We start from the raw sequence: 144,179 nt of genomic DNA, 5'->3' as shown, positions 1-144,179 counted from the left end.
GACTAATTTATGAGCTTACTCTTAGCCCTCAAGGAACACACTCTTCAATCTTGGGTGAGACCTCACTCAACTAGGAGACCTAACTTCTATTTAGAGTATAAACATGGGCAAGTTCTTACCTTGGGGAAAGGAGCCGCTGTCCTTGTACCCCTCTCATGAAGGAGAAAACCAGCCAGAGCCGTCTGGATGGAGATGGATGGAGGTGGCTGAGTCTCATGATCAAGCCACATTCTTAGCAGGAGGAGCTGAAGACTTTTAGCACACCTCCTCATTAAATGCTGACCAATCAGAGTTGACTTTCCATTGACAAAGAAATTCCCTTTCAAGGCTTAGTTAAAACTTTCAGTCTCTCCATGGGGCATCTTTGGTTACCAAGAAAAAACACTGGCTATCGATTTATTGATTGCTGGCTAGTCTGATTAATACATTGGTTATTAATTACCCAGAAACTCTATCTTTCAGGGTTTTTCATTCATTGTATAGCCAAAACTGGTGGCCTTTTGTAAATCTTTATCCTTCCTGATCTTCCTTCAGCCTTGACACTTATTGACCTTCCTCTTCTCCTGATGCCCTCCACTCTCACTGCTTTCTCTTGGTTCTCCTCCTACCTACCTGATCACTTCTTCTCAGGCTCTCTTAGGATTGTCATACATAGGTTCAGCACTGGAAGAGTTACCATCTAGTCCAACTCCTTTATTTTACAAATGAGAAGACCAAGTATCTCAGCAGGAAAGGGACTTGCCTGAGGTCAAAATAAAAGAACAAGATTCAAACACAGGACCTATGATTATTTTGTATAGCCAACTTTTAATCATTATTACTAATCAAAAGAAGTACCCCAATCAGAAGGAGTACCACAGGATTAATCATCTACATGATTAATCAATTAATCAACATTATTAATCATTAATAATAGTCAACTTTTAATCATTCCTGGTGAATTATAATTCTAAATGTATTTTCCCCTTAATGTCTTTACCAGCTATTCAGAGGATAAAAATCTTTTAGCATTGATATAAGGAAAATACAATTAGAAAAACAGATCTGCTGGGAGTGAAGGGGTGGAGAGAGTGAGGAGCAATGGGATGCCCTCCAAAGAAAGAAGATAATCAGTTATTTGTTACTTTGGATTATATAATGCCCTGCTAATTCCCGCATATGTTGATATCAAGGTTCATGGTAACTAACTAAAAAGGGAAAAATGAGTTTAATTAAAATTATGTTAGAAAAAGACTAGAATTTCTATTAGAAACCTACTTTAAAACACTAACTAGAGATGTATAAGCCCTTATAATATAGCTGCACCATTTACCTGTCCCAGCACAGCCTGAACTAAATCCTGGGGTCAATATCAATGTACATTAAGAGAGAACAGTTCAAGCACGCTCTATTGACGTGGGAGGTTTTGCAATAGGATCTTTTTCTTTTAAATTATTTTCATTGTTTTCATATGAGGAAACTGAAGCACAGAAAGAGGAAGAGACTTCACCAAGGCCACACAAGTGAGCTCAGATTTGAACTTAGATGCTCTACCACCAAATCCAATGTCCTTTCCAGTGCTCCATGCTGCCCCTAGCACCCTCTGGGCACTGGAAGGGATTTCTGCAAACCACATCTTCATTGTTCTATTAATAGTTTACCTTTCCTATGAATGCCATGGTACATCATCAGAGTGAAGGCAGAGAAGAAGGAGTCCTCCAGGGATTTAAAAAGACCAAGATGGGGTGGTAAAAGGCATCAGAGACGTGCTACTGCCAGAGTGGGTAACCTAAGAGGGTGCACAGGCAAACGTTTCATTGTACCCTTTCCTTGTTGCACATGCATTCTGACTTCTCATTTGTCATCACGTCATGATAGCAACAGACTACAATGCTTCTCTTCCAAGAAGGTTTTTCTTGACAACTTATGCCAAATTGTAATTCAACAGCACCAAACCAAATGACCACCATGGACAGGATCAAAGTCTATCTGTTTAAAGACCATAAATAAGACACAAAATGGTTGTTGTTTCATGTCAGAATCTTTTGTGACCCCATCTGGGGCTTTCTTGGCTAAGATACTAGAGTGGTTTGCCATTTCCTCCTCCAGCTCATTGTATAGGTGAGGAAACTGAAGCAAATAGGGTTAAGTGACATGGCCAGAGTCATACAGCTTGTAAGTGTCTGAGGCAGATTTGAACTCAGGTCTTCCTTTCTCCAGGCCTAACACTCTATCCACTGTACCACTTAGCTGAATTCCCCAGTGACTAATGCAATAACTGTGTAAGCTTTCTATTTCTCTCAAGTCTTTTAGACTCCAAGCCACTCTCCACTTAGTTGCAAAAAAGTGATTTTTCCATATCATTCCCCTATTTAATAAACTCAACTGTCTCCTTGTTGCTTCTAGGATCAATGACATTCCTAGGCTCACAATCTGGGAGTCATCCTTGCCTCCATTCTCTCACCCATATCTGATGCCTAGTACAGTCAATTCTACCTTTTCAGCATCTCTCTTCTATTTTCCCTTTCTCTCTGCTGACACTGCTATCACCCCGGTACAGGTCCTCATCGCTTCACACCTGGCCTGTTGCAATAGCCTGCCTATTGGTCTCTCTGCCTAAGTCTTTCTCCATTCCAATCTATCCCCACCTGGTAATTAAAGTGATCTTCCTAAAACACATCTAGCCCCTTCTCCCCGCCCCACCCCCCATTCAATAAATTCCAGTAGCTTCTTATGACCTCCAGGATTAAATATTAAATTCTTTGTTTGGCTCTTAAAATCCTTTGCAATCTGGCCCATTTTCAGGCTTCTTCTACCTTACTCCCCACCCCCCAGCTCTAATAGGTACCCTGGTGCAGTGACATTGACTTCCTTGCTGGTCCTCACACAAGACACTCGATCTCATACAACTCCGTGCATTTTCACTGATAGTCCCTTATGTACGCCTGGAATTCTCTCCTTCCTCATTTCCACCTCTCGGCTCCCTGGCTTCCTTCAGCTCCCAGCTAAAATTTCACTTCAAAAAAAGTCTTTCCTGATGCCCCCTTAATGCTAGTGCCTCTCCTCTGTGACCACCTCCAGTTTATTCTGTGTATACTTTGTTTGTACATAGCTTTTTGCATGTTGTCGCCCCTGTTAGACCTTGGGCTCCTTTAAGATTAGGTTTAATTTTTGTTTGTTTTATGTTGTTGTTGTTGATTTATTTTGCCTTTCATTGTGTTCCCAGCCCTTAGCTTAGTACCTGGTGCTTAGTAGGTTTTTAAATTTAAAAAAAAAATTTTATGGAGGGGGTCAGGCAGGGGAATTGGGGTTAAGTGACTTGCCCAAGGTCACACAGCTAGTAAGTGTGTCAAGTGTCTGAGGCCAGATCTGAACTCAGGTCTTCCTGACTCCAGGGCCAGTACTCTACCCACTGTGCCACCAAGCCGCCCTGATTAGTAGGTTTTTAACAAATGTTTTTTGACTTGACTTAAATGCTTAGCATTTAGAACCCTTTATGACTCGGCCTCAACCTACTTTTCCGCCTAATTATGCATTATTCACCTTCCTTCATTCTATAGTTCAGCCAAACTGTTTTACTTGCTCCCTACACACAGCTCTCTCCATCCTGTCTTCATGCCTTGGTTTCCCCCATGCCTGTTAATCACTGTCTTCTTATTTCTCACTCTTAGAATTCCTCATTTTCTTCAAAGCTCATCTAAGTGCTGCTTTCTATAGGAGGCCTTACTTGAACTCCATGATTACCAGTTCTTCCCTTGCCCTCAAATGCCCTATATCCATTTTGTATATACCTATGGAACTGGGATTTGTGCATGCCCACCTTACCCAAGATGGAGACACCCGTGTGAGAGACAGCTGGAACCTGATTCTGGAAGAAGGCATTCAGCATTCCTATACCACATGGGTGAGAACAGCTACTCTCCATTGGCTATGCCACTGGAAAAGGTGGAATTTTTGAAACTATGAGACTGGGACAGTTTTGCCCTCTTTTTCCAACTAATCCAGGGTGTGAAAGTCTGTTTACTCAAAACATAGGCACACTGAAGTAAATTAGGTGTAGAGTGAAGGTCCACCTCTCCCTGCTTTTGACCCTGTGGCCCTGATAATTAAACTTGGAGTTTCCATCTGTTTGATTTGTCCTTGTAAGCAGTGGAGTCCCCAGATCCAAAACTTAAGCTATTGTGACCTTGAACCAGAATTTCAGAATGGATACAGATAGAGGTGCTGGGGCTTATGCCCTCTAGGTATTGGTGGGGGAAATATTTATGTGTTTGTTCTTGCAGTACCTTTGAAAAAAATATGTCTTTAAAAACTAATCTGACTATTAAGGGCTTAAATGGAACTAGGATACAGGGGAATCCCTAAAATTTGAGGAACATAATCATGGGGGCTTGTCATTCTTTCTTCCTTAAGGGCTCACCTGGGACCTCCTACATGAAGCCTTCGCTAATCCTTCCAGAGAGAAGTTTTACCTGATTTTTTTAATCTCTAAAGCCTCTTTGATCTCTTCTTCATAATTAATACAGTTTAGATCCAACCATTTTGGAGAACAATTTGGAACTCTGCCCAAAGGGCTATAAAACTATGCATACTCTTTGATCCAACAATACTTGGCCTGTACCCCAAACAGATCAAAGAAAAAGAAAAAAGGATTTATATGTACAAAAACATTTATAGCAGTTCTTTTTGCAGTGGCAGAATTGAAAATTGAGGGAATGCCCATAATGGGGAATGATTGGACAAGTTCTGGTATATGATCATGATGGAATACTATTGTGCTATAAGAAATGACCAGAAAAATGACCAGAAAAAATTTTCAGAAAAATCTGGAAAGACTTACATGAACTGATGCAAAGTGAAATGAGCAGAACCAGGAGAACATTCTACACAGTAACAGGAATATTGTATGATGATCAACTGTGAATGACTTAGCCATTCTCAGCAATACAATGATCCAAGACAATTCCAAATGACTTATGATGAAAATGCTATCTATTTCCAGAGAAAGAGTTAATGGGATCTGAATGCAGATTGAAGCATACTATTTTAATTTTCTTTATTATTCTTGGTGGTAGGGGGATTGATCTGAGTTTTCTTTTGCAACATGGTTAACATGGAAATACATTTTGGATAACTACACATGTATAATCTATCCCAAATTACTCATCTTTTCAGGAAGGGGGGAGGGAAGGGTAGGAGGGAGAGAATATGGAACTCAAAATTTTTAGAACATGAATGTTAAAATTTTGTGTTTACATGTAATTAATAAAAATTAAATGGAAAATACACTTTATTTTTGTATGTATAAATACACAGAGTATGGGAAATAAGATAGATATTTTAACCAAGGAAATAAATTACTGTTGACCTAATTTGCATAAAGAAAAGATAAATTCTTCCAACTAGGCTAATAAGATTTACTTAAATCCCTAGAAAAGTTATAGAACTTATTAAAGAAAAGATTTGTGAACATTTAGAAGGAAAAGCTGTGATCACTGTAGTGAACAGGTTTATCTAGAATAGCTCATCCCGAGCCCTATCTTTAATAAGAAGTTCTGGAGGAACCAGGTGTAAAGACAATCGGTGAACGGGAAGATCTTCCCCGCCCATTTGAGTGGGCTTTGGGGGCAGGGCTCTCAGGGTCCTGGGGAGAGTGGCTAGGACTGGAGCCAATAGTAGGCACCTGAGCTCTGGTCCACATGATGACATGAAGCCTGTGGTGGGAGGAGCTGGCTGAAGGGTTGGAGCAGAGCTAAGAGGCAGTTGGACAGGCAGTTGGTGAGAGCAGTTAAGAGCTGAAGGAGAGAGGAAGCAGTCAGCTAGCTGGAACACAGCTTGGAGATTGTGGCGGAAACAGCGGCAATGGTGGCAGGCGCTACAAAAAAAGCAGGACTGACCCTCATGGACACCAGAGAGTGCTGAGCAGGGGCTTGAGGCCAGTGGGTGGTCTTCTTGCTGGAGGGCCCTGGCATTGGGGGGAAAGCACCAGTATGGCTTGACTTGCTGCCATAATGTTTTTCTGTGGCTTCCTGGGCATACTGGTTTTGGAAGTTTCTTGCCAAGATGTGGAACTGGGGACACTGGTCCATGGGTCTGCTACTTTTGAGTTTCAATAAATGCTTTAACTCCTCTGCCTTCTACTTAGAGAATTCCTTATATCCTGCGATTCTGGACCATTCAGGCATATTCATGGTTATCTTTGAAGTCATGAATTCTGCCTTAATGATATACCAGAGAAAGCTTCATATAGGAGGCTGTTCTTGAGCCTTTAAGGAGGAAAGGATGTCAATGGACAAAATTAGGAAGTCAGCTAGATCTGGCTTTAGGCATATGATCCAGTGTATATGAAGGCATAGGTGCTGGAAAGTGCAGAATGAGAACAGTGAACAATGAATAGTTCTATTCGGCAAAAACATAGAATGAGCTAAAAAGTAAATAGTATAAAATAATTTTGGGTAGGTAGGTTGGAACCAAAATACGGAAAGCCTTGAATGCCAGTTTTAGGAATTTGTATTTCATCCTATAAGCAATAGGGAATCACTGAATATATATGAAGAAGGAAATGACATGATTAACCCTTTGCACAAAGGGTAGCCATCTTGGTGTAGTTGCGTGAAGGGAGGGAGGAGTAAAGCCAAGGAGAACAAAGGAGGTTAACCATGATAGCCCTGATCTGACTAGATCTGGTGTCTGACTAGAAAAGAAATGGGGACCACTCCACTAAACCATACAAATGGATCCTCGTGGGTTGCATATTGATTTAGAAAACCACATATTAACATTATCTATATTGCATTTCATTTTTATTTATTCTGTTAAATAGATTCTAGTTTGCATTTTAATCTGGTTTGGACCAGACTCAAGGGTGTTGTGGGCTACATGAGGCCCACAGGCCATGTGTTTGACACCTCTGGTCCAGATGAGAAGTAACAAAGGCCTCAATTAAGCTCATGGCAACATGAGTAGAAAGGAATGTTTGTACTTCCAACTGTACTTACCACATGATCAATGCCTCTCTCTTGGAGGGAAATATCATCATAATTAGCCCCAGCCCCAGCTGGAATAGTATTGCAGCATCATTCTCTTATTTCGTTGGTTAAATATCCACAGGGGAAAAGAGCCAAGAAATAGAGTGGATAAATATAGCACTTTTTAAGAAATGGGCCAAATGCTAAACAGAATGCCACATTAGCCCATGGGATAAAACTACTGAAACCTCAGAGTTACAAGACACTTTGGAGTCAGAGTACAACCTCCCATCTAAAATACTACCTTGTGCCAAAGAATGATGAACCAGAAGGAAAATTCAAAATCATTGAGTATAACCCTTATACTTCCCAGAGAGGAAAAAGGAAGACTTTGAAGAGTAAATGAATTGCCCAAGGTCACACAGCCAGAAAGACTAGAACTCCAGGTTCCCAGACACCAGTCCAATACTCTATTCCTTGTGTACTGTTTAATGGAAACATCTTAAATCTCAGCCACTCTCATCTCTATCTAGGAAATACCATCTTTAAATAATAATCTTGCTGTTTCTAGTCTAATCACTCTGAATAAGAAGCTATATTTTCTTACCTTGTGTATACCTTAGCTCTGCTAATTACATATCAAGTTGGCAGTTGTGGATCAAGGGGGAAGCAATTTTAACCATTTAACTTGGCTGCATAACCATGGCCTAGCCCCTAACAGTGCCACATCCAGAAACAAAAGCCCAATGTGTGGTCTTTAATGCTATTCACCAACACGAGTTGATTTGCCAAGGGAAAAGGCTTTTTTGTGTTTTGAGGAGATATGGGTAGGTCTGATTAGTTCAAATAATCCCCTGGAGTGGTCACATTACTCAAATTCACTTTGCATATTTTCACTGGGCTGGAACCAATCACCATATTTTACATAACTATAACTTCAAATAGTGCGAATTCAAATACATATGGTCACTTTAGGGGACTGATTATTGACATTAAGGGGAATCTAGATATATTCTTTACTATCCATTACAGGTGGAGACAATCCTGGCTTGGCTGGGGTAGGACTAGGGCCCAGCGGACACACAGGAGATTTTCACTGGGTGCTGAATCAAGAGTATGTTCATGCAGAAATCAAGACATCACCCTCATGATGTCATCATTCCTCTTTCAGAAGGGAAGATGAACAACAACATCAATAAGAATGTGAGGTAAGTATCATAATTAGATACTAATTGGCTGAGAACTACACTTTTCAAGGAAGTTGAATCATAGGTACACCCAAGGAGAACTTAATAAAAAAACCTTTTACTTGTTCATATCCTTAGACCATTTATCAATTGGAGAATGGCTCTTCTTTTTATAAATTTTAATCATTTCTCTATCTTGGAAAGGAATCCTTTATCAGAGAAATTTGTTACAAAGATCTTTTGCCCAAGTTTATTTCTCTTTTAATCTTAATTTTATGAATTTGTGCAAAAACTTAAATTTTATGTAATCAAAGTTATCCATGTTATCTTCTCTGTTATTCTCTACTTCTTTTTTAAAATTTTATTTTATTTAATATTTTTAGTTTTCAGCATTGATTTTTCACAAGAGTTTGAATTACAAATTTTCTCCCCATTTCTACCCTCCCCCCACTCCAAGATGGCATATATTCTGGTTGCCCTGCTCCCCAGTCATCCCTCCCTTCTGTCACCCCACTCCCCCCCCATCCCCTTTTCCCTTACTTTCTTGTAGAACAAGATAGCTTTCTATGCCCCATTGCGTGTATATCTTATTTCCTAGTTGCATGCAAAAACTTTTTTTTTGAACATCTGATTTTAAAACTTTGAGTTCCAAATTCTCTCTCCTCTTCCCTCCCCACCCACCCTCCCTAAGAAGGCAAGCAAGTCAACATAGGCCACATGAGTATCATTATGTAAAACCCTTCCACAATACTCATTTTGTGAAAGACTAACTATATTATGCTCCTTCCTATCCTATCCCCCTTTATTCAATTTTCTCCCTTGACCTTGTCCCTTTTCGAAAGTGTTTGTTTTTGATTACCTCCTCCCCCTATCTGCCCTCCCTTCTATCATCCCCCCCTTTTTTTATCTCCTTCCTCCTTCTTTCCTGTGGGGTAAGATATCCAATTGAGAGTGTATGTTATTCCCTCCTCAGGTCAAATTCAATGAGAGCAAGATTCACTCACCCCCCCCTCACCTGCGCCTTCTTCCCTTTCTACAGAACTGCTTTTTCTTGCCACTTTTTTGTGAGATAATTTACCCCATTCTATCTCTCCCTTTCTCCCTCTCTCAATACACTCCTGTCTCATCCCTTAATTGGATTTTACTTTTTTAGATATCATCCCTTCATATTCAACTCACCCTGTGCCCTCTGTATATATATATATATATATATATGTATATGTATATGTATATGTATATGTATATGTATATGTATATGTATATGTATATTCCCTTCAACTACCCTAATACTGAGGTCTCATGAATTATACACATCATCTTTCCATGTAGTAATGTAAACAAAACAGTTCCACTTTAGTGGAACTTTAGTTCTGCACTTTAGTAAGTCCCTTATGATTTCTCTTTCTTGTTTACCTTTTCATGCTTCTCTTGATTCTTGTGTTTGAAAGTCAAATTTTCTATTCAGCTCTGGTCTTTTCACTGAGAAAGCTTGAAAGTCCTATATTTAATTGAAAATCCATTTTTTGCCTTGGAGCATGATACTCAGTTTTGCTGGGTAGGTGATTCTTGGTTTTAATCCTAGCTCCATTAACCTCTGGAATATCATATTCCAAGCCCTTTGATCCCTTAATGTAGAAGCTGCTAGATCTTGTGTTATCCTGATTGTGTTTCCACAATATTCAAATTGTTTCTTTCTGGCTGCTTGCAGTATTTTCTCCTTGATCTGGGAACTCTGGAATTTGGTAACAATATTCCTAGGAGTTTTCTTTTTGGGATCTTTTTCAGGAAGTGATCAGGGGATTCTTTCAATTTCTTTTTTTTTAATTTTTAATTTACAACACACAGTTCTACATAATTTTGAGTTCCAAATTTTCTTCCCCTCCTCTCCACTCCCTCCCCAAGACGGCATAGGATTTCATATAACTACCATGTATAACTTTGCATTGAATTAATTTACACACTAGTCAATTTGTGGAGAAGAATTATGACCAATGGAATGAATCATGAGAAAGAAGAAACAGAACCAAAAAAAAAAACCCCAAAACAAAAACAAAAGAGAAGAAAAAAAGGCAAGCATGTAGTGTGCCTCAATCTGCATTCAAACTTCATAGTTCTTTCTCTGGATGTAGATAGCATTCTCCATCGTGAGTCCTTTGGAGTTGTCTTTGTACCTTGTGTTGCTGAGAAGAGCAAAGTCTATCAGGGTTGGTCCTCACGGAATCCATATATCTGTGGTTGTGTGCAATGTTCTCCTGGCTCTGCTCCGCTCACTCAGCATTATGTCGTGTAGGTTTTTCCAGGTTGTTATGAAGTCCATATCATCCCCATTTCTTATGGCACAATAGTATTCCATTACTTTCATATACCACAGCTTGTTCAGCCATTCCCCAATTGATAGGCATCCCTTTGATTTCCAATTCTTGGCTACCACAAAAAGAGCTGCTATAAATATTTTTGTACATATGGGTCCTTTTCCCGCTTGTGTGATTTCTTTGGGATACAACCCTAGAAGTGGTATTGCTGGGTCAAAGGGTATGAAAATTTTTGTGGTCCTTTGGGCGTAGTTCCAAATTACTCTCCAAAATGGCTGGATCATCTCACAACTTCACCAGCAATGTAACAATGTTCCAATTTTCCCACGTCCTTTCCAGCATTTATCATTTTCCTGTTTTGTTATTTTAGCCCATCTGACAGGAGAGATGTGGTATCTAAGAGTTGTTTCGATTTGCATTTCTCTAATCAGTAGTGATCCAGAGCATTTTTTTTATTTGCCTATAGATAGCTTTAATTTCTTCCTCTGAAAACTGCCTGTTCATATCCTTTGACCATTTCTCAATTGGGGAATGGCTTGTATTCATATATATTTGGCTCAGTTCCCTGTATATTTTAGAAATGAGGCCTTTATCAGAGATACTAGTTGTAAAGATTTTCTCCCAATTTTCTGCTTCCCTCCTAATTTTTGTTGCATTGGCCTTTTTTGTACAAAAACATTTCAATTTAACATAATCAAAATGATCCATTTTGCATTTTGTAATGCTCTCTATCTCTTGTTGGGTCATGAATTCTTTTCTTTTCCATAAATCTGATAAGTAAACTATTCCTTGCTCTCCCAAATTACTTATAGTATCAGCCTTTACTCCTAAATCATGAACCCATTTTGACTTTATTTTGGTATATGGTGTAAGAAAACCATGTGCCCAGTTTCTGCCCTACCATTTTCCAATTTTCCCAACATTTTTTGTGAAATAGTGAATTATTAACCCAGAAACTGGCCTCTTTGGGTTTATCAAAGGGTAGATTGCTATAGTTGTTGACTTCTCCATCTTGTATTCCTATCCTATTCCACTGATCCACACCTCTGTTTCTTAGCCAGTACCAGGTAGTTTTGATGACTGCTGCTCTGTAGTACAGTTTAATATCTGGTATGACTAGACCACCTTCTCTAGCATTTCTTTTCATTAATACCCTAGATATTCCAGACCTCTTGTTTTTCCAGATGAATTTTGTTATTATTTTGTCCAGCTCAGTAAAATAATTTTTTGGTAGTTCAATTGGTATGGCATTGAATAGATAGATTAATTTAGGTAAAATTGTCATTTTTATTATATTAGCTCAGCCTAACCATGAGCAACTAATATTTTTCCATTTATTTAGATCTGACTTTATTTGCGTGAAAAGTGTTTCATAGTTATGTTCATATAGGCCCTGGGTTTGTCTTGGCAAATAGACTCCCAAATATTTTATAGTGTCTACAGTAACTTTGAATGGAATTTCCCTTTCTATCTCTTGCTATTGGGCTTTGTCAGTAATGTATAGGAATGCTGAGGATTTATGTGGGTTTATTTTATATCCTGCAACTTTGCTAAAGTTGTTTATTATTTCAAGTAGTTTTTTACTTGATTCTCTAGGATTCTCTAAATAAATCATCATATCATCTGCAAAAAGTGATAATTTAGTTTCTTCTTTTCCTATTCTAATTCCTTCAATTTCTTTTTCTTCTCTTATTGCTACAGCTAACGTTTCTAGTACCAAATTGAATAGCAGGGGTGATAATGGACATCTTTGTTTCACCCCTGATCTTATTGGGAATGCATCTAGCTTATCCCCATTACAAATAATGCTTGTTGATGGTTTTAGGTAGATGCTATTTATAATTTTAAGGAAGGTTCCATTTATTCCTATGCTTTCTAGTGTTTTTAATAGGAATGGGTGTTGTATTTTGTCAAAGGCTTTTTCTGTGTCTATTGAGATGATCATATGGTTTCTGCTAGTTTTGTTGTTGGTATGGTCAATTATGCTAATAGTTTTCCTAATATTGAACCAGCCTTGCATTCTTGGAATAAATCCTACCTGGTCATAGTGTATTATTCTCGTGATAAGTTGCTGCAATCTTTTTGCTAATATTTTATTTAAAATTTTTGCATCAATATTCATTAGAGAAATTGGTCTATAATTTTCTTTCTCTGTTTTGACTCTACCTGGTTTGGGTATTAGTACCATATTTGTGTCATAGAAAGAATTTGGTAGGACTCCTTCTTCACCTATTTTCCCAAATAGTCTACAAAGTATTGGAATTAGTTGTTCTTTAAATGTTTGATAGAATTCACATGTAAAACCATCTGGCCCTGGAGATTTTTTCCTAGGGAGTTCATTGATGGCATGCTCAATTTCTTTTTCTGAGATGGGGTTATTTAGAAATTTTACTTCCTTTTCTGTTAACCTGGGCAGTTTATGTTTTTGTAGATATTCATCCATATCTCTAAGGTTGTCAAATTTATGGGCATACAATTGGGCAAAATAATTCCCAATTATTGTTTTGATTTCCTCTTCATTAGAGGTGAACTCACCTCATTTTTGATACTGGTAATTTGATTTTCTTCTTTCTTTTTTTTAATCAAAGGTTTATCAATTTTATTGTTTTTTTCATAAAACCAGCTCTTTGTTTTATTTATTAATTCAATAGTTTTCTTGGTTTCAATTTTATTAATCTCTCCTTTGATTTTCAGTATTTCTAATTTGGTATTTAATTGGGGATTTTCAATTTGCTCTTTTTCTAGCTTTTTCAGCTGTATGCCCAGATTATTTATCTCCTTTTTCCCTATTTTATTCATGTAAGCATTTAGGGATATAAAACTTCCCCTAAGAACTGCTTTTGCTGCATCCCATAAATTTTGGAATGTTGTTTCATTATTGTCATTCTCTTGAATGAAGTTATTTATTGTTTCTCTGATTTGTTCTTTGGCCCCCTCATTCTTTAGAATTAGATTATTCAGTTTCCAATTAATTTTTAGCTTTTTTTCCTTGGTTCTTTGCTACAAATAATTCTTATTGCATCATGATCTATTTTACCCTCTGGCTCTAGAATATCAGGGCAGTTCTCCTTGATAATTTCTTGAAAGATGATGCCTAGGCTCTTTTTTTGATCATGGCTTTCAGGTAGTCCAATAATTTTAAAATTATCTCTCCTGGATCCATTCTCCAGGTCAGTGTTTTTTCCAGTGAGATATTTCACATTGTCTTCCACTTTTTCATTCCTTTGGTTCTGTTTTATAATATCTTGATTTCTCATAAAGTCATTGGCTTCCACTTGCTCCAGTCTAATTTTTAAGGTAGTATTTTCTTCGGTGGTCTTTTGGACCTCCTTTTCCATTTGGCTAATTCTGCCTTTCAAGGCATTCTTGTCCTCATTGGCTTTTTGGAGCTCTTTTGCCATTTGAGTTAGTCTGGTTTTTAAGGTGTTGTTTTCTTCAGTATTTTAGTATTTTTGGGTCTCCTTTAGCAAGTCATTGACTTGTTTTTCATGGTTTTCTTGCATCCTTCTCATTTCTCTTCCCAATTTTTCCTCTACTTCTCTAACTTGCTTTTCCAAATCCTTTTTGAGCCCTTCCATGGCCTGAGACCAGTTCATGTTTTTCTTGGAGGCTTTTGATGTAGGCTCTTTGACTTTGTCGACTTCTTCTGGCTGTATGTTTTGGTCCTCTTTGTCACCAAAGAAAGATTATTCCAAAGTCCGAGACTGAATCTGAGTGCGTTTTCGCTGCCTGGCCATTCTCCCAGCCAACTTACTTGACCCTTGAGTTTTTCGTGGGCGTATGACTGCTTGTATAGAGTACTTTGTCCCAAGCTTGAGGGGCTGTGCTGTTGTTTTCAGAGCTATTTCTACACAGCAAACTCTGCCACACCAGCACTGCTCCTCCCCCAAGAACCACCAGCCAGGATGGGACTCAGATCCAAGCTGGCTCTGCACTCCTGCTCAGATCCGCCACTTAATTTCTCCCACCTGGGCCTGGGGCTGGAAGCAATGGCAGCTGTAGCTCTGTAAGCAGCCTCAGAGCTGCATTACCTCCGCTGCCCCCAGGGCAGTGGCCAAACAGCAAACTCCTTTCACTCTGTCCCCAGCAGTTTTTCCCACTAACCTTCTCTATTGTCTTTGGTGTTTGTGGGTTGAGAGATCTGGTAGCTACCACAGCTCACTGATTCAGGGCACTAGGGCCTGTTCCCCCCAGCTCCTGGTCTGGTTGGTCCTGCCACCACCCACGCTGGGCTCCGCTCCCCTCCGCTCCCAGCTCCGTGTGCGATAGGCCTCACCCAGCGACCATCCAGGATGTCCTGGGCTGGATCCCTGCTTCCCTCTGCTATTTTGTGGGTTCTGCAGTTCTAGAATTTGTTCAGAGCCATTTTTATAGGTTTTTGAAGGGACCTGGTGGGGAGCTCATGCAAGTCCCTGCTTTCCAGCTGCCATCTTGGCTCCACCCTACTCTCTATTTCTTTTCAGGTCATGAACTTTTCTTCTATCCACAGACCTGATAGATGTTTTTTTCCATGTTTCTCTATTTTAAAAAATGCTAGTACCTTTTAAATTTAGGTCACATATCCATGTGGAGCTTATCTTGGTCTAAGGTGGGAGCTGTCCGTCTAAATCTAATTTCTTCCATCCTGCTGTCCAATTTTCCCAGCAGTTTTTTTTTTAAATCAAATAGTGAATTCTTATTTTAGTAGCTGGAGTTTTTGTTTTTATTGGACACTAAACTACTAGGTTTGTTTACATCTGGATGTACTGTAGCTAATCTATTCCACTGATAGAACTCTCTAAGTTTTAACCAGTACCAAATTGTTTTGAGAATTATTGCTTTGTAGTATACTTGAAGATCTGGTACTGTCCCCTTCCTTCCTACTTTTTTCATTATTTCCCTAGAGATTTTTGACCCTTTTGGTCTCTACATGTAACACTACTACCCTGGTGTCACATTGCCTGAAGGTCAGGTATATTACATTTGACTCCATCCCCAGGGTTCTCTGGGATGCTTAAAGGAGATTGGAAGGGGTTTAATTTCTCTGCCATTGGCTGTAGTCCACACCAATAGTGTTCCCCTAATTTTAAAGGGTGATTACCTGTTCCCTAGTTCCATTTAACCACCAACGTTCGGATTAGCTTTTACAAAGGGATGCTTGCTTCAAAAGATATAATCACAAATATACAAACTTACTCTATAACTTGGGAAGCTTAATCTTTCTCTCCATTTGCACCACGTTCTTTACCATTGGGAGGGGAAGAGGATTAAGTTCATAGCATTGATCAGTTTGTGTAGAGCACAAAGTCCTAAAATCTGCCTTGGGCTCTAATCCCAGATGCCCTGTCTTCTCTGGGCTTCCCTGCTGGGCTGGCGGGTTGGCTCGCCAAAACCACCAAGAGTTGAATTTCTGAGCTCAATTAGGGATCACTTTTGACATGTGAAACAGAGAAAGAAAAATGAAACAAAACAGAAACATATCTCCACCGGCCCATTTCTCTGGGGTAGAGTTAAAGAGGGCACAAAGGAAAGAAATCCTTCCTCTTTCAGTTCATGGTACCCACACTGTGGTTGAACTGAGATCTCCATCCTCTGGACATTTTGGGAAAGATTGTGAGCCAAAAAGAAAGCCCAAGAAAGCAGAGGAACCAGAAAGAGAATAATCATCTCAGCCTAGCCAATCAAAGAGGCTACACCCACCCACGTGGTAGGGGAGACGGTGGTTCCATGTTAGGTGAATTGGGTATACTTCAATGACCCCTTACACATATGAATTTTGTTATTATTTTTTCTAGTTCTATAAAATAATCCTTTGGTGTTTAATTGGAATGACACTGAATAAGAAAATTAATTTAGGTAGTCTTGTCATTTGTATTATATTAACTTGTCCTACCCTTGAGCTATTAATATTTCTCCAATTATTTAAGTCTGTTTTTTATTTCTGTAAACAGTAGTTTGTAGTTGCATTTGTATAGTTCTTGTATGTATCTTGGTAGGGAGGGTCCTAAATATTTTCTGCATTCTGGGGTTATTTTTAATGCAATTTCTCTTTCTTCTTCTCGGTGGATTTTATTGATATTACACATAAATGCTGATGATTTGTGAGGATTTATATCTTGTAACTCTGATGAAGTCATTGTTTCACTTAATTTTGTAGTTGGCTTTCTTTGAATACACTATTGTATCAGTCAGTCAAAAAACATTTAAGAAGCACCTATTATGTTCCAGGCATATAAGACTTTTTTTATTTACCTCACTACACTGAGACTGATTTTTTCTGAAACTAGCTAATCTATTATCCCTCATCCCTTACCAGCTTTTTCTTCCCCTTAAAAATAACAAGCCACGGCTAAGTTCCATCCACCCCATCCCCTGCCCCCACCCTTGCCCCCATCCTTCATGGGATAGGGATCTTATTAACTGTTTGTAGAGGGTGGAGGTAGGGGAATGATCCGTGCTGTATACACGCATACACACATACATACATACACACACACACACACATATATATATATATATATATAATATATGTGTATATACACACACACGCATATACATACACACACACACACGTGTGTGTGTGTGTGCGTGTGTGTGTGTGCGTGTGTGTGCGTGTGTGTGTGTGTGTGTGTGTGTGTGTGTGTAGCTAGGGGTGGGGAGAAAACTTTTCAATGAGAAAACTCCTTCTACCCATGTAGGTAGGGCACTTCTCTACTACTTTTAGAGAGGTTGTTGTTTGTCTTTCCTTCTAGAAGAGGACCAATGACATCAGGAAGGTCATGTCTTGACTTGCAAGTGAATTGGATTTGAGTGAGGGAGAGCTGTGCAAGGTCACCAGCCTCACTGTCTCCTCCAGAGCCATCTGTGTCCAGTGGCCTGATATTCACCAGGATGACTAGAGATGGTTCCAGATGCAGTGGGAGACCTTGGCCTTTTAAAACTAAGATCTTTCCTAGGTCTTAGTTTGTTTGAGGCAACACCCATTCAGTGATCAAGGCTAGGTAAGAAATGAGGCAAAATATGGCCTCTTTTACCTACTCAAAAAAAAAATCCATCTGGGAGGAGAAGACTCTCAGGGTTTCTGTCCAGAACAGAAACAATTGCTATTTGTACTCATTCTGAGCCATCAAAACCCAAATAATGACCAAATGAGGCTTGAGCTTGGCCAATCAGTGAGAGACAGTATGATCTGGGTTTTAGGCATGATCAAATGGCTCCATTTGAATCTCAATAGACTTTATCAAAGCCTGGTTTTCCAGAGCTCTATTTCAAAAAATCATAAAAGAAAGTACATGGGGCACAACCAATATTTATCAAGCACAGGACTTGAACCCAGGTTTTCTTGATTCTGAAACAGGCTCTTTATTCACTGTACTATGATACCTCTCAAAAAGGGTGAAGGGGGGCAAGAAGGTGTGTGTGTGTGTGTGTGTGTGCTTTAAAGAGTGCTGGACATGGCATCAGGAAAAACCTGGGTTTCACACTTCACAGAATCACCAACTTTCAAATTGAGAAGGGATGCAAACTAGAACCCCCCCTACTCTACCCCCCAGAATCCATAATACAACATATCTGGCATGTAGTTTTCTAGCTTCTTCTTGAAGACCCCTAATGAGGGAGACCAAAACTCTTGTTTAGGAGGCCAATTCTACTTTTCAATACCTACAATTACTAAGAAGTTTTTCTGTATGTATAACATCATGCTGAAATTTGCCTCTTTGCAACTTCTAATGATTGCTCCTGGTGCAGACACATAGCCCCGCTACCTCCCTTCCCTCCCTCACTCCTGAACCCAGAAGCAATAGAACAGTGACTCCAATCTCACAGAGTTGTGAGGATCCTGGGACCTAATGTATACGGAGCACTTTACATACTTTGAAGCTCTATCTGAATGTTAGCTACTCTCATTATAAAGCTACACCTGATTTTTATATTTTGAAGCATTCAAATTTCTCTAGGTCCCCAGGACCATGGCTATGGGGAAAGGAGTACAAGATGACAGGATGCTCAAAGAGTACACTTATAGCATCCTAGCTGTGGCAGGACCTATGAAGCTGGTGTGGCCTTGAGTGTGGGCCTATCCAAAAACCATCCTTGGTAGAGTTTGGAGTGGCTCATTCCTGAATGGGCGGTCATTAAATGATGAATTGTTTTTGGCCTTAGCCTTACAGGGATTCTCTCCCTGGGGGTTGTGAACTTGTTTTGTTTGCTTTAACAATATTTTGACCAATATATTTCAACATAATTGATTTCCTTTGTAATCCTGTGCATTTTACTTTATGTGTTCGAAAACATTCTGAGAAGTGGTCCATAAGCTTTCCCAGGCTGCCAAAGGGGGTCCACAATATTTTAAAAAGTTAAGGATCCATATACTAAATGGGGGAGGAGCTACAGATTTAAAGTTTTAAAAGAATAAAATTTTATTTGTACAAAAATATTTATAGTAGCTCTTTTTGTGGTGGTTGAGAATTGGAAATCAAAGGGATGTACATCAATTGGGGAGTGGCTAAACAAGCTGAGGTATATGATTGTGAAGGAATACTGTTGTGCTAGAAAAAATGACAAGCAGGATGATTTAAGAAAAACCTAGAAAGACTTACATGAACTGATCCAAAGTAAAGTGAACAGAACCAGGAGAACCACAGTAACAGATATTTCATGTGATAAAGAATTATGAATGACTTGTATTACTGTATTATATATATATATATATATAATTGTCAAAATGCCTATGTAGTTCTGTATCGCAAAGTATACGGGACTCTTGACGTAGAAGGTAGAAGAAGTAAACCATTTATTCAGACACCAGAGAAACATGTCCCACAAGCCATTTATCTAATTTATTAGAGCAGTAAACCATTCCACACACAATATCACAAGCCCTGGATATATAGCTTGGAGCACCACTTCTCCTTTAAGGGATGCAGTTGAGAACCCAGCTTGAACGTAAAACCTATGTCATCTAGACTAACGATATGTGGGGGTTATTCTCAGCAATACAATGATCCAAGACAATCCCAAAGAACTATGATGAAGCATAATATCCGACTCCTGAGGAAAAACTGATACTGTCTGAATACAGATTGAAGCATGCCATTTTTCACTTTCTTTCATTCATTTTTAAAAAATTCAAGTCTTCATGGAAATGTTTGTCAAGGGTGGGGCACCTGTGGCTTCGAGGCCACATGTGGCCCTCTAGGTCCTCTTGTGCAGCCCTTTGACTGAATGTAGCACTTGAGGACCACAAGTGGCCTCAAGGCTGCAGGTTCCCCACCCCTGTTTTATGTGATTGCATATGTATAAACTATATCTGATTACTTACCATCTCAGGGAGAGGGAAGGGAATGGAGAGAGGGATGGATAAAATTTGGAACTCAAAACTTTACAAAAAACAAATGTCAAAAAATGTTTTAACATGTAATTGGAGAAAAAATAAAATACTACATATTTAAAAAAAGGAACAGAATCTTTTAAAGTCTTCTCCTGCTATTTGTCCTATTAAGTCTCTCCACTGTGTGGAGAACTGCCTGCTGAACAAGGAAAAGGGGTTCTTCATTGCAAAGGAGGGCCTGGGACATCACCTAACCTTCAAGCCACACACCTGAGACTGTAGCAGGAGAGGCCATGTCATTAAGAGCCAACGAATTTCCCAAAAATGTTTTTAAGTTAGTGCTAAGGAGTCAGGCCCTCTTCCCAACCCAACAAGGAAGAACTTTGTTGTTCTGGTATCCCACTGAACCCAAATGCCTTGTGGCTACAGGAACCCAGTTGTTATCCAAAGGAAGCCTGTGATTATGGCCTAGCATTTCAGCTCTTAGTGGCTTGGGGTGTAAATTCATAGGCACTCTTCCCCATTTGAAGGTACAAGGGGCATTCTGTAGTTTTATTTAAGAAATCGGTCTGGTGAGCAATGCCTTGGGTTTTTTGCCTTTCTGGGCAATTAAAAGAAGAAAGCCACATCCTTGTTTCAAGGAAGAAAAACAGGTTTCTAGAATGTTTCAAGTCTCAGTAACTGAGCCCTGACTTTTTCCCCTCAGGTTATGTTAAAATGGGTCTTACAAGGAGGGGCAGGATTTAAGGTCTTCCTATTGTCTTCATCTGCTTTTCCCTCCCTAAAAAGGGATCCATGTATTCGATCCCATTTTCATTCTAAATGATAGTCATGCAGACACACCAGGCCTCTGTTTGCTGTTACCACCTCTGTTCAAACAAGTGGACCACTGACCCAGGCCTCTAAGTATTTAGCATCCCAGGATAATAGGAATGCTAAGAGCTAGATGAAACTTTAGGGATCATCTCATCCAGGTACATTAGTTTGTTAGCTAGATAAATGTAGTGTCTTCTCCAAGTTCATGCAGCTAGGGGGTGATAGAGATAGGATGACCTAGACCAATATACTTTTCGTTGAACAATGCTTCTTCCAGATAGCTTCTTCCCAGTGGAAGTCATCAGTTTTTTTGGATTCAGTCTGTAAGCCAGAAGGACCATCCATCCTTCACTGTGTCCACTTTCATTTTTTTTCAATTCACCAATACTAAACTAGTGTGGACAATTTCTGGCAAACATATTTCCAAACTTTTCACAATATTTATTGTGTATCAAAATGTATCACTAATGCCAAGCCGTCTTTGTGTCAGTAATAGATATTTTAAAAATACAAATGAAACCAAAATAAACTTAGTAACTATTCAAGTATAAACTCTATGAGGGCAAGGTTTCATTGCTACAATCCTAGCATCTTAAAATGACTTCATAAATATATTTTTAATTGAATAGATAATCCTCATCCCCAATCAATGGAAAGACAAATGTATCTAAATTGAAGATCTTAACAGGTTGGCAATGTAACTCTGGGCTCAAAATCTATTTGCATAAAAGGACTCTTCCTTGACTACTCAATGTTTCATGCCTGCATAAAAGGCTGGGCAGATTTGAGAGCTTGAAGATGTCTTACTGTTTCCAGCTTCTAGAAAAAAGGTAAGTGTTTCCAAATTCTCTTCAGGTGCCTGAAGGGAGAGAAAGGCTCTGGGAAGAAGTCAACATATAAAGAAGCTGGCACTTTGACCATGTCCCTATCCTTAGCTTACTACACTACAGACTTCAGGGAATTTCCCCTTGGGTGATATCTGGGTCTCTCTGTCTCTGTCTCTCTCTGTCTCTCTCTGTCTCTCTCTCTCTCTGTCTCTCTCTGTCTCTCTCTCTCTGTCTCTCTCTCTCTCTCTTTCCCTCCCTCCCTCCCTGTCTCTGTCTCTGTCTCTAACTGCTAGTTCTACTTCTGGTAGGAGAGCTCATTCACTCTGTGTATTGTCTGGCATGCATCCTTATCTGTATAACTTTCCTGATTTCTGTTTTGCTATCAACTTGGATAAATGGGTTTATTTGCTGTTTGCAAATATATGTTCATTATAGAACTTGCATTTGGTGGGAAAAGAGTCAAACCTTGGATATATAGCTTGGAGCACCACTTCTCCTTTAAGGGATGCAGTTGAGAACCCAGCTTGAACCTAAAACCTCTGTCATCTAGACTAACGATATGTGGGGGGCACAGATAGGCATCATTCTAGCCCAGTACCCCTCTCTCTGAAGAGAGCAGAGTATCTAACCTCTGACCTTAACCTACTGCTTCTTCTCCTTGTATGATATCTCCATTGGAGGAGGGTGGAGGATAGCAGATTCTAGACATATCTATTTGTGTTTCCCTTAGATAGACCCATATGGACACACATAACTGTAGTAGCAATTTAGATTTGAAGATCTTTCTCATCCATTAATAGGCCCTGTGACCTGCTTACTGTCACAGGAAACCTAAGTCGCATGTGGTGGGAGAAGCTTGCTGATGGGAAAAGGAAGTTATGTCACAGGAAATACAGAGAGAGGGAGAGAGAGAGAGAGAGAGAGAGAGAGAGAGAGAGAGAGAGAGAGAGAGAGAGAGAAAAAGAGAGAAAGAGAGAGAGAGAGCTGTTATGGCTGCTAATAGCCACCATCGTGATAGTGCGAGCTGAACAGGCTGACTTAGCTGTACTGTGAGTCTGTTTTTGGGAAGATCCCATCAGGGGGTCAGAGAGGTTTTGGGATGGTGAGGTTCCATGTTGTGACATTGTGTGTGGAATGGTTTACTGCTCTAATAAATTGGATAAACGGCTTGTGGGACATGTTTCTCTGGTGTCTGAATAAATGGTTTACTTTCTACATCAAGAGTCCCGTATACTTTGCGATACAGAACTACATAGGCATTTTGACAATTATCATCTACATTGTTATCATTGCCTTACTGATACAATAACCTACATGGGCAAAAGAGACAATACACACCATCCTCTTGCAATTATTATCTTCAGATATAAATAGCTTTTTTGGCGCTCAATTATGAAATACTTACTATGAGTAAGGAACTATTCTAGGAACTAGATACTAAAAATAAATACACTCCCCACCTTTCAAGGTGTTTCTTGTCAATTAGGGAGAATGTGTCATGTAGAAAAATGAGTGTAACACAGAATTTGATAGAAGCAAAGGAAAGGTCCAACATTCTAATCCAAGAAGCACTCACCATGATCAAGGCAGGCATTGAACTAAGTACTAGAAATACAAAGACAAAATGAAAAAACAAAACAAAACAAACAGCCTCTGTCCTCAAAAAGCTTACATTCTATTGGGTCCAGACAACGCGCTCCAAGAATATTTGGGGGAGAAATTACTTTTAGCTGGGAGGAAGAGGGAAGACAATGAAAGAAGAGGCACCTGTGACAGATCTTGAGCAAAGATAACACTTTTAACAGGCTATGATAAGGTAGAAGTATACTCCAGGCATGGAGGACAATGTGTGAATGCATGGAGGCAGGAGAGTCAAGGAAAAGATTGGGGAATAACTAGCCATTTGGTGGGAATTTACAATGCAAGAAGGGGAGTAATAGAAATAAATCTGCAAAGGTAGGTTTGAGTAATATTCTAAAGAGCTTTATTCCAGGTCAAAAAGTTTGTATTTTATCCTTGAGGCAATGGGGAGCCACTGAAAAGTTTTATGTAGGTGCAACACCGTCAAACAGAATCAAGTGACAGGTAAACAGGTGGACAGGTAAAGAGAGGAGAGCCTGGATGCAGGGAGTGGAGGTCAGATATGTAGATAGAAGAGGATATGTCAGAGATGGTGAATATGGGGGTGGGGGAGTAACAGAGAGGGAAGAGTCAAAAGTTAATAAACTTAATTTAACAAATGTCTGTTAAACACCTAGTCTGTGCCAGAACAGTACACACAAAGACAAAAATGAGACATTCCTGTCCTTAAGAAGCTTATGTCCTACTGGGGAGGAAATTAAATTATTTGTCAAATAAGTATGTTATCTCCCAAGATGGCATCTTTGAAGGGAAAAAAAATCTTGTTTAGGTGTATACTTTTAGCATTCTTGAATAGAAACTTAACCAGACTAACTCAGTCATATGTCCACTTTGTTTCAATGTAGACAAAGTTAGTATGAACAGACTTGTTTAAATTTCAGTTCTGCACTGATGGACCTAATGTAGATTGAAGCATATTTTGTTCACTCTATTTTTCTTGCCTCTTTTTTGCAACATGGCTAATATTGAAATGTTTTGCTTGAGTTCACATGCATGATGGGTATAATATTGCCTTGCTAATGGGTGGAGGAGGGACTGAGGAGAGAATCTGGGACTCAAACTTTTAAAAAGGGAATGCTAAACGTTTTTTAAAAAGCATTTCAGTTTGCTACTTACTGTCCATGTGGCTTTGGGTAAGCAACTTAACCTCTCTCAGCCTTTCTTTTCTCATCTGTCAAATGAAGGGGGGAACCTTTAAGATCCCTGCCATTTCTAAATCAATGTTACAATAAATGACTGCTCATTTGTGTCCCAATACCAAATCTCCTTCTCTTCCAGTGTTTCTTCTGTCCAAACTGCATAGGACTTTTCAATAACCTTCTACCATTCTTTTTCATTTTGTGGAGGCATTCAAGGAAGGCTTCTTTTCTTGTGGTCCCTGTTCTAACTCCCAGACTTTCAAAACCATGCTTCTGGGGCTCTGTCCTTATGGAATTTCCCATAGTGCCTTCACTACTCCCAGTGCTATTCCTGACTAGTGAAATTCAGAATCATGCCCTACCAAACCCACCCCACCCCCAGTTGTGTACCTTAATCTCTGCTCCCATCTATTTTTCAGTTCCCTTTTATATGTGGGGTTTTTCCCATTAGAATGCAAGCTCTTAGAAGGCAGGGATAGTCTTTCTTTTTTGCTTGTATTCGTATCCTCAGTGCTTAGCACAGTGTCTGGTACTTGGTAAAGTGGTTAATAAATATTAATGAAAGTGCTAAATAAAAAAATAAAGTGTTTACCTTCTTTCTGTGAACAAATGGGCTAGTAAATAGTTAGCATAGGATACAAAAAGAATCAGAGGATTCAGTACAAGTGTTTTCAGTAGGTCCTCTTTAAAGGATCTACCAAAGGCATGAACTAGAGCAGGAGGAAGGGAAGCTGTGGCCTTGATTCCACATGTGGCCTTCTAGGTCTCTGGGTGCAGCCTTGTGTGAGGTAAATAAATGAAATGTGAAGACTTCACAGTGGAGGATGTGTATAATATTCAAATATACATATATATATATATACATATATATATATAGATATAGACATATAGATATATACTAAGAAATGTTTAAAAATCAAGAAATAGGAAAGTAAAAAAAATTCTGAGGCTGTGACAGTCTGATAGCTTAGCCTCTGGGAAAGTTTACCCTGAAACTTTTTGGTCTTTCTTCTGGTTCTGGTTTAAAGATTTGCTCAGTAAGAACAGGGTCATAATGACCTGTTTTTCTCTGCTGTAAAGAATGGAGAGGGTCTCCCCCTCCCCTTATCCTGTTCTTCTTTTTTAGATTTCTAGATGTCACCTCAGTTGTAATCATTAACTAAGGGAATGGGAATTGGAGTTTCTGTGCCTCAGTTTCCCGGTTCTTTGTCTAGCTTTCATACTCAGATTGTTAAGCCCACCTCCCAGCCAATGGTGAGAAGGGTCAGAGGTAGGCGGGAATTCTCTTGTGTTAGGTATAATTATGGGTGCCTTGCACCTTGTAAAGCGCCTCCCTTGCTGGATTTGTTCTAGCGGGGAATGCTCAATTCTTGTGAATTGAATAAAACTTATTTCTGTTCCCGCCCTGAGATGGCTCCTTATTATAAGTTTAATTGGTGAGGGTCTTTCATCCCACACAGCCTTTTGATTGAGTCCAAGTTTTACAGAACGAATCCTTTTTTAAGGACATCTGTTCTGTGAAGTTTGGATTCAGTCACAGAGCCACACTTGAAGATCTAGAGGGCCACAGGTTGCCCACTCCTGAACTAGACGATGTAGATTGGCGAGTGTAGACACTGTAGACCAATGGAGAACACCCACACAGATGATAAGGAATTCAAAGAAACATGGGAAGACTGGTATGAACTGATGCAGATCAAAGAAATTAGAACCAAGATAACAAGCTACACAGAAACCCTAGTCATGTAAATGAAAACAACTAAAATGCCTATTTCAGATTAAATGTGAAGACTAATCTGGTCTCCTTCAGAGGACCAACAATAAAATAGGTCTTCCCTCCTCTCAGTAGTGTAATAGTAATTAAGGTGGGACTTTTTGCTGTTCCCTTAAGTGCCTTTAATGATTCTGGCCTTTGTTTGAATGGGGCAGAATTAGGGTACTTCTCAGCACTGAGACGATTGGGAGTCATTGATTTGTATATGATGTGATACTGGGGATGGGTAACTTTCTGACACCCAGCCTGGGTGAGCCCTCAGGGCTCTGAACAGGATATAATTGAGGAGATTTTGGCATTTGACTTTTGGGGCACACTCACGGAAGGAGTGTTGAGACTCTGGGCCAGCTGTAACTGCACCCTGGCTTTGTAACCCTGAGCCATTGGTTCTTCTCTGGTAACTATGTATTGTGATTTGAATCAGAAGAGGTCTGTCTGTTGATGTTTGTAATTTCTGTTTGTATTTGCCTTGAAGTTCCAGGGGTTGATCTTTTTCCCCTCAACCATGAATAATATTTGTATGTTTGATTAAACTGAGATTGTTAACCCCTTAACATTGCTTTCATTAGAAAATCAGATCAAAGAACCTATGTTGGCAGCTTTCTGTGTGCTGGTTGTTGGTGGGTCTTATATCCCTACAGTAGCTGCTTGCAGATTGTTGCTACAAGTAGGGAGGTGGTGGTTAGAAATATAATGTTGCATACATAGTCATATTCAGTTGCAGTGATGATTTGTTTTGCTTCACCATTTTTTTTGTTCCAAGGGGGCAGGTGGAGGTGTATGGAGAGGCTACTGGGAAATCATGGCAAGGTAAGAACCAAAAAGCTCTACCTTGATAAAGAGAAGAGTAGAAAAAGGGCCCTATTGCCTTCTCATGGTGGTTTGAAATGACATCAGATCCTCTGTAGTCACAGAAGGCTTTGTAGGCATTTAACTCCAACTTAGAGAGAAACCTAAGGCTACTTAAAGCCCCCAAAAATAAAGAATGAAAGAAAAGAAAACAGAGATAAATCAAAATGGAGCAGTCAGAAGATGCCGCCTAGAGTGACATATTCCCTCCTGGGTCTGCTTTGCTTCTTTACAGCAGTTCCAAACTCTCTGGGGGAAGAGGAATTTGGTACTTTGGAGCTTTATGTGGTCTCTGGCTAAGGCTGGCTCTCCCCAGCTTTTGCAAATATTGCCTTCATCATCTACTCTGTGGGTTATAAGTAAACTGACCCAAAGGCAGATGTACGGCATTTTAAGGGGGAGTCCCTGAAAAGAAAAACTGACTCAGATTTCTTGTCCCCGGTTTATATTGGGTGAGCCTGTCAGAGCTTAGTGATTTCCAGGTTAGGATCCCCAACCCCCACTCCCTAAACAGCTCTGCGGAACAAAGTAACTCAAGTCAAAAAGGGGAGAGAAGCTTGTGTAAGCTTTGCCCACGGTATTAAAAAAATAAAAACAAAAATCCAACCACACAACTCTCATGGCATGTCACCTACTCTCAGACAGGTTCTTAACTTTATAACCTGTGAATAAAGAACATGCCCCTTGAGGACAGGCCCCATTTTTCATTGTATCCCTGTGTAATGGCAAGCAAAATGGAAATTTTTCCTGTTTTTTCTTTTGGAGAACTTCTCAGCACTAAGGCAATTAAGTGCTTTTGAGTCTTGCCTTTGTTTGAATCAAGAGTCTTTGAGAGAATCAAGAGTCTTTGATGACCTGCTTAAGTCACAAGGAAGTCTAAGTCACATGAGTTTGAGTCACATGGTTGTGATGCCTTCTGTGGGCTGACCCTGAAGAGGTGTGTGTATGTATATATATATATATATATATATATGTGTGTGTGTGTGTGTGTGTGTGTGTGTGTGTGTGTGTATACATATACATATATATACACACAAACATATATATATATATATATATATATATATATATATATATATATGTATGTATTATACTCTGAGGTTAGCATTTTGCCTTGGGGCTCACTCATTGGAAGGGTGTTTGTGTGATTTGGCCAGATGAGACTCTGGGTAGCTGTTAGGGAGCCCCCTGGCTTACAAAACCCAGATGCTGGTGCTTTTCTCTCTGGTAACTGTGTATGTATTGCTATGGACAGAGTTAGAAGCCCTGTCTGCTGATTTGTGTTATTTGCTCTGTTTATGTAATTTCTGCTTGTAATTTCGATTTGTGTTTTCTGTGAAGTTCAGGGTGCTGACTTTTTCCCCTGAACTAAGTGAATGATATGTGTATGTTTAACTGAAGTGAGATTGTAAAACCCTTAAAGTTGCTTTCCTTAGAAAAGAAGATCAAAGAACCTGTGCTAGCAGCCTTCCTGCGTGTGGTGTTATTGGCCTTACACCTCCACAGCAGCTACAAGCAGTATTGTTGTTACACCCTGGTGCTGAAGATGATCTTTACATATAGTGGGGACTTGGTTAAGGCCTCCTGGATTGGATCAGGCACTTTCCACAAAGGCACTGACAATCATGAACTATCAAAGAGAGGCTTTATTTGGATGGGGCAGAAGTCTAGCTAAGGATTTGGGGCAATGAGCATGGTAAATGAGTATGGTTAAAACAAGCCTTTCAGATGTTATCTGACTGCTGTAGTCAGAGGTTCCACTTTAAGTTAGGAAATCCCAATGAGAGCTTGGTTTTTAGGGCAGTATGCTTTTTATTTAGCTGATTTAAATAGCTCCTGGGGAAGAAATAGTTTGTAGAATGAGGTTAAAAAGTCTAAAATAAACTGTCTGACTCCTGATTGGGGGGTCTTGAACAAATTACAGCATATTCATGTTGAAATAACAAACAAATGAAATAACAAATAAAACATTTTTTATCCCAAAGAATGATGAACATGGAAAATTAAAAGAAATGTGGGAAAATTCATATGATGTGATGCAGGGTGAAGCAAGCAAAATGAAAAATGGAAAGAAAAATGGACCCCATGACTACAGAAGTGAATAAGCGATGGAAAGTGAACTGAAGTGAAAAGCAATGGAAAAAATTCATATTTCAAAATTGGATAATGTTGGTTTTGGAAAACCCATGCCCTTCTTTTCTTTTCACAAAGGCTAAACTAAGTGTAGGGTTGCAAGTACTATTAGTTACAATCACTTTTATGCTGTTCTGCTTGACTGATGGGAGAGTATACATTGTTAGAGATTTCACTGTGAACTGCTTTGTGTGGTGTCAAAACAAAAAAAAATTATTTAAAAAAGGGAGGAAGCTAAAACAGATCTAATTGCCCCCCTGCTAGTGACATCTCCAGCCCATTGAAAGGGGAAATTGTCCTGAAGGGACATTCATCCCGTATAAAATGTCTCTTATGACCTACCCCCACTGTTAGTCTTCTCAAATGCTACCCATTCTTCAAAATCTAAATACCACCCCTTCACGAAGCTTTCCTAGGTCCAAATAAATGTTTATGAAAATGGTAAGCCAATAATTATATTGGACATTGAAGGATACAAAGATAGAAATGAGGTCTCTCCTTTAGCTGTCTGACAGCATGTGTTGGTAACCAAAAGTGGGCTCCTTAGCACTTAGTCAACAAGTGCCCTTGAATAGTTTGGCTTTTTCCCCTGAACTAACTGAATGCGGTCTGTATGTTGGATTGGAGTAAGCTTGTCGGCCCCTTCACCTTGCTTCCCTTGATTAAGCAGATAGAAAGAACCTGTGCTTCCCCGGCGTGCGGGCTACACCCCCACAGAAGCTGCTAGTCAGATGGTTAAAAACAGCTTCTGTTGGAGCCAGAGGCTGCTACAGCCATAGCCGAAGCTGTAGCAGGAGCTGCCGGTAGCAGAGCTGACCTACATGTGGATTGAGGAGTGCTGAACAAGGACTTGAGGCCAGTGGGTAATCTTTCTACCATAGAGGGGAAGCATGTATATGATTTTGCTTTATACCGTCATGCTTCTCTGTGGCCTCCTGGTTACTCTTGTGAGGCGGACTTATTGGGCCTGGAAGCTTTTGATCAATATATCAAAATGGGGATGCTGGTTTGTGGGTTTGTTACTGTGGAGTTTAAATACATGCTTTGATTCTTCTGCCTCCTATCTAGAGAATTCCTTGTATCTTGCAGTTCCGAACCTTTCAGACATACATATGATTCTTTTTGAAATTATAAATTCTGCCCTCATAATACACAGCACTTTGCTAACCTCTGTGTGATCTTTCTTGCCTACTAGATTGAAAGCATCTTGAGGAGAGTTGGCTTTATGTATTTGTATCAGTCTCAGCTCTTAGTACAATGCTTTGCACACAATAGGATAATATTAAATGTTTATTGAATACTAATTTCAGAAAATGTTAATGATACAGGTGACTGTTGACCAGGAAATTAAAGGGCACTGCTGGAAATTTTGTCTTTAACCTGTAGTGGAGGCCATCTTGTGGAGCACTGATGGGGAGGGGTCTGTGCCTGCACTCTATCCCTTTTCAGTGGGCCCTGAATGCTGTGAACACGTGCTAAAGAGCACATGACCTATGGTAGGCGTCAGAGAAACAGTCCATTCCATAGAAGAGCTCCATGGAGGGGTCACACATAGAGATGTGATGTTATTTTAATTAGAAGTCAAAGCAAAAGACTTCCTTTAGGAAACATGCACAATTGACCTCACACATCTTCTTTGGCTTTTGGAATGCTGGGCCTGTGAACAGCTTGAGCATTGTGTCCTCTCTCCAGTTCAGCATAAAACATTTTGTTTCTTGAACTTAAAACACCAAAAAAGGAGCATTTCCATAGATTCAGAACACCAAAGAGAATTGGATATGAAACTGTGAATCTCCATTTTATATATTTGTTAAAAAGTATTTCATTCCACATTAACTTTCAAAGCTGTCATTAGTACTTCCTTCTGAACCCTTATGTGCTTTTAAAAATATTTTAGTGAATTTTTTGCATCATTATTGCTAAATATGCTAATTTGCCTGTTGAATTTGATGTATTTCTGTGCCAAATTGTTTAACCTTCCTTTGTTCCCAACAAGAGATTCATCTGATACCTACTCCATCCCTTACTTTATGTGTACTCTTCTTCTCATGTACCCCAATTATGAGAAATAGAAAGGTTCACCCTTTCTTCCTCATTTCTACTCTAGAACATTCCTTTTTCTTCTCTGTCATCTTTAAACCACAAGAATAGAACCTATCCATCCATAGGTACTCTTATTTTTCTTAACTTCCTCAACACCTTATGAGGATATTAAGATTTTGGGGGAGGGGTACTTGTTTCTTCTTCCTCTATTAGAATGTTAGCACTACATCATCATATAGATCAGGGCTGTCCAAAATGTGGCCGCAGTGTGATTTATGTGGCCCACCTACAAGCATAGAAATTTACATAAATGCTTTAGTAAACAAAGCTGAGCTACTGCAGAGCTCTCACTAAAATGGCAAAACAAAACATATTGTCTATAGTTTCAATAAAAACCTAAGATTGGACAGCCCTGATATAGATCCTTCCAAATGCTCAAATTTACCTATTTCTCTTGACTTGTGTTTTTATTTCAAAGTTCCTGTTCAGCTCTAGTCTTTTCATTAGGAATGCCTCATAATCCTGTTCTTTTATAATTATTTTTCCACCTGTAGGATTAAACTCAACCTCGCAAGTCAAGTTATTCTTTTGCCTTTCGGAATATTGTTCCAAGATCTTTTGTTTATAGTAGAAATGAGCAGGTTTTGTGTGGTGCTGACTGTGGTTTTATTTGAACAGTGTCCAGTTGATGGAAGGGTAGGCTCAAAAGTCACCTAGTTTGGGTCCTGCCTTTTCACAGCCACATTCTGGATGAGTGACCCTGGGCAAATCATCTAACCTTTCAGTGTCCCAGACACTTCTCTAAGCCTGTAAATTGCAGAGCAGGGATCGACTTGCTTTGGTAGAAGGAGTTTCCTCACCTGGAGTCCTCCGTATCAATGAAATTACAGGTTTGGTCCCACCACTGCTTGGACCATCAAAGGACTCATTGGCAGGCTGAAAGGGAATGCTTCAACATTGACTGTTCATTTAAATTTATGCAACAAATTTTATGTATTTTGTACACGATGGATTAATGAAAACATCGCAAAGTATTTTAAAAGTCTCCATTATATTGATGAGCCAGGAAGAAGAGAGGAAGAAAATACTTCCAGGACATTTGATGAGATCTTTTGGGGCACAAATAATCATGCAAGATGGAACCAAGGCAACCAATCTTACCTACAAATGTTCATTAAGCAAATAAAAGGAAGATATCAGAGGTTGGTTTTGCCAATTTTATTGAACCAATAAAATTCCTACTAATAACAATGAAAGAAATTTCAGCAAGTATAAATGTGATACAGTTTAACAAACCCCATTGTTCCGTACCTATAAATAGAATTTCAAAATGTCATAAAAAGTGCAGATTTATGAATTGTTGTTAACATGTTAATACACAATTCCTTTATTTAAAATGTTGTTTGTCTCGACTCTCACTAACAGTTCCTTCTGCATCTGGTCAAATAATATTACCATTCTCCCCCAAAGAAATTCAGACTAAAAGCACTAGAATATTATACTCCAACTGATCTGTTCATGTCAGTTTATAGTCAGTTACAAAAACAGCAACATAAGAAAAAAAAACAACTAGTAATGCAAAAAGCTCTCATGGTTCCCCTAAGAAAATGTCTTAACCGCTGACTCATGTAGTGGGCACAGGTTTTGTAAAGGCATATCATTAACTACTACATTAGACTTTATATACGGATAGCGGGGCTTGTTTTTAGCAAGGGCAACTTGAAAGTGGCCGTTTATCAAGTTTGCTACTTTTGGAATTAAAACTATAAATATAAGACTGATGTTTGACACCGAATGTGTGAATCCTAAATTGCATCAATGGTCTATTTGTTAAAAGCTTATTCTAATTTGAAACCTTATGTAGTACACTATGGCAGTCTTAAGGATCACACCATCTGCCTCACATTAGCCCAAAGTCACGTGCTTCATAAAAAGAAATTTAAACATTACAGTAACAAAGCACAGGACTACAAAGGCAAAAACATCACAGCTTCTGATTACATTGGATAAAAAGTACCAAGGAACACAAAAGATAATTTGTATTAATACTGATGAATTAAAGAATATAAGATAATAGACGTTCACAGCATGCTACATCTATTGCTCACAACTTCTGGATAAAACCATGTCTAATACCAAAAGTCAAGAAGTTGGCAATCTGATTTTGATTTGCATATCAGCTACAAAGTCTTAATATATACATTCATTATTGTAGCTGGTCCAGCAAAATCAGTAACAAGAGGAATTTCAAGTTCAAATGCTATCACAAGCTACAGGATACATCCAGTTCTACCATGATCAGGAAAAGTATTATCAGGTTTTTAAGAGGTTAATCCAAGTATTGAGGCAGCAGCCCAGGTTTACAAGACTCGTTTCTTTGCCTTGTATAGACTGTGTGTGGATTGCCTGTCCTATTAGCATAAGGAAAATTCCTAACCACCATGTAGTTTGCTTTCTGTAACTGTCCTATTTTGGGTAGCATAGGGAATAAGGAAATGTGAAACAACAGAAAGCAGAGCGGGGTAGGAGGGAAAATCACATTTTTCTCTTGTGACCACAAAACAAAATGATTTTGTCCTGAACAAAAGTCCAGCCTATTTTCATTTGAGAACATCACTAAACACTTAACTTACACAATTGACAGAACCAGTGAAATTCAGCAAAGAAGTTGTTTCTCAACATTACAAAAGAAAATTGTTCACTTAGCTGTCCAACTGTCATTCCTTCTCCACCCTACCTCCTACTTCTCCCTGACTGTGGCATCTTAACCAAATGGAGAACATAGCCTAATTAATCTGACATGCAATTCTAAGTTTATGAAGAAGCCTTATTCAGGAAAGGATCTCTAGCTAGCTTCAATAGCAAGCTTCCTAACGTGCAGGAAAGCCCGTCAGGCTTCACAAGTAATACTTCCTGTTAGGAATATAGAAAATAGATCTTTCTCCATAAAAGTAGTGCTTATATATGCTCTGCTGTGCATTCACCTTGAAGAAATCAAGTTGACAAGTACAAGAAACTCCAACATTTGAGTAAAATTTCAGTACTAAAACCATCATCATCAGGTTTTTCAAATGCTCAGTGTCCTATGAGCTGTAAAATAGTTATTTGTTCTAAAGGCCATTTTATAATCTGTCCTATTTCCAGGATTTCCACAGGCACTGAAAAGGAATCAAAATCCCAACAATATGGGTTCTTTTGTTTTCTTCAATCTGTACTTTTTGGTGGGACATCCATAATAGGTTTAAAATCTTATGACTTGCTTTAATAAAAATAAGCTCCTTAGTCACTGTTAAATCTTTCTCCCTAAATAGGCCAGCAATTTGTTCCTGGCCTCTTGAAGTCTGCACTTAGTGCAGTGCTGGGCACACAGTAGGCGCTTAATAAATGTTTTCTGATTGACTTATCTGACTTTTGTCAAAGTGAGTTCTTCCTTACTGAGAATGAATAACATCCATAGATTACCCCTGGATCATGTTTTATCTATACTACAAAAAGTTGGTTGTTGTTCATCTGCAAGTGAGACATAGTCATGTAAGAAAAACTCTAAGTTCGTTGAGGGCAGGGACTGTTTTGTTTCTCTCTTTGTATCCCCTACTGCCTAGCATAACATCTGGCATTTAATAAATAAATGCTTGCTTATTGAATATCCATGCACTCCCCAGACTACCTCATCTAGGAATTTCACACACAAATGGCTAGTCTATACTGCAGCAAGACTCTTTTCAGAAGCCCTAAATGCAAGAATCTTTGTTGATGACACTTCCTGAAGACACTTGAAGCCCTCGCTGGAGAAGAAACATTTCAAAGAGCACTACATTCCAGCTATACAACACATTTTCACATAGAAAAATGGTATAATTTTTTTTCTAAGAGGAAGGAGAGGAGAGAGAAGATAGGAGAGGAGAGAGAGAGAATATGAATTCCCAGGATAGCTCAAACAAGTCTATTTAATACAATATGCATCTGATTTCATGTGTATATTTTACATCGTGGGTCAAGCAATCTTTCGTGAAATAGCCTGAGATCTTAAGCACCATAATTCTATGAGAAGTGTTTTCCATTCCACACAACCAAGTTAATAAATGAATTTTTGGAACAATATACTTTTTTAAGATGGGGATTTCTTGAACCTCCAAAAGATAATAGTAAATTGGATGAATGGGGGGAAAATTTAACTTCCTATTCTAATGACTTGTATAAATGTCAGTGTTTTTGCCCTACTGTTGACCCCAGGAAGGATGGTGACTTCAAATCCCTTCAAAATTCTGCACTGTTGAAATATTTCAAGTTCTGTGTTATATATGAATAAGATTCCCACTTCAGTAGAAGATAAAAATCTTTTTTAAAAAATATACAACCTGAAATTTTGTACTCCTGAATAACTGGTTACCTCTTTAAAAAGTAAATCCACAAAAATGCTGGACACTCATGATTTAATACTCTCTTCAGAGATGAGGTAGAGGAGAAGAGAAATATTGGCAGGTTGGGATCTGTAGGGTCAGGATACATTACTGAAGTGTCCAGAAAGTTTAGTCTGGTGCTTTCTAAGACAAAAAATGGCATCTGGGACAAAGTCTGGGTGGTGGGACAAATCTGAAGACAGAAGATATCTGGGTGGCGAAGGGATTTAAGAAGCTTAATGGAACAAAGTCATTTTCTGGAAGGATGAAGACAAGAAGGAGCTGATGGCTCTAAGCAGATGGCTGGTGATGGTCTGGGGACTAGATAGGCTGGGGGAAGCAGGTGAAAGGCTGAGGCACTTGGAGGAAGATAAAGCAGGCAGGAAAGTTGAAGATTATATGCATGTAGGAGTTCCCACACTGAAAATTTTACTTCTGTCTTGCATGCACTCTATTGAGAACAGACATACACTAAGAATTATATTCCAAATGTTCCCTGAAACATTTCCAAGTCCAGGCGATTCTGGATAGAATTCTTTTCTCACATGGTTCTACTACAGTGCTTCCATGTCCATAACCTGTTTCATTCTCTGTCTTAGTTTCAACTGAGCACACTCTGCTAAGTAAGCCAAATGAATACTAAAACGAGCTCCACATTTAACAGTCACTCGCATTCTGTTGACTGAGATGAATACATTCACTTTACAGTACTTTTTAGGGGAGGGACTGCTAAATTTGAATCCCAGATTTCACAGGGGAAAGAGAATAGAGAAGATTCTGACCATAGAAATTACACAATTTAAAACTTAATCTGAATAGAGGAACCATGTGTTTCTTTTTTTGAGTAGTTTCTGTGGCTTAAACTATATCTATAAAAGTACTCTATTTATATAATTTACACTATTTTCCTGTTGCATACTTTTTACTCTTGCAAGACCATATCATTTGCATAAGAAATTAAAAAGTCCTATTTGACAGAGAGGAGTTTAAGGTCTCGCTTTTCCAGAGAAATAATGATTTACATTTTTTAAAAACAAAATAAGCTCATTTTACCACCAGAGTGCAAAATCACTTCTATAACACGCACTGAAATTTAATCTTTTTTCCTACTGATGTGTCCTTAAAGCTTTAATAAAAACTTACTATTTTATATGCATAAGACTGCCTCAGAATGGTGACCTACTACATTGTTTTCAATTATGTTCATTAATCCTTTTATTTTACTGAGGCAGATAAAGAGAAGATTTTGTCAGAGAAAAATCACTTATGGTGTGAAAGAAAAAGGTGGCTGTGAGACAATGCTATCTGGCTTTTTAATACATTTCAAATGCTCACTCTCATAGGAAACAATTTTTAAAAATTAAACAAGGGGATATAACTAAGCCTAAGCTACAACCTTATGTTGTTCAATTACGCTTTGGCATTCTAAAGATACAATGAAAGGCAAATGGTTTTCCCCCAAGATTCCACCTTAATTGTCTGTGAGCCTCATAATGTATCACAAGATGTGACTGCGATCCTTTTGGGGGTGCTGGCTATGAACTTAATTCAAAGAGGTGCAGTTAACAAGTAGTTCTCTCTCAAAGGCATCATTCCTCCCTTCTAATTATTTTATAATTCAAGGTTTATCTGATTGGAAGATTCTCTTGTATCTGCCTAGTTCCTTCATCTAAGCACTCTGCTTATCAGCTGAGGGTCTTGACTTAAGATTTTAATGGGGCAAACTGGGATAGCTGAACATTTGCTTCAAGGGCTGTTAAAATGAATTTTCAGAACATAAATAACAAAGTTCAAGGATTCACATTCACACGAATATTTTTTTAAAACTTACATTTGCACGTTTAAGTTTGGCACAATGTGAGCCCAAGGTGTAGGTAAGCATATGGTATAATCATAACTTTACATCTATTCTGAACAAATGTGTATTTTAAAAATATTACATTTGAGTATAAAAGCTATACTATAAATCATTACATAGTAAATTCAATACTCTGAAAAAATACCACCCTGGAAAACCGCATCAGAATTTCGAGTTTGCAATATATGCAGAAAGGTAACAGCAAACTCGTAATATGTAATATGGCATTCACCACTTAGAATGCTGTGCATGTTGCATTATAGAAAGTGCCTTGGCACCTTCAGAAATCAATTTCTCTAGGCTGATTCACTTTGAGGTTCACAATGACATAATTTTATTTTCTATTAATAATTCCACATCTACCTTCCCCATTACTGACAAGATGAATGCTGAGCTCAAAGGAAACTCTGCCAGATAAGAGATCGAGTAAAGGCACTAATATTTCCATATTCCAAACTCCAGATACTTCAGTTTCAGGAAAGAAAACTATCATCAGGTGGTTATATTAGTTACCTAAACCTTGTTTCACACCTTGTTTTCTAAAAACTCCTCTGATGATCTGTGAGAACTCCTCCCTTCACGTCTTTGAAGTAAAATTTTTTATACTACAGTACAGTTTATCTGCAACAAAAGTGGGGCTACCAACTGAAGGAACTTCAGTTAAAAAAATATCAAGAGTATTAGGTATCCTCGACTTGAAGCATCTACATCGCTAAGTCAAACTGACATTTATGTGGTCGTCGTCTGCCTCTTGCCATTCTCCTGAATAACTTAGTTGTTAATTGTGTATGTGTGTGTATATATTTATATATGTGATAATGAATAAAGTCAAAATATAGCCTATGTAATAAAAAAAAACACAGAAGAGATTCTGGTATGCAGTTCTTTGAATAATCTCTTTAAATAAACCACCCTGTCTTCATAAAAATTTATGATTTTTCCTCACAAGGAGGATTTCAAGCAAAAGTCTGCAATCCCCTAATGCAGATCTTCCATTACATTTACAATCATTTTTTTCATTTTCTTATCTGGAACTAAAAAACAAAACAAAACAGTCTAATGTCTTGTCACAGCAAAGGGATGATGAAATGAAAGGGGGAATATGGGTTTTAGTAACTTACGGATCCATGAGTACTGCATGGAAAAAAAAATTAGTCCTACTTAAAGATGACCAAAATGAAAGTCTCAAATGAAATCTCCATGTCTAATCTGGGTTTTCGTATACTTTCCATGAAAAACTGAAAATTCTTTTAGAACGCTTGTATGTGTAAAAAAAAATCAAGTCACCTTTAACCTAAAAACACTTAAGCAGTGTGGTTGTGTCCTACTGGATAGGTGTAAGCATCTCTTTAGGCACTTCACTGGTTCATCAACACAACACAAAGTAAAGCTATAAACACAGAAATTTTGTGCTCTCTGAAGATAGTCTAGTCAAGCAAAGAAAAAAACCCAAATGCTAAAAGATGACTTTTTTGGCAGCTAACTTCCCCCCACTTGGATATTCTCCGTTGTCTAAAGAGCTTTTTCTGGGGAAGGGGATGCTTTGGCATTTAAAGAGCAGATTGTTCAACTCCAGTAAGGTAAAACAGAAAAGTTAAGCCTTGTGCAATAAAGAAATTTGACTCAGAATTTCTTTATGGCTATACTTAGAAGGACACTTTTGCAGTGACATAATAGGGGGAAAGTTGGTGGTTTTAATTAGAAAAAAACATATTGCACTCTTTTTTTGTTCACTCACATTAATGCATAGAAACACAATTTTTACCTTTGAATAAACTGTTCAACTTATTAAATGAATGAAAATTATGGGAAATAACTCCTAAAGACCTAACAGGAAAAATATATTAGCCTTCCTTTGCTTTTCACAATAGAGAAAAGCAGTATGAGAAAGGAAAAATGTGCAAAGAAAAACTTTTTGGTCAGTCTTGTGTGTATGAAAGTGTCCAGGTGCCCACTAAGTGCACGGTAAGCAGCACTGTAAGCAAGCACTCTTGCCTTCAGAAGACTGAGGGTCACTGTCAGTGATAGAAAGGATTGTGCATAATTCCACTTTAATATGTACATCTGAAATGGAGAACTAAAACTTCTGTTGCACAAAGGAAAGGAAAATGGCTGAATTTGGCATTTCAGTAGCATGCTAGAGAATTCATCATGATTAATTTCACATTAAACTGTGGACAATGGTTGCATCACATTTCACGATATCACCAATAGCTGTAGAAAAACCAGTGCCTGACAAATAATCTCCTGGAGACAAAGAAGCACCCAGCGAGCAGCAGCTCGGCTCCCCAGCGCATGCTTTTCCTCTGCCAGCCTTAGGACACAGCATTAGGATCTGAGAATGGCCAGATGGGGACATTCCTAGCTGGATTCATTCCAATAACCTGAACAATGATGGCTTCAACAGAACATAAGCGCTTCTCCTATACTTGAAGAAAACAAACAAAAACACAACACACACACACACCTCAAAGCACTGAAGTTAAGCTTTAACAAAGCAGGTTCATGATTTGTAACCATTATCAAAAAAAAATTCAACTAGAAATGATGTAAAGTAGTGCTCCTCAGTGTTATGTTTGCTATCATTAGTAATGTTAAGCATCAAGAAAAATAAAACACATCATTGCACATGACAGCCGCAAAACAAAAAACACGGCTAAACTTGGACACTAGAGAATTGAATCATTTTTTGATGCTACATCACAAGCAGCTTCTGGTGCGTATCTTCTGTGAAAAGGTCTTTCACACATCTGTGACGTGGCGCTTCTCTGCAATGATGACTCAGGTCAAGTGACGAGTTATAGCGCGAAGAGCATACAGAAGTTCGGCTTGCATGCGGGCTTCCATTAAGAGCAGATTTACATGAACCTGAAGGGGAAAGAACATTTTTTCTGTTAGTAGTATGGCAAACAATTCTGTATTCATTTCCCATAAATCTGATGTCTGATTATTAATAGAAAGAGGTTTCCTAAATATATAAACACAAGTATCTGTATATTTTCCAGTCTTCAGTGAAACCAGTACGTCTGTAGAAAAGTCACATCAGCCTTGTCTAAATATAGTGAAACATAAAAGGTTGATTCAAAAAACTCAAATGAATGATTGTTGGATTCCAGAAGAGGTTATTACTTATAGGAACATCAATCTACAACCAACTTCAGTTAAGAACAACAAACTAAATAATACAACTCAATTAAAGGCATCTGAGTTACTAAGGCTTTAATTATTTGGTTCTTATTAGTCAGAGAAAGAACAGAATTTATTTTCACTTGAATAGAACTTTCTTTATGTTACTGGTTATCAGCCCCCAAACATTTCAGAATTTGGGTTGGGCCAATTTAAGTAACAGCTACTGGTTACAGATAGCTTTGTCTACCTGCAAATCGGCCATAAGACTTACATACACAAAGTGATACTTCTAATATTACATAATTAATTTAAGTACATTTCTCCACAATTTGCTTTCCCACTAAACCATATAATTTCCTATTTTGCTATCGTACTGAGATGCAGGAACAGGCTTTTCCTTTTTTTTCAGACTGCACACTTCCGTCTGTTCTTAGAAATGCCAGATTTCTTGCCACACACCACTCCTTCTTTGTCTGAAAAGCCAAGACAGGTATTTATCTTGGACTTTCTTTAAAGATGCACAGCTCCCTCTAGTCATGGTACATGCAAGAATTCTTAAAGAGGGTTTCAATAAGTGCGTAAGCTTTTTATATATGTCATAAATTAACATGAAAGTTATTTTGAAATCTGTCTTAAAAGTGCTAAGCAAACACAAGGTTTCAAGTAACTAAAATAAATTACTAGAGTTCTTTGAAAATATTTTAATATTATACTTCTTATTTATTCTGACTAGTCTTCTTAATCACTAAAATGAATGATTTGTAACTGTATTGAAATCATTTCTCTTTCTTGGCTTGTAGGATGTTTCTCTAATTAAGAGGTGATGCTCTTATTTAAAAACACATTTAGCCCAGAGAACGGTCTCCTACACAAAGGGATAAAGTAGCAAATGCTAGACCAGCTACCAGTACACCAAGCATCATCACAGAGAAATGCTCATATGTGGTGCTGCTTCTTAATTTTTCTGGCTTCCTTCAAGCCTCAGCTCAAATCTCACTTTCTCGAGAAGACCTTTTCTGGTCTCCCTAGCTTTCCCCTACAGATTGCTTTCCAATTATTCTGTATATTTCTTGTATATTATCTAGCTACTTACATGTTTCTGTTTATTATAATATAAGCTCTTTGAGGGCAGGAACTTTTTCTCTGTAGCCAAAGTACTTAGAACAGAATTTGGCGCATAATAAACACAATATAAATGTTCAGTGACAATTGATTAACTGTTCCTGGATAATATTACTGATATTTTGGTATCAGTTAATTTGTTCTATTTATGGCCAATTGATCTCTCACTAATGTATAACGGAAATCAATGACAAAATTTGATTTCTTTTACAAACAACTTCTTTCAGGACCATATTTTTTTCATTAAGTGCATTTTGTCTATGTTGTACGAACTTAGCCAAAAGTAACCGTATATTCAAAACTGGTTTTCCTCAGATCCACTGATATTGTCTAGTGGCTAGAGAGTTAATGGAACACCTAAAGTGGGAGATGCTGGAGTAGAAGGTTATTGACCACTCACTAAACAAAATATCTCACTAGATTTAATTTTTGGTTAGAAATGTTGGTTTCTTTAAGTGTGTATTTTGAAGACTGCACTTCAGGGAAAACTTGCAAAAGCAACTGTTATTCTACCTTTTGTGCATCCACACATGGCAGAAAATATGACCAAGAAGCTAAATAATTAATCAGATGCAATTGGAATTTAGTGGTCAATAAATAAGCTTACAAAGCTTTGCTCTCAAAGTGTGTAGAGTTTTGTCTTTTCTTAAAAAGATAATTAAATCCTTTTCCTTTACTTAAATGGCTACCTCCTACAACCATCTTCACATGTCATCTTTTGATTTTTTTCAAATCTTGTATGGTACCCAGATATATCAGTCACTTAATCTTGCTGAACCTCAGTTTTCTCATCTGTAAAACAGGTAGAACCTGATGTTCTTTGAGGTTGCTTCTAACTCTAGACCTGGAATCTTAAGATAGTAGGCTTTCTTACAAAAGGCTTACCTTTTCTGAGTGTTTGAACTGACGCCAATAACTATCATACATGCGCTTGGTGGTCCTCTCAGGATAGCAAGTCACTGTCTTAATGTAAACCTTCAGGCTTCGTTCAAGTAACTGATTAACTTCTCCATAATCATAATCATCATACCTAAACATTTATGAAATGGATTATAAAATGGATTAGCTCATCTCCAAGATTCTTTCCAGAGATAACATTATTACAATTCTCCTTTTTCTGATTTCTACATTTTAATCTGACAAGTACTTTTGATTTTTTAGTTAGAAATCTTCTAGAATTTAGAATTTAGTTTAGAAATCTAGGATTATTATAGAAAGGAGACCCCAATCATTTGAATTCTAGTTCCATTCTCAAAAATTTTTAGAAAAGTTAAGAAAAGCTACAGCATGATTTATGGGGTGCCAACATATATCTATCTGTTCCTGAATGGAATGAACTACATTTCTCCATAAACTGCTTCAAAGTCCAGCTTGGAAATCATATTGTCCAGGAGCTTTCCTGATCAATAGCGTTCAACACTCATCAGTTCATTGCTCTAAAGTCCCTTTAGCATTTGGTACTGGATTAATTTGCCCCTATGGATAGAGTCTATAAGTTATGAGCTCTGAGGGTAGGGGAATATTTCTTCTACCTCTTCCATAGCCTCCTGTAAGGTTAATAGGTTATAAGATCTTCCCCATCCATCAATAGGCCTCATGTGGAGCCCAGGAAGCTTGCTTAGGGGAAGCTTGCTTGTAGGAAGGCTTCCACACCTTTTGGTACTAAGATGATTAGGCACTGAGTCACTGAGAGCTGTGATGCCCTCTGGCTCTGAGAAGTGTATATATACTCTGAGATGAGGTTTTGCTTTGAGGGCTTGCTTATGAGAAGGATTTTGTGATTCCCTGGTTGAGACTCTGAGTGGCTGTATGTCCAGAGCTCCCCGACTGCTCAGAGGTAAAGGCTCTTTAGATCCAGTGGTGTATGTAAAGTATATAACAATACTTCTTTGATTCAGGAAGTTAAGATCCCTGTCTGTTGGTCTTTATGCTAATTTCTCTTCTCAGTATTTTCTCTGACATTCAGGGTGCTGACCCTTCCCCTGAAATAGTGAATGTAATTTAAAAAGCCTGTTGACCCTTTAAACAGCTATCTTTCCTAGTAAAGCAGACCTAAGAACCTGTGCCAGCAGCCATCCTGGGTATGATAGTGTGGTTGCCTTTACACCTCTCAAATAGGATATAGCTGACAATGTTCAATAAGCACTGGGTGTTACTAATACAGTCATTCTTCCAGGAAATACTCCCAAATTTCATCCATTCCCTTCCAACAGAACAAAAATTGTTGATCCATCTTCTCCCTACAGCATATGTAAATACCTCCTTTACACATACATTCACACTAAAGTAGAAACATTTATTTAAAACAGAAAACATACTCTACATTTTCAGCATTAAGTTGTTTTTGTCAGGAGCCTATAAACAATATTTTTGACAGAAATTTACTCTTTATATCTGAGTATTAAGTCATTGCAAAACTAATTTCAAATGCATTTACCACAATTCACCTACCTGATTCCAAACATACAATGAACATAGTTAAATAAAGCTCGTCGCAGCATGGTCGTGTCCACATCCTCATGAGTGGCCATAGTGTTGTAGGTGAGATTATAGACCATCCTGAACTTTTCATCAAGAAGATGACCAATATCAGAGTAAAGCCTGTTAACCAGGGAGAACCCATGATTTTCCCAGGTATAGTCCTAAAAGAATTAACAGTTCAGATTAAAAATTTGTGTCAACTCATCTTTTTCTGTTTCCCCACAAATAGCAATAATTTACTCAATTTCTTAAAACAAATAAGCAAGATAATTTGAAATTTTACTCTCTAAGAACTGACTTTCACAATTAGTATATTTTATGATTAATCAAAACCATCCAATAAGTTCTCTGGGTTAGCCCTAGTCCCAACTTGTATTCTCCAGAACTTCCTAAGTACACTCATACCACTGTTATGAATTTTTCCTTTCTCTCCCTCCCATTGCCCTAGGAGAGAGACATTCAGTTATTTAAAGTGCCTTTCTTTTATACACATGAGCAACATCATTTGCTTTTGATGATCACAAATACCTTGAAGAATTTGCATTTTGGCACTATCTCACTTATGCTTTATCTATGACAGTATAAGTAAGCAAAAGGTCAGAAAGGTTCACTTTCCATTAGGTTCCTGGCAAAAGAAAGAATGAGTCAAACACTACCTTTTGTTACCCGAAACCAGCCTAACGTCCAAGACTATATTTAAGCAAATAAGGGACGAGCTTTATACTAAATGGCCAGTTGTGCTTCTCACATAGTTGGTACTTAATAAATTCTTGTTGAATTGGAATGTTTGTTGAAGTTACTTAATTCCCTTATATTTCAATTTATTTTCCAACATTAATTAAAATAGTTAAAAACACAGTATTCTGATTTGCTCTGAAGAAATCACATACCTGAGCTCGGAATGTTGGCAAATGCTCTTCTCCTCGTCTAGCAAAGTCTTTGTACCCAAAACCAGGGTCTTCAATATATCTGGAGACATCAGATGTTGAAACTATATCGTCATCAAAGGCTGAGGACAACAATAACATAGAGTATTAAAAGAACTGTAAGTAGCCAAGACTTGAACTCCATTTTCCACACTGGAACCTTTTAATGTCATTTCTGAAATTGAGCTCCTGACTTCAGTGTTTAAATTTATAGGAAATATCTACTGTTTCTGGGTTCAACTTCCTTGATAAATACCAACAATATTTAATAACCATGTATCTAGGTCAAAGACTCTAACTCAATTGAAAAGTTGAAATGAGAAAGATTAAAGGCAAACCTACTGGTTTTACTGATAGGGAAAAGAAGAGAATCATCTTTTAAGGGAACATATATTCATTTATGAGGCACACAGGTCTCATTTATACCTATTCTGCTTGGCCACAGAACAGCCAAAGTTAGACTGAGTAAAGTCTCTAAGAAGAGGCTGGAAAGCTACTCAAAGAGATCTTATTTTTCAGGCAGAACTTACATTAGATGACCTCTGAGACCTTCTAACTTATACATTCTTTGTAACTTTAAGTAATGAAAGATCATCTTTAGAGCAGAGAAAGCAAAGCTTCACTAACAGTATTCTGCATATGATACAGAAGTGTTCATGTACAGGAACATTTAGTAACTTTTTTCCCTAATAAAAAACCCATATGATATACATATTTATGAGATATGGAACCCCCATACCCTCCAAAAATCCTCAAAGTGAGAGCTAGAGACATATAATAAAATTTAACACATGATTTTTAAAACATTAAGCTATTTAAATACCAGTGGACATGATGGTTTTTATAAATTGACTGTTTTTAAAAGCCTTACATACAGTAATTTTGAGCCAACATAGTTTTAAATTTAGTGTCACATTTGCTTAGTGCTCCAGATCACTGTAATCAATTGGTTTCTGACTATAACTTTCCTCCCCACCCCACTTCTAAATATCCTAGGAAATGAAAGTAGATTGCTCTAACCAAATAAATCTTGGAGGGGGTGAGTGAGGGGGTGGGGGTGGGAAGAGAAGAGTAGTCCCTTTGGGTACAAGTAATATTTTTCTTGATTGAACAGATTTATAGCCTATTGTGAATTCCTGGTGAGGAAACTCCTTTTACCTATGTAGCTTATCTGTTCTGCAATTTATAGTTGGCCACAGAGATTAAGAGATTTGCCCAGAGTCACACAATCAGTATGTGTAAAATTCAGGACTTGAACTTGGGAGTTTCCTGAATCCAAGGATGGCTCTTTAATCTAACGCTTATTTCATAAGTCTGGACCAAAAAGACCTAGTAAAAATATCATTTTTCCTGGAAAGACTCACAGGAACTGATATTGGGTGAAATGGACAGAACCAGAGCAACCTTGTAACAGTAACAGCAACACCGTGTGATAACCAACTTTGACAGCCTTAGCTCTGAGCAAGGCAATGATCTTAGACAATTCCAAAAGACTCATGATGGAAAATCTATCCACATCTAGAGAAATAACTATGGAGTCTGAATGCAGATCGAAGCATACTATTTTCTCTTTTTTTTTGTTTCTTTCTCATGGTTTTTGCCTTTTGTTCTGATTCTTCTTTCACAACATTACTAATGTGGAAATGTGTTTAGTATGTTTGTACATGTATAGCCTGTATCAGACTGCACGTGCTCTTGGCGAGGTGAGAGAGGAGGGAGGGGGAAAAATTTAGAACTTGTAAATCTTATAAAAAGTGAATTTTGAAAACTAAAATTAAGTGAAGAAAAAGAAAGCTAAAAAAGAAAATATTCTTCATTGGAAAGAGATAAAGAAACTGAAAAAATGAAGCACTTAATTCTTTAGAAATGAGAAAAGTAAATTCATGACAGTAAGTTATTGACTTACATATTAGGAATACTATTCATTTAACATAGCTTGTTAAGTAGGTTACAGTAGTTTTCCTTTTGGGTAAGGTTTGTACTACATGACCACAGAGTCCTTGCTACCTCTAAAATCTGCAATCCTGCTATTTCTATATTGTTCCTTAACAATGCATCAGTACTTTGATTTTGAGGTTTTAGAGAAGTCCTATTAAATGTAACTTCTTTCCACATCACGTTTTTGCTTTGCTTTCCATTCAGGTTAAGGGGGGATGTTTGACTGTGTAGGCCCAAGCCTGCCTAGTAGAAAGGCTATTTCAGGCACATGTACCTGAAACTAAGCACTCAATAACAATTCTTGCTATAAAATATAAAGAGCTACAGAACTTTTACCTGGAAGGGACCTCAAAAATCACAATGTACTTATAGATGAGAAAATTGAGGCCAAGAAAGGTAAAAGTAATTTGTCCACGGTCATACACACAGCAAGTAGCAGAGATGGGAATGACATCATAGAAGCTAGAGCTAGAGGGAACTTGAGAAATGGACTAAGGCCTTCTGCATTTTACACATATGCAGACTAAAGCCCACAGAAGTCAAATGCTTTGTCTCAGATCAACCAGGTGTAATGGAGCCAGGACTTCAGTCTGGAACCTCCGACTCCAAATCCTTTACTTTTTTCCCCACTACACCAACATAACTTCTTAGAACCTGGTTTTTGTGCCTCATGTAAGTCTAGTCTCTAAACACTAACAGAGGAATTAGCTGCACTACTTAGGTATCAATAAAAAGATACCAAAAAGACAAAAGTTATTATTTAATAAGTTTTGTCGTTGTTCAGTCGTGTCCAACTCTTTGTGACACCATTTGGGGTTTTCTTGGCAAAGAAACTGGAGTAAATTTCCCTCTAAATGCTAAATGGTGGCACTTTAAGATGACTAGTTTCTTGAAAGTCTGATTCTTCATCAGTTGTATACTATCAAAACTATGAACTTCGGTCCATGTTAGATATCACTGTGTGTTGCTGGATATTTTCATAAACATCTCTTACTAATTTTGTTTCCCAATCACTCCTACCCTCCGATAAAGTGCAGAAAGATATTCACTCTTTGACTGATCAAACGTTATTCTTCGAGGTGATGAACTATGCCTTCTTCAAAATGGGGAAATATTCTGACATTTTGACAGTTTTGGTGGGACTCTAAATTCTTATGCATATATAATTTTAAATCAAGCCATGCTTTCACAATCAAAAAATATCACAAGTCACTAATACCATGATCTCTGATTGTTACAACTTTCAAAGAAGGATGACATAATGAGGAGGATGATAGAGTACATGATGACTTTAATAACGCTTGTTCTATTAGGATTATAGGAATAACATTCCAATGTACTCTCTCTTAAAGTCTGTTATTATTCTCTTCTTGACCTATTTGATTATATAATAATAGAAACTAAACCAAAAGTACAAAAAAGTATCTTATACAGAATTCTAGTTAGATCTAGAATGGGACATAGAACAAAAGCATTTTATTTGTTAACAGAATTTATATTTTATTTGTTAACAGAAATTAAAGGTTTGCACAAGATCTTATCTTTTCTGTGTTCATCCAATTATGTTTTATTTATGGCTATTAAAGTTTATCATTTAAAACAATTATTAATTATAGCTTATAAGTAGCAATACTAAGGCTATTATAACAACTAGAAGTTCTTGAAAGTCACAAGTTGAAATCATACCAAAGACAGAGCTGAGAACTCTACAACGTACCCCAAGTATGTTTTTTAGTTCAATTGCCACTTTTACATTATTCAATTACCTATAGAAATATTTTTTTTCTTCCTTCCATTCCCTCATCCCAAAGGAAAAAAGAGAAAAGAACAACAAATTCCTTGTAACAAATACGCAGTCAAGCATGACTATAGCCTACGCCATTTAACAACTGGGGAATAGCTCTTATTCTTATTAATTTTAATCAGCTCCTTATATATTGTATAAATGAGGGCTTTATTAGAAAAACTTATTACAAAGATCTTCCTCAATTATCTCCCTTTTAATTTTAGCTTTATTAGGTGTTTGTGCAAAAGCCCTCTGAAATATAAAGACTGTCATCCATGTAATTTTCTGAGATCATCACTAGCTCTTGTTTGTTCATGAACTCTTCTTCTATTCATAGATCTGACAGGCAATTTTTTCCATGTTTGCTTAATTTGTTTATAATATGACCCTTCACATCAATGTCACATATCTATTCGGAATTTATCTTAGTATAAAGTGTGAGGAATTACTCTAAGTTTAATTTCTTCCATACTGCTGTCCAACTTTTGGAACAGTTTTTGTCAAAGAGTGAGTTTGTATCCCAGTAGCAGGCGTCTATGTTTATCAAATACTAGGGTTCTAGATGGTCAGATAGGTGGAGTAGCGTATAGAGCATCAGGCCCAGAGTGAGGAAGACACTCTGGCCTCAGACGCTTACTAGTCACATGGCCCTGGACAAGTCACACTGTTTGCCTTGCTTCCTCATCTCTAAAATGAGCTGGAGAAGGAAAAGATAAACTGCTCCAGCATCATCTTGAGACATTTTCTATATTTATATTTTTTAGAATAGTGATTTAATTTAAGCTGTCAGTTTTATTTTTCTTCATTGTTGATGTTTGATTTGGCTTCTTTTTAATCAAATTAACTAATTTATTTTATTGCTTTTTTTCAAAAAACTCTTAGTTTTTTATTAATTCATTTTTTTCTGTGTTGTTAATCTCTCCTTTGATTATCAAGACTTCTATTTTGGTGTTTAATTTTTCTTTGTTAACACAAGTCTTTAAAGATATAAATTTTCCCTTTAAGGAGTGTTTTGGCTGCATCCTCCAAATTTCTCTATGTTGTCTCAGCTGCTGTCATTATCTTTAATGGAACAATTAGTTGTTTCTATTTGTTCTCTGACATACCAATTCTTTAGGATTAAGTTATTTAAGCCTCCAGTTATTTCTATCATTGAAAGAGACCTATTCATCTCCTTAACATTTATCATCTGGGGAAGGATTCTTATTCTTATAAATTTTAATCAGTTTCTTATATATGTTGGAAGTAAGATCTTAATCAAAGAAAACTTCTTACAAAGACTTTTCCCAACTGTTTCCATTTTAATCTTAGCTTTATTAGCAAAAACTCTTCATAATGTAAAGAAAATTATCCATGTTATCTTCTGTTTGTTTGGTCATCAACTTTTATCCATAGATCTGCTAGAAAAACCTATCAAGGTCACATATCCATTTTCTCTGGCTGTTCCTCATGCCTGGAATGTTCTCCCTTTTTGTCTCTGCCTACTGCCTTCCCTGACTTCCTTTAAATCCCTACAAAAATTTCATCTTATATCTTAAACATATGGGAAAGGAAGCCTTTCCCAACCTCTCTCTCTCTTTTTTACATTTTCACACTTTATTTTTTTTATTTGCTCACTTCTTGCATTTATTATTTAATATTTTTAGTTTTCAACATTGATTTCCACAAGATTTTGAGTTACAAATTTTCTCCCCATTTCTGCCCTCCCCCCAACCCCTCTTAATACCAGTCACTCCCCTCTTTTAATTATTTCTTATTTATCCTGTCTATCTTTTGTTTGTACATATTTGCTTGCTTATTGTCTCTCCCAATACATCGTGAGTTCCTTGGGGGCCGGCATTGTCTTTTGTCTCTTTTTGTATGTCCAGCGTTTAGTGGTAAAACATACTATTTTTAATACTTTTGTCAGTGGCTCTACTACATACAATTTTTATTGCATTGTGGTTGGTAAAATATATGTATATTTTTGCTTTTCTGCATTTGTTTGTGAGGTTTTTATGTCTTAAGAAATGAATGATTTTTGTACAGGTACAATGCATAGCTGAGAAATAATGTATATTTCTTTCTATTTTGATTCAAGTATCTCCTGAGATCTATCATATTGAATTTCCACTTAAAAGGACAGGAAATTTAGTTAAATGACCAATTTCATCAATGTATTGAGTTAGTTTTTTATGTTACTTTTTTGTATCTATAAATTTAGCCATTATATTACTGGGGAATGGGAGAGTTTTTTTAAAGTATAAGACAAACAAGAAACTAATTTTTTTCTGTAATTTTTACACAAGATATTTTCCTAAAAGTATACTGTCTTCTACTTGAACTCAAAAGATCTTTGGCTAGGTCACAGGAATTGTTTTTCAAGATTGTTTTGGGCATCATTCTCGAACTAAACAAATCCTCAATGGATCAAACTACTACTCCCAGAATTAAAAAAAAAAAGAACTAACAGATTCTACAGAGACTAATGCTTACATGGATTTATTATATGTAAAATCATATCACTCTTCTATTCAATAATAGAATTTTTGCCTCTAGGATCAAATATAAAATCCCCCAACTATGTTGCTTCCACTTCTATTCAATAAACTCCAGTGGTTCCATATTAGCTCCAGGATCAAATATCAAGTCCTCTTTTTGGCATTTAAAGCCCTTCCTACCTTTCCAAGCTTCTCATGCTTCACTCTCCCCTCCACAGACAATCAAGAAAAACTGGCCGATTGAGTGGTCCTTACACATGACACTCCACCTCCCAATTCCATGCATTTGCCCTGGATATGCCCTGTGCCTGCACTTCCCTTGTCACCTTTGCCTCCTAGCTCCCCTGAAGTCTCAACTCAGATTCCGCCTTCTGAAGGACATCTCCCTCTTCCTTGTTCCTTCCATTGACACTGTATTTAGATCTTCTATGTTCATGGTTATTTGCATGTTGTCACCCCATTAGAGTATGAACTCTTTGAAGCCAGGGAGTCTATTTTTGCCTTTGTCTCCCCAGTGTCTGACACATAGTAAGCAGCTAATAAATAATTATTGATTGACTGACTTCATCACAAAATCAATTTATATGGTTCAATATCCTTGTCAGAGTAGTAGGAAGAAGTCGATATTCCTTCTCCACATTGTGGAGCTGCAGCTGCTGAAGCATAAGGAGACGGAGCTAGACCAAACAAAAGAACTTCATCTCAGACATAAAGGAAAAGATGTTTTAATTCCCAGGATTATGAAGATGACTAGGGAGAAGTGTTCTGATAAAGTGCAACATCACACCAAGTGCTGCAGGCCATCTGGCTTTCTTAGAATGGCTAAATGTCACAAAGAAAATTCAATATTAAATGATTTCCTAACTTCCTACCATAAAAATCTCAGCTTTTTGTGAAGAATGCAAAATGGAGGGCCTAAGAATGACAGAAAGAGAAGAAAGCAGAAAAAGTAAAATTTGTACTAAGAAAAAGTTGCAGAAGCTTACTACCAACATGTAGCAAAACAATTAATTCTAAATAATTGTTATTCCCAATTATAATGGCAAGGGCATAAAGAAAGAAACTAGTATGTTTGGCTTGCCCCTTAATATCACGGAAATGTTTATCTTGATTGAAACAAAAAACTTTTGTTTAAAAAAAAAGAAAAATCAGTACTGAAAAGTATCCTTTTTTCAATATTTCAAAATCCCTTATAGCATAAAAAATATCTCCAACAGGTGTTTTATAGGGAAAGCCTACTCCTTTAGTGTGAGAAGTTGATGTCCCAAGATGAAAAGTTTGAGAAAACCCCAATACTTGTTGATGGGCAGTCATGTAACTTTAGAAATTACTGTTAAGAACAAACAAACAAAACCCAGCAGTGTGAATGAATCGCTACTTCAAATTTACATCACAGATTTACGCATCCATATGTATACATATGCCTATACAATATGACCCATACAACTCTATTAAGATTTCCTAAATCCATTTGGTTTATTATAATTTTGCTGCATGCAATAAAGAATCTTATGGGAAAATGAGGGAGGTACAATATTTGAAGAGCATCAAAATAACTGTTTAATGGGTCAACCTGGCTAGAGATGTTTTTACCTTGTGCCTACCTTTATGATTATGAATTAGTCTACATAACTAAATTTGTCTTTAGCCAATAACATGTTGCCAGGCCTATAAGAATCAGATTGGATGAATCTGCATTATAAATATTTGAAAAGGCCAATGGAAAGTTGTATGGTAGGCATAAGTAGGCTACAACTTGTGATCAATGAAGATTTTTGTAGAAAAAGTAACACAAAAGTCATTGTTAAGACCAGAAAAGGGGTTATCCCAGTTATCTAGCAAGAAAAAGATAATATGTGAGTGGGCTAATACTCTATTTGTAGCTTGGAGATATTAAAAGTATCATGGAAATGTCACAAGCATATTTAATACAACCTTTAAGGAAGATTTATACAAAAACATGGCTAAAAATTGTGCTATAGGATGTGATCAACATCAGTTAAAGGCATCTCCATACTGAAGAAGTCGTGGATTCAAAGCACTAAAATGCCCATAAGTAAAATATTTAAGATACTTATGGAAGTAAATGTGGAAAATAATGTTAGGAGTTCTGAGTGCAGAGAATATAAATATAAAGGCAAATTGAATTCTCAGGAAAATCCATGCTCTAAAAAATGTTTTTTAATAAAGTTGTGTTTTTAAAGCCACCTATGAGACAAAATGAAGGGAAAGTACCTCTAGAAACAACAAAAAGACTCTCTTTCTTCTCCTTCTCAAAACGAGTAGTCATTTCTTCTTGGGAGGCTTCCTCATCTTCCCTCTCTTCTTGAAGCCTCTTCATTCTTTCCATTAGGGCCTCTAGCTCACTCAGAGAATCCACAATCTATATTCAGACAGGATAGTTTTGAGAATCAGCACCATTAAAGAAAGCCAATCTAGCACGTCTCATTCTGCCCCCAAAACACCTTATTGTGTAACAGTGATACTCATTTGATTGGCTTATTGTTAGAACCTAAGAAAATTATGTGGATGATTCAAATATTAAGAGTATATTATTTTTGTTTTACTAATGAGCTCAAAAACAGACACAATGTAGAAGCATTCTTCCAAAATGAATGTGGACTACATTATATTCTATGTAAATATGTGGATGCCACAAATTTGCCCTTTTCAAGTAGCAGTTATAAAAGACCAATATTTGATGTTACAAAGATAAACACCATCCACAAAGTATTTTAAATTCTCCATGTGATTATACTGGTGTAATGTGGATAGGAATACTCTCCCAGGCTCTGGCTAAAACTCTCTATCATTCAGGAGATAGCTGAAATGTAACAACATTTAAAAAATTTTGTGATTAGTAAAAAGATCTATCTATATCTGCTACCAAGACTTGAAAAGGTCTAATTTAGACAAAGTAGTATTCAGGTAATATAGTTATAAAAACCGAGGTGAAAATGTTTCATATGTAAGGGCCTATTTGCAGAAGAAATTATAAATAAAATCCTTTCATATGTTTGACATTAATAGTCAGAAAACATATGCAAAATAGCATACAATTTCTAAAGCAAAAATAGCAAAGAAACCAGAAATGGTTTTCACAACACTGACCCCAAAGTTGCTGCTAAGGGATGCATTTTCTATGTTGTTGTCATTGGCAAGATCACAGACACAGAAGTTGTTGACTGATATTAGTCTGAATCCATTGGAAGTATCTGGATCTCTCTCCGGATTAATGCCACTACCAAAAACAAAGCTAGCCAAGGCATGATAATGTGCCAGCAGGACCACAGCATGTACCAGTTCAGGCAAAGACCAATTATTCTCTCCAGTTTTGACGAGTTTCTGAAATTAATATGAGAGGAAAAAAGCAAACATCTTAGCTTTACAAGGCCATTTTACAAATCAAGACAAAAATTCTTTAATCTATTTATCTTCTTTTATTTTGAAAACCTTAAAACAAAAAAAAGTATGTTCATCAGTATATTAAAGATATTCTCTTTTTCCCCAAAAGAAATACCTTAACAATGTTATAGGGCTTCTTTTTGTTAATGACTTTAGATGGAACTTTTACCTTTTGAAGTACCTTTTCATATACTCTCTTTTTTAAGTATTTTGTGGTTATTAAAATAGGTAAAAAAATTATATAATTAAATGGAAAGCAATGCATCAATAAGCATTATTAAGCACCTATTATATTTCAGGCACTTTGCTAAAGGATTCAAAGTCAAAAATGAAAGTCCCTGACACTGAGAAGGAGAGAGAAAGGGAGGGAAAAGGAGAGGGAGAGTGAGAGAGAACATGTGTGTGTGTGTGTGTGTGTGTAGACAGGATAAACAGAGTATTAAATGCCAAACAGAAGAGTTTCTGTTTGATCCTAGAGGTAATGGGGGCCACTACAATTTACTGAGTAGGGAAGCAACATGGTAAGACCTGCACTTGAGGAAAATCACATTGGTAGCTGTGTGGGAGACTAATTAGAGTGGGGAGGCTCTTGAAGGCTATTGAAATAGCACAGGTGAGAGACAACAAGGTCCTGAACTAGGTTTACGGCTATGTGAATGGAGAGAGAAGGGGATACTTGTGGAGATAGAAATGACAGGACGTGTAAACTGACTGGAATGTGTGGGGTGAGGGCGAGTGAAGAGTTTAGTATAATACTGCAAGTCGTGATCCTTGGTGACTATAGAAATGGGGAAGTCTATAAAAGATGGACGAGCTCAGGAGAAAATGACAATGAGTTCTGTGTTGGACATGTTGAGTTCAACATGCCTAAAGGACATCCAGACTGAACTGCCCAATAAGCAACTGATGTTACTGGAATGGGGATCTGGAAAGTAGGGCTTGATACAAATCAACCACATAGAGATAATCACTGAACCTGTGGGATTTGATGAGATCACCAAGTAAAAGTATATAGAAAAAAAAAAGAGAATAGGGTCCAGGACAAAGTCTTGAAATATATGCACAGTTAGCTGGATATGACATGGATTAGATCCAGTAAAGAAGAATGAGGAGTGCTTAGACAGGCAGGAGGAAAACCAAGAGAGAACAACGTCAGAGAAAACTCAGAAGGGAGAAACTAGTCAACACTGTCAGATGTTACAGAGAGGTCAAAAAGGGTAAGGACTGAGAAAAGTCCATTAGATTTGGCAATGAAGAGACTAATTGCGTGACCCTGTGCAAGTCACTTCAACCTGTCTGCCTTAGTTCCTCATCTGTAAAATGAGGTGGAGAAGGAAATGGCAAACCTCTCCAGTATCTTTGCCAAGAAAACCCCAAATGGGGTCACAAAGAGGTGGACACAACTGAACAACAACAGACTACTGGTTTAAAAAAAAAAGGAAAAATAAAGGGAGAGCAGAGTAATTGAGGCTTTTCTAAAAATGTACAGGCCTTGACAGATTTGCAGGAAAACTTTTCAAAAACTGAGAAAGAACTCTAGCTGAATTCTTTTAGTCCTAATACTTAAACCAAGGGAAGATAAAGTACAGAATGAAAACTATAGACAAATATCATTGTTGAATACTGACTTAAAAGTTTTAAATAAAATTTTATCAGAGTACAGCACATCATGTAAGAAATCGGTCATCGTGACCAAGCTGAATTTAAACCAGGGATATATGGATGATTCACCATTAGTAAAACAATCAACATAGTTCATCATGTGAAAAACAAAAACATCCAAAACCATATGATTATCTTGATAGATGCACAAAAAGCCTTTTATAACATTCATTTAATCTAAGAAAAAGCAAAACAAAAACACTACAAAGTATAGGCAATATCAGAATGTCAGAAGCAAATATCACATGTAATGGAGATATACTAGAATCTTTCCCAACAAATAAAAGAGTAAAGCAAGGCTGCCCGGATGTCCACTCTCTCCAGTAATATCTGGTAGTTTTGGAAATGCTAGCAACAGCAATAAGATGAGAAAGAAATCCAAGGTTTCACGATAGGCAAAGAGAACATAAATGTTCTTCTTTGTTGATGATAGGATGGTTTCCTTAAAATATCCAAGTGAACTGGCAAGATACTAATTGAGACATAAATAGCTTCGAGCAAAATCAGAAGCTACAAAATAAATACTCAAAAATCAACAGCATTTCTACATAACAGCAAAAAAATCCAAGAGACAATAATGGAAAGGGAAATCTTATTCCAAATAACTACAAAAGGCACAAAATATCACCTGTGGATCAATTTACCAAAGCACATAAAATACTTGTAAAGTTTCAACTAAAAAGCTCTCTCTAAAGAAATAAAGAACTTAAATAACTTGCAGAATACTCGGTCTTTATGGATGGGCCATGCCAACATAATAAAAGTGACAATACTATCAAAGTTAAACTACAGTTTTAATGTTATACCAATTAAATTATCAAATCTGAAAGACCGGAATAAAAATTAATTTTGAAAAAAATACTTAAGACTATACCAACAGAAATAATGAAAAAGGTGGGGATAAAAGGAGAATAGTATATCCAGACCAAACTATATTATCATAAAGCAGAAGTCATTGAAACTATCTGGCATTAGTTTTAAAACAGAAGCAAATCAATAGAACAGCCAGGACAAGGGAGAATCAGAAACAACAGAACTCAATAACCTAATGTTTGATAAACTACAAAATATAAATTACTTAGGAAAGAACTCTATTTAATTAAAAAACTTCTGGGAAAGCTATTGTGGCAGATTTTAAGCTTTGATCAATATTTTACATCATAATCCATAATAAATGAATATACAACCTTGATATTAAAGCTCATACTGTGAAAAACTTTGAAGAAAAACAGATTATATACCTCTCACAGCTACGGGTAAGAGATGTATTTTTAACCAAATAAAGGATAAAGGCAATTACAAAAGAGAGACAACTTTGATTACATAAAACTGAAACGTTTTTACAAAGACAAAATTTATACATCTAGGATAAGAAGAGAAGGGATTAAATGGGAGAAAAAAATCTTTGTTATCAAATATCTCTGTTAAAAGTTTGGTAGCCATCCATCCATCTACCTACCTACCTATCTGACCAAAAATAAATGTCCCCACATACACCAAAATATTTATAGCACAACTTTTTGTAATGAAAAAGAACTGGGGGATAAAAGGACACGCACAATAATTAGGGAATGGCATAATGGATAGAGTGCTGGGCCTGGTGTTAGAAAGGCCTGTGTTTTAAATTTGGCCTAGCTGTGTGACCCTGGGCAAGTCACTTAACCCTGATTGCTTCAGTTTCTTGATCTGTAAAATAAGTTGGAGAAGGAAGTGGCAAACCACTCCAGGATCTTTGCCAAAAAACAAACAACCCACCCACAAAGAGCTGGACATGACTGAAACACAACAAAAAAGCAAACTCTGCTATGTGAATGTAAAAGAGTATCACTCCGGTATAAAAAATGATGAACGTAGTGAACATAGAGAAGCATGGAAAGATCTGCGTGACCCGACATAGAGTTAAGTAAGCAGAAGCCAGAAAGCAATGACTACGGCAATGTAAACGGGAAGAACCAAAAAAAGGTGAGGGTTGCAAAATTACACAGAGCAAGCACAGCTTAAAAGAACAGACAGCCTTGCTTCCCCACTACATTTACTGGAAAAGGTTCTAGTGCATTTGCACTGCATACGACACTTGTTTGTAGTTTTAGGTAGATACTTTTTATGAAAAGTATTAAAAAAGATCCTTCTAGACCTATACTTTGTAAGGTAGGTGTGTGTGTGTGTGTGTGTGTGTGTGTGTGTGTGTGTGTAGCATAAATGAGTGTTGTACTTTGGCAAAGACTTTTTCTGCATCTGTTGGAATAATCATGTGATTCTGGATGCCTTTGTTTTTTCATATAATTATGTTGATTGTGTTAATAATGTTGAATTGTCCTTACATCCCTGTTAACCCCACAGTGCCATGCCTTTGCAGAGGTAGGAGGTGCTTAAGTATTGAACACTCATCATATTTTTAGACTTTTTCAACATATTAATCAGTCAGCTGTATTGATTTTTTTCTTTTTTCTTGTCTTTAAAAATTTCTATTTCTTATTTAGGATGGTTCTCTGGGAAGGCAGGGGAGAAATATACTGAAGGAAAATTATGGTGATGTTAAAAAAGATATCAATATAAACTTATTTTTTAAAAAAATATACAAAGGAGAACAGAGGGAACGCCAGAAGGAATCAAAAACAATGAGAACAGCTGTGAGGGTTAGATGGTGAATTTGTTCTATTCTTAAAAAGGAAAGCAAGCTGTACATAATGGAGATTCATGGTTTAATGTATAATTCTCATTTTTTGTCTATGTATATGGAAACACTCATTTTATTTGGTATTAAGGTAATAAAACCTGAATTTAAAAAAAATTTAAAATGAAAAAGCGATTCCTGGCGACTTTGGACACAGCACTTTCAGTGGAGTAATGAGTTTGGAAACCAAAATGCCACTAGTTCAGAAGAGAGTGAGGGGAGAGAAGTGGAAGCCCTGGGTGCAGAGAACTTTATCAAGGAGGCGAGCTGAGAAGAGGAGACATAGGGCAAAAGAAAGTGGAAATTGCAGAATCCAGTGAGAATTTTTTAAGGAGAGAAAAGCCTTAAGTATATTGATAGTCAGCAGGGAAAGAACCAATAAATGTAACAAGAATGAAGATGCAGTTTTGATTACCACCTCAATGGAGGAATAAATACTTCTTCAGGTAAAAGAAATCTTTGAGCCTAGATAAGTACTGTACTGCTCCAAGCCCCATATACATTGAGAGTTTTACAGATCATAGGGTAGGAACTGGACCTGTGATTTCACTGGAATAGAGATCTCTCTGGTAAGGAAACTCATTACCAAGGCAGGTTGTCACCTTCTTTGCAACTGAGTCTTACCTCCATGCCATACTGCCCCACTCTAGAGCACATTATGGTTAGTCTGCAAGGCTGACAAATAAGTGGTTGACCATAAAAATGTTAACGAAAAGTAAAAATTCAGATAAATAGATTTTTCAGGGTAGCAATCATTCTCACAAAAAGAAATACTTGTCTTGAAGACTGACTGAAAAAAAAAAAAGATTTTTCTGATCTGTATAAAGGGCTTTCTTGGATTAAGGCCTTCAGTGGAAATAGTGAAATTAAACATTTTAATTTGAATGCTCCAACTGATCTTCCTAAAGGGATTTTTATTTATCATTAAGCATTCACATAATGGTTGGTAAATCATCTCATACTTGTGAGTCATTTCTGCCAACTAAAAGGAATAGAACACAATTACAGAATTTCAGAGCTGGTAGAATTCTCAGAAATCATTTTGCCACCTTATTTATTTACTTTGTAGATGAGGTAATGGAGACTCAAGGACAACAGTGATAAAGATGGGGGTAGAACCCAGAATTCCCCGATCCTGGTTCACTGCTTTTGTTACACTGTTACATTGCCTCAAAGAATCAAAATTCCTCAAAATGAATCACCTAAATATTAGCGTAGAACAATTATTTACATTTTGGGTAAAAAGAATAGTTTCCAATAAAGATACTTACCTCAAATTTATCTTCTCAATACGTAAATGTGCAATACTATTGATAGTTTTCAAATTCTAAACAATTACACAAATATTTAAATTGAAATACTTAAGCAAAATACTAAATAAAAAAATACTAAATAAATACAAAATACTAAATAAAAAATGAAATAATGGTCAAAAAGAATGTTTCCTTAATGGTAAATCCCATCAGAGAAAAGTGGTACCTGAATGTGGTCTTTTGTGATCAGCCAGGGTCGATGTGCTAGTAGCTTATTTATTTCATTGAGATTTTTCAGTCTTTGTGGGACATATTCCAAACCATTCAACCACTCTGCAATACCTCCAGTCTTCAGAAACTCATCCACATGCATGTTTATTAGGTAAGAACACTGGTGTCTAGCTGCAGCCTTAAATGAGAAAAAAGGGGAGGAAAAATAGCTCAGGAAAAAGAGTCTATAGTCTCATTTTTACTGTCTTTATGACATTAGATACCCTATGGCCATATGTAATCTCAAAAAATCGCAATAACTTGGTATTCTCCCACATGCTGATCTTCTAATTCAAACTACAGATATTTCTGTACATATTTTATCTTTCTCACTAGACTACAAATTCCTAGAAGGCAGGGACCATGCCATTCACCTCAATGCCTTACACTGTAAGTGTTCAATAAATTTTCATTGAATCAAGCAATGTAGAATAGGGTAAATACTTTTTATATGGTATTACCTTTTTTTCCTCCACAAGGTTCTTGTTTTCCTAAAATCTTCACTCTATAACAACCCATTCCCATTTAATAGGTGGGTGGAAACACAAAACTAGTAGACACACAAGTAAAAGGAGGCAGAATAAAATCAGTGATTGCCACATTCAAAGTTAACATCAATTAATCTAAATCCCTGCCTCCATATATACAAGAGAAAATACAGATCCATTTTCCTTCTAAGTATTAATTTTAAAATATAAACATAAAAACCTGATTAATTTATATTCTACTAATTTAGAAATTATAAGAGAGGACACTTTTTTATTATATAATCATTTCTTGGGCATTTCCAGCTTTCGGATATGCTTAGAACCTTGATTACAGCAGCCACCAGTGTAATCCATTCACCAATTACCTCCTACCTTTCTCTCTCTGAAGCAGATCTGCTATTGCTAACTTGCCAGTTCCTTGCAAAGTAGAATTGAGATCTCGTGTTTCTATATGGCTACTTCTTAAATAACTTAATGTATCTAATTTTATTCCTTCTATTGATTTTCTTCTTTATCTCCTAAGCATTATGACTATGTTTTAATTTTTGTTGTGCTCAAAAAAACTCTGAGCTAGAATTGAGGCCCTATTGAATTTTATGTTGCACCAAGATACTGGCTACAACTCAGATCAGTTTTAGCCATTTCTAGAGCACTGGAAAGACAAGCAGGTTAAATTTGTGACAAACATAAACCTGACCTCCCAGCATTGATTCCCAGGTCAATGACTCTTGCACTCACATGGACAAATTCTCTTAATGACTTCTTTAACATCAGTCAAATTGCAAAATTCTGGATACTCTTCATTCTTGCCCAACCTACAATTTTCTCCCAATCTATATTAGCTTAGTTTATAAATCTGTGCTATAACTGGATGATAAAAAATAACTTCTTTAAAAGTACCATCATTCAGATTTTTCACTAATTCTGATAGAGATTTATCTAAATAACTACAAATTACTGACTTTTTTCATGTACATAAGAAGATTCTTTACAGATGCCCAAAACAAATAATTTTCTCAAAATGGAACAAGACATTACTAGAAAAAAAAATCTGTCATTAAGCACAAGAGATTAAATATGTTTTATAAATTAAATGAAAAATATTAATATTGTTTTAAGTATGGATTTTCATGATTCTGGTATATCAATTCATAACATTTCCACAAATGTTTAACTGATCACACTAAAAATAACTAAGGAACACTAATTTGCTCCATATAAAAGTATTCTTTCAAGAGAGGAAGGAGAAAGGATAGTGAGGGGAAAATCTGTTAATCCTAGCTTTAAAAAACAAGCTTCAGGTATAGATCATGAACACATACCATTATAGCAATATAGTGTCGGTATGGTAAAGGAAGGGGACCATCCATCCGCAGCATATAAAACTGGCTGCGCAAAAAAGACTCTAGGTACTGAGCATGTAAACTCATGACCTGAGTAATGTTGTCCAGGCGCCCAGATGTAGAGTATTCTTCCACAAGGAGGTTAGTACGTTCATCTACTGTATTTGCTTGGACAACCTAAGAACCAAAAAAGCAACAAAGGAAAAAAAGAGGCAGTTATTAAGAAATAAATATATTCTTTATTAAATCAAGCAGGATACAAATTGATAAATTATGGAAACATTAAAGCAAAAAAGTTATCTGTTAATAAACCCTCAAAATTCTGGAAGTTGTTTATTCTTGGAACATAAAAATAAAAAAAGAAAAACCATCCTAATTTTTTTGGATATTACACTACACTGTATTACAAAGACAATGTTTGTTTGATAATTGACATTTGCTGTTTAACTGCAAAACTGGAGAAAAAACAATTCCATCTGCTTGGTCAGGCCCAGTGCAAGATTTCGAGAGCTTACTTGCCTAGCTAATGGAATTTGTGCCTAACCACAGCATTTGGTCATATGAATTTACAAGTTCATCTCAGCAACCTATGAAGTCCAATAGTCAAAATGTCTTATATGCCACTGCATCTTCAGTCTGACCCTACCTTTTACTTAAGGCAATAATGAGTAAAAATGTTCTTTTTTTTTTAGTGACCAAGAGAAACATTGCAAAGAGTAGGAGGGTGTTTATTGAGGGATAATGATGCATATTTTAAGGGTACTAATGTTGATTGCGACCACTGAGTCCAGCAGTCATTATGGACTTCTTTCAGACCTGGTGATCAAAAGAACCTTCCCAAGGAATAGATAATAATTTTACAGGGCTTCAAGGGACTCCTGGTTATAGGATTACCATAGAGGAAGGCTCTAAGAACCAACGACGAATACTAGATCAAGCAGTTGTGTTTAAATTCAGCATATTCACCTTAAAATCCAGCTCTCCCTCTTATCAGCCATATGAGCCTTGGCATGTCAGAACTCCACTTAAACTTGCTCCCTCATCAATAAAATGGGTATCATAGTATTTGCACTATCTTCCTCAAAACTGTCATGAGGAAAGTACTATATAAACCACAAAACTACACAATACTTCCACACTTAAAGAATCTCATTCAGAAGGGGTACGATCATTCTAAAATGTAATGAACAGATAGCTTTTGGAAAGTGCTGAAGTTAAAACCTCCATCCCTCTCCAGGTAATCTGGGCCTGAACCTCTCCAAAGCTAGCGATGTTGTTCTCAGATGACAAGCATACAGACTGTTACTGGGTACACACATGAAGCCTTTCTAACTTGACTAAAACCTGCCAGAGTTTGTATGCTACTGATGCTACAGCATCAGATTCAGACGTCAGTGAAAGAAATCTACATAAAACAGGAGTTATTATTTTAAGCACCTTGGATAAGTGGCTTACAAAGAAATTTCTACTTTTCAGAGTTATACACACAGTAAACATAGGGGACTTTACCAAACAACAGGCATTTGTTGTTGTTCAATCATTTCAGTCGTGCCTGACTCTCCGTGACCCCATTTGAAATTTTCTTGGCAAAGATACTGCAGAGGTTTGCCATTTCTTCCTTCATCTCATTTTACAGATGAGGAACTGAGGCAAACAGAGTTAAGTGACTTGCCCATGGTCATACAGGTAGTAAGTGTCAGAGGTCACATTTGAACTCAGGTCCTTCTGACTGCAGGCCTGGCCCTCTATCCACTGTGCCACCTAGCTGCCCTAACAAGCATTTATTAAGCACTTGATATGTGCCAGGCACTGTGCTAATGATAAAAAGGGAAAAGTGAAATAGTCCTTATCCTCAAGGTACTTACATTCTATCAAAGGAGACACGTGTGTGTGTGTGTGTGTGTGTGTATATATATATATATGTATGTATGTATGTATATAACATGTATAAATATGCAAAACATATACAAAATAAATTCCTAAATATAAGTTAATATAAAGTGGGGTCAGGAAAGATTTCATCTAAGGTAGCACTTGAGTTGATTTTGATCAATGAACACAAATTAAAAGGGACTATAATGCAAATTTAGAGAAATGATGAATTGGGGAAATTATGTAAAAAAAGGTATGAATTGTGAGGAAATGTACATTGCAAGAATGTAAACAAGAATACAGTTTTAAAAATTAACACGCATTGGTCAGTTTGGCCATTTCCTCCTAGTTGAATAAAAAGAACAGTAAGAGATCAATGATAGTATATAAACCAATCATGCCAATAATAGGTAGTGCTTTTTGAATAAAAAGCTATCGAACTACTTAATGCTTTACCTCCCCCCACCACACACACACGCCTTCCCATATATGGTTAGCATTCAGCATAAAATATGTTCCAAAGAGTTATGAATATATTATGAATATAGCATATGCAGACAATCTCATGTCACAGTGATGGGAAAGGCTGTCTTGGGAATGGCGACATAATATAGTAGAAAGCACTAAACTGTGAATCAAAAAACAGTGTTTAAGTCTTGACTGTTACTAACTGTACTTACTCGGCCAAGTCACTTAAATTCTCTGAGGCTCAGTTTCCTCTAATATTTAAAAAAAATTTTAAACAGTATACTTCAATTAGTAGTATCCTCAACTCATAAAATTGCTGTGAGGATTAAACTGGATGAAAATTAAAATATATATTACGTATATATCTGCAATCATAGAGGTGTGTGTGGGGGGGGTACCAATTTCTAGGCCAATAAGCTTATCTTAGATTCCTGGGAAATTCCAGAGCACATCTTAAGAGGGATATTTTGTGAGTGTCTAGAAAAATGAAGTAGTGATCACAAATAGCCATCATGGTTTCATTACACTGCACCCCACCTCTCCCACCCCCTAACAATGGCAGAATAACTTCATTTCCTCTTAAAAGACTTCTGGTATCACTGGTGGATCCAGAATTGGTTAGCTAGACCCAAAGGGTCATCACTAATTGGTCTGATGTCACCTTGGGAGAAGCTCACCAATGAAGCACTCCCAGAATCTGAGCATGGTCCTGGGTCATTTGCCACTTTTATGGATGACTTTGGCAAAGGTATGGATGGTATGTTTATCAAATGTGCAAATGATGCCATTTGACAAATCTAAGAGGAACAGCTAAATCACTGGATGACAAAGTCAGAATCCAAAAAAATGCTGAAAAACTAGAATGTTGGCAGAAACTAATCAGATTAAATTTAACGGATTCAAATGTAAAATTTTATACATGGTTTAAAATTAAAAAAATCAACTTCAGGAATATGGGGTGGGGGGATATATGTCTAGATAAATTCCTTTAAAAAAGGTCAATGAATAAATATAAGTGTCAAAAAAGCTAATGGAATCTTAGACTGTATTAAGAAAAACATTGTATCCAAGACTATGGAGAATCATATTCAATTGTAGATGCCACGGTTTGGAAAGGACATCAATAAGCTAAGTTTTGAGAGGGAAGAGACTAGAACTTCTGCCTTTGGGTCATATCATATAAGGATAAGTTAAAAGCATTAGGGACTTTTAGCCTAATAAATAAGAGAAGATTTGGGGTGGCCAGTTTCAAATATCATACTGTCACATATTAGACTTGTTCTCCTTGACCCCAGAGGACAGAACTAGGGGGAATAGGAAAAAGCTACAGAGAAGGTAATTAAGTAGGAATTCAGGGAAAATTTCCTAATAATTAGAGCTATGCAAAAGTGGAGTGGGCCAACTGAGTAGCAGATTTTTTCTCTCATTAGAAGTTTTCAGCAGAAAATTGATGAATATAGGTCAGGAATGCTGTTGGAGAGAATTTTATTCAGTCAAAGATTGGAACAGATTACCTTTGATGTTCTTTCCAACCCAGATACTATGAGTCCTTCAGGTCTTATTTGCCTAATTAAATTTTAATAAGTTTATATTGTTTCCCACAAGATAAGAGAGAAGAAATAACAAAATATAAAGTATGAGTATCTATTTAAAAAGCTGAGGGCAGGAGAGACACACAGATTGTAGAAGTGGACCCACAGATATAAGAAATGACTACTCAAAGTTGGAGTGTGAAAGAAGAATCAGAAAAACTAAGCCATAAGAATTTTCTAAAAAGTGATAAAAAGGAATGATTTAGCAGAAGAGTTGAAAAATTCACATACGTCATTAACAGCACCCAATCACAACACTCTTAGAGCAAAATAAAATGAATTTTAATAAAAAAACTGTACTCATTTTAGTGTGTTCTATTTAAAATATCAAGGAACTGAGTAACCTATTTCCCTAAAAATTACTAAAAATTTAGGTTTTTGTTGCCTAAAGAAGAATCAATAAATCAGGAAAATTAGCTTTAGCGGAACACTCTATTTTCTAATGATGCCAGATAAGTATATAAAGGGATTTATCATAAGGAGACAGTAAAAGTTAATCCCCCCCCCAAAAGTACATTAGAATCAGAGAAACATAGACACTAGGAGAATCTTGCTTCTATGCCACAAAAATCTAAATTAAAATCTTTGGTTGGGCAACAAAAAACTTCAGTATTTTATAAAACTTAAAATTTTGTTCCATATACAATGGAAACTCAAATGCTGACTAACCAAAGTTTATTCATTTAAACTTTAAGGAAACTTATTTGTGAGATACTGAAAAAAAATGACATAAAATTTAAATTAACAAGTTTCCATGCGGTTTGGACACATTTACCTCTAGTCTCAGTAATATAACTAGAGAGGAGGTCAAATACAATTTTATTTAAAAAAAAACCTAAAATCACAGAATTTGAGAGTTGGAAGGATACTCCAATCCATACTAGTAAGGAATTTTTACTCTAACATTTTTGTTAAGTGGTTACATCTGTTTCTGCTTGTATAGGAGGAACCTAACATCTCCCAAGGCAACCCAATCCTCTTCTGCATAGCTTTATTTGTTAGGGAAGTATTTTTTGTTTTGTTTTGTTTTTTAGTCAAATCAAATTATCCTCTTTGCATCATCCACTGAATGGTCCTCTGAGGACAAACAGGATTAATCGCTCTTTCCTTTTGATAGCCCTTCAAATATTTTAATATAATTATTATATATCCCCTTACTCTTATCTTCTCCAGTCTATTCCCAGTTCTTACAAACAATGCTCACATGACACATGAAGCCCATTGAGGCCCTATATCATTTTGGTTACACTTCTCCAAGGCAGCACCCATTCAGTGATTAAGGATTTAAAAAATTAGGCAAAGAATGGCCTCTTTAAAAAAAATAGATCTAGGAGGGTAAGAACCTCAGGGTTTCTGGGCAAAAAAGAAACAATTGTTATTTACATTAATTCTGAGCCAATTAGGGACCAAACAGTGACCAAGTGTGGCTTGGTCTGGGATCAGAGTGATTTAGGGTTAAGGGTGGTCTCTAAGAGAAGAAACCAAACAAAACAAAAAAAGAAGTTTCAGAGATAAAAATTTATACTGAATGGGTGCTGCCTCAGTCAAACTGAGACCTATTAAAGACCTTACTTTGAAAAGGCCAAGGTCCCCCACTGCATCCTGGGCCATCTCCAGTTGTCCTGATCTATATCTGGCAGCTGGACCCAGATCTCCACAGGAGAAAGTGAGGCTGATGCCTTGTACAGCCCTCCCTCACTTAAATCCGATTCACTTGTGTGTCATGGCATCACCTCCCTGATGTTTCATATAAATATTCTACATTAAACTACATCTTTATGGTCACACAATTTACTACAAGGTCCAGGGAATAGAAGATCCTATTCTCCCTAAAAAGCTGTTCAGTTTGGCAGAATAAAATGCATGCCTCAGAAGATTCCTTATGGAATATATCTTTCACTTGGATGATTAAACTGTGATCTGATGGGCCTTCCTTATTTCCCCCTTTTCTTTCTGCCACTGTCACTGCAGAAGCAGAAGAGTTTCACAGGACCACGACCTGAATTTCAGTACTTTTCTTTGTTTCATGGGTTACTATTGTCAATGAATTTATCACCATATTGTCATCGGCTAGTTGGTGATGTATCTCTCTGTACTCAGTAAGTCTGGTCCTTGGTAAGCAGACCCTGTGTTGCTAGCCCACACTGAAAGCCCTTCCAGCACTGCTGAAACTACCAGACCTGATTTTAAGACAAAGACTTCAACAACTACTAGCTATTAGGTCTATCTTCCTATCTCCTTTGTCTCTCCTTTCTAAAAACTGATTGATGAGGCTTGACTCTTAATGTTCACTTAGCTTTCCTATTAGATTTTGACTTGAAAGATTTATGGACTTCTTGGACTTCTAGAATCTGTCTCCCTAATATTCAGCTAAGGAAACGGGAACCTAGGAACTCTCAGTCCTGCCTTTCAGAATACGTAATTCTAGATTCCTGGTTATAGAGCTAGAGATGCTCTGTGACCTGCAGATGAGAAATGTGGTTTCCTATCAGAAACCTTAAAATCAATGACCCATTGGAAGTCTTTCTTTGGCATCAAAAGTATTCTCTATTCCTGTCTGAAAGAAATACAATCAACTGGCTTTTTATACCTAGTTCTGTCCTTACTGGCTCTTCCAGTCAATGCCCTAAATTGGCATCAGGCTTCAGGGCATAGGATTGATAAAAGTTGACTTCCATGGTTCTCTTCTTTAAGTCTAGCATCCCATGTTGCATTTCCAACATGGGCTTCTTTCCTAAAGTGATTTGATCTTCCTCTTCTTGTGGTATCCCTCTTTTTTAAAAATAATATTTTTTCCCAATTACACATAAAAATAATTTTTAACATTAATTTTTTAACCAAATAAATCTTAAACTATTTTTTTCCATTTTTAAATTTTATTTTTGATTTATGGAATAAAGCAAGCAATTCCATAACATAGTACAATAAAAAAAAAGATTGCACATGAAACTGCGAATCTCCTAAGCACAACTTGTTAGTCCTTTCTAATATACAAAATGATCATGTAAAATTTTTTTCTTCCCTTCCCCCTGCCCTAGAGATGGTTACCAGTACCCAGAAATAGTTGTTTGCATGTGTGTACACACACACACACAAATACACACACACATATATATGTAAAACTATTCTAGGCATACTTCTATTTATCAGTTCTTTCTCTGGATGCTGATAGCAGCTTTCTTCATATGTCCTTTATAGTTAATTTGGGTGCTTATTATACTCAAACTTATTCACTCAAAGTTGTTCTTAAAACAATATTGCTGTTACTGCACACAGTGTTCTCTTGGTTCTGCTCATTTTGCTCTTCATTATTTCATGCAAGTATTTCCACGGTTTTCTAAGGTAGCCCTCTCTTATAGCAACATTTTTGTTACTGAAAAAAGATACACATAGCCATAGCCGTGTGTGTGTATAGTTTATTTTACATACACATATAAACATATATGTAAACATAAATGATTTTTAAAAAGAGAGTAGGGGTGTATTTGTAAAATGTAACATGGGAAGAAACTGGTGACACAAAATTAATTAGTTCAATCTTTACAGTCATAGTAATGATTAGTTAAGTTTAATCTAGTACTTCAAAGCTTCCAAAGTACTTTACATATATTACCTTATTTGAGTCTCTCAACAACCCAGTGAGGTAGATATTACAGGTATCATTATTATGCACATTTTCAGGTGAAAGAAGTCATTTTATTTCTCTGATATATTATCTTAGGGATAAGTAGGATTTGAATAGATTAAAAAGAGAAAAGGTAGTTGCAAAGAGTTAACATTTCTTACCATTCCTCAGCCTAGTTTTCTAGATCCAGAAAGATGGCAAATAAAGGATACTGTGACATGCCATCTAAATGAAGGCTGAGAAACAATCAGTTGATGAGACACAACAACTGGGGAGGTAACATTCCCTCCGTATTTCATGCTCTTTAATAAGAGCTTAATAACAAAGTGAATAACTGATTGTTCCGTTGCAAAAATATCTCTTCTTCTAATTCAGATGATCTTATAAATATTAGGAAACGGATTATTTAAAAAGAAGCAAAGCTCTCAAATTATCAAGGCATTTGAATACTCTAGAGGTGTCCTTTTCAGAAAAATTCCCTATTAAATTGCTGATATAATAACAACAATAATAATCACAATGATAGCAATTTTTGAAGTGCATAAAGGGATACAGAATGCCTCACAACCACCTTGGGAAGAGGTGCTATTCCTACCCTCATTTTACAGATGAGGAAATGGACGTAGACAAAGCCTGAGTGATTTATTTGCCCTGGGTCACACAGCTAGCAAGTGTCTGCGGCTGGATTGGAACTCAGGTCTTCATTCCTGTGCTCTATTAACTGCACCCTCTGGCTGCTACAAGTGATACAGCACATTTTCATATTTTCAAACCTAATTGTAACATATCCTAATAACCAAGATTATTCAAATTATAGAAACGTTATAATCTCAAGGGCCACACTATTAGGATGATGTACCTTAAGTCAGGTTTCCTACCTACAAATGTATCTCAAACAGCAAAACACTTGCACTTCAACATTTCAAAGAAAGAATTTGGTCTTTGGTCCAGGAAATAATGTTCTTGATTTCTCATAATTTCTCACTGTAATTTCTCAAGACAGTTTAATTTACCTCCTTCTCTGGTATAAAGGCACTTGGTCCTCTTGTCGAAGGCTGAGATACTCTGATTCTTTTTTCCTGTTAAAAAAAGTTACACAACATTACTGATGTCTTCCGAGAAAAAGTTTTATTTGTCTTATACAGTCATTGCAGAAAGTTTTAACATATGCATTTATACAAGTGCAGCCTGCAATACTCTAACAAGGCATCTCCAATGAATAGACTAAGATAATATAAATTCCTTGACAAATGAAACCAGAGAGGTAAATTTACTCACGCACCCTCTGACTACCAATAGCACATAAAGTGTTTATCAGAGGTGTTTGCCAGTGTGCCAGAGGATATCCTGGCAAAAAAATTCAAATGGAAAGGAGCTACTGTTTATGGACATTATGTTGACTGCATCCAGCCATGAAACTTACTGGGTTTCTTCAATGGGACACAGAACCTAGTAGGAAAAACCATAATGGATGAGAAATGCATATTACCCAGACTGTCACATGCAGCAAGATGATCAAGTCTCCCAACACATGTTCCTACAAGTACCACAGATGGACAGTGAGTGAAGTTCACAATCAAACAGGACAAGAGTAAGCTATGTCATCCATGGGAAACTATGCTGCACTTCTGGATGATCTGAAGTTGTCTCGTCCCACGAAGATCCATCTTCTGAACACAAATGTTCTCCTAGTGATGCTATACTACTACAAATTATAGACCATCACAATCGCAGAAGAGCTAAATTTCAAGTTACAAAAAGGACAATGGAAAAGATGGATCACCAGCTGTGATTTCTGTGTGTTTTGAAATCTGAATGACATCCTCTAGCCCTCTAGATCTAGATCTCATCTGTTGTCTTTTTTACTTTCACATCTCCCATATCTCCTGTCTACCCACATGGTCTAGTGTAGGCTGTACTCATTTCTTTCCTGGACCACTGCCGTAGCTTCTTCTAATTGATGTCCATTCCAGTTCATCTTTCCTTCAGTTGTCAAGATGATATTCCGTAAGTGTAGGCCTGCTCATGTTACATAGCACCTCCTTTTCCCCATTCCCTTACTCAACACACTTGAGTGGCTCCCCTATTGACTCCAGGTTCAAATACGAAGTCTTCTGTTTGGCAACATAAAGTCCTTTACATCCTGCTCCCTTCCTACCTTTCTAGTCTTCTTGCATTTATTTTTACTCCCTTCTACACACTCTACCCTGCACATTCTGTGCACAGAATCTCCAGATTCTCTTTATTTGTTCTGGCTGCCCCCCAGGACTGGCATATTCTACTCTCTCGCCTCCACCTGAGTTTCCCTGGCTTCTTTCAGCACTCAGCTCAAATCACTTCTACTGTAGGAAGGCCCCTTCAACGGCTACACCCTTTGAATATATATTGTATATGCCTAGTTATTTACATGTTGTCTCCCTCAATAGACGTAAACTCCTTGAGTGCAGGAACAACATTTTTGCCTTTCTTTGTATCCCCAGCAGTTGGCACAATGTCTGACACTTAACCAATTAATAAATGCACGTTGACTGACTGTAGCTCCACTGAGGAGTCCCTGTGATTCTGAACAGTAGACTGCCGAAACCAGAGATCTTTTTCCTGCCATCGCTCCCTACACTCCTCATACCTATTTATAGCAAAACATTCCCTACTATGTCCGTATGCCAGTTTACCAAAACTTTGCATTTTGCCTAGAAATCCGTTCTATAGGCTTAAAACTGCCCCTATTAGATCTGTGCCCACCCCTCAATACCTTCTTTTTAAATTTAATTTTCTTTGTATATATTATTTACCCCAATAGAATGTAATCTCCCTAAAAGTGAGAAATGTTAAGGTTTTATCTTTTGGCTAATTACCAAAAGCATCTATCACCATGCTTAAAACATAATAAAAGCTTAATAAATGCTTGTTAGATTGAACAGAAACCAAACTGCCAAAGTACCCAAATGAACTACATTTGGAAAATTGGTAAGGTTAATCAATTTAATAGTCAGTCCTGTCAGAGAATTAAGGCTAGCAATTCCTCAAATTATGAGCTTTAAATAAAAATGGGAATAAAGTCATTAGTCTCTCAAAAGGTACTCCCAATGAAAATGTCCTGCTATTTTGTAGGCTATTAAGTACTTGATTATTAAGTTCTTAAATTCTATTTTCAATTATTCTTTCTTTGGTTTATTTTCAGCTAAAAAGCAAAACCAAAAATATACAAAGTGCTGTTCTTGAAGAGTTAACTGTTTCTTTATTCATAGCTCTCTTAATTAGCAAATGAAAATATAAAAGTGGAATTTCACTTTTATTTATAAATTGTATACAAGGGATACTTTTAAAGAGTTTTTTCTTAAACAATCTGTTCAATATATAAAGAGTTCTGCCAAAATAGAAATATTTTATAGCACATTTTATGACACAATTCATAATTAATTCCTTCATTAGGAAGATTTGCTTACAGCCTCTAAGATATCAACACTCTCTGAACCACAAACTTGTAAATTATGCCAAATAGAAAATACAGATGATCAAAAAGAACTCTCAGTTAAAAGTCTGACTTAAACAATAGGAACAATAAGTAAGGCAACATTGTACTGTCTTTTTCTTGACTACAACACTGGTCTATAGCCGATGTTTAGCATTCATACTCTTCATAACCTGGACCCTTCCTACCTTTTCAATCTTCTTACATTTTACTCTCTTCCATACACTCTAGAATCCAGCTACATTTGCTCTGTCTCAAACACAATTCCATCTTCCATATCAGTACCTTGGCACTGACTGTCCCACCCACCTGGAATGTTCTCCACTCTCACCTCTGCCTCTTGGTTTTCCCAGGTTTCCTTGAAATCTTAGCTTAAATCTCACCTTAGGCAGCAGACCACTCCTGGTCCCCAAGCTGCTAGTGACTTGCTCACATTTACAGACTCTCTCACTAGAATGTGAGCCTCTTTGAGGGTAGAGGCTACCTTTTTTGTATCCCCACAGTACCTGGCACATAGTAATTGTTTTAAGAAATATTTTTTTGATTGGTTAATAAAGATACACAGTACAGAAAAACTCCCATACAGTCTCTGACAATATATGCAATAACTTCACTTATAATTCTCCACCAAGAGGAAGGGGTTAGTTACATTTCTTCAACAGTTCTCTCTGGAATGGACATTGCACATTTTATATAATCTGAATTTTGATGAATTTTAGTGTTCTTTTTAGCATCTTTGCTAATTTGATGGGTGTGAGGTAAAATCTCAGTTTTGTTTTAATGTGCATTTCCTTTATTATAAGTGATTTAGAAATTATTTCACTTGGCTAATAACTTGCATTTCTTCTTACTGCAGTGGAATTATTGAAATGGCTCTTAAGAGCATATATTAGTAATGAAGATGGCAGCTTAGAGGCAGCAGAGAGGTTCAGCTGAACCCTAAACATTCCCCTCCAAACAATTTTAAAATAACACTTCAATTAAAATTCTGTTGTGGTAGAGCCAATAAAATGCCAGGGTGAGACATTTTTCTGGCCTAAGAAAACTGAGGAGGTCAGCAGGAGACATCTTCAACATTAGGGTGGGAGGCCTGTCCAGAGTGCACATAGGGGCAGCAACAGCAGTGGCTGCAGCAGCTCCAGGAGCTCTCAACCTGGAGACATTCTGCGTCACAGTTCCAGGACAAAGTCAAAAGAATGAAAAATAGAAGAAAATGTGAAATATGTCATGAGAAAAACAACTGATATGGAAAATTGATCAAGGAGAGAGAATTTAATAATTATTGGACCAAGTGAAAGCCATGTCAAAAACAAAGAGCTTAGACATCACATTTCAGGAAATTATCAAGGAAAACTGACCCAATATCTTAGATTTAGATGGTAAAATAGAAATGGAAAGAATGCAATGATCACCTCCTAAAAGGGATCCCAAATGTAAACTCCCAAGAATTTCATAAACAAATTCCAGAACTCAACAGAAAATACACCAAGCAGCCAAAAAGAAACAATTCAAATATCATGGAGCCATAGTCAGGATCACACAAGACTTAGCAGCTTTCATATTAAAGAAGCAGAAGGTTTGGAATATGATATTCCAAATAGCAAAGGAGCGAAGATTACAACCAAGAATCACCTACCCAGCAAAACTGGGTATAATGCCACAGGGGCAAAAAACTGGATATTTAATGAAATAGAAGACTTTGAAGCATTCCTAATGAAAAGACCAGAGCTGAACAGAAAATATGACACAAGACTCAATATGAGCACAAGACTCAAGAGAAGTATAAAAAGGTAAACGTGAAAGACCAATCACAAGGCACTCTTATATTCCTACATGAGAAGATGATACATGTAACTTTTAAGGACTTTATCATTATTAAGAGAGTCAAAAGGAGTTTACATAGACAGAGGGCATGGGTGTGTATTGATTCTGTTGGAATTATTTCCAAAAAAAATGAAGGGTGAAAAAGAGGGATGAAGCAGAAGAAGGGGGAAGGGAGAAGTAGAATAGAGGAAATTTTCTCACATAAAGGAGGCACACAACTAAGAACTTTTACATTGAAAGGGAAAATGGGAGGGTGAGTGGGCAATGCTTGAACATCACCTTCATTATAGAATTGTTTCAAAGAAGGATGGTGCCTCATTTTTCTCTCCCCTATTGTTTTTACTCTGTGACTTTTTACAATTAGGGAGCTTATCCATTTAACAAGAGGCAGCTTAGTGTGGTGGAGCCCAAGAAGAACTGGGCTCAAGTCCAAACCTCAGTCCAGAACATACTACATAACCTGACTCCTTCCTACCTCTGCAGCCTTCTTATATCATCACATCCCCCTTCCCATATCATCACATCCCCCTTCCCATGTACTCTCTGATCCAGTACTGTTCCTTAACAAGCCACTCCACATCTCCACTCTGGGCACTTTCACAGCCTGTCTCCCATTCCTGGAATTCTCTCCCTCCTCTCTGCTTCCTGGCTTCCTTCAAGTCCCAGCTAAAGCTCTACCTTCTTCAAGAAGCCTTTCTTTCTCAATGGTTGTTGTCCTTCGTTCTCGTTCTCGAAGAGGACCAAAATGATATCACTATGCTGGAGTCAAGTTTCAATGTGTCTGACTGTGGCTGATCAGGCCAATACAAGCTTAGAATGCTCTACCACAGGTCAGGAATAGATAATATGAACATTCGGAGTGGATATTCTAAATTTGCACATCCTGCATTTTCTTTGACCTGTTTCAATTCTGCTTTGCTCATAGAGCACAGCACCTTCTCTGATGTGGGCACGCCATCCTGAGTGGTCTTATGCCAGTGTCTCCCATGTCACACAAACAATTCTAAAGTTCTTGAGACTTTGAGAGTGTCCTTGTATCACTTCTTCTGACTACCATATGAACGCTTGCCCTGTGTGAGCTCTCCATAAAATAGTCTTTTTGTTAAGCATACTTTTTGCATTCGAACAATGTGGCCAGCTCTAAGCAGAGTTTGAATGCTTGGCAGTTTAGTTCAAGTAAGGACCTCAGTGTCTGGTACCTTTATCCTGCCAGGTGATCTTCAGAATAAGCCTAAGACAACTCAAATGGAAGTGATTCAGTTTCCTGGCATGGCGCTGGTACACTGTCCAGGTTTCACAGGAATACAACAATGAGGTCAGCACAACTGCTCTAGATCTTCAGTTTAGTAATCAGTCTAATACCTCTTATCTCCCATACTTTCCTTTAGACCCTACCAAACACTGAGCTAGCTCTGGCAATGTGTGCATCAACCTCATTATCAACATGTACATCCCTGGAAAGCATACTACCAAGGTAAAAAAACTTATCCACAGCATTCAAAACTTCTCCATTTGCTGCAGCTGATGGTTCCATGTATGGATGGTGTAGTGGTGGCTGATGGAGCACCTGTGTTTTCTTGCTGTTAACTGTTAGGCCAAAATTAGCACAAGCAGCAGAGAAGTAATCCATATTTTGTTGCATCTCAGCTTCAGAGGCTGCATTGAGTGCACAATCATCTGCATACAGAAAATCATGCACCAACACTCCCTCCACTTTGGTCTTGGCTTGTAGCCTTTTCAAGTTGAAGAATTTACCATCATTGCGGTAGCTGACCTTGATGCCATGTTCATCTTCATTGAAAGCATTTGACAGCATGGCTGAAAACATCATGCTAAAAAGCATGGGAGCAAGCACACAGCCTTGTTTCACTCCACTGGTGACTGGGAAGGCACGAGAGCATTGCCCATTATCTAGAATCTGGCATTGTCATGAAATTGATGTACAATACTGATGAACTTCTCCAGGCAATCAAATTTTGACATAATTTTCCATAAGCCCTCACAACCAACAGTATCAAAGGCCTTGATCAGATCTACAAACGTTGTATACAGATCTCTGTTCTGCTCCTGGTATTTCTCCTGGAATTCAGCAAACGCCATATTGACTGTTCCTCGACCCTCTCTGAAGCCACACTGGCTTCCAGGTGAAGGATCAGCCTTTTCCAATATCTCTACTTTATCCTGTATATTTTATTTGTACATAAATATTTGCAAATCTTTGCCATTAGAATGTGAACTCCTTGAGAACAGGAACTGTCTTCTGCTAGCCTTTGTATCCCTAGCACTTAGTACAGTACTTAGCACATAATAGATACTTAATAAACATTAATTTACTAACTGATATTAGTTCATACTGAAGCAAAACTTCTTGTAATGGTCACAAAGTTCCACAATCTTTAAAGTTATTAGTTATTATTAAAAACATGACTTTTTTTACTGTTTTAAAGAAATGTTCCCCATGTACCTTCTATTTCTTTAGTTATGTAACTTTGTAGACTGTTTTAGTTACTTGTAAAGAAATTAGTTTATCATATCAAAATAAACTGCTTAGTAACAGAATTTTTGTTGTTCTCTATAACTAAAAAACCACAATTCTCCCACAGGGCAGTAGTCACCTCTGTATTCATAAAATAAACTCATTTATCTACATGGAGATAATCCAGAGTGAATTTAATATCATTTTGGTCTTCCCTTTCTCCCTAACATTCTTTCAATTGCCTCCCACCACTACAGTAAATGTGTGGTTGGGAAAAAAATAAACAATTTTTAATCTATGTAAATAAAACAAAATCAGGAAGATAAATACACTGTACAACATAACCAAGTCAATATGCATGATTTTAAAGAGTATTTTGGATTATCCATCCCACTGACCTCCTGAGATAATGGACATGATGATCTCACTGGTGTTGGTACTTCCTCTGCTGAGGAAGCTCATATATCTCTGTGCCTACTCCTCGGAGACTCTTATCTGTGTCTTCATAGATCTTCCCAAGGAGAACCTGCCCTACACACGTGACACCTTACTCTGATTCTTTTCATATTTTGTAGGAACCATTATAACACTCTGGCTCAGTCCTAGGTTCTCTTCTCTTAATATACTCTTGAGATAATCTCCTTAGCCCTAGCAAGTTTAGTTTCTACATAGATAACACCCAAATCTCCGTATGAATCCCTAATATCCTGAGCTTCATAGGATCATAGATTTAGAGTTCCAAGGGACTTTAGAAACCATCTATGCCAGTACCCTCATTTAAAAGAAAACTGAGGTAAAGTGATAGCCATAAAAGTTAGTGAATGGTACAGCTAGGATTCAAGGGCAAGTCTTCACTCCAAATTCAGCAATATCTCTCCATTATACCACAGTGCCCTCAACTGTCATCTCCCTACTGGATACATCCACCTGGACATCCTGGCTTCTCAAAGTCAACATATCCAAGATAGAATTTATCATCTTTCCCCCAAACCCATCCCTCATGCAAATGTCCTTATTTCTATGGAAGGTACCACAATCTTCCCAACTATACTTATAACCTTTGGAGTCTTCTTTCTTCCCTCTCATTCACTTGGCTGCCAAGTTCTGTCAATTCTACCTCTGAATCTGGAAACAGTAAGAACGGGTAGTTTGAAAACTTTACGATAGGGACTGTGGAAACCCTAGGGAGTGGTAGGAAATGGTACTAACATAGTACTGGCCAGACCAACATTGCAGCACAGCTCAGAACTAGATAGCCCAGACCCAAGGGTTTGGAGGCTCCTATCACTCTGTCCTGAGAAACCAGAAAGAGTCCCAAGGTGGATATCCAGTATCCTGAACCTCAGAGATACAAGAGGACCTAATTCTAAGAGTTAGCAGTGCACACAAGAGTACAAGATGAAGAAAAACCTATCCCTGGCACAAAAGAAAGTACTGGGTTAATCAAAGAAAACACCAGTTAGTACCAAAAGTTATTACAAACCCAACTCCATGACAACTGCAAGCAGAGAGTATTAAAAAATGTATTTCCCACAAGGAACACATAAATTCCTAGAAATTAAGTAAAAGACAGCAAATGAAATTAAATCTCTTTGAGGAAAGAATTAGAAGGAGAGTAAGTAGTTTAGAAGAGAGGGTTGAATATCTTCTGCAAGAAAATGAGTTCCTTGAAAACTAAATAGATCAAATACTAGTCAATGACTTTGTGAGAGAGTAAAAATATTAGAATGAAATGAAAAGACAATAGAAGAAAATATAAAATATTTGATATTTTTAAAAACAGACCTAAAAAACATCAAGAAGAGCTAATTTAAGAATCATTAGACTCTGAAAACCATAATTTAAAAAAAAAATCCGGGAATCTACTGATTGCTTCCTGAAAGGAATCTCAAAAGGAAAATCTAAGGATTGTCAGCCAAAATCAAGGGCTCCCATATCAAAGGGAAAAAAAATCTGTCAGCACCCACAAAAGGAACTACTGTCAAGATATTATATGGCCTGGCAGCTTCTTCTGTGATTGAGCGAAGATCTTGGAATATATTCTAAAAGCTAAAAGATATTTGAAGCTCATTGACAAGACATACTAGCTGTCTAACCTCTTTGTACCTCAGGCAACTCTCTGGCACTGGTAGATATGCACTGGTATAGTATAACCAAGTGTAATTGGGGTATAATGCCATAGGGAGAAAAAATGGATCTACACGAACTTATGCACAGTGAAGTGAGAAGAACCTAGAGATCATTGTGCACAGTAACAGCAATGTTGTAATGATGATCAATTGCAAAAGACTTGGCTACTCTGATCAAAAAGTGATCCAAGATAATTCCAAAGGACTCATGGTGGAAAAAATGCTACCCACCTCCAGAGAGAGACCTGATAAGCTCTGAGTACAAAGTGAAGTAATTATCATGCTTTCTAATATGGAAATATTATGTGTGATTTCACATGTATAACTGGTATCATATTGTTTGCCTTCCCAGTGGGTGGCAGGGTAGGAGAGATAGGAGGAAGGGAGGGAATCTGGAATTCAAAATCTAAAAAGAAAGTTAAAAATAAATTTAAAAAAATAAAGTGTGCAGAGAGGACAGCACATAAGAGGTCAGCTGGGAAAATGTTTTAACCTGAATGTAAACAAGCAAAGAAACAGATATTTATAGCATCAATCACATTTTGGAAAAATTGTAGACGATATCTTAGATAAAGCTGGAACCATAAGAATTTTAAAGGTTAACATTTAAAGACTGACAGAAACCAACAAAAAGCCATTGGAAAAATGAGAGAATGGCACTCTGAATACCTATAACATCTTGTAGAAATGATTTAAGCAGGAAATACAATTAGGGATCTTCTATTAATGAGTAGAAAAACATCCCTGAGGACCTAAAGAAACAGGAAAGCCAGATACCATGTTTTTAAAAGTTCATTTTTTAAAAATCAGTCTAAGTAGATAAGAAAAATTTAACTCCATATATTTCTATACATAAAAAGTCCATTTTTGACACCAATATTCTTCTGGATATGTTATATTGCTGTAAGTCACTGAATTGTGATCTTAGAAGAATCACAAGTAACCCAAAGAGCAATTGGAACTATGAGAAAGCTGGAGGATATTGCATAACAGAAGTCAAATAATGGCATGAAGCATAAAACATGAACTTGATGATCTGCAACAAAAAGAAACTTAAGACCAGATTGAACAGGAAGAAGTATTCCAGAGACATAAAATACCAAACATGAACAGAAAAGAAGTTAAGTGATGGTGAAAAAAGAGGATAAATAGTCACATATGAACCACAAAGACTTCCAAACACACCAAGTAGTTCTTCTATGGAGGATATAGAAAGTTACAGTCAGGAATTACATAGGATCAGAGGATATAGAAAAGCTATGATGTGCACTGATACAATTTTGAAAACATAAAACCACTGTGACATGTAAAGGGTAAAATTAAATGTGTATAAAGTTTGAAACTTCCTGTAATTTCATCATAATTTGAAACATTTTACCTTAATATTAAGAATTGCAACATTTTACCTTAATATTAAGAAAAGGTGATGTAGATAGGAAAAATACTTGTTAATGATTTAGAGGTTATCTCTTGGTCATCTGTGTTCATATGCAGTCTGACCAATGGCTCAACAAAATTTGATTAGAAAACATGAATGAGAATGGGAAAAATATGTGATATAACATTAAAAACAATTTAACCTGGAATTGTTTAAACAGGATATTGAAAATAGAAAGTGGAAAATGGACAACAAAAAGGACACTGACACCAACTAAAATAACTAAATCCAGAAGTCAAATTATCACAATAAGAAAACCAAAGTCTAGAAAAAACCTCAGTCAATCAACATCTTACTTGTGAAATGGAGAGAGATAGCTAACAAAGCCAACCCCCTGATAGAATATAAACTCATCTGCAAAATCTTAACATTTCATTTAATTAACTTAATTAAATTAAAATCTTACAATTAAAATCTTAGGGCAGCTAGGTGGTGCAATAGATGGAGTACCAGGCCTGCTCAAACCTGGCCTCAGATACTTCTTAGCTGTGTGACCCTGGGCAAGTTACTTAACCCTGTTTGCCTCAGTTTCCTCATCTGTAAAATAAGCTGGAGAAGGAAATGGCAAATTACTCTAGTATCTTTGCTAAGAAAACCCTAATAGACTTAACTCTTTGTTGGACACAACTGATAAGCGACTAAACAACAAAAAAACTTACAAAAAAAGAAGATAAACAATTCCAAGCATTTTTGTCCCATAAAGTAGAGAGAAGCGCCATCCAAGCGTTAAGATTGTTTAGAATTCTTTGGAAGATGTAACAACTGAATAACTCTGTTCCATAACTCTCTAATAATAAATATCAGTCAAGGCATAAAACTCATCTATATGCAAGTATCAGTCACCAGGCTGAGCATCCAGCGCTGCATCGGAATTGAGGAGGGATTTCCCCAGGCTCATCCTACAAGATGCTCCTGTTAGCAGAGGACATCAAGCTCCAAGGCACCAAAAAGCCTTCTGGAAGGGATCTGTAATTATTCAAAGGATTTTGGCCTGCTCACCAACACAGGACAGACAAAGCCAATGATAACTATTGCCCAGATTCCAACATGTATTTTATGTACACTATGGAGCGTGTCCAAAAGTAAGTCTACCTGGTCGGCCAATGAGCTGTGCCCAGAGTCTGAAAAAGAGAAGAATGGGCTGGATCGCTTTCAGAGAACTGTCAATTTTCAAATACCAACAACAACAATAACAGTAGCTAACATCTACACAGCTCTTGCTTATGTGCCAGCACTGTGCTCATCTCCTTTGATCCTCACAACAACTCTGGAAGACAGGCACTATTATGATCCTCATTGTACAGAGAAGGAAACTGAGACAAGCAGAGGTTCAGTGTTTTGCCTGGGGTCATACAGCTAGCAAGTGTTTGAGGCTGGATTTGAACCCAGGTCTTCCTCACTCCAGACCTGGTGCTCTATCTACCACCATTGAACCGCCCAAGTTTCCCATGAGAGCAAAGGTTTTTCTTTTCAATATTAACAATTTTGCCATACGCCAGTGAGATGTGGTACATGATTGCCTCTGAAGAATCAATCAATAAACATTTATTAAGTGCCTTATTAAGGCACTATGCTAAGCAATGGGTATATAAAAAGAGGCAAAAGACAACCCCTGCCCTTGGGCAGTTTACAACACACGAACAAATATATACAAAGCAAGTTATATACAGGATAAGTAGGAAATAATAAACATAAGGAAGGTACTAGAATTAAGAAGGTTTGGGAATGGCTTCCTGTAGAAGGTGAGATTTTAGCTCAAGTTAAAGGAAGTCAAGGAGGTCAGTAATTGGAGAGCATTCCAGGCATGGGGGACAGCCAGGGAAAATGCCCAGAATTGAGACACAGAGTGTTTTGTTCATGGAACAACCAAGAGATGGTGTCACTGGATTGAACAGTATAGGAAGGTAGGAAGAGGCTAGATTATGAAGGGCTTTGAATGCTAAACAGAGGATTTTGTACTTGTTCCTAGAGGAAATAGGGGACCACTGAAATTTATTGGGGGGTGATATGACTGGACCTACATTTTTGGAAAATCACTTTAGTGACTGAATGGAAGATGGATTGGAGTGGGGAGAGACCCACCAGCAGACTACAGCAATGATCCTGGCATGAGGTGATGTGGGCTTGCACTAGAACAATGGCAGTGTCAGAGGAGAGAAGGGGGCATATATGAAACATTGCAAAGTTTGGTAATAGATTGGATATAAGGGTAAGAGACTGTGAGGAATCCAGGATGACTCCTAGGTTGTGAACCTGAGAGACTGGGAGGAAAGTACTGCCCTCTACAGTAAGTAATAGGGAAGGTAGGAGGGGGAGAGTATATAGGAGGAAAGATAATGAATTTTATTTGGGGCATATTGAGTTTGAGATGTCTGAAAGGCAGTTGGAGATGGTAAGACTGGAGTCAGCAGAGTTTGGGACAGGATAAGTAGATCTGAGAATCATAAACACTGAGATGGTAATTAAATCCATGAGAACTGAGGAGATGGCCAAGTGAAGTAGTATAGAGGGAGAAGAGAGCCCAGGAGAGAACCCTGAGGGATACCTGCAGTTAGAGGGTCTAACCCTTCTGGAAAGCAATTTGTAACTGTACTTTAAAAAAGTAACTTAAGGGGCAGCTAGGTGGCATGGTGAGTAGAGCACTGGCCCTGGAGTCAGTAGGACCTGAGTTCAAATCCAGCCTCAGACACTCAACACACTTACTAGCTGTGTGACCTTGGGCAAGTCACTTAACCCCAACTGCCCTGCCTTCCCCCCTCCAAAAAAAAAAAGAATGAAAAAAGTAACTTAAACACCCAATTCTTTTGACCTGGAGATCACACTGCTAGGAATACATGCTTAGGGGGTCGATGAAAAATTAATGGTGTCATATATACCAAACTAATTATAGTAGCATTATTTTGGTAGTACCAAAGAATTAGAAACAAATTCGATGATCATCAACTGGGGAAAGCCACATAAATTGTGGTAAATGAATGTAATCTTAGTGTGCTGTGAGAAATAACGAATGAGAGAAACTTAGAAAGATTTATATGAAGCAAAGTAAGAAGAATCAGAAGAATCATATACACAACGACCACAATATACATGCAAAGAACAAAAGGAACAAAGTAATCAAACAGAATGTTGCAAACCTGTGATGCTTGGCCTCAAGGAGTATGGTACGACTGCTCTTTGCAGAGCTGAGGTATTATTGATGCGGAACACTGCATATGATGTCAGCCTTTATCAACATATTGCTTAGTTTTGCTGAACTTTTCCCCCTCTTCTTTATTCTTTATTATAATAGAGGGCTCACTGGCATAGGGACAAAGTAAAGCTACATTGGAAAATGAGTACTATAAAAACTAAAGATACAAGTCAATTTTTATTTTTTAATAGAAAAAATAAATCATCTTTGGCAATGTTAAAAAAAATCCATCCTGCTTCTTTATTCAAGTATATTCATTGAGCACTTTAAAATCTCAAGTATACTAAAATTTATAAACATTTTAAAAGATCAAATACCTTATTCAAGAAACTTATAGCATAAGAATAGGTTTGGCCTTTTAATCACACCTCTAAGGGAAAGGCAATAGAATACCCCTTTTGAGTTTTAGTTGTGGCTACACATTCAGAAGAATATAGCCAGGATGGAATTATCCAGAGGAACCACAAACAGAAGTTTTGTTTTTCCACATTGGTGACTTCACTGACCTCAGGGATTCTCTCTGAGAAAATTCCAATATATATCAGCAACTTTTTGGCAAGTTATGGTCTCAAACAGTTGTAGAGAGTACTAAAAGATAAAAGGGCCACTAGAGAGCCAGTATGTGTCTGAAGCAGGGCTTCCTTGCAGCAGGAATAGCTAAACTAACTTAAAGCCACAGAGAAACCAAAAGTGCAACTTTGTCTACTGAAATGGATGATTATCATTACACACAAAAAAACCTCCCAACACATGGAGGATGAGGATGGTGTAGAAAGGTTACTCTGAAATGATAGAGCCTCACTGGCAGATCAAGAAGCAAAATGAGGAGACGATGGAGGCAAGATCTCAAGGTCAGAAGATTAGAAGGTTGAATATGACCTATTCTGTATAGAAAAGAAAAAAATGTTAAAAACTTCTCTAATATCAACCCTCTGAACTCAATGTGTTTATTAATGATTCTCAAGACAATAGTCAAACTTCCCCCTGCATTTCCACAAGTGTCATTCTGCCATCATTTAGGAATCTACCCACCTGCAAACAGGACTACGTGCTATGATAGTTGTTAGTGAATCTACGTCTAAGAGCTATGGGAGCTAGAACAGTTAGTCCGAAAAGGCCTCATAGTAAAGGTGGATTTTTTGAAGAATATTTTGGTAAGGGACCTTGTTTGAAAGGAAGGAAAGGGCAATTCAGTGGAGACTTGTACTTGGGAATGATATTTAAAGTAGTTTGGAAGCAAAAATAGGCAAGTTATAGAACAGGCAGGAAACATTTTAGAATGGATATCAATAAGGGTTAAGATGAAGATAAAAAACTTTTAGTTAATGGTGTGCTAACTGTGGTGGGTCCTTTAAGTTCATTGCTTAGGAATTTTAGGCTGATATACAAAGCAACAAAAAAGTCACTGTAGGCCTCTAAAAAGGGAAATGGTGTGAAAAGATCAAAATAACACCTGAAGAATGTTATTTTGCAGTGAACAGAAAGTTCTGGATTGAATATTGGAAAGGTTGGCAAAATCTTTTTTTGTTTTTTTTTTTTTTGTTCCAGTAATTGAGGTATATGATGCCGATTGGGTGGGACTGGAATAGGATTAGAGGAATAGAAAAGGAAAATAACAAGAAATAGTTTAGACTTAAACTTTTTAAAATCATTCTTCTGTACTGTAGCAAGATGTGAAACAAGGTACCATAACAATACCCAAAGAAGACACTTCTGGATAACTCATAGTTTACGTAGCTTCTGTCACACAAAAAGCTAAAATAATTTTACTAATGAGGTAAACCACTATGTTTTACTTTATTCTCAAAAATATAACTGAAGGACAAAATGAATTTAAAAAATAAGCAGTGGATAGGTAGTCCATCAAGAACCCTCAAAAACTATGGTTTAGGGAATTAACTACAGACAATACTACTCACAGGTTCTTACATCCAGGGTGAAAAATGACATCAAAGACTATCTTGTTTAAACCCCTCATTTGGAAAATGAGGAAACTAAAGCCAAGGAAAATTAAGTGATTTGCTCAAAGCTGGGATCTTCCTCCAGGTCCTCTGACTCCTAAGCCAATGCCTTTTCACATATATACATATATAGACACATACATGAAATACGGGATTCTGAAGACCAGGAGCAAAGGATGTCATTGAGAAAACATACAATTAAAAGAGAAGATGGTGAGGTAGCAAGATGCCACAGTGGAAGAAGTCCTGGCTCTGCAGTCAGTAGACCTGGGTTCAAATCCTTCCTTTGATGCTTATCACTTCTGTAACTTTGGCAAGTCATCAAATCCCCCCAAGTTAAGAATTATCAAATGAGATAATATTTGTAAAAAAAAAAAAAAGCTTAGCACAGTGCCTAAAACACAGTAGAAGCTACATAAATGCTTACTCCCTTCCCCTAAGGTCTCAGTTTCCTTATCCTTAAAAGGAAGGGGCTGGATTAAGAAAGTTCCAATTTCCTTGCCAACTTTAGATTTATGATCCCAAATCCAGAAAACACTCTCTCTTGTCCTAGAGACATGTCAATGTAAATACCTCTTGGACAGGAATAACTGTATCTTACAAACATTTTTTTATTAGGCCCTAGACCTAGCAGTGTTCTCAGAGAGTACACACTCAAATATCACAAGGCTTGGCCTCAAAGAGCAGGAAGTGCAAGGTTCCCAGTTAGCTTACAGAGAATGAAAGGGATGTTTACTCTAAGTGACTTTACTGTGGGAAGTTCACCAACTACATACAGCTTGAAAGTATTAAGCTGAGTTGCTGAGGCAATCTTAATTTAAGAGATGATAGGGCTAGATTCTACCTCTGATCACTGATGTGAAGACCACCTACAGGCACAGAGAAAAGAAGGAAAGAAGGGAAGAAGCACTAAGAACAAATCTGACAACTTAGTCTCCATCCTCCTATTTGTAACCTCCCAAAAGACTTCATATCAAGGGTTGAATGATCTATGCAGAGATAGGTTTGTTAAAGAACTACTCAGGATTTGGGTTCTTTCTTTGTGAGGAGATGGTGGTAGTAGTGGTAACAGAAATAAGGTAAAATTAGTAGTACGCAGTATCTTTTTTTCTCAACTAAAGTATTCTACAAATGAAAAAAAGTCTGAGAATCACTATGTTGGGGGAGGAAAGAAGAAATATAGGATCATAGGAATTATATTGCTGCAGCATGAATTTCTGTAACTTTCCATAAATATCCTCATAAGCACAGCATTCAATTTTGCCTTGGTTATTTTTATTTCATAGCAAAGGGATGTGTAACGTGAGCCCAAAGACTTATGCTTCTAAAGGCCAAAAGGTATACTCCTTCTTTCTCTACCCCAGCCTCCATTCTTAGAGAAAAACTGAAAAACATGGGTGTGAAGCCTAATACAATAGCCAATATTTGCATCATATTTATTAAAGGCAAAGAGTAGTATGACTTAACAATTTGAAAGTCTTAGAAAAAGTATTTTATGTAAAAAAAAATCATTAATCTCATCAGTTAGAAAGCAACAGGAAAAATACCCTAAATTTTAAGCTGATATTTTAAAGCATCAAGATTTTCTTCATATATCTCAAAATGAAAAGCTCAACTGCCCATTGCTTCATTCTACTTCAAATTATAGTTTTCTCCTCATAGCAGAGGACAAATAATAATGATAAAGGTATTTTGTCGTTCAGTTGTGTCCGACTCTTCCTGACCCCATTTGGGATTTTCTTGGTAAAGATACTGGGGTGGTTTGTCCTTTCTTTCTCTAGCTCATTTCACAGATGAAGAGATTGAGGTCAATAGGTTTAGGTAACTTGCCCAGGGTCACACAGCTAGTTAAGCATCTGAGGCCAGATGTGAACTTAGGTCTTCCTGATTCTAGGCCAGGTGCTCTAAGCACTTGCCACCTAGCTGCCCTGATAAAGATATCAGCTAGCATTTACATAGCACTTTAAGGTTTGCAAAGTGCTTTACATTATATTAACTCATTTGATCTTTACAAATATCCTGTGAAGTAGGTGCTATTATTACCATCCTCATTTTACAGTTGGAAGAGAGTGAAGCAAACAGTGACTCAGACACAGCTAATGTCTGAGGCAGGATTTGAAGTCAGACCTTCCTGACTTTAAGTTCCAAGCCCTGTACACTGGGAGAGGTAACTACCATGAAAGAAACTGGCCAACAGAAAAGCTTTTGATTTCCATACTTAAGCTTTTAAACTCCACACTTTTGTATTAAATAATCATGGGTGTTTCTGGTTAAGCTAACACACTCACGACCGTGAAAGGAAGAGAGTAATGATGGACTTTCGTATTTAAACTAGATCAATAAAAGCAGAATATTTAGTTAGCAGAAAATAAGGGCCAAACCCATACCATCTCACAATGTAAGTTTAAGGACAATCGATGTCCCAGATCAAACTTGAAGAAAACTGAATGTGCTTGTCTTGCAGAAAAGCAGTCTTTCAGAGCTTACATTAGTTCACCCTAATCTAACCTTTAAAAAGAAATTATAGGTTTCTTGTATAGAATTTCTGACATGAAATCCGCTATCTGTAACTGAAGAAGCAACAAGTCAAATAGTCAATTTAAAAGCATTTCTAACTTGAATAGACTGAATCTCCCCCAAAAGAGTTTGAAAAAATTTGTTAATACTAATCATGGCTGTGAAATTGATAATATGCTTTCACTTCAGAAATAAGAAAACGGCAACTCTGAGCTGCTATCATATAAATAACATAGCATTTGCTCAAGGGCAAAATACTTTAAGAAGATAGGATGTGTCATAATTAACCAAATGTTAATGCTGACATACTATTCTTCACCCTAAATTTGTAATTCTGTAAGCTTTTTTCACCTGACTTCAGATACAAGAACCTAACAGTCTCTAATGAATTGAAAATGAGTTATCACAAAAGAGGGCAACTGGGATGCTAATAGTAGGTATAAGCAAGATACATATGTGTATATGCGCATGTGTATAGATCTATATGAAATAACATTCTTATATATTATGTATTTATGTATACATGCATGTATACACATACACACATACATGCAACTATATGAAATAAGAGATTCTGAAGACCAGGAGCAAATTAAAGGAGAAGATAGGCTGGTCATATGACACAGAGAAGGAATAAACAGGTGGACAGCTTGAGTGCTCCACTGCTAGTCTGGAGATGTTAGCAGAAATCAAGAAAGGCCTCCAGCATTGTGGGTAGATCCCATGATGAACTTGTAGGTGGTCACAGACAAGTCACACAGGATGGGTTGAAATCATCACTAGAGAGAAAATCTAAATTGATGAGATCATAGATCTATTTAAGTATTTTAGTTATAGGCAGCATGCCAAAGTTCAGATATATCTTCTCAATTAACCTGATTAACAATAAATTATAATATCTATGTTCATTTTTAACAATAAATTATAATATCTATGTTCATTTTTCTTAATTTAAAAATGCCAAAAAAAGTAAAGGAAAGCTAAGATTCAGTATACAAAATATACATGCAAAAGAGGCTACTTAAATCTGGGACTGGTATGATCAATATTTTATCTTTAAGAGATTTTCTACCAGTGGTTTGTAAAACCCAATTACCTTTTTTCATCATCTTTTACCCAATAAATAAATCATTCTATACAGGATATGATAAAAATGAAATTGAAAAATAAATTATCTTTTATAAAAATGCCCATTTGATTACTCTCTAGGCTCTAAACAACTCTGGTATAACCAGCTGTCATTTAAAATATCTCTTTTACTAATATAACTCAATCTTTCCAAAATGTTCTCCTTTTACTTGATACAGTAAGTAGTAGTTCAATGTCTAGGTTCTATTAGTTCTTAAAAAATGGAGACTCTCAGTTATGTCAATTTAGAAAAAGAAAATGAATTCAATCAAGACCACCTCAATTCAGAAGACTGCTTCTATTACGTAGCTACATCAACTATCTCTGGCCATACCAGCTTTCAGGGAAATAAAATGCTGACCTGGAGTAAACAGCTCTATATTCCATTACCAATCACTGGAAATTGCCTCCACCAGAGAACAACAAATATCAACTATAAAGGAGCCAAGTATAACCTAGCTCCTTCATTGAATTCAAATACTATTTAAAATAACTATAAACTAGTTCTGCATTAGATATGTTCCACCAAACGTGTGTAAATGAAATTTCAATATTTTAAATTCTGTTTTCCCACGGATTTATATGCTTATTTTAGAAACCATTTAACTTTATTGCTTATTTTCAGCTTGTATTTTCCTAACATTTTAATTTTAAACTTAAAAATATCTCCTGTCAAAGAGTTTATGATCCAAAAATACTTAACATGAGATATATATGTATATATGTATATGTGTATGTGTGTATATGTGTATATAAACAGCTTTAATGCAGGATTCTTACCTTGGGGAACATAAACTTGTTTTTTTGTTTTCAATTTGATAACTATTACTATATAATGAGTTTCCTTTGTAATCTTATGCCTCTTATTACGTGCATTTGAGAACATTAACCTGAGAAGGAATCCAGGCTGCCAAAGGGATTCAGATCTATGACACGAAAAAAGAAAATTTCACCTTTAAAAGAAGTACAGCGGAAATGTCCTCATATAATGAAAATAATCACCATCTATCACCTTAAAAAGCCATGCTTATTAGTCAAATTATAGACAAGTTAAGCACTTTGGAGAGCAAAGTGATTTTTTTTTAAATTTCAGAGTCTACATAGTTAATTAAGTTCTGAATTCATTAAAGACCCAAATGGCAGAATAAAAGCAGCTCAATTATATAGCATTTTATAGTTTACAAAACATTTTCCACATAATAACCTTGAGAAGGAGATAATGCAATTATCCTCACCACTCACCTTTTTATAGGTAAGGAAACTGGGCCTCAGAAAAAGGTTAAGTGATTTAATTACTGAAAGTTACATAGCTTATACATTAAGTTCCAAATCAGTATTTAAACCAAGATCTTTTGACTCCAAATATAGTGCCCTTTTCACCACACCGTGTCCCAAGTGGAACTAAAACTGAATTAAAACATGTAAGTGACATAGGAGAGAGGGGAGAGACACATTAAATTTGAATTAGTTTCTTAGCTACTTTTCAAAAATTCACAATGAGTTGATTTACTACCGAAGCAGATAAATTCCTTATGACAAATTCTCTGTGACAGCTCATATAAATATCACCAGAACAAAAAACAGATTGCAAATACACTGTCATATAACTAACATTTTTAAAGTTTACCAGTGTTTAGAAGTGTAGTATTATCCTTCAGTGAGTGACTGCTGAAAAACTACATGGATTTGTTTACCAAAACACAAGGTAAAGAACTAGTGATTTATCTCACAAGATAAAATAGGACAAAGTAAGAACAAAGACAGATAGCATGGCTTACTGTATAGAGGAAGGCTGACTTGAGCATAAGGCATTCAAGTCCTGCCTCTAATGCTTACTATCTGTGTGGGCCTGGACAATCTACATTGCTATCTGCCCATTCTACATATTCTTCAATCTCTCCCTAAGTACTTAAGACATCTCTTAGATCAACCAGTCCCACCAGCTATCTGGCATCCTCAGCCAGCTTTGGATGGCCTTTGCTTCCTCTCTTCTCACTCTCTCACAAACTCTACAATCTGACTTGGGACTTCCTCATTAAATTAAAACTGCCCTCTCCAAACATCAATGACTTCTTAATCATCAGATCTAATGATCTTCATCCTTCTTGAGTTTTCTGCAGTCTTTGACACTGTCGATCACTATCTCCATTTGGCGTTTTCATGACTATTCTCTATTTTCTTCTTGTTCATCTACTCCTCAGGTTCCTCTGCTGGATACCTTTTTTTTCCATGCCATGCGCACACCTGTGAATTTTCCCAAGCCCTTGCCCTAGAACCTTGTCTCTGCATATACCATCTTGCTTGGGGACCTCATCAGCTCCAATGGGTTTAATTATCTACTCTATGCTATATGATTCTCAGATCTATATATCCAACCCTGGTCTCTCTCCTGTCCTACAATCCCCCATCGTGAAACTGCTCTTTAGACATTTCAAACTGGATGCCCCATATCCCATAAACATCTCAAACTCAACATTGTCCAAATAGAATTTGTTACCTTACTCACTAAGCCCTCTCCTCTTATCAATTTTTGATGACTGTTGAGGGCACCACTATCCCTCCAAGTCACCCAGGGTCACAACTTGACTGTCATCTCAGATTCCTCACTCTCACTCTTCCCCAATACACCCAATATATTGTCAAACCTTGTTGTTTCTACTTTGTATATGTCTTGTGTATCTCTTGTTTATGTCCCTTTCTCTCTATTCACACAACCATGATGCTTGTACAGATTTTCAACACCTCTCTCCTGGACTACTAACTGGTCTCTTTCCTTCTAATTGGTCTCTTTCTCTTATGTCTCTTCATATTCCAATCCAGCCTCCACTCAGCTGCCCAGGATAGTTTTCTTAGTGCACGTCTGACTACATCACTTATACTCAGTAACTCCAGTGGCTCCATATTAGCTCTTGAACTATCTATAACATAAACTCTGCAGTTTGGCAACTTTCTGGCCATCTCTTTACCATATTTTCTCTACTGTACTATCTCTACCTCCTTTCTACCAGAACCTTGGGTTCTGCCTTAGGTTCCGCCCCCCGCCCCCTCCCCCAATCTCCTGACCCTGCTCTGAGAAGTGAGCTTTTGCCTTACCTTGACAGGAGCCATGCCTCTGTCCTCACCAAGCCCCCATGAGGGCATCCTTCTCCTCTTCCCAGCAATCTTTGGCTTGGTATCTTCCCCTATTATTAGAATGTAAGCCCCATGAGGGAGAGGAGCTTACAATCTAATGTCTTATTTGTATTTGTATCCTTGACACTTACCACAATGCCTGGCACACTGTAAGTGGTTAACAAGTGCTCTATCTATCTATCACCTATCTACCTACCCATCTATCTATCCATCCATATATTTATATACCCATCCATCCATCTACCCATCTACATACCTACCCATGTATCTATCCATCCATCCATCAATCAATCATCTCCCTTCACAACCTGGCCCCTTCTTACACTTTACTCTCCTCCACATCCAATCAGGAGATACCGGCCTGCTTGCAGCTCCTCACAGGACCCTCCATCTCCCCACTCTATGCCTTTGCATTGTCTGTTCCCTATGCCTAGAATGCTCTCCCTCTTCATCTCTGTTTCTTAACTTCTCTGACTTCCTTCAAGACTTAGATAAAATCCCAACTTCTACAGGAGGCTTTCTCAGCTTATCCCACTGTTAGTTCCTCCTATGTGAAAGATCTTGACCTAACCCAGGGAAGTTATGAAGAGACAAATTTAGAATTGATGATAAGAGAAACTTCCTAATGATTACAGCAATCCAACTTCCAGACCTCAAACTATTATATATTATTTTAAAACAGTAATTAAATTATAGATTACAGAGCAGTAATTAAGGCTATTTGAAACTTGTTAAAAATAGGAAAAATGTATCACTAGAACAGACTAGATAAGGAAAAAATCAGATACAGTCCAACTCAAGAACCCAGGGTTGCTAAACCCAACACAAATTACTTTAGGAAGAGTTCACTGTTTGACAGAAACTGCTAGGTAAGCTGGAAAGCAGTTTAGCAGGAATTAGGTTTAGAGCAACATCATAAACCACACTAAAAATGCACATATAACCTAAATTAGAAAGGTCCTACAACTTTAAAAAAGTAAAAGACAATAAAATTAATGTTCATAGCTAAGGCAAGAAAAAAATTTCTAAACAAGGGAGAGAGGATATCATGATAGAAAAGACAATATTGATTACAGAAAACTGAAAAACTTTTGCAGCAATAAAATCAATGCAACTAGGATAAAAAGAGAAAGCATCCATTTGGGGGAAAATCATTGAATCAAATATCTCTGATAAGGGCCTGATATACAAGATACATAGGTAATCAACAGAAATATATAAAACAGAGCCATTCTCCAATGGATAAGTAATTAAAGGATATGAATAAATAGCTCTCAAAAGAATTGCAAATTATTAGCAACCATATGAACAATTACTCCAAATTACTAATAAAAGAAACTAAAATCAAAACCGTTCTTAGATTTCACCTCCTACTCATTAAATTAAGAGAGATGACAAAAGATGGGAATAGTGAAAGATGAAGAAGCTATGGAAAGACAGGGCCATTAATACAATGTTGCTAGAGCTATGAATTAGTCCAACCTTTTTGGAAAGCAATTTGGAATTATGCTAAGTAAGTGAAAAAAAATGTCCATACTCTTTGACTCAAGAGATAACAATGTCAGTCAAATAAACCCAGGAGGTCAAAGTAAAAAATACTAAAATATTTAGAGCAGCACTTACCATGGCAGCAAAGAATTGTGAATAAAATAGATGCCCTTCAACTTGCAAACAGAAAAGCAAATTGTGGTACATGAATTTAATGGAACATTATTTTGCCATAAGAAACAAGTATGAAAAATTCAGAGAAGCATGGGAAGACTTTTACGAAAATACAATAAAGTAAATACAATAAGGAAAACAATATTTACATTGACTACACCATAAATGGAAAGAAAAAACAAACAAAACAGAAACCAAATGTCATGCAATTGGTCTCAAAAAAGAGCTGAGAAAATGTACCCTGCCTTCTTCTTTACAGATATGGGGGATTATGGGTTTATAATATTGCATATATTGTCTTCCAAGTTCTTCTCTTTTTTTTGTTTTGGCAGGGCAATTGGGGTTAAGTGACTCGCCCAAAGTCACACAGCTAGTACATGTCAAGTGTCTGAGGGCCGCATTTGAACTCAGGTTCTCCTGACTCCAGGGCCAGTGCTCTACTCACTGAACCATTTAACTGCCCCCAAGTTCCTTTCTTTTTAAAAGGTCTTTGTTATAAGGATGGTTTACCAGATGTAGGGGGAGAGAAGTGCTCAGAAATAATGTGATGTAAAAATATGATACTAATATAAATAAGAAAAAAATAACTCACCCACGGTTAAACTTCAAAAAATTAGACCTATCCAACAGTCAAATCAGCTGCCTCAAGAGAGTTTGGGCTTCTTTCTCACTAGAAGTGTTAAAGATAGATAGATAGATAGATAGATAGATAGATAGATAGATAGATAAGATAGATAGATAGATCTTAAAGATACTTTTTCAGTTATGTAGGAGCTGGGCTAGATGGCTTCTGAGATCCCTTCCAACTCAGAGAATCTATGACGTCTAGGTTTTGTGGAAGAGACTACAAAACAGATAGTTCATTCCCTGGATAAAAAGCTGACCATACAATTGTACTTTGGGCTATCAAACTTCCAAGACCAATATAAAACATTTCTGTTTTCTAGTACCTACCTCAGCATGTCTTCTACCTGCCAATATTCCCAACAAGTTTTAAGCACTATTTTAATATAATTAATTACAAGAGTATGTGGCTATAAACCACGTAAAAACAATTGCTGCAAAAGGTTCCAAAAGTAGTTTAGGCAGGTTATTGTGCACATTACGTGCTGAAGCAATGGAAAATTATGGACTCGAGAAAGTTGTGGGGTTTGTGGTTTTAGGAATTTTCTGTCTTTTGTAGACCCAAGTCTTTCTCATTTCAAAGATAGCCTTCATCACGGCAGCCAAAACACTGGTACCCAGGCTTACATAAACTATTTCCAGATGAAATCCCTTCTCCACTCACCACAAATTTAAATTTTAGCACAACAGTTTAGGAGACTTTTTGCTTTGTTGACTCAAATAATAGCTGAAAAAAATTAAATGATTGCGCCATCATATGTCCCAAAGAACCTATAAACACTTTTTAGGTTGTCTTTAAGGAGTAAAACTTCTACTTTCTCACCTTAATCATTTCACTGAAAGCATGCATATTCTAGAAGAAACAAAACAAAACAAAAAAAAACCCCAAATGGTTTTTATACTTTTCTGAGAACAAAGCTTTGCAAATAGTGGAAAAGTATAATTAGAGGGAAATTAACTAATTAATTAGGGTATAAAGCATTCTGTAAGCTTTGAATAAAAATGATTACGGTTTTTCCTAGATTAAACTATAAATAAAGCATACAATCTCTCTGAAAATATCATTATAGGTTCTTTTTCCATGTTAGCTTGAGAATGAGCTCAAGATGCTCTGAACAATGAATACTTAAGCAGACTGCTTCTAAGAATGACTAGTTATTCAAGGGGCAGTCTTACTTATAAGATGGTGTCACAAAACAAACCTATAGGACAGCATTATATGAAGTCTTTGCTTCCAAATCATGGCCTGAATATCTGTTTTAACCCCAAGCCCAATTTCAGAAACAGTCTCTTTACTCTTCATTAGTTACAAAGTAAAACGAATCCACAAAGGTAGAGCTATTTGTACTATATTTACAGCTATTTTCCCCCCAAAGGACAAAGAGGACAGAATTTTTATGTAGCATCACACTTGTGGACCCAGGTGTTTTCTCTTATAATTAATGGAAAATTACTCTAAGGCAGGGTTCCCAACCTTTTTTGTGTCACAGAATCCTCTGTCATTCTGATGAAGTCTAATACTCTTAGAGTTTATACCTACATTTTAAAATGGAGAAAATGCTAAATGTCAGCAAGAGGTCAGTGAAAATAAAGATGTAACTTTTTTTCCATCCAAGTTCACAGCCCTCCTGAAATCTATCCATAAAACCAAGTCCTTGGGAAGGGGGTGGTCCATGGAACACAGATCAAGAACCCCTGTTCTAAGGATGGAGTTTTCTTCTGCACAATCAACTCCAGTGGGTTTCAAGATACACTTCACCATTTCCCTTAGTAATTTACCTAAACTCTTCTTGAACTTGTTCCCTTAGGAGCTTATACAGATGGAAATGATCAAATTCACTAAAATTACCCAGGATATATAGGGCTTCTTACATAACAAAATCCACTTAACTTTCAGCATGGTTTTGCTAAACTTTTTCGCTTAACTGCCTTGCATTGTGGATGCATACATCGTTTCTCCCTTATTAAGTTAACAGTATTGAAATTGCCTGATGGTCAATCTGCCTGCCTCAATTCTCTCCCTAAACCAATCCATCTTCCATTTAGCTACTAATATGATTTTCCTAAAGTACAGGTCCAAACATGGCACCCCCCTTCCCCACTCAAAAAACGCCAGTAGCTCTCTATCACCTCCAGAATCAAATACAAAATCTTCTTTTTGGCATTCAAATTCCTTCATTACTTAGCCCACCCCTCTCTTTCTAGCATAATACCTTAGTGCCCCTCACCTATTCTTTGATCTAGTGACAATGGCCTCCTGGCTGTTCCACAGACAAGACTTGATCCATTTCTTGGCTCTGGGCATTTTCTCTAGATGTCCTGCACACTTGGAATGCTCTCCCTCCTCATCTCTGCCTACTGCCTTCTCTGGCTTCCTTTAATTCCCAACTAAAATCTCATCTTTACAGAGAAAGGCTTTTGCAATCTCTCTTAATCCAGTGTCTTCCCCTCTGTTAACTATACCCTACTTGTCTTGTACACCGCATTTCTGTATATTTTTTGTTGCTGTTGTTTTCCTCATTAGTTTTTGAGCAACTTGAGGGTAGAGATTGTCTTTTGCCTCTTTTTGTATCCCCAGCACTTAGTATAGTGCCTAATAAAGTAGTATACACTTAATAAATGTTTGATTGATTAGCACAATGTCATATATAGAAAATACTCAATAAATATTTATAGAATATAAGAATAAGAAAAAATTGTTGAATTCTTGTGTAGTGTCAATTATACTGACTTTCACAAAAAATTACTGCTACAGAACCCCATATCTATATAGCACCTCCTTAGTTATAGCTCATGGACCCCCATAGAATATATCGCCAATGTGTGACCTTTAACAGTCAGTCAACAGACACAATTAGCTCAAAGCAAAGATATTTATGAAAATAGCACACAAAATATTTCCCCCATAAAATCTGTGGCTCTCTCTCTCCCACAAATACGCACAGTCAGTAGTACGCACACACACAGAGGGTACACATGTAGATATGGCCAAGGAAAGTCACACCTCCAGAAATTCAGGGCCCCAATGTTCTATCTCTTTTCAAGGTATCTTCAAGCTGCTTTTTCTGGGCACAATGTCTCTGATGGACAGGTCAGCTGGCCTGCCTGGTACTGTTCCTTACATCAATTTGACTTCCAGTTTCCAAGAATAACTCTCTCTTGAATCCATAGTTGGTTCTTTTCTTTGCTGCCAGGAGTCAGGTCCTCTAAATCATCTCTTTGATTTCTGGATGGGTCTGATGTTGCTCTCTAGGCAAGTAGCTATAGGCAATGCTTTATGCCTGAGAGGGGAAGAGAAACTCCTTCCTTTCCCAAGAGGTGAAGAGTAATTCTCTCTTAGGAGATGAGTTTTTCCTCCATCGATGGTTCTCTTCCCTGCTGCCAGTGTTACACTTCACACCTGCCTCCTTCCTTGGACTGTTTCCAGGGCTGGCCAGCTAGTTTTTTAAAGACCATGATATGGCCAATATTTTTGCCAACCAGTGACAAGCTTCCCTCCAATTCTATAAAGGAAAACTTCACATTTTTCTAAAAAATATCTGTGCTGTAAGGCCATACTGTGGGGGTAAGAAAATATACCAACTCTGCAAATCACAGAATTTCAAAAAAAAAATTCTCAAGTCCCAGATGATAATCCACTTATTTCATGCAATTCTAAATAATATTACTAAATATCAGAAGAATTAGGCACTTGCTAGGTCACTAAAACAGAGCTAACCTGTGTGTTAGTGAATTCCCATTTTCCTTTTCTAGCACCCACCTTCAATCCCCATTGAAATCTACCTAGCAGAGTTAAACCTTTTCTAGCAACTTAAGCTAAAATAACACAGGTCCATATATAATTCTAAATGAAACATGAAGGGGAAACTTTCAATATATAACTAAAGTAGGATTTTACTGATACAATGTCATTAGCCAGTGAACTAAAAAGAATGGTGTACTGCAGTCCAGAGAGTTGGGTTCTAGTGCCACATCAGCTACTTCCTTGATAAATTACAATAATTCTGGGCCTTATTTCCTCCAACTATAAAAGTAATGGTGTTGGAACAAATTATCATTAATATCCCTTCTATTTATAAAATTCTACTGTTTTTACGCTGACAGAAGCCTAAGATGATTAAGTTATTCATTTATTTCTAATGTAAACATTCTCAACTAGAGTTTTAGGACCACAGAATATTAGAAAGGAAAGGTCTCTTACAAGATGAACTAATCTAAACCTCTAGATAAACCAGGCAAGCTTGGCACCTAACACCTTCTCTTTCCCCCAACAACTTCTCAGTTTTAATCTCAGCCCCTATCAAACTATAAGATAAGAATCACGTTAGAGCAATTTTCAATAACAATCGTAGGCATTTCTGTAGTGGTTTTTTTATAAAGCATTTTCTTCATAATCTTCTAGAGTAACGCAAATACCATCCCCACAGTACAGAGGAGGAAACTCCTTAGTAGCAGAGAGGTCTGGTGACTCACCTGGAGTCATGTCACTTGATAAACTGAGCATTAGGAGTCAAGCTCAGGTTCCCTAATCCCAGTCTACTAATTTTTTCAGTAGACCAAGAAAATGAAACAACCGATAGTAAAAGGCAAACATGCATTCAGAGTAAACACACTAAACAGACAGTATCAGAAGAAACTTTAGTGCTAAAGAGGAAAACTGGTGGTGAGGCCCTCAGTGCACACAGTCCTTAATTTACAAAAAGATCAGCTGTTTGGAACTCAGACCTTATTTTTCACAGAAACAATGTTACACGTGGTTTTTCAGTTCCGATGACAAAGCCTATTTATTTTATGTGTAACATAATTAATGTAGATTACAAGCACTGCGTAACAATGTTTCAATGAGAAAATGCATTAAGATATCCCATTGGTACACCAGAAGATTTCTCTTACTGCAAAAGCGTGCCACTGTGTTTGGGATTATTACTTCCTCCTCTTTTTTCCTACCTCACCCCGTCCAACACCTTAGGACAAGTGTGGCCTGGGCTGGAAGTTATACAGGGACAGGGGTAAAGGTCTATTAGAACAAGGACAAGAAAGGTGGCAAAACGGCTAGAGGTACGGATTAAAATGTGAGTCTTCTGCCTTCCCAAAATTTACCTTTCCTTTCTACTGAGGGTCTTAGATTGGCCCTTTACCATAACCTGTCGATTAATTTCCCCTGAGTAGGCCACTACAGACAGAATAATCAAACAGCTTTATCCCTAACCCCAAGTCTAAAGCAGGAAAGAGGCTAAAAGCCCTTCACAGGTTATTTTAGGGGATTTTACTGCTAGAAAAGATAGGAAATAGTAGTGACTGAAGGTACAAAATGTCCCTCTCAGATGCCTTCCTTCTTCATTCTTTTTTTTTTCTTAGACCTTGTAGAGAAAGAAAAAGGCCTGGGTGCTAATAATGGTGGCTTCTGGGTATGGTGTGCAAAAGGAAGAAGTAAGGAAACAGCAAAAAGACTAACCTGGGCATCCGGTTGAAAATACTGTGAGATAGTTGAGATAAGAAGCAAGATAGGGCTACAAGAGATCTTCAAAGTTATAAAGTAAGAGTAGGAAGGAAGAGAAACAGCTTAGGACTTTATACCTCTGGCTAAAAGTCAGGTAGAAAGCAAAAGTAGAGGGTCGCCTTGGTGCCACAGTGAATACAGCACCTGCCCTGGAGTCAGGAGGACTTGAGTTCAAATCCGGCCTCAGACACTTGACACACTTACTAGCTGTGCGACCTTGGGCAAGTCACTTAACCCCAATTGCCTTGGCTTCTTCCCTCTTAAAAAAAAAAAGAAGAAATCAAACGTAGAGTCTATGGTGTCAAGAAAGGAGGGCATAGTAGGAAAGGAATGCAAAACTAAGCAATGGCAGCTGGACGAAAAGGAGGCGGGTGAAGGTTCTTGTTTATACACACCCAGCTGGGACAACTATCTGTATGTAAATGATAGCTGCCCATACTTTTTAGTAATTATTTAGTATATTATCATCATTTTAGGTTAGAAATATACAAGGAAAAGTCTATTTCACCTCAGGTTTGCTTAGAATGAAGAAAAATAGATAGCTTTATGGGGTCTTCAGCCAAGAGAGAAACTGGAGCTTATTACAAAGGCAACAGAAGCAAAAGTTTAGTCAAAAGAAAATGTACTATGCAAACAAATATAAGTGCAGTCAAGTCTTTGTTTAGAACAACCATACAGTGGAAAGAGCTCTGGACATGGAGTCAGGAGAAATTCCGAGCCTAAATCCAGGCTATAATCCTTATTACTTCTGCGGTCTTATGCGAGTCATGTTATCTTACTTTTTTCATCTAAATTAAGAAAATGGGAATAAAAATACTTGTACTACCTTCCTCAGAGGGCTGTTTGAGGGTCAAGTGTAAGTATGCATAAAGTGCTTCCCAGAATATGAGTGGTTATTTTTTATTCATAATGGCAGGGTCACTGTATATTATTTAAAGCAAAATAATCCAAAAATAAACTATATTTTGCTGTGGAATATAGTATATTATTTTCTGGCTGCTTATTAATTTTTGTGTTAATATTTTGGTTCAGCTAAGATTAAAATTACCTGAAAACATGCTGACCAGACAGTAGGGGAAGATGGCCCAAGACCATCCTGTAACATTGAAAGGATACAACATGCTACTAAAAACTGGTCACAGAATCAATAAACAGATAATTCACAGATGACCATATAATAAATGTGCTCAATAAAATTTTAGATTGTATCTCAAAAATATTTTATATAGGGTGAAATTGCAAAATGGAAAATATACTTGAAAAACTGGGAAATCAGATTTTACTTAAGAGTACTGGCACATACAACCTAAAGAGGACAGCTTCCATGCAATGACTCCTTTTCTATTTTTTAATCAACTACTGGGAATTTTCAAAGTCAAAAATTTTTTAAAAGATGTTTATTGACCATTTGCTAATATGCCCAGCACTATTACTATGCACTGAACGAGATACAAAGAAAAGTAACAATGGAAAATGTTTGATCATGGAAATGTATATAATATTAATTTCTTGAGCAATTGGGTCATTCACTTTTATCAACCCAACATTTTACAAGACCTCTCAATACAGAAATGTCTACCATGAAGCTGGAGGTAAACTCCATATGCATGTATAATTAACACTTAGCATAGAAGTCCTCAACAAATAAATGAAACTTTAATCACGTATTTGTGGTAAATTTGACCTAAATTTTTGCTGGTTGTAATTTTAATAACATGCAATTATAATTTTACTTTCCTCAGCCTTTCTTTTTTTCAACCAGAGGGGAAAAAAAAAAAACAAATCCTATGTTTGTAAAGAACGTATCACCCAACGAATTATATGTGGCCAAAAAGTCTCAAAAACATCTTTTTTTTTTACCTGAGTAATTTTAGGAAACTGTAGTATAGTGTAAGATGACCAAGAAGTAAGAATCTTTGTACTTAAGCCATAATTGTTTGTATACAATATTATCATAAAAATTTTAATACCATGTATAAATTGAAATGTCCATGACACTCTACCAGAAGATTAAGAGCAATAAAATGTAAGATGTTAGAACCCCAAGACTAAATAGCAAATGTGTATATAACATGTTATATATTCCCCAGGTAAGCACCTAATTTCTTAACACACTGTTTGTTATGTTCGCTGCATACTGGAAGATGGAATTCCTTGCAGACCAGAAGGAATCAGAAATAAGCAGGACAGTTTTGAAAGTGATACGCTGAGTTACAAAAGTGAGCTCTGTGTAAGATATATTTGTAGTTTTGTGTACAACCCTCTCTTATTTTATATTGTATACGAACATGCTCTTTTCATTTGATGTTTGTTAAATTCAGAAAAAAATAAAAAAAACTGATTCCTTACAATCAAAGCACCTAAGGTCAGTCAGTAAATCAAGTTTTATTAAGAACTCACACTATTTTAAGCACATGAATACAGAGACAAAAACAATCACTGCCTTTAAAGGGTTTACATACTAACAAGGAAGACACATAGAGATTAAATAGAAGGTAACCTTAGAGGGAAAATTGCTAGCTCCTAAGGGGACTGGTGAAAGCTCCTGCAGAAGGTGACATTTGAGCAAAATCTTAAAGGAAGCAAAGGATTCTAAGAGGCAAAGGTGAAGAAGAACATGCCAAGCATGATGGACAGACATGCAAAGGCATGGAAAATGGAGATGAGAATTCTGTGTTCAAGGAACCACAAACATTTTCCTATTGCTAGGTCAGAAATCTTGTTTGGCCAACAGCTAACAGAAGCCTACTCCTCACCTGTGCTGACTGCAGATATTTTAAAGACAGGTTTGGTCTGGGAGTCCCCCAACCAAGGAGATGACCTATCTCCACAGTTCCTCACTGAAATTTTGGGAAACATACTATGGGGACTCAGAAGTTACCTCCTCATTTTTGCCTCAAGAATCCTTGGCTTTCTTCAAGGTTCAGCTCAAGTGTCTGCTATGACAGCAAGCCTTTCAAAAACTTTCACTAACTCTTTCCCTCCTCAATCAATCTCTCACACCCACATTTCACATGCTATATCTCCCAAAAGAATGTAAGCTCCAAAGACCAGGAACTACTTTTTGTCTTCGTATGCCCAACATTTATAGAGTGCCACATATAGGCTGCTTAAAAATGCTAATTAGATTGGTTTAGTTACATTCTTAAAAACCGTACAACCCCAATAAATACCCTGAACCAGATTCCCACTTAGGAAGGGCAGAGCAGACAAATCCTGAGGCAGGTTGGAATTTGGCGGTCCAAACTACAAATAGAAATGATCCATCAGCCAATTCAATTGCTCAGGTTCTCTGTGCCAACACAGACCATCTGGGAATCCCAAGAGGAATACTTCCTGTTACAACCTAATTTTGAGGGGATTCTGAATGATGTGGTACGAGAATCATCTGAAATACTCTGATGACTACCCAAAGCCATAAAATGGGTAACAAAGGGAACCCATTGAAGTCCTTCCTTATATAATCATTATCTCTACATACCTCTAAATTTATTAACACTTACCAATTTTCTCAGTTTTTTTTTTGGTTTGTTAATTTTAAATATGCCTTCGAAACAAGCTATTGTTTTAGCTTGGGACAGCTGCGTGGCACAGTGGATAAAGTTCTGGAATCAGGAAGACTCATCTTCCTTAGTTCAAAAATGGCCTCAGACACCTGTGTGACCCTGGGCAAGTCACTTATCCCTGTTTGCCTTATTTTTCTCATCTGTAAAACAAGCTGGAAAAGGAGATGGCAAACCACTTAAACATTTTTGCCAAGAAAACCCTAAGTAGGGTCACAAAGAGTCAAAAACAACTTATATTACTGATCAACACTGTTTATCAACAAGTTTATCAGGCATATATTCTACGGTATACATCTATTGTCAAGAGAGCACCACACTAACAAAAATATAGTATTTTGTCTCAAGTAGTCCTTTAAAAAATTTCACACCTGAAGTGAAACCATTCTTTTCTTCAGTAAAACCTCTATTAACCAGAACCAAAGTAACAGGAATACAGAAATCTTCAATTAGTATTTTATCAGCTCCTAATTCTACTTTTAAGAGAAAAAAATTGTTTTTAGAATTCATCTCATACTAGGAATTTTAAAATAATAAAATTTTGCCAAGTATGTGTTGAAGTCAATAAATATTCAATCTAATTTACTATGCTTTTTATAAAGAAGATCCCAAACCAACCCCTGCATTCTATTAAATTATAACTACTACTTTGAGTCAGGAAGACCTGAGTTCAAAACTAGCCTCAGATGCCTACTAGCTGTATGACCCTGGGCAAGTTACTTAATCTCCTTTTGTCTAAATGCACTGGAGATGGCAAACCACTCCAGTATCATTGCCAAGAAAACCCCACAGAAATAGGGTCCATAGGGTCACAAAGAGTCTGACGTGACTGAATGAATGAACAACATAAAACTGCATATTTATGGGTAAATGAGGTGAAATAGAAAGACTGCTAGATCTAGAATCAGATGACCCATGTTCAAATTCCAATTGTGCCACTTACTACCCTGTGTGACAAGTCAGTTTACCTCTGTAGAACTGTTTCCTCATCTATAAAATAAAGGAGTGGACTGTATCACTTCTAAGACCCCTTCTAGCTCCGAATCTATGATTTGATGGAAAGACCAATATTTTTTAAAATAACTAAGGATTGCAACAAAAGAGATTTCTGTTTAATCTTCAGTTAACCAAAATATTATTTTCTCTGCCTCTCGGTGAAGTTTTACTAGGAAACATCACTTTTACATGACTTTAAAAAGAAATCATATACATTAAAATCCCAGATAATCCAGAATCCTCAGGGAATGATGGTGCTATAATCAACATCAAAAGTAGTTTTCTAGATAGCTAAGGGTTAACCTTTTAAATTCCAATATTTTTTAGTTCTTTTATAGAAACCTTTATAAAATTTCTAACTACTCTACCTTTTTTAAACAAAATATGTTAAACATAATTTAAACTCTGCTTACTAACACAGGCCACCATTATTTATTATACTATGCTATAGTAGTAAATGCACATGGCTGCATGAGACATTAAGTCTTAACTTTGTTTTTCTAATACTGTATGTGGCAAATGTCCTTTTTCTTCCTACTCAAACACTCTATTCCCCTGTCTACTAAACTGTATTGGGTGTTCAATCTTCCCGACTTGTCAGAGGGGCTAATGAGATACAAATACTACGCACAGAAAATTATCCCCAAATTCCAGAGCATATCCATCTTGTCTCTTTAAAGCTATAAAAAAGATTCTTAACCTTTTTGTGTTAAGGAGGCCTTTGGAAGCCTGGTAAAACCTATGGGCTTTTCTTAGAATCTTTTTAAATGTACAAAATATACTGGATTACAAAGGAAACCAATTATATTGAAATAAATATCCACGTTTTTAAAAAACAAGTTAACGGACTCCAGGTTTTGTATATAGCAGTAATGATGAATGTTCGTTCCTCTAGACCACGTAATTGTCCAACAGAACAAAAATCTGTCACTCGTTGCTAATTCTCTTCACAGCTAAGAGCACCCTAGGATTTGCTGCCCCTACTGCAACTTTAATTACTAACACTACCCTCTTCATCTTGCCACTTTCCTTGTCTCCTGTGTTTCTTTTTGCTCTCCAATGAAAAGGCTGGCTTGTTTCTAGTTTACCAATCTCAATTCTGCACCATAATTCAACCAGAATAGGAAAGGTATAATCTTCCAGTCTTCTATTCAATTCTTTTTGGCTCTGTCCATTTGTTGCTAGGTACTCAGGAATTACTTCTTCTCTGCCCCAAGAAGTTTTCTTCCTCCAATTACTTGTAAGATCCAGAGTTGTTCTATAGGACTGATCTCTGGACAGCCAGTGCTCTTCTGTGTTAAAATAAAAGTTGAATTGTAGAAAAGTTTTGAATACATTATATAATGTGGTAACCCTATCATGTCTGGTAAAAACCTCAACACCATGTGCTTCTGTGAATTTATTAAAGCACTATCAAATAAATTTAAATGTAAATGATAAGCTGGAGCATATCCAAGAGTAGAAAGCTCTTGTGTTCCAGTGATAGCTCTGTAATGTCAAAGTTCTACAGGAAGCCACCAGCATTCTGTGTGAAACTCTGGACACTGTTATGTTCCTGAATGGACACACGGACACTGACAAACATCATACAGGGGAGATAAAGTGAAGGTTGGAACCAATGGAGGGAGCTCTCTTTCCAACTATCCTAAGCTAATAGACTGACAGTATCCAAAAAATTAATATAAATGAGAAGCTGAAATGATAAGGAGAATTTATTCTGCTCCCGGCCTTATTGCCGGCTTCCAAACTGCAAGCCCATGTCTCTGGGCTGTCTCATATTCTAACTTTGCTCAGCCTCAGGGACTTCTTGTCCTGAAACATTCAACTTTCTCTGTGGCTTTTTCAACCCAAACATCGCTCTGTGAAGCTTGCCCCAGGTCCCACTGCTAAGTTTCTCCTAAAGCCTCCATTTTGTGGGGGGACCTAGGTCAACTTCCACATTCCCCTCTCAGCCCCTTTCTTGACCTCCAGACTTCAAAACCTTGCCCTCCTGCAAAATCTTCACCCTCCATCCCCTTTTCAGCTTCTATGCGCTCTCTTCCTCCACGAGAATGTAAGCCCCCTGAAGGGAGGGACTGTCTTTCTTTTTTCTTGTACCTACTGTGTCTAGCACAGTGCCTGGTACAAAGTAAACATTTAATAAATGCTTGTCTCATTCTTTCTTTTCTTCCTCCTTCACTTCTTTTCTCAAAAACAGTATCATATGAAGATTGATTGAAGGAACTAAAGAAGACAAAACATAAGTTGGACGTAAGTGCCTTCGAATATCTGAAGGCATTTTGAAGATAGATTATACGTGTCCAATGTGGCAAAAGAGGGTAGAACTAGACCAATGGTTTAAAGCTAGAAGGAGGCATTTTTCAGTTCAATGAATAAATAAGGACTCTCCAACAACGAAAGCTATTGAAAAATGGAATGAGTTACCTCCTTCTGGAACTGCGCAGAGACTGGATGGCTATTTGTCAGGAGCACTGTATCCCGTAGTGGATACACATCTAGCTGGACTGGATAAAGTGCTAAGCAAACATAAACTACTATTAAGGCTTGGAAAGGACAATACATACACACATACATACACACATATTATCAAGTTACATATATATATATATATACACACACATATGTGTATTTATGGAAATCATATATAATCTTACTTGAACCTAACACTACAGTTGACTATGTCGCTTCTCCAAAATGGAATGTATTCAGAGCAGTCCAATGATGATGGTGTCAGGATTCAAAATTATGGTGTCAAAGGAAGGGCTACAGAATTCAGGGTGTTTGGCCAAGAAATGAGAAGGCTTAGGCCTAGAAGAGCTGTCTTTAGTTACGTGGAGGGCTATCACATAGAAGGAAAGTTAGACTAATTTTGTGTGGCTTGTTAATCTAGTTTTCAGTCATGCAAAGTGAGGCTCAGAAAGGTAAATGACTTTTTATCACACAGCTAATAAGTGTCATACGAAGGTTTTATGCCCAGATTTCTCCCGATTCCAAGTCCAATGAAGTCTCCACTGCCTTGGAAGACATCTGGATGACTAAGAAGTTATGATTCTATAACTGGTATCATAATTTTCCAAAAAGACCCTATGCCTTCTAACTGTTCAATGTAACTACGGTACTAGAAACATAAAAATATGACTATCAGTGGATTAAAAATCTCTATTTCTACCTTCAAACAATAACTTGAAGCATCACTGGTTCATGAAGCCAGAGATGAAATTAGGACTTCATAGCAAACATCAAAATGTGGGAAAAACAAAGTAAGATCTCTACCTCTGTAATCTCCTTCTGAGTACCCTTTTCTAGCATAAATCACAAAATCTATGCAGATTACGCTGTGGTGCTGAACTTGATGCTCCACCTAACGATGCCTACTTGTAAAGCGTTGTTGTGATGCTCAAATGTAACAAGGTATAAAAAATTATTTGCAAAATTTAAACCCATTATGTAAATGTCAGTTGTTGTTATCAATTTCTCTCTTAACAATGGGGCATCTGGAGCTTAACACAAACTCTAGGAAGGGTCTGACATAGCACAGCATACAATAAGACCATCACCTCCTTTTTCTGGATAATATATTTATATTGAAGCAGACTAAGATTGTATTACTCCTTGAACAGTCATACCATAGTTGAAATTCATATTCAACTTATAATTTATTAAAATCCTTAAGTCTTTTCCACATAAACTTCTATTAAGTTAGGTCACTTCTAAGCTATAACTAATGAAATGGTTCTTGAAAGTGCAGTTACCACTATCAAATTTCATCTTGATTGTTGTCCATGGTTCAATCCACCTGTCAAGATATTTAAATCCTGCTGTTGTTACTCAACAAATTAGTCATCACACTAAGCTTTTCGTCATCCAGAAATATTAATATAGTATTTACATAGGTTATATATCTAGAAATTGTTGATTAAAATATTATCAAACAGGGCATCGCTGAGGTCTGAAGCCGATGGTCCTTGGCTATACACCTCCCTCCAAGCTGAAAATCAACATTTTGTTCAACAAGCTATGGATCTGGCAAACCATCCAGTCTACAATTGTTACATACATCAAAAGCGGGTCTGCACCTTAATGCAATATAAGCTATGTCTATAGCATTCCCTTGATCTACCATGCTAGTAAACCTTCTTCCCCTTCTCCTCGTCCCATGCCCAACCACTCCCTACACAAAATAATATCAGCACCGTTTGACATGGTTTAGTAAGTTAGTACTGACACACTGAACAATGGAAAGAGTGCTGGATTTACTCAGAGGATCTAGGTTTGAATTCTGGACTTGCCACTTACTACAGGTGTGACCTTGGGCAAGTCACTTAAACTCTCTGGGCCTTACTTTTCTCATCCAGAAAATAAGGTAGCTGAAAGCAATGACCTCTAAGGTCCCTTCCAACTATAATTCTATGATCTTCCTTTTCTAAGGTACTTCCATCTAATAATCCATTCTGGAAATTGACTGGGATTAACATTAGGCAAAGAGATTATAGTTTCCAGAATCCTCCTTTTCTGGTTTTAGAAAACTGAGGTCACATCTGTCTGCTTCCAGCCTTACCTAGAACATGACTTACCAGGGACCAGATAGACAAAAAGTCATTTAAAGTAGAGAGATGCTCTGTTATTGTCTTCTCATCTATCTGGGATGAAAATATATGTCCCATGAGAGAGGTGAAAGACTCCTAAGACCAGGGCCCCTCCCATTTATGAGCTTATGATTAGTTTATCAGATTAGCTTATCAAATTAATTCATTATCACTTTGGAATATGCAGAAAGCCTGGTTTGAAGCACAGAAGGTAGGTGAAGTAGGATCCTCAGCAGATCATAGGACCTTTATCAACAGAAATCTTTAAGCAAAGGCTGGAAGCTACTTGTCAGGGTGGCACAGAGGGGGATTCCTATTTGGTCTCTGAGATCCCTTTCCACTCAAGTGATTCTATGACATAAGACAGGTAAATTTCAGTGACATGAAAGGCTGGCAAAGTATGGGACTCTGTTCAAGATAAAATATTCTGTGGATACCCCCAGTGGGTAGTTCAGAGGCTATATAAGGTTGGGTTAGACCAGAGGTATCAAACTTGCACAGCTTCCAAATGTTTAACAAAATAAGTAAAGGTAAAATACAACACAGATAATGTGGTTATCTAAGTCTGTATGCAAGGCACAGGGATCAGTTTTTATTTGAGTTTAACACCATTAGGTTAGACCACAGAGGGCAGATGTTTGGTATACGAAGGAAAAGGGGTATATTCAGAGGAGTATTTAAGTGTCAGGTGTCAATCCTTGACCAAGTCTTTTAAATTACATAATCCCCTTAGTTACACAGTCCTATTCCATAGTGCCTATGAATATTCTATAGATGGTACATCAATATAGCAATATTCCCTAAGTGTAGCAGGGGCAACCTGCCTATAATAGTTACCTGGGGTAATGAAGCTAAGTGACTTACCTGCCTGTGGCCCAAGGTCTTCCTCAACCCAAGTTCAGCACGCTATCCTCTAGACTATACTACCTCTTTTTTATACATCTATAAATATTAACTGAATAAAATATCAGAAAGTCTAAGGACAGCCAACCCTGTTTCAGTCAACTTAAAAAGACTTAATAATCACTTGTGGCCTTAAGTGTCCCAGTGAACATTTGTATGATATTTGTGATTTTACTCTTAAACCTGGCACACAATAAGTGCTTTTAAAATGCTTGATAGCTTGATTTTAGAAAAGGAGCAAATGAAAAAACATATATCTAAAGAGAAATAGGGAGGGAGGGAAGCTCCTTATCCTCCCCTTAAAACTTAAGGAGATTCTTGGGAATTACTTTCTATCGCCTGATTTATCTGTTTCAAAACTAAATAATCTCTCATCAACCCCTGGTTTCATTCTTTATTTCTAGCTAGTAGATTTCCTCCCTTCTGTTAAAGTTTCAAAATTTTGTTTCAATAAATTTAAAGCTGAAATAATTAAAGTATCTAACAAAAGGTTGGGTTTTTTTTAAAGTAGGTAGAACACCAATAGAGAAATGCAAATTCAAAATCAATGTATAAATAGTTCTAGCTGAGAACATAATAGCTTTGTCTCTACTGAACAGCATAATTACACACATTAGAAAAGCTACAATTACTAAAAGATCCAAGTCTAAAAAGCCATAGTCACACCGTGAAGAACTTTTCAGCCAAAAAAAGGTGTTACTCTTGCCTCTACCATTATTAAGAGAAAATCCTGTATTTCACCAAGTTTGAACAATTCTCCAAAGGAAAAGTGCACTGAGCATAAAAAAATGCTTTGGCAAAATTAAATAAGTTAACAATAAGTTTAACTAAACAAAGCAAGCTACAACGTTAATTCATACTCTTGAATGAGGGTGTAATCCAAAATAATTCTATTTGGAGATTTAAAGTGGTCACCACATTAATTTTTAAATCATCTTTTATGATAATTAAAGCTGTAAAAACACCAGATTTTTGTAGCAAAGTGCAGTAGTCACTTCAAAGTTGTGAGTATTGCTAAAGGTATAGAGACATATGAGAAGTAATTAACATTCAATTTTCATGGGTCAGTAAGTGGTCTCAGTCACTTCATCAGGGGCACTGAGGGCAGAATCTCTAAAGGTGATTGTACTGTGCCATTTTTTGTTGATGAGTTGTGTCCAGTTCTTCATAACTCCACTTGGGTTTTATTTTTTATTTTTTAGCAAAAAATACTGGAGTGGTTTGCCTCTTCCTTCTCCAGCTCATTTGACAGATGAGGAAACTGAGGCTAACAGGGTTAAGTGACTTGCCCAGGGTCACACAGCTAGAAAAGTGTGGAGGCTGGCTTTGAACTCAGGTCTTCCTGATTCCAGGCTCAGGCGCCCCCTAGCTGTTATTGCTTACTGGTAGGAAGAGATGCTGCATGGACTGATTTTTGGTTACCCTTCTTTAATTGTTTGGCCCACCAAAAAACAGAAGGGTCAAATTCAGCTGGCTCCGGCCAGGCTAGATTCTACTCCAAAAGAATATTTCCAACTTCAAAAAATTAATGTCAAAATTCCCATCTTTACCATGACAATATTTAGAACCAATGCAATTGTATGTGAAGAACAAGAGATAGGATTATAGCTTTAGAGGTTAGCAATTTTGGTTTGGTGATGTGTTTTGTTGTTGTTTTTTTATCCAAGCCTATTATATACATCTATTTTTGTTGACTTACTGACTAAAGAATGGTTCATAATAAAAAAACAGAAGCAATATACATTTGTTCTGTACTTCCGAGAAACAAATTCAGATTAAGCACAAAATTCCGGTTTTATCCATATGTCTCTGGGGCAAAAGCCAATCATTTAGTTGAAGGTGAATTCTGAATTCTTTAAAGTTACAAAATAGAAACTATGCAACCATCACATCCACAAGGGCAACATCCAGAGTGAAAGGTCGATCCATTCTCCCACCTGTAGTGATAATTTGAAAAAAAAAAAAATCACAAGGCATGATTGACATCCCTTCCACAGTCCTTAACTGACCACATTAAATTATATTTAGGGAGTCACTTGAATATCACTGAACCAAAGAAGGAAAAATATAATCACAAATTATTAATAAAAATGGAAAAAACATTTTTTCAAGAAAACACTGAGAAATTGAATTTTACTTAAGTTTATTCTCACTGGCAAAAATAATCTTAACTGTTAGAAAACATCAATCTGCAAAAGTCAATATTTAGACAAAGCTGGCAATCTTACTTTCGGAGCAATCAAGAATGGCAGCTCCCCCAAAGCTACAGATGCTGCAGTGTCATGCCACAACTGGCTCAAACAATCCCATTTCCACCTCAAGTTAGTTTAAGCTACTGCATATGCCAACATTATGTACCTGGAGTTACTAAAAATAGTAACAATGGCACAGATCTGTAAAGAGCTAAGATGATTACCTGAAAATGCATAACATTCACTTTTACTTTAAAAATGCCTTATTTAATCAGCGACTAGGAAAGAGACCATGTTAAAAATATGAGGTACTATTTTAAAAGCTTAGTAATGTTAGATTCTTCCCAAACATGGTTGCTCCAAAAGAAAAATCAAGCGGATATTACAATTATCTATAGAAAAGCCATTAAGACAAATTTCCTTAAATCAATAGAGTGTTCATTATCGATACTTCTAAAATGCACATCTTGAGTGTAAGCAATCGCCTCAAATTAACTTTTATTTTAATAACTCAGCTTACTTTGTTTACGAAATAAATAAAAATAAGCTAAAGCTACCAGTGGGATGACATCTGGCCCTGCAGTGAAACGGTTAACATTCAACTGCGCCGATCTGCACTTCTGATCCATTACATTTCTCACAAGCTGCGCTACAATGAGCTGAGCTAGTATCAACTGTAATATGATCCCAGAGTTTATGGAAAAAATAACTGCACATACCAAGCATGAACATTTAATAAAATCTTTTTTTTAAATAGAAACGTAACATTATAAACACAATTTAAGGCATATTTCACTTTTGGTTTAACTTTAAATCTGCAATTCCTTTGCTTCCCTCACCCCTTCGCTTCCCTCACCCCTTCAAATAAAACAAGACCAAAAAAAAAAAAAAGCCAGCAGCCCTACTGCAGGGAAAAGAGGCTTGAAAAACAACTTTGATTGGCACTTGGCCTGACCCACAGAGGAAGAAAAACAGTTTTTGGACAAAGAGCGCAAATATTTGAGCTTGCTTACTTACATGGTTTTTTAATATTTACAAGAACAATCCCAGTGCAAAATGCATTTAGAGAAATTGACTAAAAACGATCCTGCATTCCTCCTACTTGGTCTTTCGGTCCTGATGCATTTGCACAGCTCAGCAATTTTAATTCATTTACACTGGACAAACAGAAGCAGCTCGACTAATGTTTCTACTTAATCAAATGTAGAAATTGGTTGGGAGGAAGAAGTATAAACTGATTATAATATTACCCAGTGGGGTTTTTCAAAGCTGAAGTCTGATTAAAAGCCCTTTCATTCCAAAGGAGCACTTCCCCCCCTTCCCACCAAGGATTTGTTTTTTTTTTTTCTTTCCTTCTTTCAAGTAGAAAATAGATTAAGCCAGATATACTAAACAATACCGGAGCGAACTTTCTATCAATCACTCAAGGAGGGTACACGCTGATTAATTCAGGAAGACCAGGAAAATACTTTTGAAAGAAGTGGGGTTCGATAAAATGGGGGGGGTAGGCATCCCTACCTCAGACTCCCGAGGGAAATATTGATTAGCATTTTCCCTAGGCATAAAGTTCCAGTTGCTTTTTTCAGCTATTTCAGTCACAGCCAGGGACAGAAGCACAAAAACCATAGGACTGGAAAAGGGGGTTCGGGGTGGGGGGGGGGCGGGAAAAGAGATGGATGTTGGTAGTGTGCAAAAGATGGAACCAACCCTCACAGAGCTCACCAGGTTCTCCAGGAAAAACGGACGGGCTTTTTCATATTTTATACAGACCGATATGCATATCAACAAAAAACTGCAGAGGGAGGTGGATTAAGTTGCAATGGCCAAAAGAAACAGGTCCCCCCCCCCCCGTTTCATTATCCCACTGCCACACACACACACACACACACACACACACACACACACACACACACAAAGAATGGGAATGGGGACAGTGGGAAAGAAAGCAAAATCAAATACATGCATATATACATACACACACAGACGCACAGACACACACAGACACACACAGACACACACACACGGTGCAGATAAAAAAAGCCCCCCCCCCCCCCACCCCAGCTCCCTAAGAAGTCCCTGGAGCACACGGGCGCCCCCGGAGCCTGGGGACTCTACAAGCTCTGGTCCCTCCAACCATGTTACAAGGTGGCCTTTCCCCGGGAGAGTGGGGGGACGATGACGGGGGGACGGGGTACGGGGGTCCCGTACCTTCCGCAGCACTTTCCGGCAGTTGGTGCAGAGCAGGTAGTCGGCGGCGGCGGTGGTAGGGGTGCTGCTGCTGCTCCGGTTCATCCTGGCCGAGGGGCACCGGGAGGGAGAGGGCGGGGGCCGGGACCGGAATATGGGGGGGGGGGGGGGCGCGGAGGGAAAGAGCCCCGCGAAGCGCTCTGTCACCACCACCTCAGGACCCGACGCGGCACACCGCCCACCCCCGGCCTCCGACTCCTACTCCCTCCGAGAGTGGGGGGGAAGGGGGCGGGATCGTTGGGCACTGGACGGGACGGGGATGAGACGACGGGGGACCCGGAGCAGGGAAAGGAGGCAGCGGCTGCAGCCGGTGACCGAGGACGAGGAGAAGACGACAGCGGCAGCGGCAGCAGCAGCGGCAGCAACGACGGACAACTACGGCGGCGGCGGCTGCTGCTCCTCACCGGCCTGAGGTTCCACCCGCCCCCATCCTCCTCCAGCCCCCCGCCCCCTCCCCCCTACCAGGCTAAAGACGAACCGCCGCCGCCACCGCCGCTGCTGCTGCCGCCGCCGCTGCCGCAGCAGCAACTCCGAACGGCCCCGCCCCCTTCTCCCCACCACCTTCGCCACCTCCACTCTCTCCCGGAACCGCCCCCTCTGGCCAATCCGAGGGCCCCGGCCACGCCCCCTCGGCTCTCGCCCTCAACCAATGACCGCCGCCCGTGGCTGGGAGACGCACGGACCAATCGCCGGGGCCGAAGTCGCCTTGAATCTCCGGGCAAGTTGAGTTTATCTCTGAGGCCCGAGCTGTAGGGAGATGGCGGGTAAGTGGAAGGGAATGAGCGCAGCGTGCGTTTCTCAGCCAATAGGAGAGGGAGGGTGTAGTGTATGCAAATTAGATTCCAGGTAGCCCTGCCCCCTTCTTCGAGGCCGGCTCCTCCCCCTTTTCTCTTCCCCTGCAGACAAGGAGAGGAGAGTGAGATAAATAGCTGGAGGCGAGAGAACTGGAGCGGGTCTGAGATTGAGTTAAATGTTTTCTGTGCTCTTGGGGGGGAGGGGGGCGGGGTTAAGCCTTTGCTGCCAACGGTTCAGTGGTTAGGGTTTATCTTAGCCGAGCCAAGAAAAAGCAAAACCTTATACAGAAGACTTTGCAGCACCATCACACCTTGCCTCTGAGGATCCCAAAGAACTTTATGCATCATTTATCATTAACCTTGTTTTACAAAGGACCAAATGAGGCATGGGGTAGAGGGGGGGGACCATTTTCAGTGAACGGTGACCAGTCAAAGCAAAAGCCAGCACTTAGTTTAGTGGCTTCCTCCTCGTTCTTGGACCATTCATTCTTCCATTCTCATCAATGAGAAAGAAGAGGAGAGTGCATTTGTTTTGGGGACTGGAAGGGCCACAAGAGACACATCTGTCTTCTCACTAGAACTCTTCTTTGAGACAAGTTGATTGCACGCATGCAGAGACCAGAACAGTCTGGGAAGGCGCTTTCTAAATTGTCTGTAGAGCCTTTTAGAGTAGTTGAGCTGTTAATGCCCTCTTCCCCAGGGCTTTTAACAAATGGTGAGTCAGGGTTTTTCGCGTCCATGCTAATGCGAAGAAGAGACAATATATAATTAGGACGAGGAGTCCAGTGGAAAGTGTTCTAAGCTCAGGATGGGTGGCACCGGGTCTCTCTAGTGTTGCCAGCAAACCCCCACGCCCCGGTTCGACTGGGTGGGTATAATACTCCTACAGTCCGTGACCTGAGAAATTTGAAATCCAGTGAGAACAAAGACAGTTGTTATGAACTAACGCGAATGAATTCCTCCACACGAGTATTAGGAGATCCGGAGATGATGACTTCGAAACCTATGGCTCGGGGGTTCTGGAGAGGTCTGCGTTTGTTTGAATCATAGCTACCTCTGCCCTTTCTGGGCTATGAGCACATATGGCAGTACCTTATGAATGACATCACCTGTTTTCTGCCTCTAGGACAGGAACAGTATTCTCAGCTTCTTCCGCTTTAAAGGTCTCTAGCACATCCAGAATTGGTGAGATACTGCAGTTGACAGAATCCGTAGGGGTGATTTAAATCTCCTGTTTCAGTTTGCCTGCATTTTTAATGGAGCTACACCGGTTGGTTTCCCCAGCGTAGTGTTTTGTTGTGATGCAAAATCAGAAAGGTACACTTGGAGGAGCTAGCAAGTTTGCATATCAAAGCTATTATAGGAAAATTTGTGGGTATAGCCGTCTCTTTCTCCTTTTCCTAGCAGCTGCCTCCACTGTGTCCCTTTGTGAAAGCTTTACATACACAGGCGGCTCAACACACCGGACAAAGGGAATGGAAAACTGGCAATTTTAAAAAAATTAATTTCATCAAATGGATGAGGCAAACTCAAAGGCTTGTTTCATTTGGTTTGGCTGACTGGCTTAATGAGATTAACTAAATAACTACTAAATGCCAACTCACTTGGTACTGTGTAGACATAACCTGTAATGGGATTTGGAAAAGAGAAAAAATATATTCAACTAGATCAAAGTGTAAAAGCAAGGAAATTCCATAAAGGAAGAAATAGAACATATGTCCTTCAGTGCAGAGAACCAAGGGACACAGTAAGAAAGTCAGTAAGGCAGTTTTCCTAGGAACTGGAGCACATATGTTTCCTCCTTTAGTTCTAAATATCTTGGGCTGCATCCTGGCTGGCTCCTTCTTCTAATTCTTCTAGTTCAGTTTTTGAGTGAATTAGTTTTTTAAAGGAGAAGAACTCTGAAGATTAAATAAATTTGGCACATAAGATTGAATATGCTCAAATGCTATTTTAATTTTTCAGTTAGTGTTTTACTATTATACTGGAGCCTCCTTGTGTCGCTGTTTTTGTCTTTATAGGTGAAACCATTTTCTCAATGAGGTCCTTTAGGTAGTTCAGTAACTAAATCTGCCTGGATTGAGTCCAAGATTATCTAGCCTTACACTGAATTTCTCTGTAGCAAATAGTGTTGTAGCAGTATTGTGTGGTATTTTAGTGAGAAATCCAGCCTTCCCCCAGTCTTCTCCCACTGTACACACACAGTGGGCTAAGCATAGGCCTGAGATTCCGAAGTTCTATCCTTATAAAAAAAAAATTTAGACTCAAGAGCCCCTGGAATCATTCTTACATAAACCAGGACAAACTCAGACTGCCCCCATAGCCTCTGTTTGAGGGAGGGGAAAAGATTCAAAGTATGGTCTTATCCTTCAATTTAGAATTATGGAACGTGGAGCTGGAAAGAATCTGGTTTAGTGGAAAGAGTACTGAGTATGGAGCCGGAGACCTGGGTTTGAATCCCAGTCCTACCACTTAATACCCTGGTGTATGACATTGGTGAAGACACTTGCCCTCTCTAGGACTTATTTTCCTCATCTGTTGGATGAAGAGGTTGGATGTACTGTGTGACTTCTACAATCCCTTCTATCTTTAAATCTGTGACCATAGTCTGGTCTCCTCTTTTTACAGGAAAAGTTTCAGAGAAATTAAATGACTTGAACAGTTATACAACTAGTGGCAGAGCCTGGACTAAAACCCGGGTCTCCTGACTCCCAATCCAATGTTCCTTCTACTACATCACCTTAACTGTATCCCATAGTTCACCAATAGTTTATATGCCCACTTTTTCCAGCCTCCAAATGAGGTTACTTGATCTGACAAAGGATATTTCTATTGCAAAGCCTAGTTAAAAGTAAACTTTATTTTCTTGAAATTGGAACTGTCCTTCCTTCCCCCTACCCCAACCCCAACTCTGGGACATATGGTCACCATACCCATGACTTCCTTAGACTAAGCCATGCTCCATGTCTGGGAATTGAACATATGCTAATAAAAAAAAAGTTCCAACCCCAGGAATCAGTGTGTCTTTCACTGCTAGGGCCTTGGTATTATGTATTGAAGCACAGCAATGTACCCATATTTAAAATCATGAAATTTTTGAGTTTAGAGGTCTTTGGAGATAATCTAGCCCTAGTCTAATGGCAGCATTTTACCAATGAAAGAGACACACAAAAGAATAAAGTGATTTGCCTAATAGTTAGTTAGTGGCAGAGTACTAGAACCCAGTCTCCTTACTTCTTAGTCCAACGTCCTTAGCATTGTACCACATTTCTTCCCTTATGGCAATGGGAATGTTCATGTGAGCATATGCATATACATACACATACACACACACACGTGTGTGTGTATAAGGATTTTAATGTACATTCTTGGACACCTGGTAGGACTGGTGAAAAAAAAGGAATCTTCATTAGTGATGATGATCGTCAATGTTAATAAACTTTGAAATTTATGGAGCTATCTGTATTTTCAAACGTGCCAGTTTAAAAGTCCATTGTCAAGTTTGGCAGGTCTCAACAATTTCTCATCATGCTGCTGATGAACAAAAGTGTCTAATTTCAGGGAGGAGCCAAAGTCCACTTCATCTGCAGTCTCCTGGTGTGTGACTTTAATTGAAGGTTTTAGCTATTGGCTGTGGAAATCATTCCAAATGCTATTCTTTCCCTTTCACTCCTGGGGTCACCTTCCCACCCCACCTGCTTTTAGACCTCAGAGAGGGTAAAATATAGATAACTCTCTGTCTACTTTTATCCAGGCTATATAGAAATAATTCAAAAGCTGTACGTATAGAAGGCACTGCACAAGTGTTTGTTGAATGAAAAAATGAATTCGGTATCTTTGTTACTCCTTCCTAAAGAAATTAAAAGCATCGAAACTCTAAACAATCAATTTTAATGTTTAGGATCGTAGAATTAGAAGGGGAGAAGAAGGGATTTAGAGGTAGATGGAACCTTAGAGGTTATCTTGTCCAATCTCTTTATTTTATAGATGAGGAAACTAAAGTCTGGAGAACTTATGTGACTTTTCCAAGAGAAAAAAAGTAGTATGTACCAGACCTAGAATTCTGACCCAGGAACTTGGATCCCAGTAGCCATTCCAATGGAAGAATAAAGTTGAATTTCTTGGATAAAATGAGGTTTCATATTATTTGTGGTTTTAGTTATCCATGGCATATAATGCGAAAGTTCTCATAGTTCCAATTCGTAGTTCCTACTCAGGTTCCTACTTAGAGTTAACATTCTACTAAATTTGTTGAGCCCTAGAAAAACCTTCTTAGTTAAATCCAAGAGCTATGTAGCCAGTCAGGCTGGAAAACCAAAGTACATGCATATTATAGCATGAAAATGGATGGGCAGTACATTGAGTCAGTCCACCTACATATTTAAATCTACACTTAAATATATGTGCACATGATAATTGCTTTAGTTAGATACTGAGATGGGCTCAGAATTGAGAGGGAGCTCTTAGGTTGAATGTATTTGGGGCAATCATGTAGTGCTTTCAATGGCCCTGAATTACTTGCTGTTGCAAAAGTCCATCACTTTAAGACTGATATTCTGTCTGGTGATGCTACGTGACTAAACATCATGGAACACTCAGAAGAATCATAAATATGTGTAAATCCAAGGTCAATGGAAGATGCATAGAGGGTTGCAGCATTTGCCAAAGAATGACTTGCAATGGAGAAATGGTTTCAAAAACATCATTAAGAACATGAGACACGTCCATCGTGTAGTGGTAAGCAAAATGGGTTGGAATTTAGAGGATTTGGATCTGATTCCCAGCTATGACCCCATGTATAATCAAGAAAGGGGTGGATCTATCTTATACTTAGGACTAGGAATAATTGATTGATTTGACTATGTATTGTTATATCCAAACAATATTAAAAGAAACAGAGTCCTTGGTATGTAGATGGATCTTCCTTGTGGGAATTATAGAAAGGCATGTCCAACAATGGCAAATGATTAAAAAGGTTGTGTTCTAAACTAGTGTGGTTATGAGTTCACGGATTTGTTCAGTGGAATCTAGTTTCCTTGAGGGATGGTCAGTTTTTATTTTCATTTTTCTGGCCTCAGCACAGTGCCTGGCATATAGTAAGCATTTAATAAATTGAGTCTAAATATCTATCAGTCTTACATAGTAACTAAATAAGAAATGCTTCTGAAATTATGTTTATTTATCTTGGTAAATGCAAAGCAATAGGTATATAGTGCTTAAAAGTTGTACCACACAGAAAATATGCTAGGCTTTTATTTTTACTAGTATGGACTATAGGTTGTTATTTAAAAAATAGAAGTCAGCTAAAGGTGAATATAATTCTGTCCTAGAAGTATTATTGAATAGAACAGGGCATTTAAAAGAAAAATCATGCATTTCCCCCTATCCGGAATGCCCCACCTTCTCTTCTTTGCCTATCAAAATCCTACCCATCCTTCATTCAGCCAACCTTCTCACAAAGACTTCCCAGACTACACACACCTATAATGATCCTTTCTTCCTCTGAACTAAAGTATGAGTTATATGGAACCTAACAATAGACCCCTTTGTGACATTTCTTATATCATGTTGAACTGTTATTCTATTATTTAGCTTTTCACATCATTTATATTTTATCTCCTCAACTAGATTATAAGCTCTTCGAAGGCAAGGATGCTGGGTGAAGTAGAAGAGCAACATACTGGTAGTGTAGTCACAGCTCTGAGCCTTACTATTTGTGTGATCATAGGCCCTGTTTGATCTCTGCAGGCCTCAGTTTCGTCACCTGTTACCTAGGGGGATGGTATTAAATGATCCCTAAGATTTAGCCATTTCATTTTAATAAACATTTTAGAGTGACAGGAAAGTTTTGTTTCCTTCGACACTTCAGCTGCCAGCTTCTACTTTTCCTGATCTTCCTCCCCACTGTTGCTGCCCTCTCTCCTCATCTCCCTGTATCTATTTAATATATACTTCTATCTGTATGTGTTGTCTCACTGATAGAATGTAAGCTCCTTGAGGGACCTTCACATCTCACTGCCTAGCACAGTGCCTGATACATGTAAGTGCTTAATAAATTCTTGCTGATTGATATCTTGATCGATTGATTGTAAGACACTATGTGTTAGAGAATGAGGATACAAAGACAGTCAAACAACATTCATTTAATTAAACATCTTACAGTGTATGAGGCATAGAGATGAGAGACAATGTGTTTTATATGAGTGAGAAGGCCAGTTTGGCAAAATCCCAAAGTGCTGGAGGGGAAATTATATCCAAGGAGGCTGGAAAGATAGGTTTGGGCCAGGTTTTGTATAACTTTAAAAGCTAAACAAAGCAGTTTATATTTTATTCTACAGACAATAGAAAACTACTGGAGATGATTGAGTGGGGAGTCACATGATCACATCTGAGCATAAGTAAAATTACTTTGGCACCCACATTTAGAGTATAAAAGAGGTGAGAGACTTGAATGAGAGAGACCAATTTTGAGACTACTGCAATAGTCTAGGTGGGTGTTGATAAGGGCCTACACTAAATCAGTAGCCCTGTTAATAGACAGTGAATCTATTGACAGGTATTTATTAAGTACCAATGATTTTTGTCGCACTGTGCTAGGTACTGGAGATTCAAAAACAAAGAATGAAGGACCTAGAACAGAGCCTTGGAGGACATCCATAATTAGGAGGTGTGATACCGGTGATGAGCCAAGCAAATGAGACAGAGAAGGGATGGTCAGAATAGGTTGGAGGAAAACCAGGAGAGAATAGTGTCCATGAAAACTCAGAGGGGAGAGAGTATCCAGAATGAGAGAGTGGTTAACAGTGTCAAATAAAGCAGATAAGTCAAGAAGGATTAGAATTGAGAAGAAAATATCAGATATGGCAATTATGCAATCACTGGTAATTTTGGAGAGAAAAGCTTCAGTTCAAAGTTAAGAATGGAAGCTAGATTATAAAAGGATTGAGAAGTGAGTGAGAGAAGAGGAAATGGAATTTTTTGAAGGAGAGATATATGATGATAATTTAAGGGAATGGTAGGTTCTAGTGAAGGTTTTTTTAAAGATGGGGAACACTTGTCCGTGTTTAAGGGCAACAGGAAGAAACCAGTAGATAGGAAAAATTGAAGATTTGAGAGAGGGGAGGTGATTGAAGTCTCCGCCTCTTGCAGAAGACAAGAAGGGATGAGATAAAGTACAAATGTAAGAGAGGTTGGCCTTGGTATAGAGAAGGGTCACCAGATGGGAGAAGAGAGAAATCTCATCAATGATCTCAATTTTCTCAGTAAAGTAAGGGACTACTAAGAGAGGAGGAGAAGTATGTGAGAAGTTTGAGATTTGGAACAAATCCTGTGGGAAGTGAGGTAGGGGAATCATTTAGTGTTGCAGTGCACCCAGTTCAGATTGGATGACACAAATGTGTAATGTATCCAGTCAGCATAGTTGTGAGACTTCCCCCAGCTTTGTTTAACAGTACAGGAGTAGTAACAGAGTTGGCAGGTGGTAGGAGTAATCCAGGGGTAAGGCAAGCATGGGACCAAGGGGCAAGGGATTCAGGAGCAAGCAAAGGACAACGCGGAGTTGAAATGGCTAACTATTGGGTCGAGATTGGAGAGTAAAGTGATGTCAGAATGGGGATTAGTATTAAGAAAATACCAGGGATAGAGGGAATGGAGTTCTGAATGAGGCTGAAGAATAGGTTTAGGAGAAGTGAGGCATAAGGAAAGGTTGTACATAACAAGACAAGATAATGTCAGAGTTTCTAATTGAGAAGGTTGAATACCTGTGAGTAATTGTGAGATTTGGTGTGTGACCTCATCCTTATTCCTCCTGAAGGAGTGAAAGAGTGAGGGTCACCTTATCCAAAGGGGCACAGGAATTGGAAGGTTAAGGAGTCTGTAGAAGAATCTAAGCAGATATGGCTGAGAAACTGGGATGGAGAGAAAAATGGTGAACCAGGTGCTCAGTTTCTTAAGAAAAAAAGGAGAATGACTTGGAGAGGTTAGTACAGTATAGGGGGTTTTGGGGTAGAAAAGTTGGATTGAGTAGACTTGTGATTTTTGATTGTATAGAAGGAAAGTGTGCTGAGTGACCTGGGAAAGGGAAAGTCTGTAAGTGACAGTGAGACACAAGAAGTATTCTGACTCTCCTTAAAGGATCAGAGGGAAAGAATACTTAACACAATAAGATGCTTTCATGGTGGTAGGGAGATATAAACATGCACAGACATAGATAAATTACTTATCTTAAAGCTCTTTAGTTACATATATATATATATACACATATATATGTATGTATGTCCTGTATATATCTTGTGTGATATGGCCTTATAGTCCCATGAATACAGAATCCAAGAAAGCTCTTTGCCTGTGGTAGACATAATGTTTGTTGATTGAAAATTGATTTATTAAACAAGCAATTAGCTGGGAGTCAGAAGACTTAGGTCCTTTCTGTGCACGCTCTGATTCTGTCTCTTCTGTCTTTCTCTGTCTCTATTCCCATCTCTCTATCTCTCTGTCTCTGCCTCTCTTTTCTCCCTCCCTCTCCTCCAACAAAATACTTTGCCTCTCTAGTGGTTTATTTACCGCTTTTGTTCCTACTCTCCACAAAGCAAGGATGTGTAGAGAATTAATAGGGATAAAGTTACACATAACGCTTTTGAAAGATAGAGCTACATAAATGAGGCTTGTTTTCACTTTGAGACTGGTGATTTTTAGTTTCTCTAACTAGAACACCCTCATTCTTGTCAAAAATAATTCAGCAAACATTTATTCAGGATCTATCTACTCTCTGCAAGGTCTCATGCCTGATGCTCTGGATATTTACCTAAGAACCTAGGTCCTCTTGTGAGTTACTAAATGTGCGTTCCATCAAACAATATAAAGACTTTTTTAAAAAATTTCCCTTTTTCTTAGGAGAATACATCATTTTTCAGTCTCTTACTTCAGCAGAGCTTCACCTCTCCCACCTCCCCTTGGATCCTAAAGAAATTGTTGTATTATTTACCAGTTTGCAAATGCAGTAATTTGTCTCTTACACAAAGGAATTTCCACTTCACACAGTTGCAAATTGATTACTCCCTTTGAGCTGCTAATTGGGTTCTTGGTATTTTTTCCCTAGCCACTGCTTTCTCCTTCCTTATACACATCTCACTGGGAGAGAGAGTATATAGTCAGGAAAGGACCAATGTTCTAGTTGTATTTTTAAAAATGCTGTCAAAACATTATAAATTCTAATCATTGTTATTAGTTGAATCTTTCCCTCAAAAAATATTCCACAAAGATCTCATTTTTTAAAAAGCAAGGTAAATTCATGTCAGTGAAAGTGAAAGTGAGGAATTACAGCTGGACACAAATCAGATTTGTAACCTTGGATAAGAAACATAAATGACAAGTTCATTTTGGCATAATTGCTTTCCTTTATTATCCTATATATTTTGTTTTATGCATTTAAAAACACCATTCTGAAGAGTTTATAGGCTTCACCAGACTGCCAAAGGGAGAGGGGGTGTCCATTGCACAAAATAGTTAAGAACCCCTGATCTAGAAGAAAGCCTCCAATATGCACCATGAAGGATCTGGGGGAAACACAGGTGACAGTCCCGTAGGGAGAGAAAGCATGAATGAGTCGTGAAGTTGTGATCAGTTGATCTGTTGTTGGCTGAAGGTTGAAGGAAAATCCATTCACAGAGGAGGCAGTATGTCATTAGGGTCTAAGAGCACTGGAATTCAAGTGAGCAAGCCCTGGGTTCCAGTCCAGTCTCCAAGTCTTACAACCCATGTAAGTGTGGATAACCCACTTAACCTCTAAAGAGTTCCAATTTATTCATCTGCAAAAGCAATCAATCAATTATTTATTAAACTCCTGTTATGTGCCAAGATACAAATACAAAGAATGAAAGGATCCCTATTTGCAAGGAGTTTACATTTCAATGGGGGAGTTAACAAATACATATAAATATATAGAGCATAAATACTAAGTTAATAAAAAGTGCTGTAGAAATGTGAGCCACTAATATTGTTCACTTTGATACCATTCCCATCAACTACTCATCTCTACTTCCCCTGCAACCTTCCAAGTTCTATCTACAATGCCAGAGATATCTTTTTATATATAGAATAACATATTTCCTTCACCACAAGAGAAATAAATTCGTGTTGGCCAATACTTAATGTGTGCTAAGGTTAACCCCTTAAGGTTATTGCATTCTTCCAGGAGGAAGACCTTTACTTATAGCAGCTGTCTTCTACAGTGCCTTTCCATCCCCATCCTTGTGAAGCGTACTCCAACACTGAAGCTACTGGTTCATTCATTGGCTGACATTGAGCTCCTTTTAGATGTAGCAGAATGATTTAGAAACTAGCTTTCTATCTGCTGGGAAGGGAGGCAAAAGCAAGACTCTACTACCACATAGGCCTTATTACTACAGCTTGGACAAATACAGATACTCTGTATAGCATGGTGGGAGTGGGGGAATTGTCTTCCCCTGTCTCTGTTAACAAAGCCTGAGCTACAGAAAAAGAGGGAGTAGGAGGCCTTGCTACCTGTAACTCTAAATTGCTATGATTTTAGGAATGCCTTATTTTTCTACTAGTTGCCAGACCATCTGCTACTTTAGGTTGGGGGAGGAGAAGAGAAGAGCACTGAAGGGTATAAAAAAAAACCTAGAAGTGATAGGACAAAGGAGACACTGGGATTGAAAGGAGTTATGGATATATTGAGGAAGTCGGGTTGTGTTTTTTTTTTATCCCACTCCACAAACCCCCAATCCTTCATCTAACATATCTAACCCAACTTCAAGCACTGGTTATGTATGATAATAAAATACTTTATCCAATGTAGAAAATATCAACTTGATACAATATATGAATTTTTCCAGGGCTTTTAAACAACAGAGATCTCTGGAACCTTGCTTTTTAAATCTTATAACTCCATTTAGGATAGCTTAAAATGTTCATGTTGAGTTTTAATTTGTTTTATTGTAATATTGTTTTATTCTCAGGACACTTACTTTTCTGACTTCAAAGTAATATCTATTAAAAAATGTTGCCTGCCATTGCTGCTGCAGACCCCACAGGCTCCAATTTTAGCTTACTGATACAAAAAAAAACCCAAACAAACCATATTCAAGCTAAAGCTCCCCTAGTGGCAATTTTCATAAATGTCTGTAGATAAGACTGTTAACTCCCTGTAAGATGTCATTTGCTCAAAAAAAAAAAAGGAAATTTGATCTGCCTTAATTTCCTTAAAATAATGGATTATTTCCCACTTTTATTGGGTTATTATGAGTAGAAAATTATGGGAAAGCATTTATTCTCCCTAACCTCCATTTCTAAAGAGCATATATTTTATGACGATTTTCCCTAGATTTTTCAGAGGTAAGCATTAGATTTCATTCACCCTTTACATTTCATGCTAATAGTCTGGGTACATAGTAGGAAGGCCACCTGTGGATCTTTTTTCCCCCTGAGGCAATCAGGGTTAAGTGGCTTGCCCAGAGTCACATAGCTAGTAAGTGTCTGAGGCCAGATTTGAAATTAGGCCTTCCTGACTCCAGGGCTGGTGCTTTATCCACTGGGCCACCTAGCTTCCCCTCACCTTCCAGCATTCATTCTATAATTCTATTTCAAAGTATTCCAATTCTATGAAAGTCAGTGGTACTTTTGTTTTGGAATTTTCCCTTTTCTGAGGAATCTTGAACATTTGAGGGCTGATGATTTTCACACCTCACCTCCTTTGGGTTTAAACTTACTTGCTTCTTTTTTGTTGTTTTTGTTTTTAGAAGCGGGGGAAGGCAGGGCAATTGGGGTTAAATGACTTGCCCAAGGAGGCAGAGCCAAGATGGCGGCAGAAAGCAGGGACTTGCTTAAGCTCTCCCCAAATCCCCCCAAACACATGTAAAAATGTCTCTGAACAAATTCTAGAGCTGTGGGAACCCACAAAATAGTAGAGTGAAGCAGGTCTCCATCCTAGGACAGCCTGGATGGTCACTGGGAAGGGTCTATCGCACCGTGCTGGGAGCCAAGCACAGCCCAGTGTGGGCTGTGCCAGGACAGATCAGACAAGGAGTTGGGCAGGCAGAGCAGGTCTTAGGGCCATGAAACACTGAGCAGTAGCAGTTACCAGACTTCTCAACCCACAAACGCTAAAGACCACAGAGCTAGTTAGTGGGAAAACTGCTGAATTGGGGTGAGAGCGGTCTAGCCCCAGCCCTAGGGGTGGTGGAAGTGGCACAGCAGTGGCAGCAGCATCAGCGGGAAGCTGCAGCAGCTGCTTCCAGAGCTCTAGTGTCAGCTGCTTCCGGAGTCCCTGGCTCACATGATGGGAGGAATCAAGCGAAAGATCAGAGCAGGAGTGGAAGGAGTGCTTTGCTGGCACAGAGGCAGCTTTGCCCTGCTTGGATCTGGGTTGCAGTCCTGTTGGCGGTTCTTGGGGGAGGAGGAGCATGGTTGTGGCAGAACTTGTTGTGTAGAAGTAGCTCTGAAAACAGCAGCACAGCCCCTAAAGTTTGGGACAAATTACTCTCTACTCTACAAGCACTCATACCACAACAAAAAGCTCAAAGGTCATTTAGCTGGCTGGGAACATGACCAGGCAACGATAAAGGATGCAGACTCAGACTCAGACTATAGAATCTATTTTTGGTGACAAAGATCAAAACATATAGCCAGAAGAAGTCAACAAAGTCAAAAAGCCTACATCAAAAGCCTCCAAGAAAAATTTGAATTGGTCTCAGGCCATGGAAGAGCTGAAAAAGGATTTGGAAAATCAAATAAGAGAAGTAGAGGGAAAATTGGGAAGAGAAATGAGAGTGATGCAAGAAAATCATGAAAAACAAATCAATGACTTACTATAGGAGACCTAAAAAAATACTAAAGAAAATAACACCTTAAAAAATAGACTAACTCAAATGGCAAAAGAGCTCCAAAAAGCCAATGTGGAGAAGAATGCCAAATGGAAAAGGAGGTCCAAAAGACCACTGAAGAAAATACTACCTTAAAAATTAGATTGGAGCAAGTGGAGGCTAGTGACTTTATGAGAAATCAAGATATTATAAAACAGAACCAAAGGAATGAAAAAAATGGAAGACAATGTGAAATATCTCATTGGAAAAACCACTGACCTGGAAAATAGATCCAGGAGAGATGATTTAAAAATTATTGGACTACCTGAAAGCCATGATCAAAAAAAAGAGCCTAGACATCATCTTTCAAGAAATTATCAAGGAAAACTGCCCTGATATTTTATAACCAGAAGGTAAAATAGAAATTGAAAGAATCCCCTGATCACCTCTTGAAAAAGATCCCAAAAAGAAAACTCCTAGGAATATTGTAGCTAAATTCCAGAGTTCCCGGGTCAAGGAGAAAATACTGCAAGCAGCCAGAAAGAAAAAATTTGAGTATTGTGGAAACACAATCAGGATAACACAAAACCTACCAGCTTCTACATTAAGGGACCAAAGGGCTTGTAATATGATATTCCGGAGGTAAATGGAGCTAGGATTAAAACCAAGAATCACCTACCCAGCAAAACTCAGTATCATGCTCCAAGGCAAAATATGGATTTTCAATAAAATAGAGGACTTTCAAGCTTTCTCAATGAAAAGACCAGAGCTGAACAGAAAATTTGATTTTCAAATACAAGGATCAAGAGAAGCATGAAAAGGTAAACAAGAAAGAGAAATCATAAGGGACTAACTAAAGTTGAACTGTTTTGTCTACATTCCTGCAAGGAAAGATGATGTTTGTAATTCATGAGACTTTTCTCAGTATTAGGGTAGTTGAAGGGAACATATATATATATATATACACGGGGGGGGGAGAGGAGAGAGAGGAGAGAGAGAGAGAGAATGAGAGAGAGAAAGAGAGAGAGGGCACAGGGTGAGTTGAATATGAAGGGATGATATCTAAAAAATAAAATAAAATTAAGGGGTGAGAGAGGAATATATTGAGAGAGGGAGAAAGGGAGAGATAGAATGGAGTAAATTATCTCACATAAAAGTGGCAGGAGAAAGCAGTTCTGTTGGAAGGGAAGAGGGGGCAGGTGAGGGGGAATGAGTGAATCTTGCTCTCATTGGATTTGACTTGAGGAGGGAATAACATACACACTCAATTGGGTATCTTACTGCACAGGAAAGCAGGGGGAAGGGGATAAAAAAGGGGGGATTATAGAAGGGAGGGCAGATGGGGGAGGAGGTAATCAAAAGCAAACACTTTTGGAAAGGGACAGGGTCAAGGGAGAAAATTGAATAAAGGGTGACAGGATAGGATGGAGGGAAATATATTTAGTCTTTCACAACATGATTATTGTGGAAGTGTTTTGCATATTGATTCATGTGTGGCCTATGTTGAATTGCTTGCCTTCTTAAGGAGGGTGGGTGGGGAGGGAAGAGGGGAGAGAATTTTCAACTCAAAGTTCTAAAAGCAGATGCTCAAAAAAAAAGGTGTTTTTACATGCAACTGGGAAATAAGATATACAGGCAATGGAGTATAGAAACCTATCTTGCCCTACAAGAAATTAAGGGGCGAGGGGATGGGGGGGGAGTGGGGTGACCAAAGGGAGGACTGACTGGGAAATGGGGCAATCAGAATATATGCCATCTTGGAGTGGGGGGAGGGTAGAAATGGGGAGAAAATTTGTAGCTCAAAATCTTGTGGAAATCAATATTGAAAACTAAAATATTAAATAGTAATAAAATATGAGAAAAAGAATAAAAAAAAGTTGGAAAAAAAGTGACTTGCCCAAGGTCACATAGCTAGTACATGTGTCAAATGTCTGAGGCCTGATTTGAACTCAGGTCCTCCTGACTCCAGTACTCACTGCAACACCTAGCTGCCCCAAACTTACTTGCTTCTAAGGCCCATTTCCCCAAATTATATGTAATCATATTTAAGGAGGGGGCATGTAGTTGAGTAGGTATTTTTCCCCAAGCTTATAATTATGTATAACTGCCCTGTTTTTGGTTTTGTTTGCCCAGATCTGTAATATCATTGCTTTAAGTGAAAAAAGAGAGCCCAGGATTCTGAACCCAAGTGCATTTGGAATAGCAGTGTTTGCTTGCTGCCCTACTCAACCCCTCCAAGCATCATCTAGAGAAGCACTCACTGGGGAAAGCTGATGGTATAGCCACAGCAATGGAAGACAGGGATAAGAAAGTTCTCACCACAAAATTAATTAGTTAAACAGCAGCAATGGATATAATTTTGTGAGTGGAAACAACACTCGGGAAGACGTATTGCCATTTCCTTTGCTGCTGCATCCTAAGCACCATGGGATTCTTCCATCTGACATGTAGTTGAAACCTTCCATGTGTGTTGACTCCTCCATTAGAATGTGAGCTCCTTGAGAGCAGCTACTGGCTTATTTTTCTGCTTGTATCTCTAGAGCTCAGCAGAATTCTTTGAACATAATAATTGATTAATGAATCCCCACTCATTCATTCATTCATTCATTTATTCATTCATTCATACTGGTACATATATACAGCTTTTCTGCACCATATAGCCTTAGAGAGTTGCCTGGGACACTCAGAGGTTAAATAACTTATCTAGGTTAAATGACAACCAGTTTATATCTAAGGAAATACTTGTGCCTGGGAGTCAAAGAAATCTGGGTTCGATTCCAGGATACTTCTCTTTAAAATTTAAAATTGCCAAGGCCAAAGATGGGTGATTTCGTTTCTATTTTCTAGGACTGTTGGGCTGAAGGTTATGGAATCTTCAGGTAGCTATTTTAGAATGAAAAGTGAGATATGATGATAAACTGTCAAACTGTCCAGGACTCAAACATATGTTGAGGAGTGCTCCCAGCAAAATTTTGGGACAGCCTTCAACCGATACATAAAATGAACATATAGAATATAGTATTTTCCAAATTTTTTCCCGCTACCCTTTGGGAGGGAGGGGTGATGTTTTATTCTAAAGGCATGGAGGGGAAAAAAGTATCCAAAAATAAAGCTGTCATGGTTTAAGTTAGTTTAAAATGGAACTAACTACATTGATCCTGCAGCCTTTTTTTCTGTTTTCTTCTTGGTCTTGGTTTGATAACTTGTGTCTTGTTTTGGACTTTGATTTAAATTTAAATATCAACCAAATGAGACACTGACAGAGCCATGAATTTATAAAGAAAATCAATCCAAGGAAATTATAACCAAAATAGCATCTAATTATGAAAGCCATTGTGTTGCTTCTTACAGCTAGGAGTCCTTCCTGTCTAAAGGAATAGGAGCTAGATCTGACAGCAATGTTATAGTTGGGTGACCCCCCCCCCCTCCCCCTCCACATATACCTCAGAAAATAAAATTATTCCCTCCATCTGCCTAATAGCTATATCTTAGAAACATAGAATTTCAGAGTTAGAGGAGACTTCAGAAACCACCTCATCCAACCAATACCCCAAAAGAAATCTCCACTACAATATACCTAACAAATCTTCCCCACCACCTTTTAAGCAAGCTCATTCTACTTTTGTGTAGCTCTGATTGGCAGGCAGTTTTTCCTAACATCAAATTTAAAACTGACTCTTTGAAACTTCTATCCACTGCTCCTAACTGCCCCTTGGGGCCAAATAGAACAAATCTATATGATCTCTCACCCACATTTTAGAAAAATTCACTTCATGAGTTAGGTGGGGTATTATTAATTATTGTTATTAGTAATAATTATTGTTATTACCATTTTATAGATAAAGAAACTGAGGATCTGAGATTTTTCAGTGACTTTCCCACCACTAATAAGTGTTAAAGGAAGGACTTCAACTTAGTTCTCCTAACTGCAGCCAAGTTGGTGGAGAGCCCTCGGAATTTACCTAGGCAGGCTCTCAAGGGAAAGACATATAGTCCACTCCTAGACCTGTAATTGAAGACTTTCTGGCTTGGTAGAACCTGTCAAAGCTTTGGTCCACTAGTATAACCTTTCAGAATCCAGGGTCATTTCATTCTTGGATAAGACTTTGGCACAAAATCTCTGTACTTTGGATTTCAGCAGTCACCTTGTTCAGTGTCATGACTAAACTAAAGAATCTTTCCTACTTTATACCCACCAGGTGGTCATCTAGTTTTTGCTGGCATTCAATGAGAGGAAACTCCCATGTCTGAAGTAACTTCATTCTATTTGTGAAGACTGTAATTATTGGGAAATTGAAACTTCTCCTTGTTGTTCCTAGCTCTGCTCTCTAGAAGCCAAACAGAAGAAGTCTAATCCTTCTTCCATATGACAGCTCTTCAAATACTTGAACACAGCTAGCATGTTGCCCTAAGTCTTCTATTCCCCTGACTAAACATCTCCACTTCTTTCAACTGGTCTGTATGTGAAATGAGCTCTAGGCCCTTCACCAATCTAATTGCTCTCCTCTGAATTTTTGCTATTTCATCATTGTCTTTCTTAAATCTGGTGCCCAGAACTAAACAGAATAATCCACATGTGCTCTGGGTACCAGGGCAGAGTATAGCAGGACTATCTCCAACTTGTTCCTGGAAACTATGCCTCTCTAACATAGTCCAAGATGGCATTAGTGTTTCTGGCTGCTATTTCAGCAATCCAGGTAGTAGCTTCTGTGGGGGTGTAAGATCCACCAACAGCCAGCACCCAGAAAGCTGTCAGCACGCTGCAAAAGCACAGGTTCTTTTGATCTGCTTTAGTAAGGAAAGCAAGGTGAAGGGGTTGACAAGCTTACTTTAATTCAGCTTACAAATATCATTCACTTAGTTCAGGGGAAAAAGTCAGCACCCTGAACTTCAGAGAAAATTACAAACAAATTACAAACATCAATAGACAGACCCAATACAATTCATAGTTACCAACATCTGAGTTCAGCCCAGGAGCTCAGAACAAGGGCTGGCCCAGAGTCACTCATGCCACCACTGCTCCAAAGTAAGAGCTCCAAAGAAGAGAAGGCCCACCCCTGGTTTTATATCTTTTTCAGCATCGGGTGAGTCACACATGCGACTCACCCACGTGACCTAAAATCGCCACAAAGAGGCAACTTAAACCCACGTGGTCTAAGAGCCTATCACTCAAACTCAATTGTAAACTAGGCCCTCCCCTGAGTTAGCCCCACCTTGGGCCCCACCTTAGTTACCAATCCACACCCACATAGGTTTTACACCTAATAGGGGTTTGGGCCTGGGGCTTAGCACCTAGTAAGGCTCAATGAAATACACTGAATTACTCAAAGGAAACAAACTAAACTTTTCAAGGGCACTTGTTGAACTAAGTGCTAAGAGCCCATTTTGCTTACCAACATCCTGTCAACTACACCATTTGTTTCAACAATCCGGCTAGCAGCTGTTGTGGGGGTAAAAGCCCAACAACAAGAACGCTACCAGCATGTTGCAAAAGCACAGGTTCTTTTGACCTGTTTAACTAAGGAAAGCTATGTGAAGGGGTTGACAAGCTTACTTGAATTCAGCATACAAATATCATTCACTTAGTTCAGGGGAAAAAGCCAGCACCCCAAACTTCAGAATAAATACAAATTACAAACATCAACAGACAGACCTTGTCTGACTCAAGTCCCAATACATAGTTATCAGAGTTCAACAAAGTCTCAGCATCCAGGTTTGTGAGCTGGAGGGCTCCTTAGCTACAGCTGCCCGGGAGTCTCTGCATCAGCACCATCACGAGTGAGAGCCCTGAGCAAATGGCTGTCCTCTCTTCTTATAGGGCTGCAGACGTCATCAAACGTCATCTGAATGACCAGAACTTAGGCTGCTATGATTGGCTCTTGAGTTAGCCCCTCCCCTTAGGACCCTGGGAGATTCACATCCACATAGGTTAGGTTAACACCTAATAGGGGTTTGGGCCTGGGGCTTAGCACCTAGTAAGGCTCAATGAAATACACTGAATTACTCAAAGGAAACAAACTAAACTTTTTAAGGGCACTTGTTGAACTAAGTGCTAAGAGCCCATTTTGCTTACCAACATCCTGTCAACTACACCATTTGTTTCAACAATCCGGCTAGCAGCTGTTGTGGGGGTAAAAGCCCAACAACAAGAACGCTACCAGCATGTTGCAAAAGCACAGGTTCTTTTGACCTGTTTAACTAAGGAAAGCTATGTGAAGGGGTTGACAAGCTTACTTGAATTCAGCATACAAATATCATTCACTTAGTTCAGGGGAAAAAGCCAGCACCCCAAACTTCAGAATAAATACAAATTACAAACATCAACAGACAGACCTTGTCTGACTCAAGTCCCAATACATAGTTATCAGAGTTCAACAAAGTCTCAGCATCCAGGTTTGTGAGCTGGAGGGCTCCTTAGCTACAGCTGCCCGGGAGTCTCTGCATCAGCACCATCACGAGTGAGAGCCCTGAGCAAATGGCTGTCCTCTCTTCTTATAGGGCTGCAGACGTCATCAAACGTCATCTGAATGACCAGAACTTAGGCTGCTATGATTGGCTCTTGAGTTAGCCCCTCCCCTTAGGACCCTGGGAGATTCACATCCACATAGGTTAGGTTAACACCTAATAGGGGTTTGGGCCTGGGGCTTAGCACTTAGTAAGACTCAGTGAAATACACTGAATTACTCAGAAGAAACAAAGCCAAACTCTTCAAGGGCACTTGGTTGAACTAAGTGCTAAGGAGCCCATTTTGCTTACCAACACAGCTGCCACATAACATTTGACTACTGAGCTTGCAATCCTCTGAAACCCTTTGATCTTTTTCAGACAAACTGCTGTTTAGCCACATTTCCTCTATCATGTACTTGTAAAGATGACTTTTTAATCTAAGCACAGGACTGCATGTTTATACCCTTTGGATTTCATTTCTAATAGATTGACGTTCTACCTTGTCAAGATCCTTTGTTTTTGGGATCCTGAACTGTCACCCAGTGTGTTGCTTATCACTATTACCTTTGTGTCATCTGAAAATTGGATAAGGACAACCTCTATTACTTTGGCCAAATCATTGCTTAAAATATTAAAATAGCACTAAGACAAACAGAATCTCTGGGGTACTCCAGTAGAATATTCCTTCCAACTTTTCAGTGAACCATTGTCAATTACTCTTTTATCAAATTATACTATCATCTGGCCCACTTTGTTCCATCTTTTCTATAAGAATATCTTGAGATAGCTTATTAAGAACTTTCCTAAAATCTAGGAAAACTATATCTACGGTAAGGGGAACCTTAATAACCTTATCAAAAAAGGAAATAAGGTTACAAGTAGAATTATTTCTGGGGAATTTGAAAGGAAGAAGTATCTGGGACAGGGGTGAATCTAAAGGGAGCCCCGGGAAAGGATGTTGAGGTGCACTATTGCACCAGCTAACTATAAAATTAGGAAAAAATACCAACAAAATCCTTTTCCCCAACCAGGACCCCCCAGGGTAACAATAAAACAACTGGTTTCACAGAGAGTTTTAATGAGTAGGCAAGTAGAAACTTTGAAACTTAATGTGACAACAATTTCAGAAATAAGATTTTATCTAAATGTTGAATTCTTAAATGTATTCCATAATGGCTGAAAGGGTGGAACTACCATGTCAGGCTGTGAAATGATGGAAATGCATGCTCTTCCTAACTCATCCCTTCATTTGTGTGGGTTTTGGTTAAAGCATACTTCACCTAAACAGAGGCATCTAGTATTCATTTTCCTAAAGAGAGGAATCAAACAATAGAAGAACAAAGAATAAGATCAGAATCCAAAGAAGTATCTTTGGAGGGGTTCCTACCACGTGCCCAGTATTGCCTTGTGATTTTACCTTTTCAGAGAATATCAAATAAACAATGACATGGCCTTTACCCACTTATGAGGCTTACGGTGGGAAGACAAAACCTAAACATGAAAAATTAGAAAATAATCTAAAATTAAGAATTAAATTGTTGGGATGTGCTATAAGACTTCTAAGTGTATGGGTTAGTCAGAGGTATGAATTAGGTAGAAACAAGGCCTCAATTTTTTTAATCACTCTATCAGTCAATCAAAGGCATTAAACCAATGCACTCTTGTCATGTCCTGTGGCTTTTCTGTTAAATAGCAAGCTGTTTTGGAACCCAAAATTGTTATCCAGTGACGAGCCAGGCTCGGTAGGCCAATGGACCACTGAAAAGTAGTAGGAAGAGGGAGAGAAGAAGACTTTCTGGAACTTGCACATATTGAAGGGACAAAGGATTTAGGCTTCTCATCCTAGCAATTTCCTCAGGATAGCAGTGAGTGGCGTCAGTAGCCACATTAGGAACCAAGGACAAGCTAGACACAATGGGGAAAGACAGCTTCAGGACTCTACAAAGATCCCACCATAAAGCTATACCATATCTATGGGGAACTCCATGAGTCCCCACAAAGAGGGCACTTCCAGCACCTAGGAGCTAAAGTTGCCCCTTGGCCACAAATGCTCTCTCAATTTGAATCCAATTTCCCTCAGACTCTGTATACACTGGTTGGAGATCATGTCACAGGGAGGGAGGATGTTTTGTACCAATCGTTCTTATTATGTTACCTTAGTAAATATCCTTTTCTAAAAGATTCTTAAGTCTGGCTAATTGATATCAATTGATAATCATGGGGAGGAAGCACATTGGCAGGGGCATGTGATCTACAAGATTAGAAAATCACAATGTTCCCAGCCCCTTGGGGACCCCCAGAACACAGATGGGAGAAATTGTATCTGCCCTCTGAGGATTTGCCTTCCCATTGAAAGTAAGAGTTAGCATATTGGCCCCTAATCCTGTGCTACATAAGCATTCCTTCTGAAGGAAGTCTGGCACAGTATGAAAGCTATAGACTTGCAATGGCTTCTGGCAATCTCTATGTCTTCAATTCTCTGGCATTTTCCATTCTGAGCACTCACCTTACTGCTTTAATTCCCCACTTGTTCCTATTTGGTTGTTCTATTCTAGTCACATAGTGAACTCTGTTAGTGGAGTCAGATGAGTGCCTGGCACAATTTTTCTTTCTGATTCAATCTATTATATCAAAACCTTACCTCCATTTCCTAACAAAAAATTCCCTAGTTTCATTCTCTTCCACTTGGCTGATAATACTATACTTACAATGATGAGTATTCTAAGTGTGGAATCTTAGAATCAGCATCGAAGAATCATAGGACCATGGGTTCAAACCTGGAAGGAACCTGAAAGACCATCTAGTCTAATCCCTCTATAGATAAGGAGACTTGAGCCCAGAGAAGTTAAGTGATTTGCCAAAGGTCACACAGGGAGTAAGAGGCAGAACTTCCAGTCCAGTTCCTCTGACCCAAATCTATCCTTCTTTCCATTCTACCACACTTCTCCTTAGAGTGCCATAGATTAGGAAGATGAATTGTAGAGAGGTGGCTTACCCATGGCCCAACAGAGAGTTAGTGACCCTGGATTCAAATCTCTATCTCTTTTCACTTCACAGGTTATTACATTCAAGTTATGTAGAATCACCAAATCTTAGCTTTGGAAAGGACCTTAGACATCATCTAGCCCAAGCAACTTCAAGATGCTGGAATCCCTTTTATAGTGACCCTCATATTGTCATCCAATCTCTGCTAGCCTACTTTAATGACAGAGAGCCTCAGAGATAGCCTTTGGGTGGTGGGATGAACACTTAAGTAAGAACAGAAGAATCTGGATTCTAGTCCTGGCTCTGCCAGTAACTACTTATGTGACTTTGGACAAATTACATAACCTTTCTGCATCTCAGTTTCCCCACCTGTTAAAATGAATAAATATTACTAGATGATCTAACTTTAAAATTTCTGAGTTCTTTTACAAGTCTGACAGAATCCACTCTTCACTCAATAAATATTAGAAAGCTCTTGTTGTAGTTTTACTTTCTTGAGCCACTCAGGGTAGATAGGACTTCAGATGTTTGAAAACAACTATCGCATCTGGCCTAAGTCATCTCTTCTGCAGATCCTTCAATTATACCTTGTTGTCGTGGTCTCCAGATCTTTCATCATCCTGGACTCCCTCCCCTGTATGCAGAATACTTTAGCTATATCCCTCTTAAAATTTGGTCTCTAATTTGCCCATCCACTGGGGAGTAGCTAAACAAATTGTGGTATACAAATATAAAGGAATATTACTGTAATGTAAGAAATGACAAATATGAAGAATATGAAGAAACATGGGAAGACCTATGTTATGACTACATGAAAGAAAAAAATACATTTATATACACAATGACTACAGTGAAACAGATGGAAAGAAAAATAAAGCTAAACCCTATACTGTATAAATTATAATGACTAAACTTGACTCTGGAAAAAAGCTGAGAAAATGTAGCTCCAACCCTCCACTATAGATGTGGAAGACTGTGGATGTGGAATATTAATTACATATATCATCAAAAGTAGTTGGTGTGCATAAGCAAATCAGAGGAGAAGGACTTGCCTTTCTGAACTTTAGATAGAGGAAGAGTTCATGTTCAAATAAAGGGTAAAGAAGATCATAGAAAATCAGGTGGATTATTTCAACTATATGAAATTTTTAAACTTGTTGAACAAATAAAATGAACACCATTAAAATTAAGGAATCAGGGGAAAATCTTTGCAGCAAGCTTCTCTGATTAAAGCCCCACATCCAATACATATATGGAACTGATTCAAACTTACAAGAATAAGAGCCATTCCTCAACAGATCAGTAAGTCAAAGGTTATTAAAAGGCAGTTTATAAAAGAAGAATCCAAGTTATCAACAATCATATGAAAAACTTCAAACAACTAGTAATTAGAGTAATTCAAATTAAAACAACTCTAAAGTTCCATCTCACACTCTTTGGATTTGCAAAGGTGATAAGGGAGGAAAATAATAAATGTTGGAGGGGTCTTAGGAAAAATGGACACAATTAATGCTCTGCTGATGAAGCTGTGAACTAGTACAGCCATTCTACAAAGTCATTTGGAATTATACCCCAAATCTCACTAAACAGCGCATATACTTTGACCCACCAATACCATTCCTCAGGAGGTACCCTAAAGAGATGGGAAAGAGAAATGGAGTCAAATGTTGAAATATTTTTGTAGTAGCAGACAAAACCAAACCAAACCCTAGAAACTAAGGGAGTGCCTACCTGTTAGGGAAGAGCTAAAACTGATGGTGTATCAATGTAATGGAATATCATTGCACCACAAGACATGATGAAATGTACAATTTCAGAGGAAACTGGGAAGTGGGGGTGAAGCAGAATAAAGTGAGCAGTAGGAGAACAATTTATGCAATCAAAATATTATTAATTTTTGAAAGACTTTAGATCTCTGATAATGTAGTTTTTTTGAAAGACTTTAGATTTCTGATTAATGTAGTGACAAACCATGAATTCCAAGGGCTAAAGAGGGAGTACACCAGATGATGGACTTAAAATGTAAAATGAGACATTCGTTTTTGGACAAAGCTAATGTGGGAATTTGTTTTGCTTTACTCTATACATCTGTTTCGAGGATTTTAGTTGTTTTTTATTTTTATTTTTTTCTTTAAAATGGAAGGGAAGGAAAAATAAATGCTAAACACAATTGATGTTTTGATTGGTTTTGCTAAATTGTTGGGAGTTTTTTTCCCCTTAATCTCAAAGCAAGGCTCAGTGAGTGGAGAAGGTGGGGGGGGGGCAGTGAGGGATATGTTCAGAAATGGGTGATATAAAAACAAAAGGCAGAATGAAAAAAGAAAGAAAAAAATGGTGACCTAGAAATGAATGTAATAGCCCACATGTAGTCTGAACCATAGTGAGTATAGGGAATCCTTCCTTTTTCTGGACACTACACTCTCTTTAATGCAACCTAAGCTGCAAATAAGCTTTTGTGGCAGCCACATCATACAATGCTGACTCATTCTGAGCTTGCAGTCAACTAAAACCCTAAGATCTTTTCACTGCGAATTGCTGTTGAACCACATTTCTCCAATCCTATACTTGTGTTGTTGATTTTTTTTAAAATGGTGTTTAATAAACTTCACAACAAAATATAAAAATAAACATGCAAGCCTGTATTGGTGTTTTAAAAAAATCTAAGTGCAGGACTTTATTCCCATTAAATTTTATCTTATTTTATTTGGCTCATCTTTTGGGATACTAATGCTCTTTTGCAACAAGTTAGCTATCCATCACAACTTTGTGTTATCCCCAGATCTGATAAGTATGCTTTCCCTAACCTCATTCATCTTGTTGATAAAAATGTTGAACAGGACAAAGTCAAGGACTTCAGTACCCAAGTGGATCAAGATTCATCTGAACTTTTGTTCAGGCCCTGACATACCACTAGAGGCCTCCCTTCAAGTTGACACTAATTCATTAATCAATATCCTTTGGGTATAGTTGTTAAATAAACTAGAAATTATACCATCATCCAGTAAACATTTCTTCATCTTCTCCTGAGGATATCATGAGAAAATGAAAGACAATGCTGAAAGATACATATAGTATACCTACCATAGCCCCATGGATAAAGGAAATGAAGCTATAGTTATCCCTTCCACATCATGACCTTCCCCATTGGGTTTTTGATGTATCATGAGTCAGCATAAGACACTAAATGAGAATTTTGGGGGAGTTTTGCAGAAGCTGCAGATGACATGCAAAGGCCAGCAGATGACACAGAAAAAGTTTAGAAACTCAGAAATGCATAAAATATATTAATAGTGTTGTATAATATCAACATATTTTATCTTTTAACACCATAATAATTCAGACTTCTTCAATGGTCCAAAGGGAGGGCCAAATAGTTTTACATGGATTTTTCAGATCACGGGAGCCCCTGCCCCTAACCCCCCTGCCCTCGCCATGTGTAAGGGATAACTGTAGTCAGACAGTTTATCCTTAGTGAACTCAGACTGGTTTCTAGTGTTCACAGGTTTCTTTTTAAGTGCTCACATACCACCTGTTTAATAACCATTGTAGAGTTTTGGAAGGGATAGAAATCATGCGTTGTGTTTAATGTACATAATTCCTTTCAATGGTTGTGTACTTCTTTTCTGCTTGACTATAGAGTTCTTCAGGGTAAGTGCCCACACCTAATTTATACCCTATATTCTCCATAGCTCCAGTTACATAGTACAACCCTCTAAGTGTCAACTGTCGTAATAGTCATAAAACTAACTCTTTGTATTAGGTTATAAAGCCATGTGGTTCATTGCAAAGCACAACTATATGGCTTAGATGGCAGATTAATTCAACAAGAATTTATTGAGAATACACTAAATCAAATGGGGTGCTTTAGGGAATATGAAAGAAATATTCTGTGTTCCATGTCCATGAGATAGTGGACAAAATCCTAAACTGGGAGTCAGAAGTTTTAGGTTCTAGTCTCTGCTCAGTCACTTTTTCATATAACCTTAACTGTGCTGCTTAACCTTTCTGAGACTCAGTTTCATCATCTGTAAATGAGTATAGCAATAAATAGCCTACCAATTTCACAGGGTTATTGTGAGAACCAAATGAAATAATGGAAATGAAAACTCCAAACTTTTATACAGATGTAAGCTTATTATGATTATGATACAGAAGTGGCATTGGATAATGCGTGGCTAGAAAGCTGGTCTTGAAGCCAGGAAGACCTGCGTTTAAATCCTTCCTCTGAAATATATTGGCTGTATAAACCTAGGCAAGGAATTTAACTTCAAAGTGCTCTAGTCCAGGGGTTTTCAAGCCTTACCCCTTTAGACTCTGAAATATTATTGAGGACCCTAAAGAACTTTTGTTTATCTGGATTATATCTATCAATAGGTGCCATATTAGAAATTAATACTGATAAAATTTTAAAATATTTACTAATTCATTTTAAATAGAAATAACAAAACTATTACATGTTAACATAAATAATATATTTTTATGAAAAATAATTGTTTTCCCAAGCAAAAACCTTTATTTAGAAGTGATATTGTTTTACATATTTTTGCAAATCTCTTTAATGTCTAGCTTAATAGAATACCGTTGGATTCTTCTATCTGATTCTGCATTCAATCTATTGCAGTATGTTGTTTTGGTTGAAGTATATGAAGAAATTTGGTCCTATACAAATACATAGTGGGAAATGGGAAGAATATTTTAATAGGAAATAACACATTAGTATTATTATGAAAATAGTTTTGCCCTCAAGGACCTCCTGAAAGGGTTTTGGGGACTTCTGGGGGTCCACTGACCACACTTTGAGAACCTTTGCTCTAGTCAACCCTTTAGGGCTAAAAACTGCGGAGAAAGTGACAAGCTATGTGGGGAGGTTTATCTCACTTGGGGGATTCCCTTGTACTAATGAAATCACAGTTCCAAGCTTTATCATCATCATCATAATATTGTATAACACTTGACAGTTGATAAATCTCTTTCACCTATTTTTTAAATTATTATTTCATCCTTTCAACAGCCCTGTGGGAGGTAAGCTGAGGAGGAAACTAAGACACTGAAAGTTGAAGTGACTTACCTGAGGTCACAGGTGTGGTAAGTGACCTAGGTGGGACTCTGATTCAGGTCTTCTGATTTCTGGTCTAGGCCCATTCCACTATGCCACTCTGGTCTTCTAACTATGGTAACAGTTAAATCCTAGCTGGAAGCTGCGATGTTTTACTATCTACTAATAATTGTGCTATTCTGAAAAAAAAAAATTGAAAGAAAACAACTGGTTGTTTTTGGAGAATAAAAAAATCTTTCAATGTTATTTTCCATCCGAATGTTAACTAATAAGGATTCATCCAGGCAGAAATTTTTTGGATAAGTTAAATTTCAAGAAATTTTGCAGTATAAGTCTAAGGACTGTGTAAGAGAGAGAGTGCTCTTAATACTCCCCCAGGATGTACCACAAAGGGAAGTACTTGCTGTGACTAAATGCAGCTGCTGAGAGGAAAGGGAACAGCAGGATTTCCACATAACCTGTAAACTAAACTCTCTGTATGAATTCTTTTCCTCTTGAAGAACAAGGCACCTCCTTAATGTCTAGTTAGAATCAGGAAGCAAGCTTCTCAGTTACTATTAGTAAATAAGTTTGAAAAGTGAGTCTCACTGAGAACCTCTATGCCTCAGTTTCTTCATCTGTAAAATATCAGAGCTAGCTGGAATAGATGATCCTTATCTAAAGCCCCTTCCAATTTTTACATTTTAGGAAACCGAATTCACTGATGTTACAGACCGAGCTTGACTTAGGCTGGTTTAGTGTTTGGGTTCAGGATTGTAATCAAATGAGGTACTCGTGGACTATCAT

General features: G+C 37.7%; 1 protein-coding gene and 1 pseudogene across 1 annotated transcript; one reads left to right on the top strand and one right to left on the bottom strand.

The window, feature by feature from the left end:
* Positions 1-32,177: 32,177 nt before the first annotated feature.
* SESN3 (sestrin 3) lies at positions 32,178-115,586 on the bottom strand. The gene is made up of 10 exons (XM_036742966.1): positions 115,252-115,586; positions 70,764-70,829; positions 62,173-62,370; positions 60,319-60,501; positions 54,210-54,443; positions 53,334-53,481; positions 44,859-44,977; positions 43,939-44,129; positions 42,373-42,517; positions 32,178-40,104 (listed from the first exon to the last, which is right to left on the bottom strand). Exons 1-10 carry the CDS (start codon positions 115,333-115,335, stop codon positions 40,018-40,020), a joined length of 1,455 nt encoding a protein of 484 aa, XP_036598861.1. The 5' UTR covers positions 115,336-115,586; the 3' UTR covers positions 32,178-40,017.
* Positions 51,683-52,097, top strand: LOC118839918 (annotated as a pseudogene).
* Positions 115,587-144,179: the final 28,593 nt, after the last annotated feature.

The sequence above is a fragment of the Trichosurus vulpecula genome, chromosome 2 (assembly GCF_011100635.1).
Source record: "Trichosurus vulpecula isolate mTriVul1 chromosome 2, mTriVul1.pri, whole genome shotgun sequence".
NCBI lineage: Eukaryota > Metazoa > Chordata > Mammalia > Diprotodontia > Phalangeridae > Trichosurus > Trichosurus vulpecula.
This window is presented reverse-complemented; position numbering and strand designations above follow the sequence as displayed.

What these genes read in the sequence shown, in the direction of transcription:
- SESN3 (XM_036742966.1), bottom strand. Translation starts at nt 115,335, where the DNA reads ATGAACCGGAGCAGCAGCAGCACCCCTACCACCGCCGCCGCCGACTAC. An exon ending in GACACTATATTGCTATAATG is followed by an intron (nt 60,502 to 62,172) that starts GTATGTGTTCAT and finishes TTCTCATTTAAG; the next exon opens with GCTGCAGCTAGACACCAGTG. An exon ending in CATTGTATGTTTGGAATCAG is followed by an intron (nt 42,518 to 43,938) that starts GTAGGTGAATTG and finishes ATAAATGTTTAG; the next exon opens with GTATGATGATTATGATTATG.